The sequence below is a fragment of the Lethenteron reissneri genome, chromosome 4 (assembly GCF_015708825.2).
Source record: "Lethenteron reissneri isolate LAM-NWPU_2019-01 chromosome 4, ASM1570882v1, whole genome shotgun sequence".
NCBI lineage: Eukaryota > Metazoa > Chordata > Hyperoartia > Petromyzontiformes > Petromyzontidae > Lethenteron > Lethenteron reissneri.
In genome coordinates, this window is record NC_083782.1 from 3,898,710 (window position 1) to 4,042,888 (window position 144,179).

General features: G+C 50.4%; 3 protein-coding genes across 5 annotated transcripts in view; 1 reads left to right on the top strand and 2 right to left on the bottom strand.

Annotated features, from left to right (window-relative positions):
• The window catches only part of LOC133350681 (sphingosine 1-phosphate receptor 5-like), a 13,249-nt gene extending 1,826 nt beyond the window's left edge, over nucleotides 1-11,423 (top strand). Inside the window, exons 2-3 of the mRNA XM_061565305.1 lie at nucleotides 8,297-9,113; nucleotides 10,860-11,423. Coding sequence (XP_061421289.1) covers nucleotides 8,307-9,113; nucleotides 10,860-11,423 — 1,371 coding nt within the window. The 5' untranslated portion in view covers nucleotides 8,297-8,306. The remainder of the gene's footprint in view (nucleotides 1-8,296; nucleotides 9,114-10,859) is intronic.
• Nucleotides 11,424-21,296: 9,873 nt separating this feature from the next.
• Nucleotides 21,297-115,416, bottom strand: LOC133349248 (metalloprotease TIKI1-like). 3 transcript variants are annotated; one of them, XM_061562587.1, is made up of 10 exons: nucleotides 115,277-115,416; nucleotides 111,602-114,333; nucleotides 108,503-108,766; nucleotides 105,371-105,554; nucleotides 104,459-104,601; nucleotides 84,347-84,526; nucleotides 56,026-56,224; nucleotides 28,974-29,064; nucleotides 26,320-26,715; nucleotides 21,297-25,887 (listed from the first exon to the last, which is right to left on the bottom strand). In XM_061562587.1, the coding sequence occupies exons 2-10, from the start codon at nucleotides 111,686-111,688 to the stop codon at nucleotides 25,638-25,640; spliced, it is 1,794 nt and encodes a 597-aa protein (XP_061418571.1). In that variant the 5' UTR covers nucleotides 111,689-114,333; nucleotides 115,277-115,416; the 3' UTR covers nucleotides 21,297-25,637. The 3 variants fall into 3 exon arrangements, with proteins under 3 accessions (XP_061418571.1, XP_061418588.1, XP_061418580.1); XM_061562604.1 differs by lacking the exon at nucleotides 115,277-115,416 and having other exon boundaries at nucleotides 104,459-104,598; nucleotides 111,602-114,457; XM_061562596.1 differs by lacking the exon at nucleotides 115,277-115,416 and having other exon boundaries at nucleotides 56,026-56,221; nucleotides 111,602-114,457.
• Nucleotides 115,417-129,622: 14,206 nt separating this feature from the next.
• On the bottom strand, nucleotides 129,623-136,171 carry BSND (barttin CLCNK type accessory subunit beta). Its single transcript, XM_061565648.1, has 4 exons — nucleotides 135,743-136,171; nucleotides 133,947-134,008; nucleotides 131,887-132,171; nucleotides 129,623-130,448 (listed from the first exon to the last, which is right to left on the bottom strand). Exons 1-4 carry the CDS (start codon nucleotides 135,953-135,955, stop codon nucleotides 130,169-130,171), a joined length of 840 nt encoding a protein of 279 aa, XP_061421632.1. The 5' UTR covers nucleotides 135,956-136,171; the 3' UTR covers nucleotides 129,623-130,168.
• Nucleotides 136,172-144,179: the final 8,008 nt, after the last annotated feature.

Genomic DNA, 144,179 nt, shown 5'->3' on the forward strand with positions numbered 1-144,179 from the left:
GCCCTTGCCGCCCAGTTGGCACTGCTTTAACAGCGGCAGCAGCGGCCGCATCGCCACTCGCTAGCCCCTGTCCTTGACCTTCATCTTTCCCGAATCCAAGATGGGTTTCCTGGAGGCTGTTCTGATGTTCGCTCTGCTGTGCCACAGTGATCGGGAGACTCCGCGAAAAAATATATTATTTCACATCCTTGAGAAAATGAAACGGTGGGAAACATCGTCTTGGCGAAACTCGCATCGTCTCTGGTGGAGACATTGCCACGGTTTTCTTTTCCATTCACAAAGATAAAACAGAATGGAGCCTTCGACAACGCACTGATCAGTTCCATAGACAATTTGACGGTTGTTACGGTGATTGTTCGCTTATAAACGCGTGGCGGTGTTCACGCTGCAATGCGTTTTCGTTTTAGATTTGAAGTTTTCGTGATTACAAGGATCCATACTTTTTGTTTTTTCGGTAAAGTCACGTAGGTGAAAAATAAAATAAATTAAAATGAAAACAACTAAATTAAATCACGACGTTTCGGAAGCAACACAAGCCTCCGTCTTCAGGTGGAACCGCCACAGAAAAATTGCTGTAGTGATAAAGAGAGCTGTTTAGAGAACCGTGATCATATAGGGTAAGAGGGGGGGAGGAGCCAAGGAGTCAAGGGGGGGGGGATTAGCTAATTAATAGTTAAGATAAGAGTAAGTGTAAGAGAAGTGAGGTAGCCTGGGCAGACACAACATTGGGGTGCGGATATTAGGGAGGGTGAGCGTGGGGGTGGGGTGTGGGCTGGGAGGTGCGGCATGGTGTTCAAACTGAAGCTTTATGATGCAGGGGGCGGGAGTTGAGCTGGTTGATAAGAAAGCGAAGTTAAGCCGATTAATGGCATCCTTTGTTATGCTGCAGAGGAGTAAATTAGAGTTGCTAGGGAGCTAAGCTTGCACGCTCGAAACAACGAGCGGCAAATTTCCAAGTGATGAGAATAAGCAGGGCTTGGAGTCAAATTTCTTAGTGATGGTGGTGTGTAAAGCTGGGAGTAAAAGGCTGGGAATATGGATATGAATATAAACTAGCTGCTAAAGTTTAACTTGGTTAATGACATCCTTGCAATGATTGTTTAATTTGAATCCATCCTCTCGGTTTAAGTTATGTCTATGTTTGTATATCTGGATGGCTTCATGGACAAATCTTTGGTAGTAACCAGGAGGCTTGCAGAGTACTTTGGTATCGGAGAAAACAATATCATGAGAACCCGCAGTGTTGTAACAGTCGTCAGCTACGGCCGAAGAATTCATCCTACCGTGTTTCAAATCGGACTTGTGCTCGCGAATGTGGTCAGAAATATGTCGTTTCGTTTCCCCGATATAACAACCACCACAGATGCAACTCAGTTTGTAGACACCAGGGTACTGTAAGTCAGGAATGACATCCTTTACGGATGGGATCAGATCACGGATTTTGTGTACTGTACTGAATTGTACCTGGATCTTGTGTTTGTTTAGAATTTTGGAAATCTTTTTGGTAACGCCTGCTGTGTACGGCAACGTAATGATTTTGATCGAAGTCTCAGGGGGTTGTTTCTCCACGGTAGGAGAAACAGCTTGGCGGATAGTACGGTCCGAGTATCCATTAATCTTGAGGGCCAGGTGTACATGTTCTAATTCACTGGCCAGGTGGTGTTGGTCAGAGATGCAGTGGGCCCTATGGTGTAGTGTTTTGATGAGGGAATTCTTTTGTGCGGGATGGTGGTGGGGATCATGCTTCAGATAAGAATCTGTGTGGGTGGCCTTCCTGTAGACAGAATGTCCCATATTCCCAGCCTTTTACTCCCAGCTTGACACACCACCATCACTAAGACATTTGACTCCAAGCCCTGCTTACTCTCATCACTTGGAAATTTGCCGCTCGTTGTTTCGAGCGTGCAAGCTTAGCTCCCTAGCAACTCTAATTTACTCCCGTACAGCATAACAAAGGATGTCATTAATCAGCTTAACTTATCTTTCTTATCAACCACCTCAACTTCCGCCCCCTGCATCATAAAACTTCAGTTTGAACTCCATGCCGCACCTCCCAGCCCACACCCCGCCCCCACACTCACCCTCCCTAATATCCGCTCCCCAATGATGTGTCACTTCTCTTACACTTACCCTTATCTTAACTATTAATCAGCTAATCCCCCCCCCTCCGACTCCTTGGCTCCTCCCCCCCTCTTACCCTATATGATCACGGTTCTCTAAACAGCTATCTTTATCACTACAGCAATTTTGCCGTGGCGGTTCCACCTGAAGACGGAGGCTTGCGTTGCTTCCGAAACGTCGTGCTTTAATTGAGTTGTTTTCATTTTAATTTGATTTTTTTACCTACGTGACTTTACCCAAAAAAAATAAAAGTACGATGCGTTTCCGCTGTAATGCGGTTCTCCCACGAGAGAACTACTTCGCACAACGCACGCCGTTACAACGCGTAACGCGTGCCCCGTCACTACGCGGTGTCTGAGCCATCGACAAGGAACTACTTTCTTGAGCTGCGCTGAGCACTACGAGTAGAGCAACGCGGAATGATACGGTAACAGGGCGGCTTACCCTCTCACGGCGTGTGCGTGCGTGTGTACAAGTAGTAGCACTACGTCGTATCTCACCAGACTTCATTGTTACATTATTCGGAGCGAAATTTTTTTCGCTTAATGCAGTTTTTTTTCTCTGCACGCGCAATTTTTTCAGGAATGCATCCACTGCACTCCCGCGTTAAACAAGGACTTACCGCATTGAGTGCGTACGTGGGTTCTGCACCGGGCAACGATATTTGCGAGATTAAGTCGCCCGGTCACTCGAGTTTGATTCCCGCACACGGTCAACATTCCGGACAATTGTCCGAACCGGTTCTGGGACTGTCCGAGGTGCGGTGTGTGAAAATTGGGGAGACAAAGGCGGCCGGGCGTGGTCGTGTGGCGCCGTGTGAGCCTTAATAGGTGTTCTCAAAGAGCACCTGCCCCCGACGGTATATGTGGACTATACGGGGCGTCTTTATCTTTGTAAGGGTCCCCTATGCCCAGTGGTGGTGGTCAATCACTGGGGACTTAAATGTCGACATTCCTGGCGAGATGGGCAGAGGAGATGTAGTGAGATGAGAGAGATGTAAACAGGAGATAGTGGAGTGGTGAGATGGGAGATGTAAACAGGAGATAGTGGAGTGGTGAGATGATGAAGATGTAAACAGGAGATAGTGGAGTGGTGAGATGAAAGATGTAAACAGGAGATAGTGGAGTGGTGAGATGAGAGATGTAGACAAGAGATAGTGGAGTGGTGAGATGAGAGATGTAAACAGGAGATAGTGGAGTGGTGAGTTGAGAGATGTAAACAGGAGATAGTGGAGTGGTGAGATGAGAGATGTAAACAGGAGATAGTGGAGTGGTGAGATGAGAGAGATGTAAACAGGAGATAGTGGAGTGGTGAGATGAGAGATTTAAACAGGAGATAGTGGAGTGGTGAGATGAGAGATGTAAACAGGAGATAGTGGAGTGGTGAGATGAGAGAGATGTAAACAGGAGATAGTGGAGCGGTGAGATGGGATATGTAAACAGGAGATAGTGGAGTGGTGAGATTAGGGAGATGTAAACAGGAGATAGTGGAGTGGTGAGATGAGAGATGTAAACAGGAGATAGTGGAGTGGTGAGATGGGAGATGTAAACAGGAGATAGTGGAGTGGTGAGATGAGAGATGTAAAAAGGAGATAGTGGAGTGGTGAGATGAGGGATGTAAACAGGAGATAGTGGAGTGGTGAGATGAGAGATGTAAACAGGAGATAGTGAGTAGTGAGATGGGAGATGTAAACAGGAGATAGTGGAGTGGTGAGATGAGAGATGTAAACAGGAGATAGTGGAGTGGTGAGATGAGAGATGTAAACAGGAGATAGTGGAGTGGTGAGATGAGGGATGTAAACAGGAGATAGTGGAGTAGTGAGATGGGAGATGTAAACAGGAGATAGTGGAGTGGTGAGTTGAGAGATGTAAACAGGAGATAGTGGAGTGGTGAGATGAGAGAGATGTAAACAGGAGATAGTGGAGTGGTGAGATGAGAGATCTAAACAGGAGATAGTGGAGTGGTGAGTTGAGAGATGTAAACAGGAGATAGTGGAGTGGTGAGATGAGGGATGTAAACAGGAGATAGTGGAGTGGTGAGATTAGGGAGATGTAAACAAGAGATAGTGGAGTGGTGAGATGAGAGATGTAAACAGGAGATAGTGGAGTGGTGAGATGAGAGATGTAAACAGGAGATAGTGGAGTGATGAGATGAGAGAGATGTGAACAGGAGATAGTGGAGTGGTGAGATGAGAGAGATGCAAACAGGAGATAGTGGAGTAGTGAGATGAGGAAGATGTAAACAGGAGATAGTGGAGTGGTGAGATGAGAGAGATGTAAACAGGAGATAGTGGAGTGGTGAGATGAGAGAGATGTAAACAGGAGATAGTGGAGTGGTGAGATGAGAGAGATGTAAACAGGAGATAGTGGAGTGGTGAGATGAGAGATGTAAACAGGAGATAGTGGAGTGGTGAGATGGGAGATGTAAAGAGGAGATAGTGGAGCGGTGAGATGGGAGATGTAAACAGGAGATAGTGGAGTGGTGAGATGAGAGATGTAAACAGGAGATAGTGGAGTGGTGAGATGAGAGATGTAAACAGGAGATAGTGGAGTGGTGAGATGAGAGAGATGTAAACAGGAGATAGTGGAGTGGTGAGATGAGATGTAAACAGGAGATAGTGGAGTGGTGAGATGGGAGATATAAACAGGAGATAGTGGAGTGGTGAGATGAGAGATGTAAACAGGAGATAGTGGAGTGGTGAGATGGGAGAGATTTAAACAGGAGATAGTGGAGTGGTGATATGAGAGATGTAAACAGGAGATAGTGGAGTGGTGAGATGGGAGATGTAAACAGGAGATAGTGGAGTGGTGAGATGAGAGATGTAAACAGGAGATAGTGGAGTGGTGAGATGGGGGAGATGTACACAGGAGATAGTGGAGTGGTGAGATGATGGAGATGTCAACAGGAGATAGTGGAGTAGTGAGATGATAGATGTAAACAGAAGATAGTGGAGTGGTGAGACGAGGAAGATGTAAACAGGAGATAGTGGAGTGGTGAGATGAGAGATGTAAACAGGAGATAGTGAAGTGGTGAGATGAGAGAGATGTAAACAGGAGATAGTGGAGTGGTGAGATGAGAGATGTAAACAGGAGATAGTGGAGTGGTGAGATGAGGGATGTAAACAGGAGATAGTGGAGTGGTGAGATGAGGGATGTAAACAGGAGATAGTGGAGTGGTGAGATGAGAGATGTAAACAGGAGATAGTGGAGTGGTGAGATGAGGGATGTAAACAGGAGATAGTGGAGTGGTGAGATGAGAGATGTAAACAGGAGATAGTGGAGTGGTGAGATGAGGGATGTAAACAGGAGATAGTGGAGTGGTGAGATGAGAGATGTAAACAGGAGATAGTGGAGTGGTGAGATGAGAGAGATGTAAACAGGAGATAGTGGAGTGGTGAGACGAGGAAGATGTAAACAGGAGATAGTGGAGTGGTGAGATGAGAGAGATGTAAACAGGAGATAGTGGAGTAGTGAGATGAGAGATGTAAACAGGAGATAGTGGAGTGGTAAGATGAGAGATGTAAACAGGAGATAGTGGAGTGGTGAGATGGGGGAGATGTAAACAGGAGATAGTGGAGTGGTGAGATGAGAGATGTAAACAGGAGATAGTGGAGTGGTGAGATGAGGGATGTAAACAGGAGATAGTGGAGTGGTGAGATGAGAGATGTAAACAGGAGATAGTGGAGTGGTGAGATGAGAGATGTAAACAAGAGATAGTGAAGTAGTGAGATGAGAGATGTAAACAGGAGATAGTGGAGTAGTGAGATGAGAGAGATGTAAACAGGAGATAGTGGAGTGGTGAGATGAGATGTAAACAGGAGATAGTGGAGTGGTGAGATGAGAGATGTAAACAGGAGATAGTGGAGTGGTGAGATGAGAGATGAAAATTTTAAATATATGAGCAAGTTTCAGGAAACGACCACACTGTCAACGCAAGCAAGCTTCCAAATATACCACCAATATCACCACAAATGTCAAAATCACCCCCACCATGAGCTGCAACCACGAACACCACCACTGCAACCTTCGACATCACCACTAACACCACAAACCCGCACCACCACCGTCGCCACCACCGCCAGCACCGACATGACCACCACCAACATCACCACCACCACCGACAACAACAACCACCATTTGCCCTGGTCGAAACCACATTGGGGCTCCGCAAGCCTCTTCTCAGCATGCCTGGCAAGGCGATGCTGAAAAATCTTGCCAGGACCTTTCCCGGCACACTGAGGGAGATGCCCCTGTCCTGTAGTTGTTACAGTCACCAGGGTATCCTCCCAATCTTGCGGAACCCATCCAGTGGTCCAGACCGCTATGATATCGTATCGGGCAGTCTGCACACAAATTCCACCCTCCCTCAGCATTTTGTTTAGAGGTCATCTCTGCCCAGCGCTTTTCCTGGTCTAAGACTGGATCGCCTTCTGTACTTCCTCAACAGATGGTACTTCAGCCAGCCACTCACGGGGGGTGACAACTTTTTCAAATATTTGAGGCATGGCAGCCTCAGCAGGGTCATCCGCGACCCATGATGTTTTCCAGGCTGAGGGATTTCCCCTCCTCCAAGATCTCACAGAAATGCTCAGCAAATCTACAAATCTGTTCCTGAGAGTTGGAGATCGGCTCACACTTAATTCCAATAAGGATGGTGATATGTGTGGCCCTGCAAGTTACTTTTTGTTGGTGTTAAAGATTTGCGATCGCGGGCTACTGAGGAAGACTCCATCTCCTCAGTAACCCGCGACCACCACTAATCCTTGCAGTGCTGCAAGGATCTCCGAACCTCTGAGCGAAGGCTGCGGTAAGCCTCCTCATTCTCTGACGTGCGATGCTGTAAACGATGAGTGGGCCTGTCGCTTTTTCTCAGCCAGCCTGAACACCTCCTCCATCAGCCAGGATATCTGGGGAGGTCTGGACCATGTACCCAAAGCAGCCATTGGAGCTGCATGAGCCACAATCCTAAACCTTGCCCATTTATCCTTGGCATCAGGGGGAGGGGGGTATAATGCCAACACAAGCTGCAAGTGGCAATGCAATTCTCTATTGAAACTTTCATCAGCTGAGAAAATGCCACTGTGGATTTGATTGGGGTCCTATATTGACACCCACCACTGAAGTGGAAGAATGGACGGTACAGAATGGCATCTTACAGATAACAAGCCGATGGTCAGTGGGCAAATCAGCTCCATGGTAGGTCCTGCTGTCAAAGACATGGGCCCGCATCTGCTGTTCCATCACTACATAGTCCAGCAGATGTTCTTACTTGGACCCGGCGTGCATCCATGATGTTGTGTAAATGCGCCAATGATGGAACAGCGTGTTGGTGATTACAAGCCCATAGGTTGCACAGAAGTATAGCAGCATCCTACCCTTGTTATTGAGCTGATCTGCTCCATGCCTTCCAATCACTCAAGTCCAGGTGCCAACATCATGACCCACTTGGGAATTAAAGTCACCCAACAGGATAACTCTCTCCCGAGGGGCCACTTTAGCTAGCACCTGTGACAGGTCATAGAAGGCATCTAACTCATCGGCCTTGCCTGCATTCCTGGGGCCATAAGTAACCACCACCACCAATCCTCATCAGTCCACCAGACCCCCTGGATCCTGCAGAGATCCAGACAGTACCAGTCCAGCTCCCGACAAAGGAGTGGCAGCCTCTCCTCTGCAGTAAGCATTCTAACATTCCACGTAGCCACTCACAGTGGCATTTTATCATTTCTGAAGGAGCTCTGAGGGTAGGGATTCAGTCTCCTGGCTCCGCCCAATGGGGTTTCTCCAGGAGACGTCATAGAAGCCTGTCCCCCCGGTGCCACCGGCACAAGCTTAGTACATTTTTCCACGTAGTTTAGAGGTAGTTAACTTGAAGGTGGAGGGTTACCAGCCCTTTGTGCCCATCCAGAGCGCCCATTTGGCCCGCTACGGTGGCTATAAGCACCATGAGGGCTATAGCCGATTCGAACTGGCCTTTCCTCCATGGCATTGCTCACATCCACCACAGCGCTACTGTCCAGGACCACCGAGGAGATATGGGGTTGCTTTTTGCCAGACACTGACACCACCACCGCCACCACTACCACCGACACCACCACCACTGCCACCGTGAAATCACAGCAATGACGGCAACTTCCCATAACCCCCCCCTCCTCCTCCACCCTTATCCCGCGCAGACTCAACAAAATGGCGGACGCGGGCCCCTACTGGGATGCGGGCCTGGTGCGCGTGCACTACAACTACACGGGCAAGCTGAGCCGGCCGGCTTCCTCACGGGGCCTCGGCGCGGCGGGGGCCCTGCTGCTCGCCGTCTGCGGCCTCGTGGTCGCCGCCAACTCGCTGGTGCTGGCGTCGATCGCGTCGCGCCGCCGCCTGCACACGCCGGCCTTCGCCCTCCTCGCCAACCTCGCCCTCTGCGACCTGCTCGCCGGCGCCACCTTCTGCGCCAACGTGCTCCTGTCGGGCGGCGCGACCCCGCGGGGCCTCACGCCGGCGCTGTGGTTCGCGCGCGAGGGCAGCGTCCTGGTGGCGCTGGCGGCCTCCGTCTTCACGCTGCTCGCCGTCGCGCTCGAGCGCCACGTCACCATGGCGCGCCTCAGGCCCTCGTCCTTGCCGCCCGCGGCCTCCGGCGGCAAGGCCGCTGGCGGGCCCGCGTCGCTCCTGGCCCCGGCGGCGTGCTGGGCCCTGGCGCTGCTGCTCGGCGCGCTGCCCTCGATGGGCTGGAACTGCCTGGGAGCGCTGCCCACGTGCTCCGCCGTGCTGCCCCTGCACGCGCGCTCCTACCTGCTGTTCTGCGGCTCGCTGCTCACCGCGGCGCTCGTGGCCATCGCGGGGCTGTACGCGCGCATCTACTGCAGGGTGAGGGCCCGCCTGGCGCGACGCGCCACCAGGAGAGAGCTCCACCCCAGGTCGGAACTGGCAAGCGACGGCCGCGGCGGCGGTGGACGAGGCGGCGGCAGCGGACGAGGAGGTATCGGAGGAGCGGCGGTGGCGGTGGTGGTCGCGGCGGTGAGGGAGGTAGGGGGAGGGGGGGTGGAGCACTGGCGGGGGATGTTGTTGATGAGGGAGGGCAGCGCCCGCGCCTCCACGAGGAGCTGCGACGCCGAGAGGTTGTCTGGGAGGCGCTGGGGTGCCGCCAACGGGGTGAGCGGCCCAGGGGCTCCTTCCCCCGGGGGACATCACCACCACCAAGCTCCTTTGCCGGCACCGACTGCTGCTGCTGCTGCTGCTCCTCTTCCTCCGCCGCTCTGTCGCGTCCGGAACGCTTCGCTAAAGGAGCAGCCCGAGCTCAGGCGCTGGCGGAAATGCAGCGACGTCGCCGCGTCGTCGTCTACGACTCCTGCTGCTGCCAAATCTGCTGCTGATGATCATGATCATGATGATCATGCTGCTAGTGACAGCGGTGGTGTCGGTGGTGGTCGTGCTGGTGTTAGTGGTCGTGCTGCTAGTGAAAGTGGTGGTGGTGGTGGTCATGGTGGTGTCGGTGGTGGTCGTGCTGGCGTTGGTTGTGGTCGCGCTGCTAGTGATAGTGGTGATGGTCGTGCTGCTAGTAATAGTGGTGGTGTCGGTGGTGGTCGTGCTGCTCGTGATAGTGGTGGTGTTGGTGGTGGTCGTGTTGGTGGTGCTGGCGGTGGCGGTTGTGGTCGTGCTGGTGGTCGTTATGCTGCTACTGCTGGTGCTGGTGGTTATGCTGCTACGTGTGGTCGTGGTGCTGGTGGCTATGCTGCTACGTGTGGTCGTGGTGCTGGTGTTGGCCGTGCTGGAGGTTGGGCAAGTGGTGGTGGTGGTTGCTATGCCGATGCTGGTGGTCGTTATGCCGCTGGTGGTGGTCGTGCTGGAGGTGGTGCCGCTGGTGGTGTTGTTCGTGCTGGTGGATGTGGTGCTGGTGGTGGTGATGGTCATGCTGGTGGATGTGGTGCTGGTAGTGGTGATGGTCGTGTTGGGAATGGTGCAGCTGGTGGTGGCGGTCGTGCTGGTGGTTGTAGTGCTGGTGGTAGTGGTGATGGTCGTGTTGGGGATGGTGCCGCTGGTGTTGTTGGTCGTGCTGGTGGATGTAGTGCTGGTGGTGATGGTCGTGCTGGTGGTGGTGGTCGTGCTGGTGGTTGTAGTGCTGGTGGTGGTGGTGGTGATGGTCGTGTTGGGGATGGTGCCGCTGGTGGTGTTGGTCGTGCTGGTGGTTGTAGTGCTGCTGGTGGTGATGGTCGTGCTGGGGATGGTGCTGCTCGTGGTGGTGGTCGTGGCTCCAGACGTTGTAGGACAGCACGGGAGGGCACCACAAAACTCCTGCGATATGCTGAGGATACACCGCGCGCACTCGCAGTCCGGACGACGACACCACAACCATCGCCACCTCCTCAACCAGCGGCTGGCGACTTCTCCACCATTTCTCCACCTGCGCCGCCATCTCCTCCGGCTCCTCAGCACCATCAACACCTGCAGCAGCAGCACCAGCAGCGCCTGCAGCAGCATCAGCAGCGCCTGCAACAGCACCAGCAGCACCTGCAGCAGCACCAGAAGCAACAGCTGCAGCAAGAGCAGCAGCAGCAACAGCAGCAGCAACAGCACCAGCAGCAGCAACAGGACCAGCAGCAGCAACAGGACCAACAGCAGCACCAGCAGCAGCAACAGCAGCACCTGCAGCAGCAGCAACAGGACCAGCAGCAGCACCACCACCAGCAGCAGCAACAGCAGCAGCAACAGCAGCAGCAACAGCAGCACCACCAGCAGCAGCAGCACCTGCAGCAGCAGCAGCAGCGTCAGCGCCGCTCGTCGGGCCTGCGCTCGCTGTCCCTGCTGCGCACCGTCTCGGCGGTGCTGTGCGTCTTCACGGCGTGCTGGGCGCCGCTCTTCGTGCTCTTCGTGATGGACGCGGCGTGCGGCAGCGCCCAGCGCTGCCCGCTGCTGCTCAAGGAGCGCTGGTTCCTGCTGCCGGCGCTGCTGCAGTCGGCGCTCAACCCCGCGGTGTGCGCTCTGGGCAGCCGCGAGCTGCGCCGGGCCCTGCTGCGGCTGCTCGAGGCGACGCCGCTGATCGGCCGGCGCTGGCGGCACCGGCGACGGCGCTGGTGGCGGCGCTGGTGCCGCTGCTGGGACGACGGCGCCGGCGAGGAAGGGGCCGGAGGCGCCGCGGTCGGCGGAGATGGCGCCGGGGGCAGCAGCGCCGGCGACGACGGGGGACGCGGGCCGAGGGGGCGGAGGTCCGGAGCCATGTACAGCCGATCGTACAGCGACTCCGCGAGCCCCGTGGGCGGCGGGGGGGCCAGCTCACCCGCCGGGCCGTGGCGGCCGAGCGCGAGCGTCGCGTGAGGACGGGGGGGGGGGGTGATGAGTGGATGGGTGAATGAGTAGGTGAATAAATGGGTAGGTGAGTTAGTGGGTAGATTAGTGAGTGGGTGAGTGAATGGCCATGGGTGAGTGAGCGAGTGAGTGAGCGAGTGAGTGGATGGGTGAATGAGTAGGTGAATAAATGGGTCGGTGAGTTAGTGGGTAGATGAGTGAGTGAATATATGGGTGGGTGAATAAGTAAGGGGTGTGTGTGAATGGGTGAGTGAGTGAGTGAGCGAGTGAGTGGATGAATAGGTGAATAAATGGGTAGGTAAGTTAGTAGGTAGATTAGTGAGTGGGTGAGTGAATGGCCATGGGTGTGTGAGTGAGTGGATGGGTGAGTGGTGTACCTGCAATTTCACCAACTCCTGGACAGAGCAACTGAGTGACTCTCAACTGCCTCACGCCTTCCCGAGTTCTCGATTTCCCTTAGCAAAAACGTGCGCGCATTAGATATCATTTTCATCGTCGTCATTGTTATTACTCTACGGAGAACCCAAATCTCAGATCGCCGCCCTTTCATCGGCTGCACGCTGTCGGCGAGCGAGCGGGGAGATGCCGGGAAGCGAGGCCATCGAGCCGGTGAAATGATGAGCAGGTGATCACCATCACGGCGGCCAAGACTCCAAACTGTTTTCATTTTTGTACTTATTTTACCAGGTGAACGCCCCACTGAGCTATGTAGCTCTTTTTTTCAGAAGTGACCTGGCCATGTCCTCGCGTCATCACGAGGACATTTCGAGCAGCCTAATCAAACGCGTGATGCTTTAACATCATAAGGCCTCCTTTGCCAGTAGCAAAATATAATAATAGGTGTTTTACCCTTTTTTCTTACCCCGAGCACTCATACTCTGATGGTGCATTGTTTCTTGAGTTGTGCGCCTTTTGGCGTCATCTGGTCCAACACCATGTGAGACTGGGCTCTAAGAAAAGCTGTCTCGGGTTTGGACCAATCAATTTCAAGGACAATGCATACATTATCAGAGTTGTGGTTTTTTTTGCATTTTGACCGCAGGTATTGTGGTTAATGCAAACATGATTCCTTCAAAAAAGGTGTCAGTTTTGTTGCCAGAAAAAAGGGTAAAAAACCTATTATTACGCGTGATGCTGATTGTAAATGTGGGAGAGAATAACCGGCGGAAAAAATCCACGTGACCGTGGGTAGAGACAGAGAGACACAAACTCCAAATATACAGCAGGCGTCAGGGTCGGGATCGAACCCACGACCTCCTACATACCTGTCGAGGGAGTTAACATCTCCTAGCCACCGCGACTTACAGGGGACGCGACGCTTGCTGGGACGATGAGCACTTCTCGATCGGCGCGTGCTCGGAAGACGCTCGGGCAACGTGCGTGCCGCTGTAGCACCACGGCGTGCTGTGGCAGAAAACCGAAGAACCCAGAAAACATGAACTCCACACACACTCGCAGAACAGGAATAAAACATACAAAGTGCACGCAGAAATGGATCAGAATCAGGAATCGCTCCCAGGTCCCTTCTTGCGGTCACCACTACTTCTCACCACTAACGCCACAGTACTGTACCGCATTGCATTGCAGACCACAGGGCAATGAAACGCTTCGTAAATGTGTAGTGTTGTGTATCGTGGACCACCACATGTCTTAAATAATACGATTTTATGACCCGAGCGTGGATTTCATTGTTTTACCCACTGAGATATCGGGCCCCCATTTTCTCCCCCATGTTCGCGTTTGTGCAAAGTTCGGTCATCGGTCTCATCGCTCCGTCTCCAGCCGAACGTCTCCCCCATCGGGGCATTTGAGAGTTTGCAAAGCCCTTTGTGAAATCTGCATACATTTCTAAGTTGTTTTCTGCAACAACAAAAACCATCGGCTGAACATTGCCACCTAATGACAATGTTGTCAAACGCCAGCATGCAACGGTGAGAGAGACCACTTGGCTATGCTGTCGGCCAGTGAGAGCTAAAGGCTTCTTCACAAGTGACCACAATACAGGCAAGACCATGCTTAGCGCTCAAGGTACGTTTTAGCGAGCGGCGCTAATCTTGAAGTTTTCATTTCGTTTGAAGTTTTCATTTATTAGCTATAGCCCTGTGAGCCATTCGGCTCTTAAATCGGGTGCAACCGCAACAAACAAAAAACAAAAACATGAACAAGAAAACATCTTTATGTGACTAAGCGCAAGCAGAAAAAAAATCGAATCGGCGCAAAAAGGGGTCATTATACCATTGTATATATGGGGATGCGTTCCCCACCGAGTAATTTATTTCCTACAAGCAATATATGAGGCCTTCGTTGGGGTATCGTTAATGGCTCTAATAATGCAGGCGATAAACATTTCGTTAAGAAAACAAATCAAATAAGTAATATAAAAAAATACTTTTTTTAAACACGTTTGAAAAATGTGACGTCACATCAAAATTCGCAACTTTTAATTAAAATAGTCAACACGTTCTACTTAATTAGACTTTTTAATAAATGTTTTATTTTACATCAGAGTGCAGCGCCACATTAAATACGCACTACAATGACAATAGTTTAAAGCGATTTGAGGCATATTTTATTTGAGGGGGGGGGGCAGAGCTTTGTGACGTCATATTTGGGGGGTCTGACTTTTTGTAACGCCGTGTGGTTAAAATAAAAAGTTTAGTTTAATAAAAAATAAATTGTCAATAATGTATTATAACATCATACAATGTACTGTACTCATACTATGTACTGTGTTATGTACTGTACTCAAAGGCAGCGGTGGTAGAGGAGGTTGGAGGGGCTGGCGCGCTCCCAATCTGCGTCATTCTCAGAGATCAGGCTCCGTGGTGGTGGTGGTGTTGGCGAGGCCCTCGCGGTCTAAATGTCCGCGTGATTTCTCGCCTGGCGAAAGAAATCAATTTTAATCGACTTCTTTGGTTCTTTCGGTACAGTCACGCAGGTAGAAATAAAAGAAAACTTGGGAAAATGTTTAATTTGTCTTATTTTAATTCTACCTACGTGACTTTACCGAAAGAACCAAAGAGAATGGGATCCTGCAGTCACGAAAGCTTTACATCAATATTTAATTGACTTGTCACCACGATTCGTGGTGACTGAATTGTAGTGGGCGGGGTCTCTTTGGCTGGAAAGAGGCGTCGTTCTCATTGGCTGAGCGAATGATGGGGGGTGGGGTCTGATTGGCTGAGAGAGTGCGTCGTTCTCATTGGCTGAGTGAATAATGGGTTGGTGGGGTCTGGTTGGCTGAGAGCGTGCGTCGTTTTAATTGGCTGAGCGGATGATGGGGGTGGGGTCTGATTGGCTGAGAGCGTGCGTCGTTCTCATTGGCTGAGTGAATAATGGGTTGGTGGGGTCTGATTGGCTGAGAGCGTGCGTCGTTCTCATTGGCTGAGCAAATTACGTGGGCGGGAACATTTCCTTGTCCAGTACCACCACGTGTTCTCACCGGTAATAAATGTCTGGTAGTGATTTATTTTATTTTATTTCTACTGACGTGACTTTACCGAAAGAACCAAAGAGTATGGTAATAAATGTATATATATTTTTAACACGTAGGCTTTCGCGACCAAGAACGGGAGACACAACAGAGCCTCACCATTCTGGCGAATTGCCCGATGATGCTGGATGCAATTACCAGCGAAACGTCACAGTACTACTCAAATTGTAAATGTTGTGGTTTCGCGCTTCAACACACCGATGGGCTAAAGCAGTGAACTATTTGTCTTTTGTCAACGTGACACTTTTTTACTGATTGGCCGTGTCGGGTGGTGGAGGGTTACGACACATTTATAAATAACGCGATCTAAACCCAAAAACGTTGATTATGTATATATATTTTTTAATTTGTAAAAAAAAAAATATCCGGGACAAAGAGCGCTTTAACGAATCGATGTTCTACGGGGGGTCGCGCTGATTGAGGCGTGCCTTGAATGATTACAAGTCTGTAACACGTCGCTCGCCGGACGGTTAGGGGCCGTCCATAAATGACGTCACGCACCTAGGGGGGGGGCGGGATCAGACATTTGTGACGATGTGTGGCGAGGGGGGGAGGGGTTGAGAAATGTGACGTCACATCAAAATGCGCAACTTTAAATAAATATAGACAACACGTTCTACTTAATTAAATAGACTTTACAATAAATGTTTTCTCCTACAACATCAGAGTGCAGCGGCACATTAAATACGCACTACAATGACAATAGTTTAAAGCGATTTGAAGCATGTTTTATTTATTTGGGGGGGGGGGCAGAGCTTTGTGACGTCATATTTGAGGGGGGGGTCTGACTTTGTGACGCCGTGTGACGAGGGGGGGGGTCAAAAATCGTACAAACTCGCGTGACGTCATTTATGGACGGCCCCTTATTCGCTCGCTCTCCTCCAGAGAGAGGACGACGAGCCATAGAGGAGCGGAAAGGCAGCGGCAGCAGCAGCAGCACCTCCGATTAGCACGGCTGGCTACGTACGTTGCGAAAGAAGTTCTACATTGCCTCCATGCAGCAGCAGCAGCAGCCAAGCGGTGGCACGTCACGTGGGAATTGAGGGTTTACGGGGACTGCATAGAACGGCTAGCCTGGAGAGCATTCTCAAACACAGGGCGATTTGTGAACCACAGGGCGCAATGTGAATGTCGTACGTATGTCATGTGTGAGTATGTTGTGTGTATGTAATGTGTATGTCGTTTGTGTATGAAGTGTTTATGTAGTGTGCTTCTAATGTTCGTGAAGAGCATTGCGTGTGGGTCGCGACTTCCGTTCGTGTCATTAAAGACTTCCGAAGGCAAACGCTGGTGGAACGCGTTACGTAACACGCGGGGGGGCACGAGTGTTTCTGAGCTCACACTCCGAATAGACGCCACTCATTCGTCCCCAATACCTCTGCCCGACTCTCCGGGAAGGTGGTGGTGGGTGGTGGTGGGTGGATGGTGGTGGTGGCGTTGTGGTGGTGGGTGGTAGGTGGTGGTGGTGGGTGGTGGTGGGTGGTGGGTGGTGGTGGTGGCGTTGTGGTGGTGGGTGGTGGTGGGTAGTGGGTCGTGGTGGTGGTGGGTGGTGGTGGTGGGTGGTGGTGGGTGGTGGGTGGTGGGTGGTGGTGGGTGGTGGTGGTGGTGGTGGGTGGTGGTGGTGGGTGGTGGTGGGTGGTGCTGGTGGGTGGTGCTGGTGGGTGGTGCTGGTGGGTGGTGTTGTGGTGGTGGGTGGTGGTGGGTGGTGGTGGTGGTGGTGGGTGGTGGGTGGTGGGTGGTGCTGGTGGGTGGTGCTGGTGGGTGGTGCTGGTGGGTGGCGTTGTGGTGGTGGGTGGTGGTGGTGGCGTTGTGGTGGTGGGTGGTGGTGGTGGCGTTGTGGTGGTGGGTGGTAGGTGGTGGGTGGTGGTGGGTGGTGGTGGTTGGTGGTGGTGGGTGCTGATGGTGGTGGTGGTGGTGGTCAAATGTGTGAAGATCTTCATAGCGCTTCGGATTCCTCCACAATTAATAAAGATTCCGATTCCTCCCACCGCCTCGCACTCTCCCAATGTCTCCGCCAGGCGGCGCGCGATCTCCAGGCGCTGCGGGGTTGTCGGAATTTCTCGGCCAATTTCCGACCCAACGCCCGGCTCGCTCCCAGCCTTCTAAACCGGTTGGCTGTCGTGGCACGCGATCGCATGTTTACGTTATGAATTTGCGAACGTTAATTTGCGCAGTTCCTGTCGTAAATAGCTGCTCCCGTTGAAAAAATACACAAACTCTACGCCCGGCGGAATTGACGATCCCGGTTTTTATGGGCGAAACGCAAATCTGCTTCACTTTGACATCATCGGCACTTCGTGTTGAATCCAGCGCCCGATGAAGCAAATGCGGGGCCTGTAGCAAATGTTATAAAGGGGTCCTAAATAAAATAAAATAAAACACGAAAATATTAAAACACATTTTTTTACTTGCATCGTAAAGTAATTGCATTTTTTTTCAATTGCTATACAGCCCAGATAATACGACAAATCGATAACATTAAACAACCAGTCGTTCATAAAAGTTGAAGGCGGTATAGTACTATCGTAATAGAGCAAGTGCAGAATCACTGAACCGGAATTGAAAGTTTAGAAATTATTCAGCGCGGGACCCTTGAAAGTGCGGGGCCCGTAGCTACTACACGTGTAGCAACTACACGTGTAGTAGCTACTACATATGTACGCTGGTGGAAGTAGCTACTACATATATACTACACATGTAGCTACTTTTGCTACTAGGATAATCCGGCACTGATTGAATCCACTGCTGGATGAAGGCCCCCCCCCTCCATCCTGCCCATCCACAATCCCTTGCCCCTCCAGCCGCCACGATTGTCCACGTCGAGAACCGCGGTGGAGCAGATTCCATTGCTCCGTCTCCTCGCACAGCGAGACGCCCACCAGGATGCGTTCCATTCCCTTGAGCTCCAGCAGCGTAACGAGCGTGGGGGGCCGGCAGGGGGTGCCTTGCCCCCCCTTTCCCCCCCGGGGTCATACATACGAGTTGCCCCCCCCCCCCACCTTGACAACCACCATGAGATTTGTTTTCAACAACAGTGTAAAAAACACGTATTTAAAACGCTGTTAATTTTCTTATGGAAATGCTTTCGTTCACGTTCCACGTTTCATTTTAATTCTATTAGCGCCGGTAACGTAATGTCGCAACGGGGGGCAACTACGGAGCTGTAGCTGCTGCAAGACGGAGCGCCCCCTACAGCGTTACATGTTCGAGACCGTGAGCGTAACGACGACGATGCGATGAGGGCAAGAGGAGCCGCGATTTGTAACACTGGTCAACACACTTTTTCTGGCACAAGGTATTCCAACGGTTTTAAAGGTAATTTTGGGGTGCCGATTCCAAATCTGGCATCGGTTTTTGTCTATCACATCAGGTTTTTGAGATATCTAATATTGCATGCTCAATAAAAACTGCAGAAGAAAAAATTTCATACATGTGGATATCTACATAAAATGATATTATAAACGCACTGTCCTAAAATACAGCACCATATTTTAACACTAAAGCAGTCACTGACTCGCAACAACTTGCAATCATAAGTGATAGAGTTAATTTCGGGTAAAATCAATGAAAACGGGGTATGCGGATAGCATAAAATGAGATGTGATAGAGCAAATCTGAGATCAGATTTGGAATCAGCACCCTGAAATTAGTCTAAAACAGCTGCAAAAGTCCAGGCCAGAAAAAAAAGTTTTTTTTTTAGTTGACCAGTGTAATAAGACATAGCGCGTGGCCGCGCGAGACAAATCAAATATTGGGGGGCCCCATCTGACCGATTGCTGAGCTGAGAATGTAGCCACTACGCCACTGGGTTCTTCCTCGCGACGTTCCAAGCTGCAACCTCACTGAATTATCTTCACTGATTGATTTTCGAATGCTGCATCATCTGACCGTCCTTTGCTTTTGCAGCACGCTCACTCGTCTCCTCCGTCGCTCTCTTATCGCTTCTACAGCGGTTGCTTTTCACTCGTCGATTCCTGCACCCATGTTGAGGATTCAATCTACCCGACACTGAATGTTTCGTCTCGTCCACATTCTGTTCAACCACCACCAACAACACTGCACGCTACAACGATACACAAAGACAAAGATACCCCGTATAGTCTTAACAGAACGTTGGGACAAGTGATATTAGCAAGTAACACGTAATGAAGGCCGGCATGGTTCACAAGAGGGTGGGTGGCCAGCACCACGCCTCACCGCCGTTGTCTCCCTAGTGGTGATTTTCATACAGCGCAGCAGGTACTTGTTTTATGCTGAGTTTACCTAGGGGAGGCCCAGGACCGGTTCAGATTATCGTCATTGGTGTTGAGAAATCAAACCCGGGTCGCCGGGTTCGTGGTGCAGGGCGCTAACAACTGCGCCACCGCTCCCCACAATGATGCACTCACCCACCCATCCACTCACCGATGCACTCACTCACCCAGCCACCCCCCTACACTGCACCTCACCTAACTTCTCTGTCTGCATCTGCCCTCGTAATGCTCCACCTTGGAATTCTCTCCTCCCATCGCCACCAATCCGTCTCTGTTCCACAAATACGTAGAAGCCTACTCAATACAAAACACCAACGAACTCAACTTTAATGGTGCTCCTTGTTGCTGGCCGTTCGGCGTTTGAGATATTTTGGAGGGGATGGGGGGGTAGAAGGGGCTGCGTTCAGCAACTGTGATATGTATTTTTTTTAAACTACTTTAAGAGCTTAAACATGCACAAGTGCACCAGTGTGTCTGTTTTAAGCTTTCTTTTTTCTCTCTCCCTTAGTAAACGCATTATGTTTATTTGTTTTACGGAGCGCGTACGCCAATAAATGCTTCCGAGAGAGTTGTAAACATTCGCAGAACGGTTGAGCCGCCGTGGCTTCAAGGCAAAAAAAGAGGCAGAAGCGGAGCAGGAGGGAAGAAAAACATGTTTACGAATGCAAATTAATGTCCGTGCTCGGATGATGATGATGATGGTAAGGACCGCGTGAAGCCACCCACCCACCCACACACGCACCCACGCACTTGGGCACCGTGAGAGCGGGTTGGAGGGCCCTCTCGTTGCGATACCGCCACTCTCTGCCAGCGTAGCAGCAGCAGCAGCATTCAGCAGCGCGGCAGCCTTGAAGTGCACTCTCCCTGCTGTGAGCCAATTCCATCTGCTGCAACCGGTGAACCTGCTGGAGTGTTTGTACAACACTGACAGACTGGCCTCTGATGGGGCCTCTAGACCACAGGCGGACAGACTGGTCTCTTTAGACTGACTTACCTGTGAGCCATGGACATTTAAACGTGCTGTTTTCACTCAAACAAGTCCTCTTATTACAAGAAAAAAAGACAACCGAAAATGTGGTTTAATGGCTAAACACATATATTTACTTTAAAATATATATCCAACTTAAGACCAGCACAAATATTTACACATCCCCACCCTTTTCATCAATATACGTATTTAGGACACAGTGAATAAGCAGACATATTTTATGTATTTATATAAGTGTAGTCATTTAGCCGACTTATATCAAAACGCGGTCTTTCATCTTTAAATTCCCGATAGGCTGGTGACGAAAGAAAACATGGACAAGAGACAAGATAATCGTAGAGAAGCGTAGAGACGGAGTGAGACGAAATAACGGACGCAAGACAACATCGGGACGAAATATATCAATTGTCTTGCCACGTCAATCAACTCGTTACAATTATTCGGTTCTGGAACCCATCATCTTTGATGTCATTGAACCAGGCGAGGACTCAAGGGAGACAGGAATGCGAGTCTCATGAGCAAGAGTGACCTGAGATGTTTTTTTCATTCAGTCTTGTTGTTGTTGCTGCTGTTGTTGTTGTTGTCCATGGATCCCAGCTCCCCCTTCGGCCTTCTTGGGGGCCTTCGAGCCTTCGGCTTGTGGTGTTTTTTTTCTTCCCGCTCACGCCTTAAGCGTGGGCCACCGCTGGCTCCCGATAGAATTCACAACAATGCGTCGTTCTCTCTCATCTCGAATGAAAAGGCGCCACTCTGTGACCGCTCCGCGTCTCCCTCCCTGTGAGAGCCGGGGGAGGAGACGTGGGGTGGGGGAGAGGGGAGACGTAGCGGAGGGGGAGGAGACGTGGGGGGGGGGAGACGTTGTGGGGGGGGGGAGACGTGGGGAGGGAGACGTTGTGGTGGGGGGGGGAGGAGACGTGGTGGGGTGGGTGGAGATGTGGGGGGGGGGAGACATGGTCGGGAGGGGAGCTGCGGGGGGGGAAGAGGAGACGTGGGTGGGGAGGAAGAAGACGTGGCGTGGGGGGAGGAGACCTGGGGGGGGGGAGACGTGAAGGGGGGGAGACGTTGGGGGGGGGGAAACGTGGTGGGGGACGTAATGGGGGGGGACATGGGGGGGGGGAGACGTGGGGGGAGGGATGCATGGTGGGGGGTGGGGGAGGAGCAGTGGGGGGGGGGGGGTCGTTGTGAAGTAAGGTCAGCCGTTCCCTCTCTCTCTCTCTCTGCAACAAAGCGTTGAAACCCGCACGAACAAAAGACCCCGAGCCCTCGTGACCCCGGCTCGTTCGCAGCACGTCGGGCTGGCACGCACCCTCGCCGCTCGCAACTCGCGCTCGCAGCTTGACAAGGCAGCCAGCGCTCAGCCAAAACAAAAAATGCACCGGTTGGTTCGTCCGACACTTCACAGGTTGTGTTGCCAAGTTATATTTTTTTACCAAGTAAGGCCCCCAACTGAGCTCCGAAACCTCTTTTGTCAGAAGCGACCTATCAGAAATGACAGCGTCGGCTTCGTGGACATTCGCGGCAGCCAAATTGCTCTTACAATGCGCGCTGTCGATTTCAAATGTGGGAGGTGGAAAACCCCGGAGGAGCCCGGAGGAAAAAAATCCACGCGACCACCACGGGGAGAAAAAGAGACGAAAACTCCACATATACAGCAGCAGGCGGCAGGATTGGGTTCGAACCCATGACCTCCTGTGTACCAGGCGAGGAAGTTAACATCTCGACACCCTGATGATGATGATGATGAGAGAAAGAGACGCAAACTCCAAATATACAGCAGGCGGTAGGATTTGGTTCGAACCCACGACCTCCTGTGTACCAGGCGAGGTAGTTAACATCTCGACACCGTGATGATAAGAGAGAAAGAGAGACGTAAACTCCAAATATACAGCAGGCGTCAGGATTGGGTTCGAACCCACGACCTCCTGTATACCAGGCGAGGAAGTTAACATCTCGACACCCTGATGATGAGAGAAAGAGAGACGCAAACTCCAAATATACAGCAGGCGTCAGGTTTTGGGTTCGAACCCACGACCTCCCGTGTACCAGGCGAGGTAGTTAACATCTTGCCACCGTGACGCCCCCTATTTATCTGTGGCTCTCCGCTGCAGCGGAGCGCGGCTCACAGTCAGAAGGTTGCGAGTTCAAATCCTGGCAGGGAGTTGACTCAGCCCAACATCCGTCCAAGGTTGATCAAATGAGTACCGAATTTGTGGAGAAGTGAGCAGTGGTTGTCCTACGGCGGGACTCACACACCCCCCTCGTGCCCGCCCGCCCGTCATAGGAATGTGGAATTTCCACCGCTACCTCGGGCCTGTAAACGTTGCCTCGTTGCTCGTGGCTGAGTCGGTGCCGTTGAAATGACGCACTCCCACGGGGCAGCCGTGAGGCCGATGGGTTACGTTCAAAATACACGCTTTACTTCTCACGGGTTGAGACAAAATACGTGGGAAGGAGATGTTGTTTATCTGCTTGTCTATTCGAGCGGGGCATCGTTTTGACTTTTGTGTTGGGAATGCATCGCAGAAGATGGGTTTAAGAAATGAAAAAAAACCCCACACAAATGGAAAGAGCAGGAGGTCAACGGTGATGCCGCTGCAGTTGCGGCAAAGGAAATCGGGCGGTAATGGGGCGGAACGCGTCACGGGAACAGCTGACGAGAGACAGAAAATTAACTGCCGAGTGGAAACCGAGAGAAGCCGAGGTGGAGCGGAAGGAAGACAGCGGGAGACATTTGGCTGCTGCTCGGAGTGGTTCTTTTTTTTTCCGGCTGCTGTACATTTCCGCACACGCGATGATCGGCCACTTGGCCGAGTTATCGTTGGTGAGAGCTAGGGTCGCTTCGTGACAACGGAGATCGAACGTCGCTCAGTGGGGGCCTTGCGTGGTTAAAAATTGTATTAAAAAAATACATCACTGAGTGAACGAAAGCGGCTGGAGGGGGCGGGGGGGTGGAGATTCAGAGGTTGGGAGAGAATTGGGGGGGCTTTTTTCTCCAGCGGTGCGAACTGACAAAAACGAACACCAACAACAAACAACAATAACCGCTGCGTATGCTGCATTGGCGTAACGATTCTTCGCGCGTACCGGACTTGCGATGCAGAGGTTCCATCTTCTATCACATTTCTCGGCCGTTAAATGGTCAAGGATCTTTAAATCCCCCCCACCCCCACCCTTGCCCACCCACCTTTGCCCAGCGTTACAAAAACAAAATTGTCTCGAGAATGTCCACGATTGATGACTGTCTTCCACGGGGATTTCAGATGATCCGCATCCTAACAAAGGGCGGTGCGGTGGCGCGGCGGTTTTCGAAGCCACAGCCGACTCCCGTGGCGAGCGACATCTCAAATGGTCCCGCACTGGTAAAGTCCCGTCAAACAACCCCCCCCCCCCCAACTACGGACGTTGCACAGGGGAGGCAGGCCGCCATCCAGCAGTGGTTTAATAAGGGGGCTGTATTTTCTTGTTTGCATATTGACAAGCGTGTCATCAAGGGGTGTGCCAGGCATCTGAGTCGTTCTCGGCCTCTTACAAGTTGAAATCGCACCAGCGGGCAGCACTAAACTTCCATTCCAGTTGTGTTTAAAACGCCTTTATCCTTCCCGCACGGGCAGTTGAGGCAGTGGTTGAACGTTTTCTCAAAATCCCACGGTCCGGTCAGCGTTGGTGGACTGGATGCTCCGCCTCCTAATAGTTCGGTGGCGTCTTCCGAGTCATCTGGCCGGTACGGAAGAGTAGGCCAAAAACGGCCTCGACAATCGTGGCTCTCGAGAGCCAGCAGTGGCGCGAGCAAAGCACTTGCAGGGCTGCGCCTTTATCCATTCGTCAGTCCACGGCACGCTAGAGACTGCTCTCCGAATACGCGCGTCGTGGTTTTCACGACGCCAATTGGCTACGACGCAATGAAGGTATCAAAGGGAAAACGTTTTAGTTTTTGTCGTAACGCGGACACCAATTGGATAGGACGCGACCGAGCGAACGGAGCTCCGTCGCCTGGGTACGCATCTCACGTGTCATCGCGGGTCTGCGCTTTCACCGCCCCCCCCCTCCCCACATTATATATTACTCATTTATAACGCCATCGTTGTGTCCACCACACGTTGTTCTCCGGGAACGCAACGTGCAGGCCGTCGTATTTACATTCGCGGCGACGGCTGCTCTGGACCATCGCCTGAGAAGCGTTGTTCCGGTTATTATTGGGATGCCATCGTCGCCGTGTCTCTAAAGCCCGCCTCTCAATTCGACGGAACAACAACAACAGCAACAAACCGTGTCGATCTACAAACCGTGTCGATCTACGTGCCCTTCAGAAAGTAAAAAACGCGTCTCGGGAAAAACGACGAAGTCCAAGACGGCGCGAGCCATGTGACGAGCAGAGGTCGCCCACCCTCTCCTGGTTTTATTCCCAGTGATCGTCCTCCTGTCGATGAGGTTAGCAGCTGTCCTCGAATATCCGTCAGTCTTGCCAGCACAATACGAGTTCCGGTTTTGACAGTAGCGCGATAATAAGAATAATAATAACAGCAGCAATACACCACTCAACACAATGAACCACTCAGAACAATGCACCACTCAGAACAATGAACCTCTCAAGACAATGAACCTCTCAAGACAATGGACCTCTCAAGACAATGGACCTCTCAGAACAATGAACCACTCAACACAATGAACCACTCAAGACAATGCAGGCAGTGCTCCGTCTTCCGCTATTACGAGATATTTTTCGTTTTGCCGTGATGTGGCCCACGTTCGTTGTTGTTTTTGTTGTTGTACCTTTAAAGGTGACAAACCCTACAAAAGAGTCAAAACAAGTCCATGTAGTATGTACCGTATGTTGAACTTCTTTTGCACCGTACGCAAGCCAGCCATGCAGGTCGCCAGTGGTGGTGAGAACACGTTTTGGTTCGCCCACATCTTCCAACACGTCTGGCCAACATGGAAGAGTAAACCAAAATCCTGCTAGAGTATGCATGTTGTTGAACTTCGTGTGTTTGTTGAACTTCTTTCGCACCGTACGTAGCCAACCGTGCTCATCTGAGGTGCGGGGGAAGGACAACAAACTAAGCACAAAAAGCAGTTCTAAAGAAATTCATTTTCAATCTGGATGATGATTTAAAAGTTGCATAGCTCCAGTGGCTTCCTAATATCCGAAGGAAGAGCGTTCCAGACGGCCGCAGAAGGGCATCTGAAAGCGCGCGATGCAGTGACCGTCTTTGCTCGATGGCCAGCCGAAAGCTACCGCTGCCGCCGCTGCTGCTGCTGCGAGGATGACCACCGGAGTCCGTGTGATGGTTTAGGTCCCAGCCTCTCTTGCGCTCCCTCAAGTGAAGACCCCCCCCCTCCCCACCCACCAGCAGTGACGTGAGTGAGCAATTGCAGGGGCTGCACCTTTAGCTTCTCCATAACTAATTCGGAAAACCTGAAAGCTTGTGGCTTGTGGGCAGTGTGGCTTTGTTTACTACCACTACCACCAACTACGACTCTCATTATTATCAATACAGCAAAAGTGTCCAGGCGAGGGGCAGGCTCGTCGAGGCGAGCAGGCCGAGGGTGCGGACTCGTTGGTCGGGCAGCGACCGGGACGCAGCGACGACCACGGCGGGCGTGGGCGGTGCTGCTCCGTGCGCTCCTCCTCGGTGCCGGGCGGTGCAATGACCCCGCGGGGTGAGCGGCGACACCGGCAACAGCGGCGGCTCGTCGCTCGGGAGTGCGGCGAGCATCCCCGGGGGGGGACTGGCGGTGCTGGGAGAGAGCGAGACAGAGACAGAGAGGAAATCAAGGGGTGGTGCGGTTGCGGAGTGAGGGATGGAGGGAAGTGGAGGGGGGGTAGAGACAATCGCCACTTTACCATTGCGTGACGTACATACACGTTATTTAATGTTCCGATGACGTACACTCACGTGCGTATACGTCATCAGAACATGCGTATGTGTACATGTACGTCATCGGAATGGAATTGGAAGAAAAATAAAATAACTAATGGCAGGCCTGAGACCATCACCTCGATGCACTTGAGAACCCGGTTTAATCACAGGTGGACCAAGCCTGGATTGGATCCCAGGATCTTCGCGGTGGGATACAGGTCTTATCGATATAGGTCTTTATCCCACCGTCTCCGGCCTCTACGCCACCCGTCACGTGTCCCTAACCAACGTCCTGAACGGGACTCCTCACCTGTCGTACAACCGCACCCACAGGTCGCTGAATTTCCTCTGCTGCTTCTTTCGCAGCAGCTGCTGCTGCTGCCTCCGCCGTTTCTTCTCCCGACGATGCTGCTGCTGCTGCTGCCGTTGGTGATGCTGCTGACGATGATGGCGGTGTTGGTGGTGCTGTCGCTGGGGTCTCCGCGAGGCCGTCTCCTGTCGGTGGCCACCGGCGCCGCTGGATATTTTGCCGCCCCCCGGCGCACGGGCAGGTTGAAAGGACGGACCGAGGGGGGCGGGAGGAGGTCCCGGCGGAGCCCAACTCAGTAGGAAGGGGTCCCGGATCGCCGATGAATGCTCCTGCCCGTTCCACTCGGAGCTCGACTTGGGAATGCCGCGGAAGAAGTCGGGATCCAGGTCTTCGTTGCTGCGGAGTTTTGGGGGAAGGGGGTGGGTTGAAGAGGAATGAGGTAACTCCACATCGGGGGGTCCACAATTCAGTGGATGTCTGAGACCAGTCCCAAGCCTGGATGAAAAGGAGGGAGGGTCTGGGGCGACAGAAGAAGAAGAAATGTGCAGTGGACACGTACGGGCCATCTGCCAATAGATCGTGATGATGATGATGATTAGACAACGGGTGCATGAAGACCGAGACGTCATCGCCACCAATGCTGGCTACCCTACGAGAAATTGTGCTGCTGCTGTTACTGCACAGAAGATCTTCCCTGACAGTCTCCAACTATCTCGTCTTAGACGCTTACAAATACCCATATACTCACGTAGAGACCTCTAGGCTCACAGAGTCCCACAGACTCACATTGAGACTCGTAATACAGCGGTGGCCAACTGGCGTCTCTCCCGGGCCCCATGCATCCCTTTAATCCACCATATGCAGCTCTATGGAAGGGGCATAACGTAGAACGTACTCTCACAGTAGCGAAGAATAATGAATGTCTCCTGCGCTGTGACAAAGACTGTTAATACGGGAGAAGCCCTCTGAGCCACGACCCCTGTTCACGACGAATCGCTTAATGATAGGCCTCCATAGAGCCCAATATGTTCGCTTACCGACCATTCCCCCGTTAACGACGGGCTGTTGTTGGAACAGTAAGTATTAATGTATTTATTAACAATGTTTCCTTTAATGTTATGTGCTCAAAATGTTATTAATATCTTTATATATTAATATCCATTGTTGAAATATCATAAAGTACGTTTTTGGGTGAAAAAGGGTTACTTTCGATGCTATTGGAACGAATAAGCCTTTATCAGTTTAACACGTAGCAGGCTTTTGCGACCAATATGATTCATAATCAACGTTTTTGGGTTAGATCGCGTTATTTATAAATGTGTCGTAACCCTCCACCACCGGACACGGCCAATCAGCAAATAAGTGTCACGTTGACAAAAGACAAATAGTTAACTGCTTTAGCCCAACGGTGTGTTGAAGAGTGAATCGACATAATTTACAACTTTTTTTGAGTACGACGTTTCGCTGGTAATTACATCCAGCATCATCGGGCAATTCGCCAGAATGGTGAAGCCCTCCACTTGCTCCCGGTCTTAAATAGAGCAGCAGCGGGGTGACGTCATCATTTAACTCATCAGGTGCGACGATTTCAGGCGGGGTGGGGGGGTATTGTAATTATATAATAGACTGGTAATCAGTCAATTGTTATGATTAGTAATGAGTTGTAATGTGTGTTATTGTAATTATATGCTACGTTAGTAATCAGTTAATTAGTATGGGTTTCCCCTATAAGGAATTGTAATTTGTATTATTTAATAATACGCTTCTCCTGTACTCGCTTAACGACCACATCACTTAACGACTGCTTTCGTGGAACCAATTCACGTCGTTAAGAGGGGTTCTACTGTAGATATATACACACTAGGCTCTTTGCAGAAGTCACGGGTACTCTCTTTTCGCTTGCGACAGATGTTGAACTTCTGTCTCTGAGCGGAGGTGCTGGAGAAGGACATCAAACTAAACGTGGCGGCAACTGCTGTGCCCTCTCTGGCAAGAGTAACGGCCCCGGGTCACTCTCGCCAGCAAGGCCCCAATGGCGGCCTCTTGGGCCCTCCTCGCCTGGTTGGGGCAAACTCGACAGCGTGGAACTCACGTCGCTTGGCTCTTGATCCGCTACAGGTGCTGCCACCCCAGCCGTGGACTCACGGAGACCCATAGACCCATAGATCGACCTGAGGCCTCAATCGGGGCGTGATTCTCCGGCGTCTACACTCGATACAGGTGCTGGGGGATGCCCCACACTGAACTTGCGATCCAGAATCAGAGTCTTTATTTATCCTGGAGGAATCCGATGAGCTGTCAGGCTATTTTCCAAAGACGTCAAATGCAGAGGTCACGCCATTGAATTGTATCTCTTGACGAGGCAATTGGAACAACGGTGCAAGTTTCCTAAATCGCCCGGCCCGCCTCTGTCCACCCGGCTGTACACATGGTTACGCCACGGTTTGTCAATTTTGCAGGTCATGAACGTTTTGGCGTGAAGAGTGGGTATTCCGGCCTCTTCCAAAACCCCTGCCCAACGTGGAATATTCAGCCAAATATCGTGTAGAGAGAATCTCGAGAGCTCGCTGGAGTGGAGGCCCTTCAGGCAGCAGTGGCGTGAGCGAGCAGTTGCAGCCCTGAAATGTAAAACGATGGGCAGACGCGGAGTTTACCTTCCGACGGGCTGGCTGGCAGGGGTGTGTGTCACGTGGAAACCTTCTCGCCGCAAAACATCGATAATGGAATTCTTCCCCAAAAAGTGTCCTTCAGAGGAAGAAATGGAAAGAGATCATTTAGCATAGACACCATCATCGTCATCATCATCGTCAAGGAGCATAAAGCGTCACGCAAGCTCCGCTCATCCTTGCAGCAGCCAAATACTGTGAACGCACGTTTCTAAATGTGGAGGGAAAAACCAGAGGACCTGGAGAAGAATCCACGTGGCCATGCAAACTCCAAATATACAGCAGGCGTCAGGGTCAGGATTGACCCCACGACCTCCTGTATACCAGGCGAGGTAGTTAACATCTTACCACTGCGGCGCGCTTTAAAAAACGAGTGTACTAGAAGCACTGTCATTCAGTTCGATGTAAATGACAGCTGTGGCAAAACTCAAAATTGTCTTAATTTGTTATTTTACAACAAAACATAAATAATACTCGGGTGTCTTTGCGCAAGAGGTTTTGTCTTTGTAATTTTTTCGAAAAAAATCTTGTTGTGGTTTTCACACCTGATAATGATTGCTTGTGTTGCAGTCGAAACGTCGTTAGAATTTTATAGTTTTATTTTTATTGTTTTAGTATTTCCCTTCTACGTGATGACTTTACCGAAAGAACCAAGAATATGAATCCCTGCAGTCACGAAAGCTTTCAATCGAAATATACATTATCATCAATAGTTTTCTTACGGTTAAAATAGTCGTCGTATTCATCATAATAAATAACGATAAACTTAGATTCCTCTCAATCCACTGCCGGATGAAGGACCTCCCGATGCTGTGTCCGTCATGGGGGGGGTTGTTGTGAGTTTGAGCTTAACACACCACATGGGAGCATATCAGTGCAGCACAACATCGGCTCTTGCTGCCCATCCCGAGTGCAAACCGGGCTTCAAAATCATGCTTCGCTTTCGAGATCTGATGAGATCAGACGCTTTCCCACTGGTGGTGATGTCAACCAGCCGCTTGTCGCAGAGGTTCGCGGTTCACAATCAGAATCGGAATGTGTATCTATCCTGGAGGAGGAATCCGATGAGCTATGAAGCTCTTTTTGGCAAATGTCCAGTTATAGGAAAGGTAAGAAAATCACGATTTAAAGCTTTCGTGACTGCAGGGATTCATCTTCTTGGTTCTTTCGGTAAAGTCAAGTAGAAGGGAAGTAATAAAATAATAAAAATCAAACATAATAAAATTATTATAAACATAATAAAAATTATTATGTTTTATTTTTATTTTGTATTACTTCCCTTCTACGTGACTTCACCGAAAGAACCATAATAAAATTATTATGTTTTATTTTTATTATTTTATTACTTCCCTTCTACGTGACTTTACCGAAAGAACCAAGAAGGTAATAAAATCACTTAAATAAATACAAATAAAACTAAACTATTGTTTCTATCTGACCAGGTAAGGCCCACTGAGCTATTAGCTTCTTTTTCAGAAGCGACCTGGCCAAAGACGACACAGTGGCTTATCACGTGGACGTTTATAGCAGCAAAATAATCAAAATAATCTTAACGCATGTTAATTCTAATTGTGGTTCGAATCCAGCTGGCCGCCCTGGTTATTACTGCGGGTGAACCCACCACACATTGCATGCCGTCAGCTTCACAGTGTGGGCGTGAAAGATCTCGTGACGTCGTTGTGCAAGAGAAGCTTGCTGTGTACCGGCGTTCGGGTCCGAATCGGCCACAATTTTTAATTACTCAATTGGGATTGCACACAGCAATAATCATCATCGTCGTAGCAACAATAATCAACGATCATCATCATAGCAACAATCATCAGCGATCATCATCATAGCAACAATCTGATTTGAAGCTTTCGTCACGTAGGTATAAAATAAAATAAATAGATCACGACGTTTCGATCGCCACGCAAGCGGAGGAGAGACTATAGTCTTCAGGTGAAGACGGTTGCTTGTGTGGCGATCGAAACGTCGTGATCTATTATTTTTCTACCTACGTGACTTTACCGAAAGAACCAAAAAGAATCTTAGCAACAATCATCAACAATCACCAAAGCAACAATCATCATCATAGCAACAGTCATCAACAATCATCATCATAGCAACAATCATCATAACAACAATCACCATAGCAACAGCCATCATCATAGCAACAATCATCAACAATCATCATCATAGCAATAATCATCATAACAACAATCACCATAGCAACAATCATCAACAATCATCATCATAGCAACAATCATCAACACTCATCTTCATAGCAACAATCATAGTAGTAGGTTTTTACCCTTTTAAACTGGTACAAAACTGACACCTTTATTCAAGGCATCATGTTTGCAACAACCACAACACAAGTAGTCAAAAAAGCAAACAAAAAGAAGCAACTCTGATAATGATAATAATATGCACTGTCCAATCAACTTCAAGGACAGTGCATATTATTATCATTATCAGAGTTGCTTCTTTTTGTTTGCTTTTTTGACTACTTGTGTTGTGGTTGTTGCAAACATGATGCCTTGAATAAAGGTGTCAGTTTTGTACCAGTTTAAAAGGGTAAAAACCTACTACTATATTTTGCCACTGGTAATAGAGATCTCATAGAGCAACAATCATCATAACAACAATCATCATCACAGCAACACTTATCGCCCCCCAGACTGGCAGACTGATGCCCGCTTGCAGACCGAGTGCTGAGTCACCCTGTGTCACACCGGGACAGCTGCCACCGGGGGTGCCCCCTTCACACATGTGTTGAGAGACGTAAGACGCCCATTGCATGCCAAGAGCTCTGAGATGGCCCTCCGTAAAAGGGCTCTCGATCAAAAAATTAAATCATTGCCAGAGGCTACAGACATTTACGATGCAACTTTTATAATCGCCAGCCACGATCAATCCACGGCCCTGCGAGGATAATCGTCCACGCAGCGCTTGCACGCGCGTTCATAGCATCGCTCCATCTCTCTGGGTAGACGACCCACAATGAATGACACGTCCCAACAACCGCCGTAAATCACTGTAAGTACAACATCTCATCAATTCACAATCTCATGAGCGTCGTCGTCGTCACCATCGTCATCACTCTCATCTCATCTCAGATGCTCCCACGGGTCTTGGTGGTGGGGGCCGAGTGTTTTTGAAGTCGAGGCAAGGCCCCCCCCCCCCATCCCCCTTCAGCTCCCCCCTCCCGTATCCTCCTCTGTTCCGGCTGACCCCCCCCCCCCCCCCACTATTCATGTTAACGAAGGCGTGACAACTCCTCCCTCTTAGTCTCCAGGGTTTGAAAACCTCCCTCCCCTCCCTCTCCTCCGCCCCCTCCTCCACCCCCCCTCCGCCCCTCCTCCACCCCAGCCCCCCCCACCTCTGCCCCCCCACAACTGCCCAGCCTGCCCGTTTGCGGTGCCTTTGTGCCGCGTTTCGCCGCAACACGTAGAGACGGAGAGGGCATTGATGGTGGTGAGATGTTGACCACCTCGCCCGGTATGCAGGAGGTCGTGGGTTTCGATACCGGCCCCGACCGCCTGCTGTGTATTTGGAGGCCCATGGAAATGTAGTGCTCGTTCAGTCCATCAGCCTCATCAGCAGGGAGAGTCAGGCGTGCTGAACGTAGTTCGTTCAGTCAATCAGCCTTTTTATGGTGAGATGTTAACAACCTTTCCCGGTATGGAGGAGGTCGTGGGTACGATCTCGCGTAGATTTTTCTCCGGATCCTCCGGTTTTCCCCCCTCCGCATTTATAATCGACACGCGTTCAAAGTATTTGGCTGGTGTAAATGTCCACATCATGATAAACCACTTCGTTGAGCTATCATTTGTGGGCGAGGTCGCTTCTGAAAAAGAGCTGTACAGATCAGTGGGCCTTACCTGGTAAAATCGAAATAAATAGTTTTAGTTTAGAGAGAGAGAGGGGGCATGTACATGGGCGAGGGATGGAGAGGGAGGTAAGAGAGAACGCCACAACAGAAACTGGCACACAGGCAGGGAGGCAGGCAGACTCGGGTGAAGACAAACACACAGACACACCGACAGGCAAAGACAAACATCGACAGACACACAGACACACCGGCATATCTATACCAAGCCAGACTGACGTCAAGCACACACGCAGACCCACAGACAGACAGATCCAAAGAGAGACACACAGACACACGAACACTCTGACACAGACAGACACACAGACACACCAACACTCTAACACAGACAGACACACAGACACACCAACCTCTGACATATATAGACACAGACAGACACACCAACACTCTGACACAGACAGACACACAGACACACCAACACTCTGACACAGACAGACACACAGACACACCAACACCCTGACACGGAGAGACACACAGACACACCAACACTCTGACACAGACAGACACACAGACACACCAACACTCTGACACAGACAGACACACAGACACACCAACACCCTGACACAGACAGACACACAGACATACCAACACCCTGACACAGACAGACACACAGACACACCAACGCGCTGACACAGACAAACACACAGACACACCAACACTCTGACACAGATAGACACACAGACACACCAACACTCTGACAGACAGACACACAGACACACCAACACCCTGACACAGACAGACACACAGACACACCAACACTCTGACACAGACAGACACACAGACACACCAACACTCTCACACAGATAGACACACAGACACACCAACGCCCTGACACAGACAGACACACAGACACACCAACACTCTGACACAGACACACAGACACACCAACACTCTGACACAGACAGACACACAGATACACCAACACTCTGACACAGACAGACACACAGACACACCAACACCCTGACACAGAGAGACACACAGACACACCAACACTCTGACACAGACAGACACACCAACACTCTGACACAGAGAGACACACAGACACACCAACACTCTGACACAGACAGACACACCAACACTCTGACACAGACAGACACACAGACACACCAACACTCTCACACAGACAGACACACAGACACACCAACACCCTGACACAGAGAGACACACAGACACACCAACACTCTGACACAGACAGACACACCAACACTCTGACACAGAGAGACACACAGACACACCAACACTCTGACACAGACAGACACACAGACACACCAACACTCTGACACAGACAGACACACAGACACACCAACACTCTCACACAGACAGACACACAGACACACCAACACCCTGACACAGAGAGACACACAGACACACCAACACTCTGACACAGACAGACACACCAACACTCTGACACAGAGAGACACACAGACACACCAACACTCTGACACAGACAGACACACAGACACACCAACACTCTGACACAGACAGACACACAGACACACCAACACTCTGACACAGACAGACACACAGACACACCAACACTCTGACAACGATAGGCATGCAGCCAACCTATTGCAGTGACATACACAGACAGACAGATATACAAACAAACGGAAACACAAACACATCCGCGGACAAAGGTAACGACAGACATACAAGGATTGGCAAGGCAGACATTCACAGACACACGGAAGTAATGAGACATAGGCAAACACAGAGGCAGGCAGGCAGGCAGGTAAGCGGACACACAGACAGACACTCGAGCAGACACAGAGGAAAATACAAGGATGCACAGACACGCAGGCAGACACGTGCTGTGAACATGAAGTCACTCTTGTAAAGACAAAGATCCGCCGTTGCGCCTAAACAGACTTTCGGGGCAGGTTCTGCTAACGAGCATATAATCAAGGCCGGCACGGCACACGAGGGGGTGGGTGGCCATCACCACTCCCAGCCGCTTTTGTCTCCCCAGTGGCGATGTTTACACACGTTGCACCAGGTACTCATTTATGCTGAGTAGAACGAGGGGAGGCCCAGGGCCGGTTCTGATAATCGTCACTGGTGTTGGCCGTGAGCAGGAATCGAACTCGGGTCGCCGGGCTCGTAGCGCAGCGTAGCGCTAACCACTGCCCCACCGCTCCTCACGACCACCAACACCGACCCACCACTACCACCACCAACAGCTTCTCCCTCTCTCGTGACCCGGCAGACCCGGGGACCCTCATGCGCTGTCTTGCGTTCCCCCACTCACTCCACCCATCACTCCCATTACCACTACGTGTATGTGTGCGTGTGTGTCTGTGTATTTAGTGGGGAGCGGTTGCGCAGCGGTTAGCAGTACGCCCGGCGAGACTCCAGTTCGATTCCCTCTCACTGCCAACACCGGTGATGATTATCTGAGCCGGCCCTGGGCCTCCCCTCGTTCTACTCAGCATAAAATGAGTACCTGGTGCGGTGTGTAAACATCGCCACGAGGGAGACAAAGGCGGCCGGGCGTGGTGTTGACCACCCACCCCCTCGTGTGCCGTGTCGGCCTTCATAGGTGCTCGCTAACAACATCTGCCCCAACAGCCTGTTCAGGCTATACTGGGAGATATTTGGCTTTGGTGGGAGCCAGCCACAAAGGAAAGCTTAGGGGGAGAGAGAGGGGGAGTGAGAGAGGGGGGGGGGGTGAGAGGGAGGGGGGGTGAGAGAGGGGGGGGGGTGAGAGAGAGGGGGGGGTGAGAGAGAGAGGGGGGGTGAGAGAGGGGGGGGGTGAGAGAGGGGGGGGAGGTGAGAGAGGGGGGGTGAGAGAGAGAGGGGGGGTGAGAGAGAGGGGGGGGGAGAGAGAGAGGGGGGGGTGAGAGAGATCGCAAGTGCGGCCAGGGGGTTAAAGAGTCGAGAGCGAGGGGGAGCGTGAGGCCAGCGAGGGCGAGGCTGGAGGTCATCCCGCTTGTGCTTGAGATTAAGCAGAGCAGGGACCCAATCAGCTGTGACTGGCTGGCGTGGTGTGGCAGGCACGGGCCCCCGGTGCCAGGACTGAAACTTGAGCCCTCCAGACCCCCCCCCTCCCCCACTCACATCGACGCAGTTGCACCGCCTACACACTCATGATAACAATACTACTAATATCCTTAGCAAACCACACCACTGATTGAAGGCCTACCCCGTGCCGCGGGTTGTCTGCCCGTGCTCCACCGAGGACTCGTCAGGGCCGGTGCCCACGACCGGTTGAGACGTCGCTCGCCACTGATGACGGCCGTGGGCGCGAGTTGAGCGAAACTCGGGCGACGGGGAACAACTGGGTCAGTGCTCCACCCCGACTCCACGTGGTGCAGCCCGCAGCGTGGGACGTGCAGGGGGTGCCTTGCCTCACACCCCCCCACCAGAAGTCGCAACCGGGTACCCGATACCCGTACCCTACCCGATACCCGGCTACCCGTACCCGGCCGGGTACGGGTATTGGTAGCCGTTTGCGACCCTGGTGCGGCCGGGTACGGGTACGGGTAGGCCGTGAGTCACTGGTGAGTAACCGTTTGTCACTCATTTCGGGTAGGGTACGGGTAGGATACGGCTACCTGTACCCGGCCGGGTACGGGTACCCATTTGCGACCCTGGTGCGGCCGTTCACGGGTACAGGTAAGGAATCAAAACCCGTTTGCGACCTCTGCCCCCCACCCTCCCCCTGGTGGCCAAAGCTACGAGTTGGGCCCCCCTTGACAATCACCATGAGATTTGTTTTCAACAGTGCGGAAAAAAAAACCTGCTGAAGTAGTTGTCCCCCCTGATGACGATTGCTTGTGTTGCGATCGAAACGTCGTGATTTATTTTATTTTTCTACCTACGTGACTTTACCGAACGCCCCTACAGTGTTAAATGTTCGAGACCGTGATTAGGGCAGGAGGAGCCGCGCGATTTCTAATCTCCTCTGGGTGCGATCCTGCGAGACAAATCAAATACTGGGGCCTCCCCTGACCGAACGTCACACCCCCTGAGCTGATAATGTCGTTGTTACGCCACTGAGTATGAATATTGCTTTTTTTAAACTTATAATTGCATTTGCACCACTCTTTCTCAACTTTCTATCAGCTGTCACTTGGCGGGGAAACAAGTTTTCTTACCGAGGGCTGTACAGGACTTTCAGATGGCATTGGCAGGCAGCCACACATTGCCACAAGACAAAGATCCCCCGTAGAGCCTGAACAGACTTTTGGGGCAAGTGCTGTTAGCGAGCAGCACCTATGAAGGCCGGCACGGCACACGAGGAGGTGGGAGAGGCCAGCACCACGCCCGGCCGCCTTTGTCTCCCCACTGGTAACGTTTGAGGCTGAGTCGACCTAGGGGAGGCCCAGGACCGGTTCGCATTATTGTAACTGGTGTTGGTGGCTGTGATCGGGAATCGAACTCGGATTCGTAGTGCAGTGCACTAACCGCTGCGCCACCTCTCCCCAACAACAACAACCGCCATTCGTTATTAAGTGGTGGTGACGTCACCACGGCGCTTGTGCCAGGCTACGTGCACGTTGAGGCCACGTGAAGTGTCGAACGCCCGCTGGCAGGAGGTCACGGGACAGACCCAGGTGCCGCGGCTTGACCGACTGAGTTGACCGACTGAGTTGACCGACTGAGTTGACCGGCTGAGTTGACCGGCTGAGTTGACCGGCTGAGTTGACCGACTGAGTTGACCGGCTGAGTTGACCGACTGAGTTGACCGACTGAGTTGACCGGCTGATGCACCACCTGTGGCCCCCTGCTGTGCCAACTCGCTGCGTTTGAGTCGCCCGGCGCTACGCGAACTTTGTTGGGAGCGTCGCTCCTCTGCCCTCCTCCCAAGCAAAGACGAAGACAAAGATCCCCCGTATAGCCTGAGCAGACTGTTGGGGCAAGTGCTGTTAGCGAGCATATATGAAGGCCGGCACGGCGAACGAGGAGGTGGGTGTGCCAACACCACGCCCGACCGCCTTTGTCTCCCTCGTGGCAATGTTGTCACACTGCACAAGCTACTCATTTGAGGCTGAGTGGCCCAGGACCGGTTCAGATAATCGTCACCGGTTTTGGCCGTGAGCGGGAATCGAACCCGGGTGGCCAGGTTCGTAGCGCAGCGCGCTGACCGCAACACCACCACTCCCCACACACACATACACACACACACACAGAGGGTATCGAGTGCACTCCGACTGGTCAGCCTGTGTCCGGCCTGCCGGGGCTGTTAGCCTGATAACAACCAGCCACCAGGCCCCAAGAGTCGATCCACTTTCTGAGCCGACAATTTTTGCTTTTGCTTGCGACCACCCCCCACCACCACCACCACCACACCACCCATCGGCCGTGGAGGTAAATACCCCAAGTGTTCTGGGAGAAGCATCCCCTGACGATACCGCCGCCTTGAAACTGGAACCAGAGGTTCAAACGTAACGTAGTTAAGGGCTAACGTTTCAGGTGAGGGGTCCTGGTCAGTGCAGTGACAGAGGACAGGCCGTCAACACACAATAGGTGGCATTGCTGGATGAAATGCTAGCACACACACACACACATTTGTGAGGCTTTCCTGGTTAAAACAGTGTGTAATCAAGTAATACGAAATAATCATGGAGGGCATAACATCAACCAGGTCTGTCCCGATCGGTAACCTGGGAAATATTTTACAGACCCGGCAGAACCCATCCAGTTGGGTGCCGTGGTGCGATGGAGGAGGTCGTGGGTTCGATCCAATACCCCCAAGTTCCTCCGGTTTTTACCCTCCACATTTATAAATGTGTGCCGAGTGTATTTTGCCTGCTAGAAATTTCCACACGACGCTAAGCCGCATCGTTAGTCTATCATTTGTGGCCAGGTCGCTTCTGAAAAAGAGCTGTATAACTCAGTGGGGCTTACCTGGTAAAATAAAAGATTTAGTTCATTCTTGATTTGAAGCTTTCGTGACTCCGGCTTGAATACGGGAGCTTGTGTTGCCTCCGAAACCTCGTGATTTAATTTATTAGTTTTCTTTTTTCACCTACGTGACTTTACCGAAAAATGCAAAGAGTATGGATCCTTGCGGTCACGAAAACTTCAAATCTAGAACTATTTAGCTCATTTTCTTGGTTCTTTCGGTAAAGTCACGTAGAAAGTAAATAATAAAATAATATAAATATAAAACAATAAAAATTCTCACGACGTTTCGACTGCAACACAAGCAATCGTCAGTCGAAACGTCGTGAGAATTGTAATTGTTTTATATTTATATTATTTTATTATTTCCTTTCTACGTGACTTTACCGAAACAACCAAGAATATGAATCCCTGCAGTCACGAAAGCTTTAAATCCAAATTTTAGTTCATTGTTTAGTTTCTAGCTCAGTGGGCTTTAACTGCTATAATAAAACATTTAGCTTACTGCTTTGGCTACGTAGCCACGCGCCATTCACAGTCTGAGACTCGGTGAGTATGCAGTGGCTAACAGAGCCCCGAGTAGAAACTGTGGGCAGCCCTTCCTATGGACGAGCTGACGTGACGCTCACATTACGCTCAAACCGACTCTCGTCCGACATTCACCACTCACCGGACACTTTCCATTCACGAGCCATCAACTCACCTCACGCTCATCGCTCACCACGAATCGAGTCACTTGACCATCAGCACCCACCAATCATCAACTCACCCGACCCCCATCACTCACCAACTGACCTGGCTCTCCACACTCGCCCAGTCATCAAGACTCGCTGTACTGCCTACGACGCAGCAAAGCCCCAACAGTCTGTTAAGGCTACCCGGGGCATCTTTGTCGTTGTGTTTTTCTGGTCACCCATCACTGTCTAGGTCCGACCCTGTTAAGCTTGCGAGTGATTTTGCCCTCCTGCATGAGCATGAGAAGATCGCACAGAACGTGCCGGACGTCAATTCCATTATCACCAGAACTCCAGGTGATGGTGGTGGGGAGATGATGGTGGTGGGGACGTGATGGTGGTGGGGACGTGAGGAGGTGATGGTGGTGGGGAGGTGATGGTGGTGGTGTGGAGATGATGGTGGTGGGGAGGTGATGGTGGTGGGGAGGTGATGGTGGTGGGGAGGTGAGGAGGTGATGGTGGTGGGGAGGTGAGGAGGTGATGGTGGTGGTGGTGGGGAGGTGATGGTGGTGGGGAGGTGATGGTGGTGGGGAGGTGATGGTGGTGGGGAGGTGATGGTGGTGGGGAGGTGAGGAGGTGATGGTGGTGGGGAGGTGAGGAGGTGATGGTGGTGGTGGTGGGGAGGTGATGGTGGTGGGGAGGTGATGGTGGTGGGGAGGTGATGGTGGTGGGGAGGTGAGGAGGTGATGGTGGTGGGGAGATGATGGTGGTAGGGAGGTGATGGTGGTGGTGGTGGGGAGGTGATGGTGGTGGTGGGGAGGTGATGGTGGTGGGGAGGTGATGGTGGTGGGGAGGTGATGGTGGTGGGGAGGTGAGGAGGTGATGGTGGTGGGGAGATGATGGTGGTAGGGAGGTGATGGTGGTGGGGAGGTGATGGTGGTGGTGGGGAGGTGATGGTGGTGGGGAGGTGATGGTGGTGGGGAGGTGATGGTGGTGGGGAGATGATGGTGGTAGGGAGGTGATGGTGGTGGGGAGGTGATGGTGGTGGTGGGGAGGTGATGGTGGTGGGGAGGTGATGGTGGTGGTGGGGAGGTGATGGTGGTGGTGGGGAGGTGATGGTGGTGGTGGGGAGGTGAGGAGGTGATGGTGGTGGGGAGGTGAGGTGATGGTGGTGGTGGTGGGGAGGTGATGGTGATGGTGGTGGGGAGGTGATGGTGGTGGTGGTGGGGAGGTGATGGTGGTGGTGGTGGGGAGGTGATGGTGGTGGTGGTGAGGAGGTGATGGTGGTGGTGGTGAGGAGGTGATGGTGGGGACGTGAGGAGGTGATGGCGGTGAGGTAATGGTGGTTGGTGGTGGTGGTGGTGGTGAGGGGGAGGGGAAGGTTAAGAGGTGGTGGTTGGTGGTGAGTGGCGGCGGTGAGGAGGGAATGGTGGCAGGGGGAGGGGGTGGTGGAGGCCATGGTGAGATGTTGGTGGCTGAGGGGAGGGAGTTTGTGAGTAGGTCGTGATGAGGTGATGATGGTGGTGCGGGATATGGTGAGGGGGATGTGGTGTTGTGGGCTGGGGTGACGGTGGTGGTGAGGAGTTGGTGGTGGTGCGGGCTGGGGTGACGGTGGTGGTGGTGGTGGTGAGGAGTTGGTGGTGGTGCGGGCTGGGGTGACGGTGGTGGTGAGGAGTTGGTGAGGAAGAACTGGTGGTGCTGGTTGAGCTGCTGGTGGTGGTGAGGAGGATGAGGTGGTGGTGCGGGCTGGGGTGGTGGTGGTGAGGAGTTGGTGGTGAGAAGTTGGTGAGGAGTTGGTGAGGAGGTGGTGGTGAGGAGTTGGTGAGGAGGTGGCAGAGTGGAGGCAGTGGGAGCGGTGGGGCAAGGGGGGGAGGGTCACGATAGCCTGCAGACAAGCGTGCAAGCTGGCTGCACGGGATGAGCTGGGAATTCCTTTCATGTGCAATTACGCGCGCGAGTTTCGCCGTTTGAAGGCGGGCGCTTAGGAAAACACGAACCCCCCCACCGACCCCCCCACCCGACCCCCCCCCCTCCCCGAGCCCCCCCTCCCGAGCCCCCAAGCCCCCCCCACCCAAGTCCCCAACCCCCCAAGTTCCCCCCCCCCCACCATCATGCCCCCCCACCCCCACCGCACCAACCAATAAATCAGAGCTCTTGTATATAACGCCAGCAGACCGTTTGCAAGCCACAAGCAAATTATATTTATTTTAAAATAAACGGTATTAAAACTTATATAAATGCCGCGTCCATCGCTGAGATGCCGGGTTCGAATCCACTCACCGGAGATCAGTCGGCTCCCTAACGCTGTTCCATCGCTACTAACTTGGTTAATCATTCCGTGAACTTCACTCGTTCATTCCTCATCACAACCACGTTGAGAGAACGTGGGTCACCCAGGCACCGAGTGTCTCGTCCTCCCATCCACCGCAGTGTTCACCCGCCACACTGCAAGTCACTACAGCACACCTGACCCACGCTATCACACCCACACACTCACTCACACACACACTCACACACTCACACACTCACACACTCACTCACACACTCACTCACACAGGCACTCACCCACTCACACACTCACTCACCCGCTCACTCACTCACCCACCCACTCACACACCCACTCACTCACACACTCACCCACCCGCTCACTCACACACTCACTCACCCGCTCACTCACTCACCCACCCACTCACCCACGCACTCACTCACACTCACTCACCCACCCACGCACTCACTCACACCACTCACTCACCCACCAACTCACTCACAAACTCACTCACACACCCACTCACCCACGCACTCACTCACACACTCATTCACACACACACTCACTCACCCACGCACTCACTCACTCACCCACTCACTCACACACTCACCCACGCACTCACTCACCCACCCACTCACTCACCCACGCTCTCACACCCACTCACTCACACACTCACTCACCCATCCACTCACTCACACACTCACTCACACATCCACTCACCCGCTCACTCACCCACCCACTCACACACTCACTCACACACCCACTCACTCACCCACCCACCCACTCACTCACACACTCACTCACACACTCACTCACTCACCCACGCACTCACACACTCACCCACGCACTCACTCACACACTCACTCACTCACCACGCACTCACTCACCCACTCACTCACTCACACACTCACCCACGCACTCACTCACACACTCCATCACCCACGCACTCACTCACACACTCACTCACCCACGCACTCACTCACCCACGCACTCACTCACACACTCACTCACTCACACACTCACTCACCCGCTCACCGACTCACCCGCTCACCGACTCACCCGCTCACCGACTCACCTCACAACTTCGCGTCTCACTTATGTTTGGCATTTTTCAAGATCTGGCAACGCATGAGGCTCAGCTGGTCACCCCACAGATGGCTCTTTGCTCCATTTATCCAAATGTCTCTGTTTTCCCTTTCCCCGACTCGCCCGCGATGACACGTCCTTGGGTTGCCCGCACCGTTCAGAGGCACAAATCACCCGCTCGTTGTCTGCACTTGCTGAAAGCATGCTATCTAAACAGACAGGGCTATTACCACGCGTACATAAATAACAGCTTTCACTCTGCTATGATGAAAGCGGGACTCCGTGCTGTTTTTTTCACGCGTAAAAAAAAACATTTTGCTTCGGTCCATCAGCCTATTGACTTCCCTCGATAATATTGTCCAGCAGCATTTGTGTTTTTAAACAACGCTGAACCGGTTTCGAACTACTGTCATCGGTATGGCATAAGTATACCAAGTTTGCAGTCGATACCACATTGGGAAGTGGGTTAACATTGAGTGACAAGATTTGAGGGTACGGCAACAACAACAAAGTTAAATGAAAGCGTGTAATAAAAACAAATGTTTTAAGGCATCCACCTTGGCTGGAGGAGGGGAGGGATGGAGAGAGAGAGCCAGGGTGGAGGCGTTCGAAGCGGATGCACTCGACACATTAATTCGGGCGGACGGTTCGTGAGCGGCGTCTCTCTTCGTTATCGGCTACTCCGCAAAAAAAGGCCTCCCACGGCCGTGGCGCTGTTATCCGCGGATGGCTTTAAGGTAACAAAACGAGGAGAGAGAGAAAAAAAACACATTTTTGCCATTGATCATCGTCGTCGAAAAGCCCCCTAACCCCCCTCCCCCAACCCCCCACCCCCCTCCCCCCGCCCCCTTCCCCCAACCCCCCACCCCCCCTATTAGCGCTGAACCTTGCCGTGCCCCGCGAAGACGACGTGAAGGTGGCAACGCAAAATGGGGACTGAACATCGTGTCGCGAATTCCTGGCGCGCAACCACCCAGCCATCCACCCACCCACCCAGTCAGCCACCCACCCAGCCACCCACCCAGTCAGCCACCCACCCAGCCACCCACCCAGCGACCCACCCAGCCACCCACCAGGCCAGTCAGTCAGCCACCCACCCAGCCACCCACCCAGCCAACCACCCAGCCACCCACCCACCCAGCCACCCACCCAGTCAGCAAACCACCCACTCAGCCACCCACCCAGTCAGCCAACCACCCAGCCACCCACCCACCCACCCAGTCAGCCACCCACCCAGCCACCCACCCAGCCACCCACCCATCCAGTCAGCCACCCATCCAGTCAGCCACCCACCCAGCCACCCACCCAGTTAGACCCCCCCCCCCCCGGTCGCAAGAATAACAACGAGCATCGCTTAAAGCGGCGGCGGTGGTAGTGGAGAAAGAAGGGAAAGGAAAGAGGAGGATTAAAAAAAACCCTCCTCTGTGCGAGAAAGGGGGCCGTGGCGTTGTCGGGGACTCATCGAGCGGCTCACCTGTTGACTCGTCGCCCCGTGTGCACTCAGGTTAACACAGCGGCTGCAAGGGAATGTTGAGTGTGCGTGTGCGACGCTCACAACAACGAGCGGAGCGCCGGGTGGATAAAGCGCAGAAAGTTGGCACAGTAGGGGGCACAGGTGGTGCATCATCCAGTCATCTCGGTCATTTCAGTCGACTCGTGGCACCTGCTGGGTCTGCCCCGTGACCTCCTGCCAGCGGGCGTTCGACACTTCACGTGGCCTCAAGGTGCACATGGCCTGGCACAAGCGTCGTGGTGACGTCACCGCCACTTAGTGGCGAATGGCGGTTGTTGTTGTTTGTACGATAGTGTAGCGATTAGCGCGCTGCGCTATGAACCCGGCGACCCGAGTTCGATTCCCGCTCACGGCCAACACCAGTGACGAGTATCTGAACCGGTCCTGGGCCTCCCCTAGGTCGACTCCGCCTCAAATGAGTACCTGGTGCGGTGTGTACACATCACCACTAGGAAGACAAAGGCGGTCGGGCGTAGTGCTGGCCACCCACCCCCTCGTGTACCGTTGCGGCCTTCATAGGTGCTCGCTAACAGCACTTGCCCCTACAGTCTGTCAAGGCTATATGGGGGATCTTTGTCTTTCTATATATCCATATATCGGTGTACGTCTCGCCCCACGTCACCGCTGGGCCACGAGAGCCGTTCGAGTCGCACGCGACTTGCCGATCGAACTTTCGTATGCCACTTGGGTGGACAGAGGAGGGAGATTTGAAAGAGAAAAAAAACCTTTGCCAGTAGCCTCGACTGCCGCGGCGGGAGATGGAATCGAACCGGGGGGCTCTGGTACGCGAGTCTACGCTTTTTTTTATTAAACGCTTTCTTATAACTCACTCTGTCTGTTGTTGTTGTTGTCGTTGTATCCTCAAATATTGTAACTCAATTTTAACCCACTTCCCAATGTGGTATTGATTGCAAACTTGGTAGACTTTTGTCATACTGATGACAATACTATATTTTATTATTAAAATAAATAAATAATATTTTTTCACATTCTTTTTTATATGTTATGTTTCGGCTTGGGTCTAATTGTCCACGCTCAACTGACGTTGGCTGTAATTGTCCACGGCCCCTTACGTTGTGGCAAGCTTCGGGGCCACTTCCTGGAGTCGTGGAGTTCTGCCATTACGAGTACAGTTCATAAAAGCGTGTTTTAAAAAAAATTATATTACTTATTAACTAAAACTCCGCAGTGGCAGCATCTTCGTAGTTTTAGAGGATGCTTCCCAAAAATATGTATAGCTTAACGATCACTCAAACGCAACTCCAGTGTTCTTGCACAACGACTAAGTCAGCCAGCTAATTTGGTGACTTTGAAAGAAAAAAAACAACAATGCGTAGTAATCACCGTGTGTATTTCGGGCCGCCGTGTGTCTCAAATTGGAATAAGTTCACGGGTGTGACGATGCGATACCTCCGTTTGCTAAATCACCTGCGGCTTGTATCGTCGTGCCGCGGTCACTCTGCGTTGTCTCCATTCGAATTTCACGTTTCAAATAGAAATAATGACCCGAGTAAGTGCAATAACCAAGGTGATGAGTCGTTTGGCGTCGTTCGTGGGTGGTGGTAAAGCAATAAGGGCAAGAAATTAAATATACGAAGCCCCCCCCCCCTCCCAAAAATCTATAACAGCCTGGCCCCCTTCAAACTTAAAACTTAATCAGGACCTGTGCACATGTGTATCTGTGTGTGTGCTATTTGTTAGCACAGTAGGGGGCACAGGTGATGCATCGGCCAGTCATCTAAATCAGTCGACCCATGGCACCTGGGTCTGTTCGGTGACCTGCCAGCGGGCGTTCGACACTTCACGTGGCCTTAACATGCACGTAGCCTGGTACAATCGCCGTTGTGACGTCACCGCCACTTAGTGACGAATGGCGGTTGTTGTTGATGTTGTTGCTATTTGTGGGGAGCGGTGGTGCAGCGGTTAGCGCGCTGCGCTACGAACCCGGCGACACGAGTTCCATTCCCGCTCACGGCCAACGACAGTGACGATTATCTGAACCGGTCCTGGTTCTCCCCTAAGTCAACTCAGCCTCAAATGAGTACCTTGTGTGATGTGTAAACATCGCCACTGGGGGGACGTGGTGCTGGCCACCCACCCCCTCGTGTGCCGTGCCGGCCTTCATAGGTGCTGCTCGCTAACAGCACTTGCCCCTACAGTCTGTGCAGGCTATACGGGGAATCTTTGTAATTCATCTCGTGCTATTTGCCAACCCCTGTCACCTGGGTCTGTCGCGTGCGTTTGTGCACACAGCCTGGCACGAGCGCCGTGGTGACGTCACTGCCACTTAGCAGGCGAATGGAGGTTGTTGTTGTTGTTTGTTTGGGGCGCAGTGACGTAGCGGCGACCTGAGTTCGCTTCCCACTCAAGCCCAACTTCCGTGGTGCATATTTGAACAGGACCTGCGCTTCTCCGAGGTCTACTCGGCCTTAAGTGAGTACCTCGGGTGCAGTGGGGAGACAAAGGCGGCTGGGCGTGGTGCTGGCCACACCACCCCCTCGTGCGACGTGCCGGCCTTCGTAGTTGCTCGCCGAAGGCACTTTACCCAACGGCATGTGCGGGCTATAAGGGGGATATTTGGCTTTGTTATTTTTTTGTTTAAGTTCTGTTAAGTTTTTGAAGTTAAATCTGTGCCAGTCTTTTTTTTTGTTCTTCTTTGTGAAAGTTATCATTGTTATTTCTGGGGACTCAACAGGTTAGGGGATATTTTTTTCTTCTTTCTTTCTTTTCAAGGCAGGTGGGAAATTTATGTTGCTGTAAAGATAAAAGAGATGTCTCAGTGTGCGTGTGTTCGTCTTTTGTTCTGCGCCCGAGTGTGCGTGTTCGGAGCGATAACGCAGCGGTGATCGTGCTGCAGCCAAACGCCTGGGCGAGCCGAGTTCGATTCCCAGCTCACGAATACCAATGCCAGTCGGGATTATCTGAACCGGTCCTGGCTGTCCCTCCCCTAGGTCGACTCAGACTCAAATGAGTACCTGGTGCGGTGTGTAAACATCGCCACTGGGGAGAGAAAGGCGGCCGGGCGTGGTGCTGGCCACTCACGCCCTCGTGTGCCGTGCCGGCCTTCACAGGTGCTCGCTAACAACACTTGCCCCAACAGGCTGTTAAGGCTACACGGGGGATCTTTGTCTTCATGAGCCTGTGTTTGTTTGTCTTGTGCCTGAGAGCGCTTGCAGGGAGTTGCGCTACGAATCCGGCGACCCGAGTTCGATTCCCGCTCACGGCCACCAACACCAGTGGCGATTACCTGAAACCGGTCCTGGGTGTCCCTCCCCTAGGTCGACTCGGTGTGTAAACATCGCCACTGGGGAGACAAAGGCGGTCGGGCGTGGTATTGGCCACCCACCCCCCTCGTGCGCCGTGTCGGCCTCCGTAGGCGCTCGCTAACAGCACTTGCCCCAACAGTCTGTTAAGGCTACACGGGGGATCTTTGTATTTTGGAGAAGCTGTGGCGTAGAGCACTACAAACCCGGCGACCCGAGTTCGATTCCCGCTCACGGCCAACACCAGTGACGAATACCTTAATATGTGCTGGGCCTCCCCTAGGTTGAATCAGCCTCAAATGTGTACCTGGTTTCGTGTGGCCAACATCACGAATGCAGCGACAGAGTAAGACCGGGCACATGTGGTTCTGGTTACACCGGACCAACCACTCACGTGCCACACCGGCCTTAATAGGCGCTTGCTAACAGCCCTCTGTGGGTCTATACGACTTTCTACGGGGGAATTTTGACTTAAATGTTGACTGAAAGCTTTCGTGACTGCAGGAATTCATATTCTGTGGGTCTTTCGGTAAAGCCACATAAATATAATAAATAATAATAATATCGATTTCACGACGTTTCGATCGCAACACAAGCAATCGTCATCAGGTGAAACATATAGTGGGAGCGCTACTAAGGCAGGGAGTTGTAAAGGTTTGAGATGGGTTGTAGCCCAAGGGTCAGTGGGCGGGGCTAGAGATGAAATTTGCATGTCAATGTAGGATCGGTGGCCAAGACTGTGTACGGGGGAACCGATGTGTCGATTGTTGGTAGCAACCCACGACTCTACGAGGACGGTAGAATCGAATTCAAATCCTGGCCACGGTCCACACACACGCAAACAACAAATTGAGCCGCCAAAAGCTGAATCAGAACGCAACATGGCTTGGCCACCCCCTAGGTTGCCTCGGCCTAAAACAACTAACTTTTTTTTTCGTTACATTTTTTTTTCACCCGATTTTCAGCGCGCTCGATCAACGTCAGGGGCGCGGTTCGCAAGCGCTCGAATCACGCGCCGAGGCGCCCTTTAAAGGGCGCTCGCTCCAACAACAAAACAGAAAATCCTGGGCTTGGCTGGAGAGGCCTGTCGTGACTAACCCCTTTGTGTTCTACTACTAAACCATGCGAATAGTAGAAGGAGGGGGGGGTGATGGGGGGGCGAGCTCCACTCTTCCACCCCCCACACCGAACCCCACCAACATTACACAACCCGCTGGTCGCGTTCCCTAGCCACCCATCCCCTCTGTACGCCGTGCCGATGATACGTCCTCTCGCGCAGCGTTAGAATTCCGACGTTTGTTTTCCTTAAGCAGGCGGTGGTGGGTGGGTGGTGGGGGGGTGGTGGTGGGGGGGGGGGGGTGGTGGGGGGTGTGGATGAGGAGGGGGGGTAGTAAGAAAAATATCTGTCGTGTTGGAATGCGAGTATACAAGGCCCATTCGTGAAACGTGTGCCCACGATGCGCCGCGTACGAAGCCCATGAATGACATCTGAGGCGTGCTCACTTCGTGATGTGCGCGGATACGTTGAATACTTAGCCAACCGTGCCTATCAAAGGTGCTGCATTTACGTATCGATGTTGAACTTTTTTCGCACCGTACGTAGTTAACCGTGCTAATCGGAGGTGCTGCATTTACGTATCGATGTTGTACTTTATTCGCACCGTACGTAGCCAAGCGTGCTTATCGGAGGTTCTTCGGCAGGAGAGTCTCCACCGGTACCTGGACATCTGTGCGAAAGAGCTTCATGGCTCATCGGATTTCTCCACAGCCTAAGTGAAGATTCCGATTCCGAATCTCAAGATTCGTTTTTTTTGGCGAGGGTCCTGCCCCCCCCCCCCCCCAAAAAAAAACTTTCGCTGGTGTCGTTTATTTATTTGTTTGTTTGTTTCGAGCGTGAGACAGAAGCGGAGCACGCCGTGACGACCCCCCCCCCCCATTAAGTAAGGCAACAGCGGTCAAACAAAGCGCGGCAACCCCCCCACCCACCCCCACCCACCCCCACCCCCCCACCACCCACCCACCCACTGCTTGTCGCCTGCGAGTGGAGCGTGGCTCGGCGTGGGCCCTGGCACGAGGGAGTGAGAATGGGGGGGGGGGGGCTCCCCCCCCCCCTCCAGCGTCGCACGCGCACCCCCCACCCCCGGTTGCACGCGAGTACAAAGACCCCCCTCCCTCCCCTAAACCACGAGTCGGCAACCAAGACAACAACAAGACAACAACAAGACAACAACAACAAGACAACAACACGACAACAACAACAAGACAACAACAACAAGACAACAACAACACGACAACAAGACAACAAGACAACAACAAGACAACAACACGACAACAACAACAAGACAACAAGACAACAACAACAAGACAACAAGAACAAGACAACAGGACAACAACAAGTCAACAACAACAAGACAACAACAACAAGACAACAACAACAAGACAACAAGACAACAACAAGACAACAACACGACAACAACAACAAGACAACAACACGACAACAACAAGACAACAAGAACAAGACAACAAGACAACAACAAGTCAACAACAACAAGACAACAACAAGACAACAACAACAAGACAACAAGAACAAGACAACAACAAGACAACAACACGACAACAACAAGACAACAAGAACAAGACAACAAGACAACAACAAGTCAACAACAACAAGACAACAACAAGACAACAACAGCAAGCGCCATCGAGAGAGCCGCAATGCTCACACGCACTGTGTGTGTGTGATTCACACACAGTGCGTGTGATTCACACTCACGCACTGTGTGTGTGTGTGATTCACACACAGTGCGTGTGATTCACACTCACGCACTGTGTGTGTGTGATTCACACACAGTGCGTGTGATTCACACTCACGCACTGTGTGTGTGTGATTCACACACAGTGCGTGTGATTCACACTCACGCACTGTGTGTGTGTGAATCACTCACGCATTGTGCGTGTGAATCACACAGTGCGTGTGATTCACACTCACGCACTGTGTGTGTGTGATTCACACACAGTACGTGTGATTCACACTCACGCACTGTGTGTGTGTGATTCACACACAGTGCGTGTGATTCACACTCACGCACTGTGTGTGTGTGAATCACTCACACACTGTGCGTGTGAATCACACAGTGCGTGTGATTCACACTCACGCACTGTGTGTGTGTGATTCACACACAGTGCGTGTGATTCACACTCACGCACTGTGTGTGTGTGTGATTCACACACAGTGCGTGTGATTCACACTCACGCACTGTGTGTGTGTGATTCACACACAGTACGTGTGATTCACACTCACGCACTGTGTGTGTGTGATTCACACACAGTGCGTGTGATTCACACTCACGCACTGTGTGTGTGTGATTCACACACAGTGCGTGTGATTCACACTCACGCACTGTGTGTGTGTGATTCACACACAGTACGTGTGATTCACACTCACGCACTGTGTGTGTGTGATTCACACACACACAGTGCGTGTGATTCACACTCACGCACTGTGTGTGTGATTCACACACAGTACGTGTGATTCACACTCACGCACTGTGTGTGTGTGATTCACACACAGTGCGTGTGATTCACACTCACGCACTGTGTGTGTGTGATTCACACACAGTGCGTGTGATTCACACTCACGCACTGTGTGTGTGTGATTCACACACAGTACGTGTGATTCACATTCACGCACTGTGTGTGATTCACACACAGTGCGTGTGATTCACACTCACGCACTGTGTGTGTGTGATTCACACACAGTGCGTGTGATTCACACTCACGCACTGTGTGTGTGTGATTCACACACAGTACGTGTGATTCACACTCACGCACTGTGTGTGTGTGATTCACACACAGTACGTGTGATTCACATTCACGCACTGTGTGTGATTCACACACAGTGCGTGTGATTCACACTCACGCACTGTGTGTGTGATTCACACACAGTGCGTGTGATTCACACTCACGCACTGTGTGTGTGTGATTCACACACAGTACGTGTGATTCACACTCACGCACTGTGTGTGTGATTCACACAGTGCGTGTGATTCACACTCACGCACTGTGTGTGTGTGATTCACACACAGTACGTGTGATTCACACTCACGCACTGTGTGTGTGATTCACACACACAGTGCGTGTGATTCACACTCACGCACTGTGTGTGTGTGATTCACACACAGTGCGTGTGATTCACACTCACGCACTGTGTGTGTGTGATTCACACACAGTGCGTGTGATTCACACTCACGCACTGTGTGTGTGTGATTCACACACAGTACGTGTGATTCACACTCACGCACTGTGTGTGTGTGATTCACACACAGTGCGTGTGATTCACACTCACGCACTGTGTGTGTGTGATTCACACACAGTGCGTGTGATTCACACTCACGCACTGTGTGTGTGTGAATCACTCACGCACTGTGCGTGTGAATCACACAGTGCGTGTGATTCACACTCACGCACTGTGTGTGTGTGATTCACACACAGTACGTGTGATTCACACTCACGCACTGTGTGTGTGTGATTCACACACAGTGCGTGTGATTCACACTCACGCACTGTGTGTGATTCACACACAGTGCGTGTGATTCACACTCACGCACTGTGTGTGTGTGATTCACACACAGTGCGTGTGATTCACACTCACGCACTGTGTGTGTGTGAATCACTCACGCACTGTGCGTGTGAATCACACAGTGCGTGTGATTCACACTCACGCACTGTGTGTGTGATTCACACACAGTACGTGTGATTCACACTCACGCACTGTGTGTGTGTGATTCACACACAGTGCGTGTGATTCACACTCACGCACTGTGTGTGTGTGAATCACTCACGCACTGTGCGTGTGAATCACTCACGCACTGTGTGTGTGTGTATCACACACACAATGCGTGTGATTCACACTCACGCACTGTGTGTGTGTGATTCACACAGTGCGTGTGATTCACACTCACACACTGTGCGTGTGAATCACTCACACACTGTGTGTGAGTGATTCACACTCACGCACTGTGTGTGTGTGTGTATCACACACAGTGCGTGTGATTCACACTCACGCACTGTGTGTGTGTGAATCACTCACACACTGTGCGTGTGAATCACTCACACACTGTGTGTGAGTGATTCACACTCACGCACTGTGTGTGTGTGTGATTCACACACAGTGCGTGTGATTCACACTCACGCACTGTGTGTGTGTGAATCACTCACACACTGTGTGTGAGTGATTCACACTTACGCACTGTGTGTGTGTGATTCACACACACAGTGCGTGTGATTCACACACACTCACGCACTGTGTGTGTGATTCACACACACACAGTGCGTGTGATTGACACACACTCACGCACTGTGTGTGTGATTCACACACACAGTGCGTGTAATTCACACACACTCACGCACTGTGTGTGTGATTCACACACAGTGCGTGTGATTCACACACACTCACGCACTGTGTGTGTGTGATTCACACACACACAGTGCGTGTGATTCACACACACTCACGCACTGTGTGTGTGCGCGTGCGAATCCGAGACGTTGCTGCTTGACGAACGACGTCACGCGCGCGGCGCTTCGAGAGCCGCGTGCCGACGCCAACCCCCGCGTCCTCGACAGAACCGGCGGGGGGCGAACGCTGCCCGACATCGCCTACAAAGGCCGCCGGTCAGCACGGCGTTCAGCGTACGGTGCGAAAGAAGTTCCAACGTACACGCGTGTCCGGAGTGGCGCGCGACGGGATGGGTGGCCAGAGTTGCTGATGTTTACATTGTGCTCCACGTTACACCATTTAAGGCTGAGTCTACCTAGGGGCCGTCCATACATGACGTCACGCGATTTTGGACGATTTTTGACCCCCCCCCGCCTTCGTCACACGGCGTCACAAAAAGTCAGACCCCCCCCCCTCAAATATGACGTCACAAAGCTCTGCCCCCCCTCCCCCAAAAAAAATAAAACATGCTTCAAATCGCTTTAAACTATTGTCATTGTAGTGCGTATTTAATGTGGCGCTGCACTCTGATGTTGTAGGAGAAAACATTTATTAAAAAGTCTATTTAATTAAGTAGAACGTGTTGTCTATATTTATTTAAAGTCGCGCATTTTGATGTGACGTCACATTTCTCACACACCCCCTCCCCCCTCGTCACAAATGTCTGACCCCCCCCCCCCCCTAGGTGCGTGACGTCATTTTTGGACGGCCCCCTTCGCGGAAGCCCGGGACCGATGAAGATAATCGTCACCGGTGTTGGCTGCGAGCAAACGCCGGTGACGATCGAACTTGCAGAGCGCAAACCACTTCACTACCGCTCTCCACACCAACATACGCAAACACACCACACACAACGCACACTGATAATGGATTATACTGGTTGTAACCTCCTGGTTACACCAGCCCACAGGGGATTATTGTGTCCATCGTGCAGGGAGGGGCTGGGTGGGGAGGGGCTGGGTCGGGAGGGTGGGGAGGGGCTAGGTGGGGAGGGTGGGAGGGTGGGGCTGGGTGGGGAGGGGCTGGTCACCCCGTGGTGCCCTTATAAAACTCAACGTTTAACCTACTCACGCCTACTTGTGCCCGCCCTCACAGTCGGGCATATTTGCGGAATACACCACGCCGCCATTGACCCTGGCCATTGACCAAGCAACCCAACGTTCCTACCAGCTCCCTCCGCAGGAATGTGTTCATATGCAGCCCCAAAATGTTCTGCAGAACGCAGAGAAGAGTGTGTCTCATAGTCTGAACAATACGGCATTTCCAACGCTGTGTATGTCACCCTTAGCAAAACATCTTGAGAGCGAAATTTTATTTTAACAGGAGATGAGTCCCACCTAAATGCTCTGGAAAAACTTTTCCTTAATTGTATTTTCTTTTTTATAAATATAATGTTTATAATCAATGGCGGAGCCAGGATGTTCAGGTAGGGGGGGCAACCCCTCCAGCAATGAGAAATAATAGAGGAGTTGTTAGTAAGTAAGGACTTGTCCCTTGCTTTTTATTCGACGTGTGTTCCGCGATGGAGCAGCCGTCGATCGAGGATCGAATTCGAACCGCGTTGTGTGATCGGCATCGCGCTCGCTGAAGCTGTTGATGCCTTCAGGGAAGTCGTGTGCTGTATACGCAACTACGCACAATTCTGTGAGTCACTCATAACCGCTTTGCCGTTACTTATTGCCAATTATGGACTCAGACTATTGTCCTATCATCTCATAGAGCCCCTGGCACGTAATAATATGCTACACGGTGGCAGTGGGGGTCGCAAAATGCCGATTTATTACTAATAAACCCCAATGATCCGATCGAAATTATGGATTTCGATCGGATCATTGGGGGGGGGGGGCACGTGCCACCCCCCCCCCCCCACAGTATTTATAATCAAATTCTCTTTTGCACCCACAAAGCGCAGCACAGTAGCGGGATGTGCACTGCCTCGCCTGGTATACAGGAGGTCTTGGGTTCCATCCTAGCCCCGACGCCTGCTGTATATTTATACTCTGCACGTTCTCCCTGTGGTCGCGTGGATTTTTATCTCCGGATCCTCCGATTTTCCCTCCACATTTCGAATCAACGCCACGTGTTTAGAGCATTTGGCTGCCATACGTGTCCACGTGAGAAGCCGCTTCGTTGAGCAATCATTTGTGATAACCAGGTGGCATCTGAAAAAGAGCTAAATAGCTCAGTGGGCCTTACCTGGTGAAATAAAACACTAACATCATGCTATTCTCTCACATTAACATAATGCTAATCTCTCACATTAACATCATGCTAATCTCTCATTATTAACATCATGCTAATCTCTGACATTAACATCATGCTAATCTCTCACGTTAACATCATGCTAATCTCTCACATTAACATCATGCTAATCTCTCACATTAACATAGCCACTTCCGTGCCCTCGTCCAGGAGGCCGCTCTCCTCCTATCTTACAGCTACATGCTAATTTCTCACAGTAACATCACTAGCCCCGGCCACTTCTTTATGACCCTTGGGCTACACCCATTTCAAACCTTTTAAAACAGTCTGCCTCAGCAGCAGCAGGCCATGCTTTCCCACCTGATGACGGACGCTTGTGTTGCGCCGCCCGAAACGTCGTGATTTATTTAAATGTTATATCTACGTGATTTTACCGAAAGAACCAAAGAGTATGGATTGCTGCAGTCACGAAAGCTTCAAATCAAGATTGAAACTTGTTAGGCTTAGTTTATATTAACCGCGGCGGTCGTACGGGTATCTGACCCGTCGTCAATACTGGGCAAACCAGGGCAGGTGGCAACCATTACCTGGCATGGGTGGAAAAAACCCGATTTTTCCAGCGGCAGGCATCGGTTTTTTTTTATAACCAATAAAACCGGATATCTCCCAATCTCAGATGATCGGGTTTAATATAAAAAGACAATTAAACCCGATTGTAAAAAACCCGACTGTGCCACCCTTGTTACCTGGGCCCCACCAGCCCGGTTGGGGGAGGGGGGGGGGCAGTTGCACCGCCTGCACCCCGGCTGGCCAGCACGTACCTGCCCCGAAGGCGAAGAAGAGGGTGGAGGAGGGGTGAGCGTGCAGGAGGGCCGCCACGCGTCGCCCCATACGCTCATTGCGCTTCTGGATGAGCTCCGTGCGGAAGTAGCGCTCGGTCTGTGCCGACACGTCCTCCTCCTCCTGCTGCTCCTGCTGCTGCTGCTCGTCTTCCTCCACCACTTCCTCCTCCCCCGCCTGCTTCACAACAACAACAACAACAGCAGCAGTCGCCATTTGCCACTCGTTGCTTAGCGATGTTGCCGCAGCGCTTGTGCCAGGCTAGGTGCACTTTGAGGCTATCAGGTGACGTGTGGAAGGCTCGCTGACAGGTCACAGGACAGACCCAGATGTCATGGTTCGACTAAGACACCTGTGCTCACCACTTGTGCCACCTTGCTGTGTGTTGAGCGCACGGCTCTCCGCTCGTCGTTGTGAGCGGCGCTCCTCTGCCCTCCGTTGTTGCTGGAAGGCGACTGCCTCCAATTGCCCAGTAGCAGCAGCAGCGTCCTTCACGAGCCGATCTTGACACTGCTGGTACCAGCCATCGGCAATTCCACTCAACTCCACATCCTCCTGTACCACATCAGTCCATATATCCTCTCGCCCGATGAGCCCCCTCTATCTGGTCAAACGGAAGCTGCTTGGGCATGCAGTGGCTGGGCCTGTAGGTGACATGGCACCAACCAATGCAGCCTCGCCTGCCGGAGGAGCTCGCTGATAGGATTGTTGTCCAGGTGTCTTTTAAGGATGTGTGAGCTCCTCACACGAGCCAGTCTGGTGAAAGTCAGGGCGGATCGTAAGGCAGGCAGTTTTGAATGTTTCAGAGCCGGTGCAGATGTTCATTCGGAGGGGTTCCACGTTTCGCAAGCGTAGAGAAAGGAGGGCACAACCCTGTGGCCGAGAAGACCCGGGGCTTCGTGTGGAGCAAGGCCTTAGCCATGGAGTCAACATTGGGGGGACCAAATCTTCCAGGGGGTCCCCCCCCCAGAAAAAAAAAATCTAAATTTGAAAACTCATTTCCTGCCTAAAATATAAAAAAAACTAACACATAGGATGGACTTTTTATTTATTTTTTAAAATAAATGTCTAATAGTGTATTGTATTACATTGCTCTGTTTTTTTTACCTTTTCTTGTTTCATTGTATGTAATGGCAGAGATTAGGGATTAATAAAGTACAACCATAACCACAATCATATATATATACAGAAATCTATTTTATAGCAATATATTGGGGGGGACATTTTGAGCATATTTAAATATTGGGGCAGCAATAGGGTAGGCAGCTTCCACACGGCGTAACACAGCCGAAGAAAATATAACGGCGCTCGACTGATCTGAAGACAGACGAAGCAAAGCTCCCCCATGTAGCCTGTACAAAATGTTGGGACAAGTTCTGTTAGCGAGCCCCTTTGAAGGCCAGCACGGCACACGAGCGGGTGGGTGTCCAGCACCTCGCTCTATTGCCAATGCTTACACACCACACCAGGTACAAATTTGAGGTTGAGTCGACCTCGGGGTGGGTCCAGGACCGGTTTCAAATAATCGTCACTGGTGCTGGCGGGGAGCAGGATTCGAACCCAGGGTCGCCAAAGTTCGGACCGCTACGCCACGCACGGACACACAGACGCGGAGCGCAGTCAGCAACAGATGGTGGATGTTGTGTCGGTGCGTGGGCCGAGATGCCACTGGGCTAACGAAGGCTTTGCGCATGCACACACACACACAGAGAGTCGCAGGTCACACACAGACAGGGCTGACCCCCAGAGCCCTCGCACACACAGAGCGAGCGAGCGAGCGAACGCTCCACCGCAGAGAGAGAGAGAGAATGATTGATTGGGGAGGGAGGGAGGGAGGCGGGGGCTTAAGATGTAAACAAAGGCAGCATGAGAGACTCGCAGTCTGAGAATCTGCACCCCACAGCAGCGGACACCCAAAAAAAAGTACGAGCCAAATCGTAGCGTTGCGCGGTTGCGTGTTGTTGTGTTGTCACCGCGCGTCGTTCGGCACGATGTCCGACGTTCCGCTCCACGCCGCTAGGAGCTCCTTCGGGAACTGTATTGAGCAGCTCGCTTTCTCTCTCGATTATATCGCATTGCCAGCTGCTGCTGATGCTGGTGGTGTTGGTGTTGGTGTACGCGTGCGCTTGCATGTATCGAGGGCTTTCAATTTCTGTTCCAGGAATTATGTTGGCTACGCCACATTCATCTCGCCTTATTTAGTCCTCGTTGAGTCAAAGTATTTGCGATGGAAAGCCTGACCTTGTACTCCAGTGGTAGTGCCTTACGCCGACGATCACTCATCCAAGGCAGTCCAGCAACATTCCGGAAAAAAACTATCGAGTGAGAAATTCACGCGCAATGTACAGCAGCCCCCCCCCCCGCCCGCCCGCCCCCTCCCCCATCCTTGCCGATCCACTGCTGGATGATGACCTAAATCTAGATTGGATGATGACCTCTCCGTGCCCTATCTCGCCGTGAGCGTCTGTTTGACCATACTTCACCACGCTAGTTTCCGCAGGTGTCGTCGCTGACCGCTGCCACCACTCCACCCGTTGGAATGTGGGGTAGCTAACGAGCGAAATGCACGGTAAGTTTACCGCGGTGAGTAGCGACGGAAGAGAGATTAAGGAAGCGAGCGGCTGCCGTTGATCGAGCGGAGTGAATCACCCAGCGCTGGATCGTCAATCAACCTGAACCACATGACATTGAATTTGGAAGCGTGGCGCATATCTCCACGTGATCCACCGACCTTGCATCAAAAGCACCTCACGAACCTCTCGATTTTCTCAGCTCCAGATTAGCACGGTTGGCTACGTACGGTGCGAAGGAAGTTCAACGTGCATATACCGGAGCAGGCAACACGTGACTCGCGATAGCCACAGTCAGCCTGGATGCCGCATGTGACAATGTTTTCTAGTAGACTGGAATAGGTGGCAAGTGACTCGTTGCGGACAAAGCCACAGCGCGAGAGACGGACACCGGGCACTTGACGTGGTGTGCCGGGTGCGATATATATTTTGAGAACCGGCTGACACGTAGGCCCTGCTCTTGACGTGTTAACATTGCGAAACGGTCAGACGGGCGCTGTCTCGGTGGGGGCTGATTGTCAGTGTCGGGGCAAGAAGCCAAACTATCCTGAGCGATTCCCTCCTGTGCGGGAGAGAGACACGGACTGACCGTCTGAATGTGATTGAGACCCTGGGAAATGAAAAAAGAAAGTCTCGTGGAGGCTTGTTCCTGGGAAGCTGCCCTGCCAGAATGTTTACGCGTGTGTCAGGAACTGAGCCAAAACCTCCCAAGATACGGGGGGTTCCAGTCCCGGGTCAAACGGGTCATTGTGTAGATGCCGTGGAACAAAACTGAAGATGAAACATTTCTGCGAGGAGGAGGAGGAGGAGGGAGGAAGAGGTGATGATGTTCAGCACTTTGTCAATTCACTGGTGAATGAAGGCCTCCCCAGGCAGTGTCGGTCACCAGTTATTTGACCATACTTCACCAGGACGGGGGGGGGGTCGGACATCACTCGCCACTGACAACCGCGCGACGGTTTTCGCGGAAGAAGCCCCCGGGCAACGCGGAGCGAAACGTCGGACATCGTGGCCGATAAACCCCCACGAGAGCGCAGGTTAACCCGCCGCTCGCGTTCGCCGCGGCCCGGGAACTCCAGGATCAGAATCAGAACCCACCGGGAGCCTCGGTTCCGCCCCGCGGCGCAGTGCAAGCGCCGGCGCTAACCGCCGAGCCCACCGCTCCTTTCAGCCGCCGACTGGAATTAGGGGAGAAATGACATGAAAGTGAAAAGGAAACTTAAACAATGGCAACCACAATGGGCCAGAGTTCGACGGGGGAGGCGGCGGGGGGGGGAGTTTGTGAATAAAGAGCTAATGGAATTATTTGTCGAGGGAGAACCGCAACGCTGCGTTAATTGGATTGGGAGCAATGAGCTGAAATTCAGGGTGAAATTAGGGCACGTGTGTCGATACGTGGGTGGGTTTCCGAGGATGGGTGAGGAGAAGCGGGGGTGGTGGTGGGTGGGTGGTTGGTTGGGGGGGGCATTAGAGGGTGGGAGGATTGGTGGGTGGGTAGGGCGGCTGGCTGGCTGGCTGGGTCGGTTTGAGTCACGCGAGAGGGCCTTTGAATAAATAAATTTCGCGGAAAAAATTGAGACGGTTGCTGTTTTGCGCGAGGCCCGACGAGTGGCGCGTTCAAGATGTTTGCTAGCAACGCATCTTCCACATGCGGGCGAGGTGGCGGCGGCGGCGTCGGCGGCGGTGGTGGTGGTGGGGTGGCGTGGGGGGCCGGGGGGGGAGGGTTGCGGGCTCACCGGGGTGCACGTGGATGGGACGGGCGGAGAGAAGGACAGATGGACGCGCTGACAAAGCGGATGAAGCTATTTCGAGATCGATGAGCAGGTGACTATAATTCGTACACGGATGGAGAAATGAATAGATTTTTAAAGAGAAAGATGCCACCCCACCCCCCTTTAGCCTGAGCACGCTGTCAGGGACAGTGCTGTTCGCGAGCGACTTTGGTCAACACCACGCCCGGCCGCCTTTGTCTCTCCCCAGTGGGTGATGTTTACACACCACACCAGTTGCTCATTTTAGGCTGAGTCGACCTAGGGCAGGAGGTCTAGGACCGGTTCAGTTCATCGTTACTGGTGTTGTTGGCCATGAGCGGGAATTGAACTCGGCTCAACCAGCAAACAAAGACTGTTGGGGCAAGTGCTGTTAGCGAGCACCTATGAAAGCCGGCTTGACACAGGAGGGGGTGGGTGGCCAGCACCACACCCGACCGCCTTTGTCTCCCTAGTTGCGATGTTTACACACAGCACTAGGCACTCATTTTGAGGCTGAGTCGACCAAGGAAAGGTCCAGGACCGGTTCAGATAATAGTCACTGTGTGTTGGCCGTGAGCGGGAATCGAACTCGGGTCGCCGGGTTACCCACTACCAACACACACACACAGACGTACGGACACAGTACAGCAGATGAACAAACACACGGACAACAAGATCACCACCGGCATGTGGTCAGATAATACGTTAGCAAACACAGAGCACTCGGGGAAGAGACAATCTTTCTCACACACACAAACACACACCGTTCATAATGGCCTGTCGGAATGTTCGAAAAATTGTCGATAAACACAGACAACCGACGCGCACGCACGGATGCACAAAAATAACAAAATATCTTCAGCCCTCTTCCCCGTGTAGCCTTTAAAAGGCAGCTGGGGCAAGTGACAGTGCCCTGTTAACGAGCACCTATGAAGGCCAGCACGGCACGCGAAGGGGTGGGTGGCCAGCAACACACCCGGCCGCCTTTGTCTCCCCCAGTGGCGATGTTTACACACCGCACCAGGTACTCATTTAAGGCTGAGTCGACCTAGGTGAGGCCCAGGACCGGTTCAGATAATCCGTCACTGGTGTTGGCCGTGAGCGCGAATCGAACTCGGTTTCACCTGGTTCGTAGCGCAGCGCGCTAACCGCCGCACCACCGCTCCGCACTTGCACTAACACACAGACACACACTAACACACAGACACACACACTAACACACAGACACACACACTAACACACAGACACACACACAGACACACACTAACACACACACTAACACACACACAGACACACACACAGACACACACACTAACACACACACTAACACACAGACACATACACACAGCGAGACGAGTGGCTATGCTACCTAGCGTCGGAGCAAAGGCGAAATGTGCGCGTTTCGGACAAAACGAGGTCAGCGTGGCGAATCGCGGGCTTTGCGCGTGATGGATGGGACAGCGTCAGGCAAAGTCTTGTTCAGGGTTCATTACTCCCATCACTCCGGGGGGGTGGGGTGGGGGGTGGTGGTGAAGTGTGGCCTGTTGACACGGTCAGCGCTCGACGTTGAAGTCCGGCACATCTGGGAAGGACTCGTTCAAGGATGTGCACACACGCGCACGCTCTCACGTACGCACGCTGGCAGAGGTCAAATATTAGCAGTGATTTAAGAGGTTCCCTTTGTAAGTAGTCGGAGGAGGAAGTCAACTTACTTCTCGGTGTCTATGGGACCTTGTTCTAAACATTTTATAGGTTTTTTTTCCCCCTTTCTGGCAATGACACAGGAGGTGTTCAGATGTTCAAACGCCAAATAGAAAACGTTTGCAAGGCATCAAGTTACTGCATTAACCACACGTACATGCTGTGCTAATGTATGCATTGTCTTTGAAACGCATTAGCCTACGCCAGAGACAACCTTCTTTATAGCATTGTCTCACCAGTGTAAGACAAGAGAACTCCAAATGGCGAACACTACAACGACAATGCAAGTTTCAGAGCATGTACAAAGCTCGGCTTGAGCAGTGTTTGAACATCTAACCATCGGTTTTAATGCCAGAAAGAGTACAACCTTTTCCTATTTTTCATACTTTGATATCGGCAAAAATGGTCCCACAGATGAAAGCGTTGATGTTCGTCTGTCCGTCTGCCTCTGTCTGTCTGCCTCCCCTTTCCATCCGTATGTCTGTCTGCCCATCGATTTGTCTACCTGCCTGCCTCGCCTGTCCATCTGTCCGCCGTGCTAATGACGTCGTTACACGCTATCACCACGTGATCCTGATCACAAGCTCACGTGATGCACCGTCACCAGCAGCAGCAGCAGCCATGATTAATCCACTGCTGGATGACGGCTTCTCCAAGCCGTCATTATCTGTCAAGCTCCTGCGACGTCACAAATGTACCCAGCAGCCTGCGTACGAGCTGAATTCATCGCTCCATCTCCCCAATGAGGGCCCACTCAGAAATTACTCGCCTGAAAAAAAATCATTAAAAAATCCGAAATGTAAAACTGTTCAATTTGAACCATCATGACTAATCGACCAACAGAATATTTTAGTTTTTAAAAGATCGTTTAGAAAATAAAAGACGGGCGTGTTAAAAATCGACACGCAGAATATTTTAGTTAAAAAAGAAACCGGTGTTCAAAAAAATGTGAACCTCTGGAAACCACCGAAAAGAGAGAGAGAGTTGTCAAAAGAATTCCCGGAGACAAACGCCCATGTGTTCGAGTCGGGGAGTTCCTCTCTTGAGACCAGGGCGGTGACAATGCCGCTTGTGCCAATGACGGAACCTCTGAACGTTCAGCGGGCTCGCTGCCGTGTCAGACGTATCACAATTATGGAATCGTAGTCCAGGGGTTCCGCGTTAGTTCGGCTCAACAGATTACCGTGGCGAGAGCGATCAGCACCTTCATTTCACAAATTAACCGGAGCAAATTGTTGAAAAATACAAATTGTCGAGTAATCGCGTGCCGTGTAATTTAGATCGTGCCACCTCTGCTTGTCCGTTCACCCATCACCTACCCCAGTAAACAACGAGCAAGGAGTTGCTTGTGGGACAAATCCAACCTCGACGGTGCGACATTGCTCCTCTAAAGCGGCCTCCATTCACTCTCACAAGATACAGTGAGAGAAAAAAGAATTTGATCCCCTGCTGATTATGTACGTTTGCCCACTGACAAAGAAATGATCAGTCTATAATTTTAATGGTAGGTTTATTTGAACAGTGAGAGACAGAATAACAACAACAAAATCCAGAAAAACGCATGTCAAAAATGTTATAAATTGATTTGCATTTTAATGAGGGAAATAAGTATTTGACCCCTCTGCAAAACATGACTTAGTACTTTGTGGCAAAACCCTTGTTGGCAATCACAGAGGTCAGACGTTTCTTGTAGTTGGCCACCAGGTTTGCACACATCTCAGGAGGGATTTTGTCCCACTCCTCTTTGCAGATCTTCTCGAAGTCATTAAGGTTTCGAGGCTGACGTTTGGCAACTCGAACCTTCAGCTCCCTCCACAGATTTTCTATGGGATTAAGGTCTGGAGACTGGCTAGGCCACTCCAGGACCTTAATGTCCTTCTTCTTGAGCCACTCCTTTGTTGCCTCGGCCGTATGTTTTGGGTCATTGTCATGCTGGAATACCCATCCACGACCCATTTTCAATGCCCTGGCTGAGGGAAGGAGGTTCTCACCCAAAATTTGACGGTACATGGCCCCGTCCATCGTCCCGTGAAGTTGTCCTGTCCCCTTAGCAGAAAAACACCCCCAAAGCATAATGTTTCCACCTCCATGTTTGACGGTGGGGATGGTGTTCTTGGGGTCATAGGCAGCATTCCTCCTCCTCCAAACACGGCGAGTTGAGTTGATGCCAAAGAGCTCCATTTTGGTCTCCTCTGACCACACCACTTTCACTCAGTTGTCCTCTGAATCATTCAGATGTTCATTGGCAAACTTCAGACGGGCATGTATATGTGCTTTCTTGAGCAGGGAGACCTTGCGGGCGCTGCAGGATTTCAGTCCTTCACGGCGTAGTGTGTTACCAACTGTTTTCTTGGTGACTATGGTCCCAGCTGCCTTGAGATCATTGAAAAGATCCTCCCGTGTAGTTCTGGCCTGATTCCTCACCGTTCTCATAATCATTGCAACTCCACGAGGTGAGATCTTGCATGGAGCTCCAGGCCGAGGGAGATTGACAGTTCTTTTGTGTTTCTTCCATTTGCGAATAATTGTAGCCCATTCCAGCCTTGTGTAGGTCTACAATTTTGTCCCTGACATCCTTGGAGAGCTCTTTGGTCTTGGCCATGATGGAAAATTTGGAATCTGATTGATTGATTGATTCTGTGAACGGGTACCTTTTATACAGGTAACAAGCTGAGATTAGGAGGACTCCCTTTAAGAATGTGCTCCTAATCTCAGCTCGTTACCTGTATAAAAGACACCTGGGAGCCAGAAATCTTTCTGATTGAGAGGGGGTCAAATATTTATTTCCCTCATTAAAATGCAAATCAATTTATAACATTTGTGACATGTGTTTTTCTGGATTTTGTTGTTGTTATTCTGTCTTTCACTGTTCAAATAAACCTACCATTAAAATTATAGACTGGTCATTTCTTTGTCAGTGGGCAAACGTACAAAATCAGCAGGGGATCAAATACTTTTTCCCCTCACTGTACCTGTTAGCTCTAAGTAACTCTCACAGCTATATGTTAGCTTTAAGGAACTCTCATAGACATCTGTTAGATATAACCCTCACAGAGATATGTTAGCTATAACTTCCACAGAGACGCGTTAGCTATAAGTCACTCTCACAGCGATGTTTATGCTCTAATTGACTCTAATATAGATATGTTAGCTCCAAGTAATTCCCACAAAGAACTGTTGGCTATAAGTAACTTCCATACAGATGTTTTAGCTATTAGTAACTTTCACAGAGACGTGATCTCTAAGTGACTCACACAGAGACATGTGAGCTCTAAGTGACTCACACAGATACCTGTGAGCTCTAAGTGACTCACACAGAGACCTGTGAGCTCTAAGTGACTCACACAGAGACCTGTGAGCTCTAAGTGACTCACACAGAGACCTGTGAGCTCTAAGTGACTCACACAGAGACCTGTCAACTCTAAGTGACTCTCACAGAGACCTGTCAGCTCTAAGTGACTCACACAGAGACCTGTGAGCTCTAAGTGACTCTCACAGAGACATGTGAGCTCTAAGTGACTCACACAGAGACCTGTCAACTCTAAGTGACTCACACAGAGACCTGTCAGCTCTAAGTGACTCACACAGAGACCTGTCATCTCTAAGTGACTCACACAGAGACATGTGAGCTCTAAGTGACTCACACAGAGACCTGTGAGCTCTAAGTGACTCACACAGAGACATGTCAGCTCTAAGTGACTCACACAGAGACATGTGATCTCTAAGTGACTCACACAGAGACATGTGAGCTCTAAGTGACTCACACAGATACCTGTGAGCTCTAAGTGACTCACACAGAGACCTGTGAGCTCTAAGTGACTCACACAGAGACCTGTGAGCTCTAAGTGACTCACACAGAGACCTGTGAGCTCTGAGTGACTCACACAGAGACCTGTGAGCTCTAAGTGACTCACACAGAGACCTGTGAGCTCTAAGTGACTCACACAGAGACATGTCCGCTCTAAGTGACTCACACAGAGACCTGTGAGCTCTAAGTGACTCACACAGAGACGTGTCAGCTCTAAGTGACTCACACAGAGACCTGTGAGCTCTAAGTGACTCACACAGAGACCTGTCAGCTTTAAGTGACTCACACAGAGACGTGTCAGCTCCAAGTGACTCACACAGAGACCTGTGAGCTCTAAGTGACTCACACAGAGACCTGTCAACTGTAAGTGACTCACACAGAGACGTGTCAGCTCTAAGTGACTCACACAGAGACCTGTCAGCTCTAAGTGACTCACACAGAGACCTGTCAACTCTAAGTGACTCACACAGAGACCTGTCAGCTCTAAGTGACTCACACAGAGACCTGTGAGCTCTAAGTGACTCACACAGAGACCTGTGAGCTCTAAGTGACTCACACAGAGACCTGTGAGCTCTAAGTGACTCACACAGAGACATGTCATCTCTAAGTGACTCACACAGAGACCTGTGAGCTCTAAGTGACTCACACAGAGACCTGTCAGCTCTGAGTGACTCACACAGAGACCTGTGAGCTCTAAGTGACTCACACAGAGACCTGTCAGCTCTAAGTGACTCACACAGAGACATGTCAGCTCTGAGTGACTCACACAGAGACCTGTCAGCTCTGAGTGACTCACACAGAGACCTGCGAGCTCTAAGTGACTCACACAGAGACATGTCATCTCTAAGTGACTCACACAGAGACCTGTGAGCTCTAAGTGACTCACACAGAGACATGTCATCTCTAAGTGACTCACACAGAGACCTGTGAGCTCTAAGTGACTCACACAGAGACCTGTCAGCTCTGAGTGACTCACACAGAGACCTGTGAGCTCTAAGTGACTCACACAGAGACCTGTCAGCTCTAAGTGACTCACACAGAGACATGTCAGCTCTGAGTGACTCACACAGAGACCTGTCAGCTCTGAGTGACTCACACAGAGACCTGTGAGCTCTAAGTGACCCACACAGAGACCTGTGAGCTCTGAGTGACTCACACAGAGACCTGTGAGCTCTAAGTGACTCACACAGAGACCTGTGAGCTCTAAGTGACTCACACAGAGACATGTCCGCTCTAAGTGACTCACACAGAGACCTGTGAGCTCTAAGTGACTCACACAGAGACCTGTGAGCTCTAAGTGACTCACACAGAGACGTGTCAGCTCTAAGTTACTCACACAGAGACCTGTGAGCTCTAAGTGACTCACACAGAGACCTGTCAGCTTTAAGTGACTCACACAGAGACGTGTCAGCTCTAAGTGACTCACACAGAGACCTGTGAGCTCTAAGTGACTCACACAGAGACCTGTCAACTGTAAGTGACTCACACAGAGACGTGTCAGCTCTAAGTGACTCACACAGAGACCTGTCAGCTCTAAGTGACTCACACAGAGACCTGTGAGCTCTAAGTGACTCACACAGAGACCTGTCAACTCTAAGTGACTCTCACAGAGACCTGTCAGCTCTAAGTGACTCACACAGAGACCTGTCATTAATAAGTGACTCACACAGAGACATGTGAGCTCTAAGTGACTCACACAGAGACCTGTGAGCTCTAAGTGACTCACACAGAGACATGTCAGCTCTAAGTGACTCACACAGAGACATGTGATCTCTAAGTGACTCACACAGAGACATGTGAGCTCTAAGTGACTCACACAGATACCTGTGAGCTCAAAGTGACTCACACAGAGACCTGTGAGCTCTAAGTGACTCACACAGAGACCTGTGAGCTCTAAGTGACTCACACAGAGACCTGTGAGCTCTGAGTGACTCACACAGAGACCTGTGAGCTCTAAGTGACTCACACAGAGACCTGTGAGCTCTAAGTGACTCACACAGAGACATGTCCGCTCTAAGTGACTCACACAGAGACCTGTGAGCTCTAAGTGACTCACACAGAGACGTGTCAGCTCTAAGTGACTCACACAGAGACCTGTGAGCTCTAAGTGACTCACACAGAGACCTGTCAGCTTTAAGTGACTCACACAGAGACGTGTCAGCTCTAAGTGACTCACACAGAGACCTGTGAGCTCTAAGTGACTCACACAGAGACCTGTCAAATCTAAGTGACTCACACAGAGACGTGTCAGCTCTAAGTGACTCACACAGAGACCTGTCAGCTCTAAGTGACTCACACAGAGACCTGTCAACTCTAAGTGACTCACACAGAGACCTGTCAGCTCTAAGTGACTCACACAGAGACCTGTGAGCTCTAAGTGACTCACACAGAGACCTGTGAGCTCTAAGTGACTCACACAGAGACCTGTGAGCTCTAAGTGACTCACACAGAGACATGTCATCTCTAAGTGACTCACACAGAGACCTGTGAGCTCTAAGTGACTCACACAGAGACCTGTCAGCTCTGAGTGACTCACACAGAGACCTGTGAGCTCTAAGTGACTCACACAGAGACCTGTCAGCTCTAAGTGACTCACACAGAGACATGTCAGCTCTGAGTGACTCACACAGAGACCTGTCAGCTCTGAGTGACTCACACAGAGACCTGCGAGCTCTAAGTGACTCACACAGAGACATGTCATCTCTAAGTGACTCACACAGAGACCTGTGAGCTCTAAGTGACTCACACAGAGACATGTCATCTCTAAGTGACTCACACAGAGACCTGTGAGCTCTAAGTGACTCACACAGAGACCTGTCAGCTCTGAGTGACTCACACAGAGACCTGTGAGCTCTAAGTGACTCACACAGAGACCTGTCAGCTCTAAGTGACTCACACAGAGACATGTCAGCTCTGAGTGACTCACACAGAGACCTGTCAGCTCTGAGTGACTCACACAGAGACCTGTGAGCTCTAAGTGACCCACACAGAGACCTGTGAGCTCTGAGTGACTCACACAGAGACCTGTGAGCTCTAAGTGACTCACACAGAGATCTGTGAGCTCTAAGTGACTCACACAGAGACATGTCCGCTCTAAGTGACTCACACAGAGACCTGTGAGCTCTAAGTGACTCACACAGAGACCTGTGAGCTCTAAGTGACTCACACAGAGACGTGTCAGCTCTAAGTGACTCACACAGAGACCTGTGAGCTCTAAGTGACTCACACAGAGACCTGTCAGCTTTAAATGACTCACACAGAGACGTGTCAGCTCTAAGTGACTCACACAGAGACCTGTGAGCTCTAAGTGACTCACACAGAGACCTGTCAACTGTAAGTGACTCACACAGAGACGTGTCAGCTCTAAGTGACTCACACAGAGACCTGTCAGCTCTAAGTGACTCACACAGAGACCTGTCAACTCTAAGTGACTCACACAGAGACCTGTCAGCTCTAAGTGACTCACACAGAGACCTGTGAGCTCTAAGTGACTCACACAGAGACCTGTGAGCTCTAAGTGACTCACACAGAGACCTGTCAACTCTAAGTGACTCTCACAGAGACCTGTGAGCTCTAAGTGACTCACACAGAGACATGTGAGCTCCAAGTGACTCACACAGAGACCTGTGAGCTCTAAGTGACTCACACAGAGACCTGTGAGCTCTAAGTGACTCACACAGAGACATGTCAGCTCTAAGTGACTCACACAGAGACCTGCGAGCTCTAAGTGACTCACACAGAGACATGTCATCTCTAAGTGACTCACACAGAGACCTGTGAGCTCTAAGTGACTCACACAGAGACATGTCATCTCTAAGTGACTCACACAGAGACCTGTGAGATCTAAGTGACTCACACAGAGACCTGTCAGCTCTGAGTGACTCACACAGAGACCTGTGAGCTCTAAGTGACTCACACAGAGACCTGTCAGCTCTAAGTGACTCACACAGAGACATGTCAGCTCTGAGTGACTCACACAGAGACCTGTCAGCTCTGAGTGACTCACACAGAGACCTGTGAGCTCTAAGTGACTCACACAGAGACCTGTCAGCTCTGAGTGACTCACACAGAGACCTGTCAGCTCTGAGTGACTCACACAGAGACCTGTCAACTCTAAGTGACTCACACAGAGACATGTCAGCTCTAAGTGACTCACACAGAGACATGTGAGCTCTAAGTGACTCACACAGAGACATGTCAGCTCTGAGTGGCTCACACAGAGACATGTCAGCTCTGAGTGACTCACACAGAGACATGTGATCTCTAAGTGACTCACACAGAGACCTGTCAACTCTAAGTGACTCACACAGAGACCTGTCAGCTCTAAGTGACTCACACAGAGACATGTGAGCTCTAAATGACTCACACAGAGACCTGTCAGCTCTAAGTGACTCACACAGAGACATGTCAGCTCTAAGTGACTCACACAGAGACTTGTGAGCTCTACGTGACTCTCACAGAGACATGTCAGCTCTAAGCGACTCACACAGAGACCTGTCAGCTCTAAGTGACTCACACAGAGACATGTGAGCTCTAAGTGACTCACACAGAGACATGTCAGCTCTGAGTGACTCACACAGAGACATGTCAGCTCTGAGTGACTCACACAGAGACATGTGATCTCTAAGTGACTCACACAGAGACCTGTCAACTCTAAGTGACTCACACAGAGACCTGTCAGCTCTAAGTGACTCACACAGAGACATGTGAGCTCTAAGTGACTCACACAGAAACCTGTCAGCTCTAAGTGACTCACACAGAGACCTGTCAGCTCTAAGTGACTCACACAGAGACTTGTGAGCTCTACGTGACTCTCACAGAGACATGTCAGCTCTAAGTGACTCACACAGAGACCTGTCAGCTCTAAGTGACTCACACAGAGACCTGTGAGCTCTAAGTGACTCACACAGAGACCTGTCAGCTCTAAGTGACTCACACAGAGACCTGTGAGCTCTAAGTGACTCACACAGAGACCTGTGAGCTCTAAGTGACTCACACAGAGACCTGTGAGCTCTAAGTGACTCACACAGAGACCTGTGAGCTCTAAGTGACTCACACAGAGACCTGTCAGCTCTAAGTGACTCACACAGAGACTTGTCAACTCTAAGTGACTCACACAGAGACCTGTCAGCACTAAGTGACTCACACAGAGACTTGTCAACTCTAAGTGACTCACACAGAGACCTGTGAGCTCTAAGTGACTCACACAGAGACCTGTCAACTCTAAGTGACTCACACAGAGACCTGTGAGCTCTAAGTGACTCACACAGAGACCTGTGAGCTTTAAGTGACTCACACAGAGACCTGTGAGCTCTAAGTGACTCACACAGAGACATGTCAGCTCTAAATGACTCTCAGAGCTATCTGCAAGCGATAAGTAACTTTCACACAGATGTGTTAGCTCTTAGTAACTTTCATAGATACATGTTATCTTTAAGTAACTCTCATGGAGATGTGTTAGCTATAAGTAACTGTCATATAGATGTGTGAGCTAAAACTAACTCGCAGAGCTATCTGCTAGCGATAAGTAACTCCCAGAGAGGTAGGTTAGCTACACGTAACTCTCACAGAGACCCGTTATCTAAAGCCACCTCAATCACACTCACGTGGTATCATGAGCAGGTACCGGGCTCCGTGTGGATCTGTGGTGTACTGGGAACGTGAAACCCCGACTCCCTAACTCCCCCCAGTGCGTCTCTGTGCCCCGGGCCTCGCGGGATCTCCGGCGGCGCTGCTGGGCGAAGATTAAAGCCGCGAAGGGAACATTCCCCTGGGCACTACAGCGACCCCCCCCCCCTCCACCACCGATTCATTACAAACACCTGTGCTGCGGATTATGACAGATTGAGTGCGAGACGGGGCAATGAAGTGTTTATCCATTTTTCAAGGCAGCGATGTACATGGCATCTATGTAACGGTGGTGTATATGTGGGGGGCGGTGGTGCGGCGGTTAGCGCTACGCTGCGCGAAGGAACCCCGTGACCCGGGTTCGATTCCCGCTCACGGCCAATACCGGGGGGACGATTTTCTGAAAAGGTCAGGGGCCTCCTCCCCTAGGTCGATTTAGCCTCAAATGAGTAGCTGGTGCGGTGTGTAAACATCGCCGCTAGGGAGACAAAGGCGGCCGAGCGTGGAGTGGGCCACCCGCCCCCTCGTGTGCCGTGCCGGCCTTCATAGGTGCTCGCTAACAGCACTTGACCCAACAGTCCGTTAAGGCTATAATATGGGGATATTTGTCTTTGATGGTCTATAAAGGTGCAGCCTTGCAAATGCAGGCTAATGCGGTGCCCGTGGTAGGGAACACGTAAGAGAGAGCTTTAGAGAGCCCCAAGACCAGTGGTTCTTAACTTATACTGCAGCCTTGCACCCCTTTGGTTCTCAATCGTTATAAAATGTAATGTTAATTAATACATAGGGTTTGATGAAACAAAGTAGTTGTATCATGGGACCTCCTTTGCCAGTACCAAAATATGAGAATAGAGTTTTCCCCTTTTTTTCTGGCAACAAAACTGAAACCTTTTAACAAGTAATCATGTCTACATTAACCACAATACCTGTGGTCAGAATGCAAATAAAAAACATACTCTAATGCAGACAGGATTCCTTGTAGCTGCTCACCCCGAGCTCTCATTACTCTGATAGTACATTGTCTTTGTGCTGTACGCCTTTTGGCGTCCTCTGGTCTAACACCGTTTGAGACGAGGCTCAAAAGATGGTGTGGACCAATCAGTTTAACAGACAATGCATATATTATCAGTGTTTTTGTTTGCATTCTGACCACAAGTATTGTGGTTAATGCAGACATGATTCCTTGTTAAAAGGTTTCAGTTTTGTTGCCAGAAAAAAAGGGGGAAACCCCTATTCTCAAAGTAGTCGTACTTTCGTGCCCGTGCTTAATTTGTGTCTTCGATTATTTACCTTCTAAAAAGATCTGGCCACGTCTCGCACCCCCAGGGAGGGCATCTCGCACCCGCAGGGCGTGCTTGCACCCCGAGTGAAGATCCATTGCCCCTAAACACCCGATGGTATTTTTAGCCCCACTTCTACCACGCTGGCCAGACAACCTTTGAAAAAGTCAGCAGCACCCACACTTTACTGCATCGCACGCGACCTGGTGAAACATGTTTTACACCGCTGGGGTGTACAGAGGCTGTGGGATGAAAAAAAAAACTACCCCCAACTTCCGTGCCGTGGGGAGGTTGAATCGAATCGGCGACCCTCCGGATCGCAAGTTCAGTGCGCCCACCACTAACACCTCCACTTTGGCAGCCTCGAATGGCACGTGATGATCACCATTGCCGTCGTTATTAATTGTCTCTGAGTTACTCCACTGCTGGATGAGGACGGACTCTCCATGCTAACCCGCCGGGCGATGGTGGTTGTTTTGCAATACCTCTTCACGCTGGTCAGTGCGGGTCGATGATTTGGGGGCGGGCAGGACCGGTTGGCATATCACTCGCCGCCGATGTTAGCCGTGGCCGGGAATTTAACTGAGATCACTGGGTTCACTTACAAACTCGCAAACAATAACTTGTGAGCAATGTAGGCCGGTGATGCAAGCTTCCAAGGTGTGTGTGTGTGTGTGCATGTGTGTGGTTGGGTTATATCAATTTCTGTTAGCGAGCACCTAAAACAAAACGTGGCAATTAGTGACCACTTCAGCACACCGGTTGTGTGTTTGATGAGAACATCCGAAAGTATATATAGGGGACAGCAGAACTTGAGGAATTGTTGGCACCGGCTCGCTGCATGTTGATGCTGCCTTGCTGCTCGTCTGTCGTACCCTCGTCGTGCCTCCGAGTCTCTCTCGCTCTCTCCTCGTTCTGTACACCGACCAACTTCGTCTGTGCTCTGAACGAGAAAAAGATGCTGCAAGGTGACACTGACGGCTGCTCTGTGCTTTTTCAGTGTTCAGGGGCCTGCTCAAGGAGCGGCTCTGGCTGGAGCACGCCATGTACCACACACATGGCGGTGATGTGCACGTCTTCTTCGAACGTTGGGGGGGGGGGGCCGGACAAGCCCCTCTCTGTACCAGCGTGGACGGCACCCTCGTGTTCATCTTCTGAAACGCTCGCTCGTCGGCGTGGCGTGCGCGATGACCACCATCACCACCACGTGACTTTTATTTTGTGTTGCGCGTGGATTTATAGCGTTTGTTATTTGTGTTGCTGGTGACTTTGTGTATTTCGTATCAGAATCGCCTCCAGTGCCGTGACTGCTGGCGGCAATAAAAGTTGTTTAAAGGTCAAAAGTCTCTCTCTCTCTCGCTCTCTCTCTCTCTCTCTCTCCGCGTTACAAGTCAACGTCATTCGACCTTCTTTGCGCGCTCCCTTCAACGAGGAGTCTCGCCCGACAAGTCGCGCCGACCCCGATGTGAGACGTCTGTCGGGAAGGGACCCGGCTGGGAGGCGCAGCCGAGTTGCGTGCACCGCGCGTGGAACCGGGACTCAAGTTATTAAATAAACACGGCAGAGGAGAGCAGTTTATCATCTATAATACAAGCTGTCGCCTAATGAAGCTGGTTGCAATTTCTGACGAAACGTCGTACTCAGATTGTAAATGTTGTGGCTTGGCTCTCCAACACACCGGTGTGCTGTAATAGTATACTACACTATACACTACACACTACATTATACACTACACTAGTATACACTACACTGTACACTACATTATACACTACACTAGTACACACTACACTATACACTACATTATACACTACACTACTATACACTACACTATACACTACATTATACACTACACTACTATACACTACATTATACACTACACTACTATACACTACACTGGCGGCAATACATTATACACTACACTATTATACACTACACTATACACTACATTATACACTACACTTCTATACACTACACTACACACTAGTGCTGTACTAGTGACGAATTGGCCACGTCTGTTTACGTGACAACCCTTACTAGTTGGCTGTGTCGGGTGGTGGCGGGTTTAACGACACATTTATATATTTACACGATCTAACCCCCAAAAAACCTGCATTATGGAGGAGAGCAGGTTAGGGTGCTTATCCATTCAAAAGTGATAATAATAATAATTATATAATTAGTTAGTTTATTTACCCAGGAAAGGCTGAAAACGCCGTTTTCTTGCCGGCTCCTGCCAAGTTACGTCAATCCGGAGCGATGTTGTTCCTCCACGTGCGTCATCCCAATTGATACGCTGCTTTTACATTGAGATGTTTGGCCAATGCGAGTTTATACTCCGTTCGGTTTTTTTATTTAAGGGTGAAGAAAAAATAAACGTGGAGAATGCGGGAAAAAATCCCTATGCAGATGAGTTGGAAGAACACACAAACCGCGCACAGAACAGCGCCTGAGTGTGGTACCAAAACCCCGACGCTTCTTGCTGTGTGATGCACAAGCATTGGGACCGTCCATAAATGACGTCACGCGATTTTTGACGATTTTTGACCCCCCCCCCTCCCCTTCGTCACACGACGTCACAAAAAGTCAGACCCCCCCCCTCAAATATGACGTCACAAAGCTCTGCCCCCACCCCCCCCCCAAAAAAAATAAAACATGCTTCAAATCGCTTTAAACTATTGTCATTGTAATGCGTATTTAATGTGGCGCTGCACTCTGATGTTGTAGGAGAAAACATTTATTAAAAAGTCAATTTAATTAAGTAGAACGTGTTGTCTATATTGATTTAAAGTTGCGCATTTTGATGTGACGTCACATTTCTAACCCCCCCCCCCCCCCTCGTCACACATCGTCACAAATGTCTGACCCCCCCCCCCCCAGGTGCGTGACGTCATTTATGGACGGCCCCATTTCCACTGCGCCACCACCACCACCCTGCTGCCTGACGTCATCGGTTTGTCGTCGTGCTGTGATTGGCCACCGGGCTGAGCCCGTCAACATTCACGATCTACGTCACGCGTTCGGAGCACGCGGCTGCTGTGAACACTCGAGAGGGGCTCTGTCACGTGTGGCAGCCCAGGTCGCTGCTTCTGAGAAAACGAGCTGTGGAGCTCAGTGGGACTTACCCTGGTAACAATATATATTTTTTTTAAAGGGTTTAGGTTGTCATACCATTGGAACCTCATTTGCCAGTGAAAAATATGATAATTGTTTTTTTACCCTATTATCTGGCAACAAAACTGACAACTTTTTTTACAAGGAGTCATGTTTGCATAGACCACAATACCTGCAGTCATAATGCAAACAAAAAGCATAACTCTGATAATGTATGCACTGTCCTTGAAGTTGATTGGTCCACACCCGAGACAGCTTTCCTTAGAGCCTAGTCTCCATTGGTGTTGGACCAGATGACGCCAAAAGGCGCACAACTCAGACAATGCACCACCAAAGCATGAGAGCTCGGGGTAAGCATTTACACCATTGGTACCTCATTTGCCAGTAAAAATATGATAATTGTTTTTTTACCCTTCTATCTGGCAACAAAACTGACACCTTTTTTACAAGGAGTCATGTTTGCATAGACCACAATACCTGCAGTCATAATGCAAAAAAACATAACTCTGATAAGGACAGTGAATACATTATCAGAGTTATGTTTTTTATTTGCATTATGACTGCAGGTATTGTGGTCTATGCAAACATGACTCCTTGTAAAAAAAAAGGTGTCAGTTTTGTTGCTAGTTTGTCATAGTTTAGTTCCACTCGACTCGAGAAAGGTACTAATTTTATTGGACGCCAAGTTGACCTTGGGGCGGCCCCCTGCCTGATACAGAGATCACCCCCCCCCCCCCCCCCGTGATGCTACACAGCAATGGAATTCGCCGCGTCGTAACGCTGCTGTAATGATACACAGCACGCCGGCACTCCCACGGACACATCCACCCACTGACGTTAGCCTTGCTCGCCGGCCGCTGGCGCGCTGGCAACCGCGTGCTGTTTGCGAGCACCTATTAAGGGTTGGGGGGGGGGCGTGATGGTGCGTGCCAAATGGCAGAGATGCCACGGTGCCCTTTGTCCCCCCCCAACTTGCTAATGTTGTCCATGAACATCCAACCGTGCAATCATTTTCGGCCGAGTCAACCTAAGGAAAGATCGCGTAGTTCACCTGGGACGGGAGTCGAACCCGGGAGAAGTCGGGATTCGTAGCGCAGTGCGTGAACCACTCCCAAGAACGCACACGCACGCACACACATACACGCACGCACACACACACGCACGCACACACACACACGCACACACACGCGCACACACACACACATACACGCACATACACGCACGCACGCACACGCACATACACGCACACATACACGCACACGCACGCACATACACGCACATAAACGCACGCACGTACACGCGCACACACGCACACACACACACGCGCACACACGCACACACACGCACACACACGCACGTACACGCACGCACACACACGCACATACACGCACACACACGCACACACACGCGCACACACGCACACACACGCACATACACGCACACACACGCACGCACACACACGCACACACACGCACATACACGCACACACACGCACACACACGCGCATACACGCACACACACGCACACACACGCACATACACGCACACACACGCACATACGCGCACACACACGCACACACACGCACATACACGCACACACACGCACACACACGCGCACACACGCGCACACACGCACATACACGCAAATACACGCACACACACACGCACACACGCGCACATACACGCACAAGACACGAGACATCCCCGCGAAAAGTTGCGTAGACCGTAGGGGCAAGTGCTGTTCGCGTTGTCAGTAGGCCCGTACCTGACCACCTGTATATCCCCAGTGCCGCTGTTTACACGCTGCACAAACTACTCAGACCTTAGGGGGGCGAAGGTTCTGTTTGAGACATCACTGCCCAAAGATGTTGGGAATCGAACCGAGGTCGCCAGGTTTTTATCGCTGTGCGCTAACCGCTGCACCGCCGCTCCTCACACACACACACGCGCGTCATACACACACAGGGCACATATACAAGCGTTTATGTGTTAACGTGAAAAATGTGTTCGAACATACTTTGTGCATGGATTTAATAAACGGCGCGCAATGCGTGAAAACCCATCACTAACCCGCTCGCCATTCGTGACAGGAGATAAATCTCACGGCAAGAGATGAACAGGAAGACGCAGGCAGATGGAACAGGCGATTGGGTGTGTGGACGGGACGGGAGCCAGGTGAATAGCTGGACGGATTTATGGATGGACAGATACGACGCACCGATTGGCGTCCAGCACAAGAGTTCAAGTACTTGGGATCGAGACATGCGACGCAGTACATCAGAGTCGGAGTTGTCTATTTATCGTGGAGAAATCCGACGGTCTGTGAAGCTTATTTTCCACGGATGTCCAGTTGGGGTGGCTCAGAAAGTCACGGCAACAAACAAAAATACAAGAACACGATCGGAGTTGTAAAGGGTAGGAAAGGTAAGTCAGGAAAAGGGCGGCCAACGCCACACGCGGTTGTCTTTAGACACCAAACCAGGTGCTCATTTAGAGGCTGAGTCCACTTAGGGGAGGACCAGGACTAGTTCAGATAATCGTCACTGGTGTTGGCCGCAAAGGGGGAATCGAACTGGGGTCTAAGGGTTCGTAGCGCCGCGCACTAACCGCTGCACCGCCGCTCCCCAAAAAGGACCCCCACCCCACTTCGTGGGACAAGCGCTCGGAAAAAAAAACATAAGAGAGACGTACGGATAACCGGTTCAACGAATGGATGAAGGAAAAGATAAGAAGGAGGGATGGAGAGATGAAAGAACGGACCAATGGACGGACTGAGAGAAAGGATAAAACGTGCTACACCGCAGTTAACACATTCCTGCGGAGGGAGCTGGTAGGAACGTTGGGTTCTCGGCCAATGGCCAGGGTCAACGGCGGCGTGGTGTATTCCGCAAATATGGCCGACTGTGAGGGCGGGCACAAGCCGGCATGAGTAGGTTAAACGTTTAGTTTTATAAGGGCACCACGGGGTGACCAGCCCCTCCTCACCCAGCCCCACCCCACTCTCCCCTCTCCACCCAGCTCCACCCCTCCCATTTTTGGATGGACGACGGACGGACACAATAATCCCCCGCTTCTGAAAAAAGAGCCACCATATAGCTTAGTAGGGCCTTACCTGATACAAAAAATAACATTTTTAAATGTCAACAAAACAGGTGTTAAGTTGTACGCCTTTTGGCGTCTTCTGGTCTAACACCGATTGAGACGAGGCTCAAAAGAAAGCTGTCTCTGGTGTGGACCAATCGGTTTTAAACACAATGCATATATTGTATTCTTTGTTCTTTCGGTAAAGTCACGTAGAAGGGAAATAATAAAATAATAATAAATAAAACTATTAAATTATCTCATCACACCTGATGATGATTGCTTGTGTTGCAATCGAAACGTCGTGAGAATTGTATTGTTTTATATTTTTATTATTTTATTATTTCCCTTCTACGTGACTTTACCGAAAGAACCAAGAATATGAATCCCTGCAGTCACGAAAGCTTTAAATCGAAATTTAATGCATATATTATCAGAGTATATTTTTTGGTTGCATTCTGACCACAAGTATTGTGGTTAATGCAGACATGATTCCTTGTAAAAAGGTTTCAGTTGGGTGTTTTAACAACTTAACACCTGTTTAGTTGCCAGATAAAAGAGGAAAAAACTATTCTCAACATTTTTAAATGTTTACAAAAAACTGAATAGTTCGCAAATCGTCTTGGAGAGAGACGCGCGTGCTTGGGATTGGACCGCGAATCGGCAGCACAACACGTGGTCTGGAGCGGTGGTTCTTAACCTTTGTTTGGCCCAGGCCACCACTCAGCCGATGCAAACATTTGCAGGGACCACGCCAGCCCGCCTCAACCACCCAACCCCCGGTGACAAGACGCATTCACTTTCTCTCCGTAAATACCCCACTCATGCAAAGTGATTCATGTCGACGTTAATATATATAACGCAGCGATGAGGTTCTTTGTTAGGGGGTGGCATTTAGATTTTAGGGTTAGGGTGGTTTAATCAGGGTAGTTTAACTAACTTCACTTTTAAACTAGAGAACCACTGGACTATAGAACCACTGAATTAGAGAACCACTGGACTAGAAAACTAATGGACTCGATAAACACTGGATTAGACGAGTACATATGCCAGTCACAGACATATAATTGACCATTCAGAGAATGCTCCGGCAAAAATGGAACGATGGCCACTCCACACACGCATCCAAAGGAAAGACAGAACACCCCCTGGAGCCCACGCACGCTGGTCGGGTAAGTGCTGTCAGCGATCACCTGTGAAGGCCGCAACAGAGGATCTGGAAGGTCCTCTTCTTGGTTCTTTCGGTAAAGTCACGTAGAAGGGAAATAATAAAATAATACAAATTAAACATGATAAAATCATTCTCACGACGTTTCGGCCACAACGCAAGCAGCCGTCCTCAGGTGAACAAACAGGTCTGTCAGAAAGACAGCGTTTGAATGCTTGCGTTGTGGCCGAAACGTCGTGAGAATTATTTTATCATGTTTAATTTGTATTATTTTATTATTTCCCTTCTACGTGACTTTACCGAAATAACCAAGAAGATGAATCCCTGCAGTCACGAAAGCTTTAAATCGAAATTTAAGATCGGGAAGCTGTTTGGGGCAGGCACCATGCCTGCTGCGTTCATGTCCCCATGTTGTCGATGTTAGCACACCGCACAAGGTGTGATTAATTTGTACGGTTGAGTTAACCTAGAGGAGGCCCCAGGACCGGTTCCATATATCGGGAATCGGCGTGCTCACTGCTCACCCGCATCAACACGCACAACGCGGGGAGGTTGTTCTTTTCTCACGCCACACCTTGTACCCGTCTTAAGGCTGAGTTGACCAAGAGGATCGGTTCAGATTTTCGTCGCCGATGCTGCGCCGTGAACGGGAATCAGATTCAGGTGGGCGGGTTCGTAGCGCGGTGCGCTGACCACTGCGCCACCGCTCCTCATTGACACACAGGCGTACAAATACAAAAGCAAAGATCCCCCTTGTAACCTTCAACGGACCATTGGGGCAAGTGCTGCTAGCCAGCACCAATGAAGGCTGGCTTGGCACACGAGGGATGGGTGGCCAACACCACTCCCGGCCGCCTTTGTCTCCCCCAGTTCTGACGTTTACACACCAAACATTCGCCGCTGTATTTGACTGCGAGCGGGAATCGAACGATGTTAGCCGGGTTCGTAGCGCAGTGCCCGAACCACTACGCCACCGCCCCACCACCCTTACACACACACACAACGACAAAAACAACACCGACAATTCGCCACTAAATGAAGGTGACGTCACCAAGGCACCTGTGCACTTTGAGGCCACGTGACGTGTGCAAGGCTCCCTGGCAGGAGGTCACGGGATGGACCCAGGTGCCATGGCTTGAATGACTGAGATGACCGGCAGATGGACCGGCCGTGACCCCCCCACTGTGCCCACTCGTCGTGTTTTAGCCGCCCGCGGGGCTCCGCTCGGTGTTGTTGGACGGCGACTGCCTCCAACTGCCCAGTGGACACAGACACACGCAGCATCGCACACACGCTACTGCGTGTGAACGTCATGTGTGTTTTACATCTTCCCGTCACCCCGTCGCCCACCGCCCGTCTGTCTCCCTGCGATGTTTGCTTGTGCTGCGTCGGCGCCAGGACAGAGTCCCAAACAAACACGGCACTGCGCAGCGCGCGGCTTGCCCCAGCCAACTCACCCCGGGGGGGGGGCATCTCTTGTGGATATCTGGGCCCAAGCCTGTGGAAGCCCCCACACACCCCCCCTGTCCCCCACCCCTAACCCCCTGTCCTCCCACCCCCCTGTCCCCACACCCCCTGTCCCCCACCCCCCACCCCCTGTCCCCCACCCCCCGCCCCCTGTCTCTCAACCCCCTGCCACCTGTACCCCCACGACCTCCTGCACACCAGGCGAGGGAGTCAACATCTCACCACATCTCACCACATCTCACAACATCTCACCACATCTCACCACATCTCACCACATCTCACAACATCTCACCACACCTCACCACATCTCACAACATCTCACCACATCTCACAACATCTCACAACATCTCACCACATCTCACCACATCTCACCACATCTCACCACATCTCACAACATCTCACCACATCTCACAACATCTCACAACATCTCACAACATCTCACCACATCTCACAACATCTCACCACATCTCACAACATCTCACAACATCTCACAACATCTCACCACATCTCACCACATCTCACAACATCTCACCACATCTCACAACATCTCACCACATCTCACCACATCTCACAACATCTCACAACATCTCACCACATCTCACAACATCTCACCACATCTCACCACATCTCACCACATCTCACAACATGTCACCACATCTCACCACATCTCACAACATCTCACAACATCTCACCACATCTCACCACATCTCACAACATCTCACCACATCTCACAACATCTCACCACATCTCACAACATGTCACCACATCTCACCACATCTCACAACATCTCACAACATCTCACCACATCTCACAACATCTCACCACATCTCACAACATCTCACCACATCTCACCACATCTCACAACATCTCACCACATCTCACCACATCTCACCACATTTCCAACATCTCACCACATCTCACCACATCTCACCACATCTCACAACATCTCACCACATCTCACAACATCTCACAACATCTCACCACATCTCACAACATCTCACCACATCTCACCACATCTCACAACATCTCACCACATCTAACCACATCTCACAACATCTCACCACATCTCACAACATCTCACAACATATCACCACATCTCACAACATCTCACAACATCTCACCACATCTCACAACATCTCACCACATCTCACAACATCTCACCACATCTCACAACATCTCACCACCGTGGCGCCTGACGCGGCAGGTGATGGCAGCACAGCAAGTGGGTCGCTGCGAGTGTTTGTTTTCATTTTTGTTCTAATTTTGTTTTTCTTTGCTTCATTACTGTGTTTCAATTGGTTCGTTTTTGTCTTTTGTCGTTTCAGTGACTTAAGTGACTCTTGCAAATGAGGCCTCCTACATTCTCACCGCCTGCTCAAACAAAATAAACTTTAAACTATCCCGAGTAAAAAACAAACATGTGGATAAAAAGAATGATGAGCCGAATGTGAAGCAACTTCTGGATAAAGGCCTCTCCGTACCATAACAGCAGTGGGGAGGGGCGGGGAGAGAGGGGGTGCTTGACCATACTTCCCCACGCTGGTCAACGCCAGATCGACGAACAAGGGCGACGAATAACCGGTTCAGATACCGCTCGCCGCTGCCGTAAACCGTGGCCTGGAATCGAACTCAGGTGCCCGAGATCCCACCATCATCCACTTGGCTCAAAGCTCACTTCATATAAAACCACTGGATTTCCTGACCCCCCCCCCCCCCCCCATCCATCGCCTGCACCGACCATCGCATCTGCTCGCAGGATCGCGACCATCATCCCACGTCCACGGCGCGTCTCGACCGCGTGCGCCTGAGAGCCGCGGCGAGGCACTTCGGAGGCCCGAGCAATAAAACACCCAAAGCGAAACAATAACAAGGCCCCCAAAGGTGGCTCAAAAATGTTACTCCCAGCGGTGTGCGAGTCTGAATACGAGCCAAGTCGAGGAGGGGGGAGGAGGGACACGCCCTATTGGTTCGGAGGGCTCGTGATGGTCCGCGTTGGAGCAACCGAGCCAACGCAGCCGAGGGAGCCTGGGTTCGAGCCCTGGCTGTGAAAAGCACGCTTCATAACCGGCAAAGTCATCCGATTGTCACCGGCTTTCATCTCTCGATGGGCGTGCGTGCTGCAAATGCAACGAGTTGGCACAGTAGGGGGGGTACAGCTGCTGGTGCATCTAGCGGTCATCTGAGTCAGCCAACCCATGGCACATGCTGGGTCTGTCCCGTGGCCTTCCTGTCAGCAGCGAGCCTTCGACACTTCACGTGGTGGCCTCAAAGTGCACCTGGCCTGGCACAGGCGCCGTGGTGACGTCACCGTCACTTTGTGGCGAATGGCGGGGTATTGATAATGGAGTGTGTTTAAATGCGTATCTGCGTCTGTGTGTACGTGTGTGTACGTGTGTGTATGTAGTTGTCACACACACACACGCGCACGCGTCGTGTGTGAGAAGCGGTGGTGTAGCGGTTGCCGCTCACAGCCAACACCGGTGACGATTATCTGAACCGGTCCTGGGCCTCCCCAAGGTCGACTCAGCCTCAAATTAGCACCTGGTGCGGTGTGTAAACATCGCCACTGGGGAGACAAAGGCGGTCGGGCGTGGTGCTGGCCACCCACCCCCTCGTGTGCCGTGCCGGCCTTCAGAAGTGCTCGCTAACAGCACTTGCCCCAACAGTGTGGTGTTCAAGGCTATACGGGGGCTCTTTGTCTTTAGTGCGCGTGCGTGTGCGTGTGTGTATCTCTGTACCTGCGAGGCGTTTTGCCCGAACACGAAGGCCGTGAGGTCACCGCAGTTGTAGTGCTGGATGAGCTGCTCCGTGCTCGGAGTGGGGGGCTCCTCCCAGGGGCCCCCCACTCCTCCCCGCGCTTCCCACAGGCCCCGCACGCTCTCGTGCTGCAACAGCGACTGATTGAGTGCAAACACCACCTGCTCGCGCGGAGACGTGGGGCAAAACGTAAATTACAAAAAAAACTACTTTGCTTTTTGTTTTACAGCAATTACCATGGTCGGGATCGAACCCACGAGGTGCTGGATACCGGGCGAGTTGAGTTAACATCTCGCAATTCTGGCGCCAATTTACATTTCAACAAACGTAATTGCATTTGTAATGTGTACGTTGCTATGTGAATGTGCGCCACGGTGGATCGATGTTAACTCCCTCGCCTGGTATACAGGATGTCGTGGGTTCGATCCCGACCCTGACGCCTGCTGCTGTATATTTGGAGTTTGGACGTTCTCCCCGTGGTCGCGTCGATTTTTCTCCGGCTCCTGCGGTTCCCCCCCCCCCCCCCCCCCCTCCACATTTAGAATCACTATCACGCATTTAGAGTATTTGGCTGCTTTACATTTCCACTTTGTGAACCACTTCGTTGAGTTATCAATTGTTGGCCTTAGTTGGTCAAAAAAATAAAAGACGTTTGAAATAGTTTTAGTTTACAAATTTAAATGACATGTGTGCCGCGTAGGGCACACAGTGGCCTTGCGGAGAGGTTCACGAATTAGAAGCCAGCGGCCGCCCTGGTTAATACTGCACGGCGGCCGTTGATAGATTCCCGTGACGTCATTGGCGAGAGTTGGGCCATGAGCGTGCCTGCGTCGCGGTACATTATTGGCCAAATTCGAAAAACAAAATCATCCCCTCGGTATGAAAAACTATCGAACACAGAGCAATCATGGCCCCCTCCCCTAGGGCGAAAACTGGGCGGGACCCTCGTGACAAAATTCTCGATACCTCAGCGAGGGATCTTGACGAACTGCAATATGCCCCCGCTTGACTGAGCCGATGTGTGACTTTGTATGTGAGCGACCACCAGGGCTTTGCCAGGTGTTGAAGATGGGGGCGTGGGGGTTGCAAGGTGGCCCTCACCCCCCTGTCCCCCCACCCCTCGCCACCGGCGGTGCTGAGTATCACCCCCTGCTATGCCGTGGTGGGCTTTCTCTGGTTTCCTACAACGAGAAGCCGACCTGACAATATCATGGCATTCATGGCCAGACATCGCAACGTAGCAGCACTCTCCTGGAAATGAGTCTTGAGGCTCTGAAGCTCTCCAGGCGGGTGAAGTGACCAGCATTATTCTGAAATGTGAAGGTACTGCATATTCTGAACAAAACAATGTTCATCTTCTTGGTTCTTTCGGTAAAGTCACATTCTACGTGACTTTACCGAAAAAACCAAGAAGATGAATCCCTGCAGTCACGAAAGCTTTAAATCGAAAACAATGTTACTTTTTTTTAAACATGACGGTTCGTGCATGGAACTTGATTAGCCTCTATATAAATTAATGGAATTTTTTATAAAGAAACGGGTAATTTATAGGACGAATGATTCCGTTAAAAGATCAGATCATACATTATTCTGAACTCAACGGACAATTTTTCACGTGGATCATTAATATCTGGAACTTGATTGGCAATTATTTTAAACCTAATAGGTAGTTTCTGCAGCTTTGTCACGAACTTGTTGAAACTGATGGATACATTTCGATACCTCATTGGGGATTCATTAAACTTAAACTATGTTCCTCCACACAACATGAGAGTATTTTTTGACACATCACATCAGCCACAATGCCTTCGGGGAAGTGCACAATATCTGCAGAGATGGTGTAAGAGACGTTCAACTCTGGACCGATTTTGACAGCCAGCATTTAACCAAACGCCTTGCCTATTAATTTCGAAAACATGGCGGGAACATGTTCACAATCCATATATTTTATATATACTTAAGATATTTTTTATGGAACTTTTCGGGGGTATTTTGTTTCTAAATTACGTTCCAATTGTGTCATGCCACGTGACGAAGATAGCTCCGCTCCAATTGCTGCTGCAACTCACGGTGCACCATGCCGTGTCACGTGGCCACCTCGGACGATGACGTCACTGAACCACTTGCGAGTGCCTTAGGTTGGCCTCTTCGTCCACGCTCGGGGTACGACCTTGAAAAAATATGTTCTGGCTACGAATGTTCGTCGTCAATAAAATGTTTTTTTTTTATTCTCAGAGATGACATTTGGCCAACTTTTAGTGAACCACCAAATTTCAAGCTGTGAATTCTTGATGCGATCCTTAGTCTCTGCATATGCGTCGCCAATTTTTTTCTTGGCGAACAGATAACGTCTGAAACATCGTAGGTAATGTACACTACATGGTCGGCAATTTTATTAAATGTAATGGGTGATGTATGGAAGTCAAATAATAGTTGTTATTATTACCACAGACTAATTCTAGACTAATTTCAAGTTCTGCTTTGTATATTTTCATAATAAGACCTTTTCAGCCAATTCATGAGAGGTTAAACACGCAACTATATACACTCTTCTATGAAGTTGTCTTATAATAATTTAAAATATTCACTGGAAAGCGTTCTTTCGAAGAGAGAGAGTACGACTCAGAGCCGCGAGGAACCACATGCAAGTGGGAAGGCAGCCACACGAAAAGCTGATACCAGCAATTGCCCAAGCTCTACGGTTTTCTATATATGAAGGTGTTATCCGCCTAAGCCGTTGTGATAACGTACGTGTAAGTCATCAAAACGGAACCAGAAGAAAAACTCAAGTAGAATCACTTTATTGGTACCAAGGCTTCCACAAGGCCACGCGGGAGGGCATGTGGAAGGAACGTTTGGACGAAAACGGGATGAGGTTCAACATCAAAAAGACGGAGTATATGGAGTGTGGCCCCCAAACCGACGGCACCATCAGCATTGACGGAGAAGATCTGAAGAAAGTGACGGACTTTAAGTACCTGGGCTCCACCATCAGCTCAGATGGTAGCATCACGACTGATGTAAGGTCACGAGTCAATGCGGCGTGGATGAAGTGGAGGCAAATCACCGGAGTCCTCTGTGATCGGAAAATGCCGGATAGGCAGAAGGGAAAAATATACAAGACCATCGTCCGACCGGTGGCACTCTATGGATCCGAGTGCTGGCCAGCCACAACTGTACACGAACAAGCTCTCCACACCATGGAGATGAGGATGCTCAGATGGAGCCTCGGACTCACTCGATGGGATCGTGTCATGAACGAAGACGTTCGGAAGCGACTTGGTGTGGCCCCAATTGCGGACAAGATGCTTGAGGCAAGGCTTCGGTAGTACGGCCACGTGATGCGAAGTGAAAAGTCATCAGTGGCCAAGACTGCCATGCGTATTGAGCCAGAGGGCCGCCGTCCACGCGGACGTCCGAAGAAGCGATGGATGGATCAAATAAAGGAAGACATAAAGACGGTCAACGCATCCCCTGAAGATGCCCTGGACCGAGCCAAATGGAGAAGACAATGCCGAAAAGCGGACCCTGCGCCACAGCGGGAATAACGCTAAGAAGAAGAAGGTACCAAGGCTTCCACAAGGCCACGCGGGAGGGCATGTGGCACAGTTTGGTGCCAGCTATCGTAGAGTGCGATCGTGCCGCTACGGTTCTCTGCGGTGAGTACAACATCTTTAAAAACAACGGCGCTAAGCTTCTTACACAATACATTAAACACTGAACCCGCTTGCGCGTTCTGAGATTCAGCGGTGAACGAGACGCCACCCTGCAACTTGCAGTCGTCTTGGAAACGGGAAAGGGTTAATGAGTGTTTATACATGTGGGAGAGAATCAGAGGGCATGGAAATAACCCACAGGGGCAGTACTCTTATCCAATTGAGATGGGGGCAGATGATATTAAGCCACACTCGCTATTTCGTCTGTTCCAGGCCAGGGTATGGCTCCCCCTCGATGTCCACGCGTAGAAGGGAGGTTCACAACATTTGTGTGCGGTAATCCACCAACCCTCGCTGCCTCGGCAGCGCTGGGTTACTGGCTAAGTGAATAGCCACCAAAGGTATTTTCGTGAATTTGATCGATAATATCTGAAACTTGCTGAGATTGCTTTTTTTACTTGCCGAATGATGATGATATCCGAAGCATAATCAATAATGTATTGGGTACGATGAATAATCCACCCAACTTGGCGGAAAAAATATGGAATTTAATGTACCAGTTTTTTTTTTTATGGTGTGATCATTAATTTCTTAAAACTGATCAGCAATTTGTAGAATTCGTGGAGTAACTTCTGAAAATTCACAAGTGATATATGGGAAAAGAGATGCATTATTTCTAAAATTGAACGCCTAATTTACAGATAGTTAATCATCATCATCAGCCATGGCCAATCCACTGCTGGATGAAGGCCTTCCGCAAGCCGCCACGCTACCTCTCGCGATCCTGCGGATGTAACAATCCGCCGGGCACGTGACCGCCGGGCACCCCGGGAACTTGAGCGATAATTTATGGAACTTTAAGGCTAATGCGTGGAACCGTACGGGGAATTTATGGGACGTGATGGGAAATGGCTGGAACTTGATAGGCAATCGCTTTGTTGTAACACTCCAGGCGGAACGGCTCCCTGTAGGACGGGAGGGGGGCGCATGGGGAGTGAGGCGAAGGGGCGAAAGGGGGAGGCTGGCGGTGGGGTGGGGAGAGAGAGGGAGATTGAAAGGAGAGGCAGGGCAGGCTGGAGGTCAGGGTTGCGCGTTTGAAGTCGGGAGCAGATGGCTCTTCGAAGCCTTTGAGTGCGGTTACTATGGAGCTCAAAGGGAGGGGAGAGAAAGGGAGAGAAAGGGAGAGAGGCAACGGGAGAGGCGGCGGGTAGCGGCGCGCGACACTTTGGGAGAGCCCGCAGGGGCGGATGGGGCGGACGCGAGGGGCCGGAGAGATGGAACACGCACGTGGGTAAATGTAATGACGAGAGCCACGGATGAGCAGACGGACGGACGCGCAGGCGGACAGAGCAAGAGACAAATGGACAGACGACAGACAGACATTCCAACAGAGGGATGGAGGACAGGTCGATGGTCAGGCAGACACACGCAACGAGCCGGTTTGGACAAACGTATCAATGGACAGACTTGCAGAAACACGGATGTATCAACTGATTGATGGCTATACGGTCAGATAGATAAACAGGTAGGAAAAACGTGCATGCACACACGGAATACATTGATGGACAATTGAGTGGAAAGGTAGCTGGAGAGATGGACGTGGAAGTATAGACAAACACACATGCACACACTTACTTGAAAGCGACAATAAATACAAGAATAATTGGACAGGAAGAATGACGAGCCTGGGAGCGATAGCGCACGGGAGAGAGAGAGAGCAGCAGTGTCAAGGGTTACAGAGAATGTCAGAGAGATATGGACACACACACGGGGTGCGCGCGTGAGAGAGATACAGAGAGAGCGAGAGTGGGAGAGGCGCGGTACAACTTGGGCAAGATTAACACCTAAGCAATGTCTAAACAACGTCTAAACGGCGCCTCGATGCGAGGCCCCCCCCCACGCACACAATGCCACTGATTCGTCGAGATTCACAGCGCTTCGCCATGACCCTCACTCGACCCGCTCACTCCAACGCGTGAGCGCAACCTCAACCAAAATTGCGCGGTTTTTTTAGAGACAAAGTTACTTGTGGTTTCGATTTAAAGCTTTCGTGACTGCAGGGATTCATCTTCTTGGTTCTTTCGGTAAAGTCACGTAGAAGGGAAGTAATAAAATAATATTATTTTATTATATTATTATATTATTTTATCATGTTTTATTTTTATTATTTTATTACTTCCCTTCTACGTGACTTTACCGAAAGAACCAAGAAGATTACTTGTGGTTCTTTCGGTAAAGTCACGTAGGTAGAAAAAAAATAAAAAATCACGAAGTTTCGATCGCAACAGCAAGCGATCGACTGAATTCGTTAGGGTCGCTTGTGTTGCGATCGAAACGTCGTGATCTATTGTTTTTTTTTTTCTTCTACCTACGCGACTTTACCGAAAGAACCAAAGAGCATGTATTCCTGCAGTCACGAAAGCTTCAAATCAAGATACAACTGAATCCGTTACTTGTGGGGTTGGTTTTTGTTAGGGGTTGTTCTTTTTGGTTTTTGTTCAGGTACGGTGGCCATACGTTTGTATTTTATCGATGAAGACGCAACATAAGCGTCCGTCATCTGGTGGGAAAGCATGGCCTACTACTGATCAGCAGACTGTCTGCATCAGCAGTAGGCCATGCGCCCGAAACGTCGTGATTTAATTTAGTTGTTTTCATTTATTTTATTGATTTTTTTACCTACGTGACTTTACCGAAAAAACCAAAGAGTATGAATCCCTGCAGTCACGAAAGCTTGAAATCTGGAACAGGCGAAGAGTTGACGCGCGTCCTTGGGAAAGGAGGGGGGCTTTAGCGAGCGCCCTATGAAGCATCCCGGGAGTGTGATCTTGTTTAAAGAAGGGGGGGGGGATATAAAACTATCTTCTTTTCTCGACAAACGAATTCGTAACTTGCATGGTTTTTTTGTTTGTTAGGTATGCGTTGGTGTTTTATCGATGAGGGCGTGCGGGCACGGCACGTACGCATAGACACGGTAGGCAAGGACACGGTACGCATGGACATGGCACGATACGCGTGGACATTGTACCCATGGACACGGTACGCATGGACACGGAGAATAGACGAAGACTTTGACGCTTGTCCTTGGGTAAGAAAGGAGACGTTAGCGAGCGCCTATTAAGCATCGCCGGAGTGCGATGTTGTTTAACAGAAGCGGGGGGGGTGGGCTAAATTAAATACAGAAACCTCGTGGGTGTGGGTGGAGGGAGTGTGGCGTAGTCAATGTTACACAAACGTAAAGCAAATGTTTAACGCGAATGAGAATGAGTAACGACGCATTCTCGCTTTTGGTGTTGACTAATGCACCTGTGGTTTTTTTTTACTTTCCAATAATAAGAGAGGAAGGGGGGGCTCAAGCCCCCCTCCCCGCCCCCCCCCCCCCCTGTGAACAGGGTCATTGATGAATGGAACAAAAACTGGAAAGTGGGCAAAGAAGCGTGGAGGGATGCACGCTGGGAAGGACACAGAGAGACAGGAAGATGAACGCTTGGATTATAAAACAAACACAAGTTCGGAGACGTGAGTATAATTTATTGACTGTTACTAAAAAAAATGTGCGCGCGCTTAGATAGGACACGTCATGGCTAAAACGGGATGATAGCCGTTTGGTTGAGGCTAGCGACGGAGTGGCAGTCAAAGGAGGGTTCAGTATAGCGCGGAGATGGGAGCGCGGTGGCTCGGGCAGAGCTTCGTGGCCGGATTGACCATTGGCTGATGGCGATGGTGGCTTTGCTGTGCTTGGGTGCGTGGAAGGTTTGTGGGAAGAGCTGGGGGAGGGGGGGGTGTTGGGAGAGTGGGAATTACGTGGTTTTGGAAATGACTGGGAGGGCATGAGGAGAAGGAGGAGGAGGCATTAGATTTACAGTTGCTTAAATCTTTTTCCAATAACATTGACTTTTCAAAAGTGTGAGGACACACATACACGCGCACGCATGGATTTAACTGCCGACTTTAGTCACGAGGCCAGGAACACTATAAAAACAACAGTGCGTTCGTCCACGCGTGAAAATAGTTTTGCGTGCGCGTGGACGTGCATACGTGTGCATGCGTTAGCGGTGCCATTGCCTCCACACATTGCACTACGATGCAGGCCACCTGAGTTCGATTCCTGGCCATGATGCACATCAATGTGTATATGCCAGGGTGGTGAAATGTTAACTACCTCGCCAGGTATACAGGAGGTAGACCCTAACGCCTGTATATTTGGAGTTTGTGTGTTCTCCTCGCTGTCGCGTGGATTTTTATCGGAGTCCTCCTTGTTTTACCCTTCCACATTTATAATCAACATGCGTTTAAAGGATTTGGCTGCTATACATTTTGATTCCACACGATGATAAGCCACTTTGTGGAGCTTATCATGTGTGACCAGGTGAAAAAGAGCTACATAGCTCAGTGGGCCTTACCTGGTAAAATACATTTTTAAAATATCAGTGACAATAAGGGCAATTGCCCGAAACGTCACGTGTAATGTGCATTAAAGGGGCCTTGCCTGAAACTTCGCCTTGATGTAATGTCCTTTTAAGGCCACGATGGTTACTGACGAATTTGCCGAGACTTATGTTATGTATTCATGGACCACTGCCAATGCCGCATCACCAAGTATCTGAGACTACCATAGGTCCCCTCTAGGTCAACTCGGCCTTAAATGAGTACCTTGGTATGTTGTGCAAGCATCGGCAACTGCGGACACTTAAGGCAGCCCAGTAAAGTATTGGCCACACCACCCCTTCGCGTGCTCCGCCGGGCTTAATAGGTGCTCGCTAACGGAACTTTGCCCAACAGCCCGTGAAAGGCTACGCGGGGGATCTTTGTCTGTCTATCTGTCTGTGGGGAGCGGTGGCGCACACTTCGCTACGAACCCCGGTGACCCGAGTTCGATTCTCATTCACGACCAACACCAATGACGATTCTATTACCCAGTCCTGGGCCTCACCTAGGTCGACTCAGCCTGAAATGAGTACTTGGTGTGCTGTGTTAACATAATAGGTTCTTCGCTGACAGCACTTGCCCTAAAAGTATGTTAAGGCTAGACGGGGGATCTTTGTCTTTGGTATGTGCGTGGTGGTTGTTTGTTTGTACGGTAGTGGCGTGTGCAGTGGTGGTGTGTCGGGGCACAGCTGGTGCATCTGCGAGTCATCTCAGTCAGTCGACCCATGGCACCTGGGTCTGTCCCAAGACCTACTGCCAAGCGGGTGTTCGACACTTCACGTGGCCTTGAAGTGCACGTAGCCTGGCACAAGCGTCGTGGTGAAGTCACCGCCACTTAGTTGCGAATGGCGGTTATTGTTGGTTTGTGTGTGATTGTGGTGAAAACAACCGTGTGACTAAACTTACGGTTATCAGATGTACTTATATTGAGAGTATTTCATTGATAGTAATAATTATTTAGCGTAGTTAATCAGGAAAGCCTCAGTGAGTCTCAATACTCTTGTTCAGGAGGATCCTGCCAGGTTTTCATAATCGGAGGCGATGCTGTGTGATCCCAATCGAGAAATTTGCAGAAAACATGTTTTAGCATTGGGATATTTGCCCAATACCGGTCACATTGTGTGTTTGCAAGCTAACCCATCTTTGATGACGACACGCAAATGACTGCGACGTCAAATGCCGAGGTGCGACGCTTTCCCGAAAACCCAGAGTTCGAAATTAAGCCGAGTCATCAATAACTTCAACAACAACTTCAACAACAACAAAACCCATCACGCTAAATGTTGTTCTCTAGTTAATTTCTCTTAATCTCAGCTCTGAGATGTTCAAACGTTTCTCTGACTGTGACGCGACAAAGATTACTGTCGCGTGCAGAGCGAGTAGAGAAAAGTGCTTGCTAGAGGTCATGTGAAGTGGTCTCAGAGGTCACTCTGTGACATATGCTTCCGTGGGGTCGAAGGGTTGCAGTGAACTTAGAGAGATCCAATGAGATGCATAGTCTCGAAACAAAGCACAATTGGGATAGAAATGTATTTTAAAAAATATAGAAATGAAAATGAGTTACTTGCCATAATGATAACCGGCCAAATTGGTCAAAGTGTCGGCCAAAAACTTTAGAAATCGGACCAGCAAAGGACGGGTCTCAAACTAGATTTGAAGCTTTCGTGACTGCAAGGATTCATACTCATAGGTTTTTTCGGTAAGGCACGTAGGTAAAAAAGAAATAATAATAATAAATAATAATAATTATAGAAGAAATAATATTAATAAAATATATAACTATTAGAAATAAAATATGATTTCTTCTATTATTTTGATTATTTTTATTATTTTTATTTTTTACCTACGTGACTTTACCGATAAAACCTAAGAGTATGGGTCCCAAACTGTCCTGGGCCACCCCCAGGTCGCCTCAGCCTTTACGCTGCTGCACTGTAATTATAATGGGTGGTCGTTGTGTGCGTGCACGTGCGTTGACTGTGGATGTATCCAGTTAGCGAAGTTTGGGAAAAGCAGGAAATGAGAGCATGGAGAGAGAGAGAGAGGCTGGGACCAAACTGCTTCTGGGTCCAAAAAAGACGGAGGTAACACAAAAAAAATTACCACAAAAAAACAGACAGTCTGTAGAGACGGCGCACACACGCATACGCATACTCTGCATACATACTCATGTAAACAAAGACAAAGATCCCCCGTAAAGACTTAACATACTATTGAGGCAAGTGCTGTTAGCGAGTAGCACCTATGAAGGCCGGAATGATGCAGAAGGGGGTGGGTGGGCCAGCCAGCACCACGCCCGACCGCCTTTGTCTCCCTAGTCGCGATGTTTACACACCACACCAGGTAGTCATTTGGGGCTGAGTCGACCTAGGGAAGGCCCAGGACCGGTTCAAATAATCGTCATTGGTGTTGGCCTTGTGTGGGAATCGAACTCGGATCGCCGGGTTCATAGCGCACTGTGCTAACCACTACACTACCGCTCCCCACATACTAATATAAACACACACACACGCATGTGCACGCATGTGCACGCATGTACACACTAATACAAAGACGAGACAAAGGTTCCCCGTATAGCCTCAACAGACTGTTGGGGCAAGTGCTGTTAGCGAGTAGCACCGATGAAGGCCGGCACGGCACACGAGGGGGTGGTGTGGCCGGCACCACGCCCTTGGTCGGGCCGCGGTTAGCGCACCACGACGATGAACCCGGTGAACTTAGTTCAATTTGCCGGTCACGGTCAACATCGCCGGCGAGTGCTCGATCCGAACAACAACTTCCCCTGCGTCTCCTCTCCCGAACAGATGATTTGGCCCACGCTGCATTGGCAGCGGTGCAGGAGCGCAAATGGCAACAACAACAACAAAAAATATTTGCCGTGGGCTTCTCTATGTATGTCCTGTGTCTCCCCGATGCTGTGTGTGTGTGTGAACATCAGCATTGGGGGAGACAAAGGCGGTGAGGCATGGTTCCGGCTGCACCCACCACCCACACACACCCTTCGCCACTTCGTGTGAATACAATTACCGCCTGTCCTGGTTTTTTTCCCAGGATCGTCCTCTTGTTGAGGAGGCATCTGTTGTCCAGGGAAGGAAGTCCCTAAGTCTTTACATTCCATTGTTGCTGCGCATTAGGCAATGCAGGTTTTCCCTCGCTTTATGCGGGTTTGGTTTGTGTGATTTCGCGTAAATGCGGCAAATCTATTTCTACCCGGCATTCACTCTACCTGTATGCAGTTATGCGGTCGTGTGTGTAGAGGTTAGCAGCGCTGCGTCTACGAACCTGGCGATCCGATTTCGATTCCAGCTCACAGCCAACACCATTGACAATTATCCAAACCGGTCCTGGGGCATCCCCTATGTCGTCACTGGGGAGACAAAGGCGGCCGGGCGTGGTGCTGGCCACCCGCCCCCTCGTGTGCCGTGTCGCCCTTCATAGGTGCTGCTCGCTAACAGCACTTGCCCCAACAGTCTGGGGGACATTTGTCTTTGTCTTGAACGCCGCAAACAGCTGTCTCTTCGCGCTTTCGCTTTGTGCGCCCCTCTTTTTGGAACGCATCTACTACTGCCGCACACAGAGAGGGGGACACCTGTAGTAGCAGCAGTAGCAGTAATAATAATAATACTGCAGATTGCGTTTAAAAGTACTTGTTTTCGCTTCCGCTGTTGTGAGATATTGTTCTTCTCACGACATGTCCCAATTATATTTTTTTAATCGCAAGACGTGTCCACCCTACAGCACTGGCCATTTCTACAAGATGCAGTAACAGTACTTTTGAGTGTTTGGGTCTCAGCGTGAGTCTATGTAGGTATATGGGCCTCTCCGCGAGTTTATGGACCATGTAAGTGAATGTGAGTCTATGGGCATCTATGTGAGTCAATAGGTATCTGTGTACGTCTGTGGGTTCTGCGTGGCAGTCTTTGAATCTATTTCTTAAGGATGATTGTGCGTGGCTCGAGAAGAGGCACAGAATAGACGTGCAATGCTCAGGGAAAATCCGAGCAGTGAACCCCATTCAATAAATGGATCTATCGGTCTCTTTGAAAGTCTGTGGATCATAAACGCGCATATGATGCACATGCCTCTATGTGAGGCTATGGGTTTATACATTTCCACAAGACAAGCCAGTTCATCATCATTAGACCTCCTTTGCCAGTACCAAAATATAATAATACGTTTTCCCCTTTTTTCTGGCAACCAAACTGAAACTTATTTTACGAGGATTAATGTCTTCATTAAGCACAATACTTGCAGTCAAAATACAAACAAAAAACACACTCTGATAATACATGCATTGTCCTTGAAGCTGATTGGTCCACACCAGAGACAGCTTTTTTTGAGCCTCGTCTCAATTGGTGCTCGACCAGACGTCACGGTCGACCCCGTGCGAAAAAGAGCTTCATAGCTCATCGGATTCCTCCGGTACAAAAACATATTCTGATTCTGAAATCTGCGCGTTCTTTGTGGAAGTCTACGAATCTATATTCGGACCACGTGCAGGCCATGAGGCTTCTGGCTTAGTCGAAGAAGAATACGAATATTTACACCGGTTGGCGCAGCGGATCTTGGAATCGCACGGTGAACGAGCGCGTGTTTGTATGTCGAGTGACAGATTTTGTCGACACACGTTTCCTTGACACGTCTAGCCATGAGGCACATGCTAGACAAACACACACGCACGCTGACTCTACACAGAACACAAACACACGCGTACGCGCAATCACGCCGTGCACGCGCAATCCATATATGCGCACACACGTGCTTGCATGCGTACACACGCTGTATATACACAACGAGACAAAGATGCCCCGTATAGCCTGAACGGACTGCTGGGGCAAGTGCCGTTAGCGAGCACGTGAGGATGTGGGGTGGCCAGCACCACACACCACAAATGGCGATGTTTACACACCGCACCAGGTACTCAGTTGAGGCTGAGTCGACCTAGGAGAGGCCCGTGACCAAGCGGTTTAGATCATCGTCACCGGTGTTGGCCGTGAGCGGGAATCGAACTCTGGTCACCGGATTCCTATCGCAGCGGCACTACCGCTCCCCACTGTGTACGCACTCACAGGCACATGCACGCACTTACATGCACGCGCAAATGAAAAGCAAAGAACCCCCAGATAAACTTCAACAGAGTTGGGGCAAAGTGCTGTTCGGCCAGAAATTTCAAGGCTGGAATGACGTTACGCGGTGGGGGGGGGGTGGTTAGTGGCCAGCACCCTGCCTGGCCGCCTTTGTCTCCCCAGTGATGATGCTAACACCTTAGGCCATGCAGTTCTGGGAGACTCAGGACCGGCAGAGATATTCGTCACTGACATTGATCACGAGCAGGAATCCAACTCGCGTCACCAGATTAGGCGGTGCAGTGCGCCAACCATTTCGCTACGTTTATACAAACGAAGACGTACACACACAAACACGCGCGATCCCTTGCGCATAAACACACAGACATGCGCACATAAACACACACGCAACATGTATACACATCCCCACTGATTCACCTAAATACACAAAGACACAGATCCCCCGTGTAGCCTTAACAGACTGTAGGGGCAAGTGTTGTTCGCGAGCACCTATTCAAGGCCGGCACGGCACATGAGCGAAGTGGGTGGCCAGCACCACGCCCGGCCGCCTTTGTCTCCCTAGCGGCGATGTTTACACACCGCACCAGGTACTCATTTGAGGACTGAGTCGACCTAGGGGAGGCCCCGGTATCGGTTCAGATAATCGTCACTGGTGTTTGATAATCGTCACTGGTGCTGTTAGCGAGCACACACAATGACACTAACACACACACATTCACACACTCACACGAACACACACTCACACGAACACACACTAACGCATATTCACATACACTCACACTAACACACACACTAACACACATTCACACACACTCACACGAGCACACACACACATATTCGCGCACGGCCAAAATCGCTTTGGTATTCTAACCAAGTCAAAACTATTTTATTTCAAAACTTGCTCTCAAAATAAATATTCGATTTTAAAAAAATGTCAGAAATGTAAAAATAATAAACGAATGCAAATTTATTTCAAAATATTTACAGTGGGATTTTTATTTTATTTAATATTATATTCATATCTAAATTGTAATCCTTACAACCGTCGTCGCACGTAACAGACTCTTCGTCGCAAAAGCACGTTGTCATCTCACTGACACACCCAGACACACACACACCTGATTCATCTCATAGCTGTCAACCCATCACGCGTTACCCGACACTATACACTACACCATCATACCGTGTCAACCCATCACGGTTTACCCTACACTATACATTACACTATCATACCGTGTCAACCCATCACGGTTTACCCTACACTATACATTACACTATCATACCGTGTCAACCCATCACGGTTTACCCTACACTATACACTACACTATCATACCTGTCAACCCATCACGGTTTACCCTACACTATACACTACACTACCATACCGTGTCAACCCAGCACGGTTTACCCTCCACTACACACTACACTACCATACCGTGTCAACCCATCACGGTTTACCCTACACGACACACTACATTATCATACCTGTCAACCCATCAAGGTTTACCCTACACTACACACTACACTATCATACCGTGTCAACCCATCACGGTTTACCCTACACTACACACTACACTACCATACCGTGTCAACCCATCACGGTTTACCCTACACTACACACTACACTATCATACCTGTCAACCCATCACGGTTTACCCTACACTACACACTACACTATCATACCGTGTCAACCCATCACGCTTTACCCTACACTATACACTACACTATCATACCGTGTCAACCCATCACGGTTTACCCTACACTACACACTACACTATCATACCGTGTCAACCCATCACGCTTTACCCTACACTATACACTACACTATCATACTGTGTCAACTCATCACGCTTTACCCTACACTATACACTACACTACCATACCGTGTCAACCCATACGGTTTACCCTACACTATACACTACACTATCATACCGTGTCAACCCATACGGTATACCCTACACTATACACTACACTACCATACCTGTCAACCCATCACGGTTTAACCTACACTATACACTACACTATCATACCGTGTCAACCCATACTGTTTACCCTACACTATACACTACACTATCATACCGTGTCAACCCATACTGTTTACCCTACACTATACACTACACTACCATACCGTGTCAACCCATCACGGTTTAACCTACACTATACACTACACTATCATACCGTGTCAACCCATACTGTTTACCCTACACTATACACTACACTACCATACCGTGTCAACCCATCACGGTTTAACCTACACTATACACTACACTATCATACCGTGTCAACCCATCACGGTTTACCCTACACTATACACTACACTACCATACCGTGTCAACCCATCACGGTTTAACCTACACTATACACTACACTACCATACCGTGCCAACCCATCACGGTTTACCCTACACTATACACTACACTATCATACCTGTCAACCCACACGGTATACCCTACACTATACACTACACTATCATACCGTGTCAACCCATCACTGTTTACCCTACACTACACACTACACTACCATACCGTGTCAACCCATCACGGTTTACCCTACACTACACACTACACTATCATACCGTGTCAACCCATCACGGTTTACCCTACACTATACACTACACTACCATACCGTGTCAACCCATCACGGTTTACCCTACACTACACACTACACTACCACACCGTGTCAACCCATACGATATACCCTACACTATACACTACATTATCATACCTGTCAACCCATCACGCTTTACCCTACACTATACACTACACTATCATACCGTGTCAACCCATCACGGTTTACCCTACACTACACACTACACTATCATACCGTGTCAACCCATCACGCTTTACCCTACACTATACACTACACTATCATACTGTGTCAACTCATCACGCTTTACCCTACACTATACACTACACTACCATACCGTGTCAACCCATACGGTTTACCCTACACTATACACTACACTATCATACCGTGTCAACCCATACGGTATACCCTACACTATACACTACACTACCATACCTGTCAACCCATCACGGTTTAACCTACACTATACACTACACTATCATACCGTGTCAACCCATACTGTTTACCCTACACTATACACTACACTATCATACCGTGTCAACCCATACTGTTTACCCTACACTATACACTACACTACCATACCGTGTCAACCCATCACGGTTTAACCTACACTATACACTACACTATCATACCGTGTCAACCCATACTGTTTACCCTACACTATACACTACACTACCATACCGTGTCAACCCATCACGGTTTAACCTACACTATACACTACACTATCATACCGTGTCAACCCATCACGGTTTACCCTACACTATACACTACCATACCGTGTCAACCCATCACGGTTTAACCTACACTATACACTACACTACCATACCGTGCCAACCCATCACGGTTTACCCTACACTATACACTACACTATCATACCTGTCAACCCACACGGTATACCCTACACTATACACTACACTATCATACCGTGTCAACCCATCACTGTTTACCCTACACTACACACTACACTACCATACCGTGTCAACCCATCACGGTTTACCCTACACTACACACTACACTATCATACCGTGTCAACCCATCACGGTTTACCCTACACTATACACTACACTACCATACCGTGTCAACCCATCACGGTTTACCCTACACTACACACTACATTATCATACCTGTCAACCCATCACGCTTTACCCTACACTATACACTACACTACCACACCGTGTCAACCCATACGATATACCCTACACTATACACTACATTATCATACCTGTCAACCCATCACGCTTTACCCTACACTATACACTACACTACCATACCGTGTCAACCCATCACGGTTTACCCTACACTATGCACTACACTATCATACCTGTCAACCCATCACGGTTTACCCTACACTATACACTACACTATCATACCTGTCAACCTATCACGGTTTACCCTACACTATACACTACACTATCATACCTGTCAACCCACACGCTTTACCCTACACTACACACTACACTATCATACCGTGTCAACCCATACGGTATATCCTACACTACACACTACACTACCATACCGTGTCAACCCATCACGCTTTACCCTACATTATACACTACACTACCATACCGTGTCAACCCATCACGGTTTACCCTACACTATACACTACACTACCATACCGTGTCAACCCATCACGGTTTACCCTACACTATACACTACACTACCATACCGTGTCAACCCATCACGCTTTACCCTACACTATACACTACACTACCATACCGTGTCAACCCATCACGGTTTACCCTACACTATACACTACACTACCATACCGTGTCAACCCATCACGGTTTACCCTACACTATACACTACACTATCATACTTGTCAATCCACATGCTTTACCCTACACTATACACTACACTATCATACCGTGTCAACCCATCATGGTTTACCTTACACTATACACTACACGATCATACTTGTCAATCCACACTCGTTACCCTACACTATACACTACACTACCATACCGTGTCAACCCATCACGGTTTACCCTACACTATACACTACACTACCATACCGTGTCAACCCATCACGGTTTACCCTACACTACACACTACACTATCATACCGTGTCAACCCATCACGGTTTACCCTACACTATACACTACACTACCATACCGTGTCAACCCATCACGGTTTACCCTACACTATACACTACACTATCATACCTGTCAACCCATCACGGTTTACCCTACACTATACACTACACTATCATACAGTGTCAACCCATCATGGTTTACCTTACACTATACACTACACTATCATACTTGTCAATCCACACTCGTTACCCTACACTATACACTACACTACCATACCGTGTCAACCCATCACGGTTTACCCTACACTATGCACTACACTATCATACCGTGTCAACCCATCACGGTTTACCCTACACTATACACTACACTATCATACCGTGTCAACCCATCACGCTTTACCCTACACTATACACTACACTATCATACCGTGTCAACCCACACGGTCTACCCTACACTATACACTACACTTTCATACTTGTCAATCCACACGCTTTACCGCGTATTCTTAGTACAGGGAAATTGAGTTTTCAGGTCCACAGGGCGTACAGCAGTTTCAAAACGGGCAACATTTTTGTTGTCTATTTGTTTGTGTTTCTCCCTTGTGATGGAGACTTTGTAGGGTGAACGTTGAGATGTATAAGGGGCACGGGGTGACCAATGAGGTCTGAATTTATCTGTAATAAGGTAGGGCACTGATAAGGGGTTGACAGGGATGTCATCTGCGACATCTGTAAAAAAAGCGCATCATAGCTCATCGGATTTCTCAAGTATAAATCAATATTCCGATTCTGATATTCTGAATCGAGACTACTCTGAAACAAATAAAAAAAAATCTGGCACGGTCACGGATGCTCTTGGATTGCGTTTTGTTGTTGTTGTTCGGATTCTATCGACAGTGTGACGTCGCTGCCGCGGTTTTCCCGCCAAAAGTGTGCGTCACGTGCTGTCGGGTGAGGTAATTGTGTTGGCACAAAGACAGATGATGCAAATGTCTGAAATTCAGAACACAACAAACTCGTTGTTTATCTTGCTTCACATAAGTCACTCTCCCTCCTGTGTGTGTCACTTCTCGCCTCTGTGTGTGTCACGATCTCTCTGCTGTGAGTTAAGCTCAGATGTGTGTGTGTGTCACTGCAATGTGCATGTGTGACGCTCTCTCCTGTGTGTGTCACCACCCACACCTGTGTGTGTGTCACTACCTACCTGTGTGTGTGTGTCACCACCCACACCTGTGTGTCACCTGTGTGTCTGTGTGTCACTGCCCACCTGTGTGTCACCTGTGTGTGTGTGTCACCTGTGTGTGTGTGTCACCTGTGTGTGTGCGTGTCACCTGTGTGTGTGTGTCACCTGTGTGTGTGTGTCACCTGTGTGTGTGTGTGTGTCACCTGTGTATCACCTGTGTGTGTGTCACCTGTGTGTGTGTCACCTTGTGTGTGTGTCACCTGTGTGTCTGTGTGTCACCTGTGTGTGTGTGTCACCTGTGTGTGTGTGTCATCTGTGTGTGTGCGTGTCACCTGTGTGTGTGTGTCACCTATGTGTGTGTGTCACCTGTGTGTGTGCGTGTCACCTATGTGTGCGTGTCACCTGTGTGTGTGTGTCACCTGTGTGTGTGTGTCACCTGTGTGTGTGTGTCACCTGTGTGCGCGTGTCACCTGTGTGTGTGTCACCTGTGTGTGTGTGTCACCTGTGTGTGTGTCACCTGTGTGTGTGTCACCTGTGTGTGTAGTCACCCTGTGTGTGTGGGTCCCCTGCGTGTGTGTGTCACCTGTGTGGGTCACCTGTGTGTGTTGCCACCTGTGTGTGTTAGTGTGTCACCTGTGTGTGTGTGTCACCTGTGTGTGTCCACCTGTGTGTGTCTACCTGTGTGTGTCACCTGTGTGTGTGGGTCACCTGCGTGTGTGTGTCACCTGTGTGTGTCACCTGTGTGTGTGTGCCACCTGTGTGTGTGTGTGTCACCTGTGGTGTGTGTCACCTGTGTGTGTGTGTGTCACCTGTGTGTGTGTCACCTGTGTGTGTGTGCGTGTCACCTGTGTGTGTGTGTGCCACCTGTGTGTGTGTGTGTCACCTGTGTGTGTGTCACCTGTGTGTGTGTCACCTGTGTGTGTGTGTCACCTGTGTGTGTGTCACCTGTGTGTGTGTGCGTGTCACCTGTGTGCGTGTCACCTGTGTGTGTGTGCCACCTGTGTGTGTGTGTGTCACCTGTGTGTGTGTGTCACCTGTGTGTGTGTCACCTGTGTGTGTCACCTGTGTGTGTGTGTCACCTGTGTGTGTGTGTGCGTCACCTGCGTGTGTGCGTCACCGCTCACCTGCGCGGTGCTCAGGCGGTTGAGCGGCGCGCACTGCTCGTGGACGAGCTCCACGGCGCCCACGTGTTTGCGCGCGCGCGCGGCCTCGCGCGCCAGGTGCACGTCCAGCAGAGGGGGCGAGTGACTCCCTCCTCCTCCACCTCCTCATCATCCACAAAGACAAAGATCCCCCGTATAGCCTTAAACGAGAGAGTGTCGGGGCAAGTGCTGTTCGCGGGCACCACATATAAAGGCCGGCAGGGGGTGGGTGGCCAGCACCACGCCCGCCTCGCCTTTGTCTCAGGTACTATTTTTTGAGGCTGAGTCGACCTTGGGGAGGCCCAGGACCGATTCAGATAATCGTCACCGGTGTTGGCCGTGCCCGGTTCGTGGCGCAGTGCGCTAACCGCTACCCCACCGCTCTCCACACAGACACACACACATACACACAGACACACACACACAGACACACACACACATACACACAGACACACACAAACACACAGACACAGACACACACACATACACACAGACAGACACAGAGACACAACAACAACAATCGCCATTCGCCACTAAGTGGCGGTGACGTCACCACGACGCTTGTGCCAGGCCAGACACACACAGACACACACACACAGACACACATACACACACAAACACACAGACACAGACACACACACAGACACACACACACACAACCACAAAAATTCCCCCCGCGATGGCCTTGAATACCTCTTTTCCACTGAACTGTGCCGGGGGCCGTGGCGTGCCAGCACAGCACGGTGTCCAGCTGTTGTTGTTTTTTCCACTGCAACAGCCGAGCCGCGCCACTGACGTCACGCGCCAAAGTGTCGATTCAAACGGCGCCCCCCATCCCCCTCCCCACGCCTGCGCTGGCCCCACCGCGGCAACGTGGAATGTCCACCGCCTCACCTTCCCGTGCGGAGGCTCTGAGGGCCGCCTCACTGAGCCAGGGCAGGAGCAGGAGGAGCCAGATGGGGCGCTTGCGACGCCACTCGCCGCCCGAGAGGCTCACGAGGAGGGGGTCCCTCCTGCGACTGCCCCCCTCCCGAGACCCCCATCCCAGCAGCCGCCGTCTCACGTACGCCAGGTGACGCTATGACGACAACAACAATGGCGACAACAACAACGATGGCGACAACAACAATGGCGACAACAACAATGGCGACAACAACAATAACCATTCATCTTCTTGGTTCTTTCGGTAAAGTCGACAGACCTGGTTTTCACATGAGGACGGCTGCTTGCGTTGTGGCGGAAACGGCGTTGAGAATTATTTTATTATGCTTTATTTTTATTATTTTATTACTTCCCTTCTACGTGACTTTACCGAAAGAACCAAGAAGATGAATCCCTGCAGTCACGAAAGCTTTAAATCGAAAAATAACAATTCATTCTAGATTTGAAGCTTTCGTGACTGCAAGGATTCATACTCTTTGGTTTTTTCGGTAAAGTCACGTAGGTAAAAAAAATAATTAAATAATTTTCTTTTCATTTATTTTATTTTTTACCTACGTGACTTTACCGAAAAAAAAACAAATAGTAACAATAAACATTGTGAAGTGTTTGTGTTGTTCGTTTAGAGATCGCGTGAATAGAGTTGTGTCGTTAAACCTGCCAGCACCCGGCACAGCCAATTCGTAAGGGAGCTGCGGTGGCTAGGAGATGTTAACTACCTCGCCTGGTATACAGGAGGTCGTGGGTGCGATCCCAACCTTTACGCCTGCTGTATATTTTAAGTTTGTGTGTCTCTCTCTCTCTGCCCGTGGTCGCGTGGATTTTTCTCCGGGTCCTCCGGTTTTCACTCCACATTTGGCATCAACATCCACGCATTTAGATAATTTGGCTGCAATACATGTCCACGTGATAAGCCACTTCGTTGAGCTATCATCTGTGGCCAGGTCGCTTCTGAATAAGAGCTATATAGCTCAATGGGCCTTACCTGCTAAAATAAAAACAAATAGTTAGATACAGTTAAAGGTTTGTCACGTAAACTAAACATGCCAATTAGTTACCACTTCAGCACGAACCGGTGTGCTGGAGAGTAAACCATCACAACATTTACAATTCAAGTACGACGTTCCCCTGACTATTGCAACCAGCTTCATCAGGCGAGTATGGATTATTGTTGGTCGTCAAACGCCTATGCGTTAAACTGACAACGATAACGCAACAACAACGTTACGGAGGAGGGTCAAGGTAACAAACGCACACCACGGATCCCCCTTGTAACATAGCCAGGGTCGGGCTAAATAACTCGTCCTCTCATCGGCTGAGTGTAAACTTATCCAGAGCCACCCTGGTTGACAATGCAGCCTCCTCACCCCCTGCACCAGTGTCCCTCCCCAAATTAATCTGTCCGACCCTTTTCACGTACAATCGATGTTGTGTCAGTTTCAAGAGGTATAGTTTCACGATAGTAAATCGTAAAACTTTTTACGATTAATCAGGTGTGAAAACCACGGCAAGAAAATTTGAAAAAGTGGTTTTCACACCTGATGATGATTGCTTCTGTTGCAATCGAAACGTCGTGAGAATTGTATTGTTTTCATTTTATTATTTTATTATTTCCCTTCTACGTGACTTTACCGAAAGAACCAAGAATATGAATCCCCTGCAGTCACGAAAGCTTTAAATCGAAACACTACGTCTATTGAATCTTTCCCCCGCCCCTACCTATCCACGGTGACGAAATGTTAACTACCTTCGCCTGGTATGCAGGAGGTCGTGGGTTCCATCCCAACTCTGACGCCTGCTGTATATTTGGAGTTTGCGTGTCTCTCTCTCTCTCTCGCCGTGGTCGCGTGGATTTTTCTCGGGGCCCTCTGGTTTTTACCTCCACATTTAAGAATCGGCATCACGCGTTTCGAGTGTGAGGCTGCTCTAAATTCCCACACGATGATGAGCCACTTGGCTGAGCAATCATTTGTGGCCAGGTCGCTTCTGAAAAAGAGCTAGTAGAGCTCAGTGGGCGCTTACCTGGTAAAATACAAGTTTATGTATGTTTTTTGTTTATATCCACAAAGGTTATTAGTCGCGAGTGGGGGGCAAAGTTAACTGATGTCCCTCCCCCGCTCACCCGAGTCTGCCAAGCAGTGGAGGGTTTAAGGCAGCAGCCCAACTGGCCCCCACCCCTCCCCTCCTAAACGCCAACTGCGCCCCCCCCCCCCACAACCTTAATAAGAGGTAAAGGGGCAGCCCTGCAAGTGCTAGCTCATGCTGTCACAACGCATGCATAATGACGCGGTGAGTCTGCGTCTCGAGTTGCGTACTGCCCCAACTCTTCACACGTGACCAACGCGTCATTATCCCCGAGCCTGGCCCAGCTTGGCCCCCCCGAGACAGGTTTTAATGTATTTCCAGCTCGGCTCGGTGAAATTTCCAGTGGAAGAAAAAACCTGGTCCCGTGCTGGCCCCGTGCTGGCCCCGTGCTGGCCCCGTGCTGGCCCCGTGCTGGCCCCGTGGCATGGCTCGGATGTATCAGTGGAACATCAACCATCACGCGAACTCCGGCCATCCTTACAGCAGCAGCGGCTTTTAGCTGGCCATCGAACAAAGACGGTCGCCGCATCACCCGCTGTCGGATGCGCTTCTGCGGCCGTCTGGAACGCGCTCTCCCTCCCGAGATTATGAAGCCACTGGAGCTGTGCACTTTTAAATCTAGATTGAAAACTCGTATCTTTCGAGTTAATTGTTGTGTTTAGTTTGTTGTTGTCCTTCCCCCGCACCTCCGATTAGCGCAGTTGGCTACGTTCGGTGCAAAATAAGTTCGGCATAAATACATACAATTGACCAATAACACTTTAATATAGATAGAGGATTGCAGAGCTTGGGAAATTGTTGGTAGCAACCGGCTCAACCGGCTGCTGCTTTCCAGCTCATTCGATGTCCCTCGGCGATTGCGAGCGATGCGAGTTGCAACGATTTCGATGCCGACGCTGCAGACAAAACCTCAACGGGCACAATTTAGCAACGACGACAGCGACAACAAGAACGCGCGTGTCACACGACGTTGCCCAGTAACTGCCCGGCGGCGGCCGTCACCTTCAGACGCAGGTAGAGCTCCCGGGGCAGCAGCGAGGGCAGGCTCTGCCCGCGGGGCAGCAGCTGGCAGCGGCCCAGCTCGGAGACGGTGTGAGGGTCGGAGAGGTCGAGCTCAAGGTAGACGCGCTCGCTGGAGGAGAATGCGCGCTTGGCATTAAGCGCCACGTAGTCCCAGACGCGCGTGTACGGGACGTGGATGGTGCCGAAGAGGTACGCGGGCGGGTGCCGTGACACGCTCCACAGGTACGAGTTCATCCGCGACACCTGGCGGAGGCAGCGGCGGGCGCGACAGAGTGGAGAGGTGGAACGGAGGTGGATGGAGGTGGACGGAGGTGGAACGGAGGGTGAGACGGAAACGGAACAGAGGTGAAACAGTCGTTGGACGGGGCTGAGCCCGGCTGTCCTCCTCCACATGCCCCCGTGGGCAAAGTACGAAACTATTCTCCGAGAGCGGATTTTCGGAAGCTGTCGGGCTGCGTGTCGAGCATTTCTGCTCTCGAGCGTTTGACACGCACTGACACTCCGCACGTCCGATTAGCTCCACTGTTGGCTATGTGCGGTGCGAAAGAAGTTCAACATATACCATCAGTAGTACGGCCGTGGCAAACACGTCTTTAGGATGGTAGTGTGCGTGGCGGAAGCAGCAGTAGATAGTAGCAGGTTGTGGTGCAAGCATCTATTAGATTGTCGCAGCGGGTGGCTAAATCATCTTTAACATCGTTAACGTGCATGCCAATAGCCTATTTAAATTATCAACTAAACTATATTTATTCTACAAGGTAAGGCCCGCTTAACTATATAGCTCGTTTTCATAAGCGAGTTGGCTATCACTAATGATAGCTCAACGAAGTGGGTTTGTCATTGTGTGGAAATGTATAGCAGCCAAATGCTCTAAGCGCACGTTGATTCTTCCTGTGGAAGGGAAAACCCGGTGGTCCCGAGGAAAACATCCATGCGACCACGTGGAGAGAGAGACACGCAAACTCCCAAAAAAACAGGCGTCAGCGTCGGGATCGAACCAACGACCTCCTGTATCCGAGGCGAGGTTGTTATAATCTCGCCACCGTGGCATCCCATATTCAGCAACTAAACTCTATTTATTTTATAAGGAACGCCTCCCCGGGTCTCATGACGAATCTTCTACGCGATTTTACCCGTACGTACGTAGCTAAACCGTGGTAATCGGAGGTGCAGGGGATGGCCAACAAACCAAACACAGAAATCAGTTCTAAAGAAATGAGTTTTCAATCTCGCTGATGATTTAAAAGCGCATCGCTCCAGTGGCTTCCTGATATCGGAAGAGCGTTCCAGACGGCCGCAGATGCGCATCTGAAAGCACGCGATGCCACACCGCACTGACCAGCGTGGTGAAGTATGGTCAAATAACCCCGGATGATAAAAAAAATACATTACTCAACGCGTAACTGGTTCGTGGGCAAGACATACCAATGCCGAGAATTGACACTGTACACTACTCAATTGAGATAACATGCAGCAGCAGTAGCAGCAGCAACATCGCTCCGCTGTTTCTACTAAAACCTTGCTAGGACCTTCCCTGGAGTAGAGGAGCATAGACTCAACAGGAACGACGTTTCGGGCAATGACCCTTCTTCACCTCACTAGAAATATCACTACGAATAATGAAGCATATTGCCCAATTTTCCGTCTGTTCCTGGATATATTTATTTTATCTTTAAATCAATGTTACAGACGAATGTGTCGCGTTATCGGTGCCTCGTGCACCACTGCCAACGTAGCAACGGCCATGAGCACATCATTTGTTTGCTCCTGAAAACGTCTTGAGACTCACGCGTTCCCTTGATAAGCGTGATACTATAATAATATGTTTTAATAAAAAAAAAAAATCCCCCACCGCACCCACAATTCTCACGGCACGAGGAAGCTCTCATCCAGCAGTGGATTGATGAAATGGCTCATGTGGGGTCAGGGCCAGGTTAAGGTTGTATGAGAGGCCTAAGGCTAATGGAAGAGAGGGATCTAACTATTTACTACATACAGCAGAGTGTTGTAAGCAAACAAAAAATAACTCATCAAACCTTTATCCACTAACCTACGTAAAATTAACAAATGTATTCGACTCAAGATTATGTATGTTGGACTTCTTTCGCACCGTACGTTCATCAAACATAACGCACTCGCTACAACTATTTCTTAGGTACGTAAAAAAAAGGATTCCCTTATCTAAAGCAAAGGCGTGAATGTTGTCGTCGTTATTCAAAGGCGAATACATTCTCGATGACCACGTTACCGTCGCTCATCCAGAACACACTCGAACAAATGATAACGACGCAATGCCCCGATCCGCACAAATTCGAAGGAAACATCGCAGCGGTGATGTCTCAACTCCGCTAGTCTCGACGCGGTTGTCTGGCTTGACCATCTGAACGTGAAAGTGTCGTCGTTGCTTGGCCTGTATCTACGTCGGCAGCCGTACGAAACAACAAGAAGACGAAGACGCTGGCACTCCAACGTGAAGCGACGGATCTCAAGGAGGGCCTTAGAAAATACGGAGTGCCTTAGTAATCGCCTGTGGGTGTAATCCGGCCCCTGTGCTACAGCAAAGATCCCCCGTGTAGCCTTAACAGACTGTTGGGGCAAGTGCTGTTAGCGAGCACCTATTAAGGCCGGCACAGCGCACGAGGCGGTGGGTGGCCAGCACCACGCCCGACCGCCTTTGTCTCCCCAGTGGCGATGTTTACACACCGCGCCAGGTACTCATTTTGAGGCTGAGTCGACGTAGGCGAGGCCCAGGAACGGTTCAGATAATCGTCACTGGGTGCTGGCCGTGAGCGGGAATCGAACTCAGGTCGCCGGGTTCGTAGCGCAGCGCGCCAACTACTACACTACCGCACACACACACACCCACACGACAAAAAGACAAAGATCCCCCGTATAGCCTTAACAGACTGTTGGGGCAAGTGCTGTTAGCGAGCAGCACCTATTAAGGCCGGGACGGTACACGAGGGGGTGGGTGGGTGGCCAGCACCACACCCGACCGCCTTTGTCTCCCCAGTGGCGATGTTTCCACCCCGCACGTACACACACTACGCTACCGAACACGCGCACACACAAACTTACATTCGACGGTGCCGGGCATGAGTCTTGGACGGTTGGCACCAGGACGCAGGCCCACGAGGCAATGAGTACGAGGAGTAACGTGCTCATTTCTCACGTCTCACACTCGCTGGTCTGCAGGTGTGGCGATGTCAACCGAAGTCTATCATCTGCTCAACAGCAAGGACGACGAAATATGAACGTATCTATCGCAAATGTTCAGTGAGATTTACATGAATGAAATGTCCATGCTTTGAAATCTTCCAAATGTGGTAAATTACTGGTTCTTCATATATATTGTATATATATATGTGTATTTTAACCGCTAATTATATTTGTTATCCATCGTAGATTCGATTATAGGTTCATGGCACGTCTCGCCGGTCACGTGAAGTATTCCAGAGTTTTACACGCAGCGCCTGCCCGCTCGTGTTAATTCATTCCGCGCACTTTGGCTCTTCATTCAACTTCTCTGGACGCACGTGCATGTGTGTGTGTGTACATGTGTATGTGTGGGTGTGTGGGTGTGTGGCTGTGTGTGCGCGCGTGTGTGTGTGTGCGTGTGTGCGTGCGCGTGCGTGTGTGTGTGTGCGTGTGTGTGCGTGTGTGAGTGTGTGCGTGTGTGTGCGTGCTCAACACGCAGGGCTGTGTCCAGTCGTGTGCGTTTTGTCTTCATGAACAAAAAAAATCTCGGAGCTGCACTTGAGTCGCAGGTGAAGTCAGAGGATTTGAATGTGGAAACAAGGATGGTTGAATTGTCGACAGAAGTATGTATGGATGAATGGATGGATGGCGAGATGAATTAATGGATGGCTCGATAGATGGATCGTTGGATGGCGATATGTATATTATATATGGCTGGATAGATGTCTGGCTATATGAATTAATGGATGGATAGCGAGATCGATGTTATTATGGATGGAGGATTAGACAGATAGATAGATGGCTAGATAAATGAATATGTGTCTATTGAGATAGCTATTTGGATAAAATGATCGTTGGATGGTGATATGTATATTATATATGGCTGGATAGATGTCTGGCTATATGAATTAATGGATGGATAGCGAGATCGATGTTATTATGGATGGAGGATTAGACAGATAGATAGATAGATGGCTAGATAAATGAATAGGTGTCTATTGAGATAGCTATTTGGATAAAAGGATCGTTGGATGGTGATATGTATATTATATATGGCTGGATAGATGTCTGGCTATATGAATTAATGGATGAATAGCGAGATCGATGTTATTATGGGTGGAGGATTAGACAGATAGATAGATAGATGGCTAGATAAATGAATAGGTGTCTATTGAGATAGCTATATGGATAAAACGATAGTTGTATGGTGATATGTATATTATATATGGCTGCATAAAGGGCTGGCTATATGAATGAATGGATAGCGAGATCGATGTTATTATGGATGGAGGATTAGATAGATAGATGGATCAATCGACAGATGAGTTTGTTATCAGCGTGTGACTCGAACTCCATCCTCTTCGAGGCACGATGCCAATCTTCGCAATGCGTATACACCTCGGGCAAAACCCGTTCGGTCGGAAATGTTACAATGACATCGGTCCTTGATGTTCACGGAGAAGACCCCACCACGCACTCGAGTAGATATCGCTCTCGAGACTTCACTGCAGCAGAGAGGCCCCGCACCTCCGATTGGCACGATTGCCTAAGTACGGTGTGAAAGAAGTTCAACGTGTGTGCTTGCTGTTGACGCCTTCCGCGGGTTCGATTGCTGAACGTCATCTGAAGCCTACCCCCCAGCGAAGGCCGGGACGAGAAGGCCGCATCGCACAGACGCAGCGGTTCGAGACCAAAAGTTGCTTTCGTACGCTAAGAACTAACGGGCACCACATCAATTCGAATCGTCGTCGTCATCGTCATCATTAATACGACTGCTCATGAAAGTGCGCCATCTACTGCAAAGTGGACACGTGTTTCATTTGAGCGTTCACTGTTATAAAATATCCCGAAGACTTGTCTTTAGAAAAAAACTATTTTATAATTTATATAACATCAATAACAAAGCATCCGATAGTGGAGAACGAAAAATACCATTCAATCTGTCAAAAAGCGATCTATGTTGACAACCACACTGATTCTGACCACTCATTCATTCATTCAACCACTGTCGCTATCCATCAGTGGTCTCGCCGTGAGTCATTTACCCTTGAATTATAATACACAGTTGCTCAATTGCACCTGGAAAAGTGCGTTCCGGGAATAATATGGTCACGGTCGCAGTGGTAGTGCCTTACGCCGACCAATCCCAACGTACCTCCAAGCCAGCCCTACCTACTCATCGCAGCGTTCCGGAAGAATAAAAAAAAATAGCGAGTAAAAATAGTATTCCCCTAATGTTACACTGAATACACACGCGTGTAGCAACACAAGATCCACTTCCCTGCGTCGCGTTTCCTTTCTCCTATCGCCGTCTCGTCATCCTCGACACAGTTTCTTCGCTGCTGTGGCTCAGAGTTTGATCATTTCGCCTCTCTCGTCCCAGTTTGTCTTCGTCTTGTCCCCGACGGTGGCTTGCCTTCAGGATATTTGTGTTGTTGTTGTTGTTGTTGTCGTCGTCGTTGTTGTAGTTCTTGTTGGACTTGCTGCTCTTCCGAGTTTTTTCCGCGTCTCGCGTTTGCAACTTATCGCCGGTAACCACAGCAGCCGCAGCAGCAGCAGCTCAAACAGTCAGCCAGCTTCACGTTGCGTCTTGTACAGAGACACGCAACGGCCTGATGGACACACACACAACGATAGAGACACACACATCAGGCACATACACAACGATACACACACACACACGCAGGCAGACGGACAGACGGACACGCAGGGTGCAACAAGCACGCAAGTGGCTGCGAGCTCACGGAGCGCGCTGTGAATGAGACGCACGGACGCACGCGCGCGCACTGACACACCGACACTCCCACTCCCACACGCCCGCCGACACACTGACACACCGACACACACACTGACACACCGATACACTAACACATTGACACACCGACACACACACTGCCACACCGACACACTGACACACCGACACACTGACACACTGACACACCGACACACTGACACACCGACACACTGACACACTGACACACCGACACACTGACACACACTGACACACTGACACACCGACACACACACCGACACACCGACACACTGACACACCGACACACTGACACACCGACACACACACCGACACACACACTGACACACACACTGACACACACACTGACACACCGACACACACACTGACACACCGACACACTGACACACCGACACACACACCGACACACACACTGACACATACACTGACACAAACACTGACACACTAACACACACACTGACACACCGACACACTGACACACCGACCCACCGACACACTGACACACCGACACACACACCGACACACACACTGACACACACACACACTGACACACACACTGACACACCGACACACTGACACACCGACACACCGACACACTGACACACCGACACACTGAGACACCGACACACACACCGACACACACACACTGACACACTGACACACACACTGACACACTAATACAACGACACACTGACACACCGACACACACACCGACACACACACACTGACACACTGACACACACACTGACACACTAATACAACGACACACTGACACACTGACATACCACTGACGAAGGACATCGATCACCCCGTGTAGCCTGAACGGGTGATCGGGGCAAGAGCTGTTAGTGAACAACCCCGTGAAGGCCGACACGGCGGACGAGGGGCGGGGGGTGGGCACAGGCACCACGCCCGGCCGCCTTTGTCTCCCCCCTATTGCTGAAGTTACGCAACACGTTTCTCTGGTACTCGTTCAGGGCTGAGTTGACCTACAGGATCGGTTCGAATAATCGCGAGCGGGAATCAGATTCGGGTCGACGGGCTCCTAGCCAAGTGCGCTGACCACGACTCCGCCGCTCCTCGTTGACACACGAGGACAAAGACAAAGATGCCCGTGTAGCCTCGACAGACTGTGAGGGCAAGTGCTCTTAGCGAGCACCTCATGAAGGCCGTCACGGCACCAGACGGGATGGGTGGCCAGCACCACGCCCCACCGCTTTTGTCTCCCCAGTGGCGATGTTTACTACACGCCGCACCAGGTACTCATTTGAGGCTGAGGCTACCCAGGGGAGGCCCAGAACCGGTTCAGATAATCGTCGCTCGTATTGGCTGTGAGCGGGACTCAATTTCGGGTCTTGCGGATTCGTAGCGCAGCGCGCTCACCACTGCACCACCGCTCTCCATGCAGATACAAGTACGAGCACACAAAGACAAAGACCCCCGTATAGCCTTCAAATAATCTCGGGGAAAGTGCTTTGAGCGAGCACCTATGAATGCCCGCACGGCACACACACACAGACACACACACACATACACACACACACACATAGAGACATACACACACACATAGAGACATACACACACATACAGACACACATACACACACATACACACATACACACACATACACACATACAGACATACACACACACATACATACAGACACACACACATACACACACACATAGAGACATACACACACACATAGAGACATACACACATACAGACACACATACACACACATACACACATACACACACATACACACATACAGACATACACACACATACACACAAACACACACACACATAGAGACACACATACACACACACGCAATAACACACATACACACACATACAGACATACACACACACACATACAGACACACACACATACGCAATGGCACACACATACACACATATATACAGACATACACACACACACGCAATGACACACATACAAAGAAAAAAATGACATACATACACACACATACACACACGAAATGAGACACACACATAGAGACACACATACACACACATACACACACACGAAATGAGACACATTCACACACTCCTATCCACTCCCACGAACGCACGCCCACGCAATGATATACAAACACACAAAGACGAAGATCCCCCGTGTAGCCTTAACAGACTGTTGGGGCAAGTGCTATTTGGGAGCAGCACCTATGAAGGCCTGCAAGGCACACACGAAGGGGTGGGTGGCCAGCGCCACACCCGGCCGCCTTTGTCTCCCCAGTAGCGATTGTTTACACATCACACCAAGATACTAATTTGAGGCTGAGTGGATCTAGGGGAGGCCCAGTACCGGCCCTGACATCACTCGTTTGCTGATGCTGCTTTACGGACAGCGCGCTCCCCGTCATGATAACGTCGAAAGTCCACCACTCGTTCAGGAAGCCGTCTTGCTGTCCTTGCCCCGCGCCTCTGATGAAGTCCAGCACACAATCAGAACAGACGGCTCTGTGTGCGTTTGGTGTGTGTGTGTGTCGGGGGAGCGGTGGCGCAGTTGTTGTTGCAGTTCGCAGGGCCGCCCATAGCGGGATGCGGGGCCCAGGGCGAACGCATCGAATTCGCTGTCGCCCAGAGACGGCTCTGCTTTGTTAGCACGCCCGCGGTCATCATCATCGGCGAATCATAGCCACAACGCAAGCAGCCGTCCTCACCTGAGGACGGCTGCTTGCGTTGTGGCCGAAACGTCGTGAGAATTATTTTATTATATTTTATTTTTGTTATTTTATTATTTCCATTCTACGTGACTTTACCGAAATAACCAAGAAGATGAATCCCTGCAGTCACGAAAGCTTTAAATCGAAACACTTGCCCCATCAGTCTGCGTGACTTGACGGGTCTCCTTGCCTCCTGTATTGCGTGGACCTCATGAGGATCACGGCCGCTGGTCAAGCGCAGCGACGGATTGACAGTCAACGGAGAGAACGCTCCCTGGGTGGCACGTCCTCCGCGGAGATGGAGCCGTGAGATTGACCCGTGCGCACGAGCCGAGGGATGGGTGGCAGTGGCTTGGGGAGGCCTCTGTCTGGATAGATCACGGTGGATAGCAATATACGGGGTGGTCCAGGTGTCTTGTGACCCCCCCCCCCCCCCCCAATTAATTTATCGCTCACAATCGTTTTTCTTTGCATGATTCATTTCAGTTTAAAATGAAGCTTAGTTATAAAATTAATTCGGCGAGTGCCAGGTGAGTGGTGAGGGGTGTCAGGTGAGTGGTGAGGGTGCCAGGTGAGTGGTGAGAGTGTCAGTGGTCAATGTGACCACTCGCCTATACCACGTGGCACAACTGCCTCCATCTCTCCGTGTCTCTGTCTCCGTCTCTCTGTGTCTGCCCGTGTTCCTGTCTCCCCGTGTGTGTATGTCTCTGTCCGTGTCTCTCACCGCGTCTCTGTAACAGCAGCAACAACGTCACGTCATCAGCAACAACAACAACAACAAGAACGCATCTGTCGTATGTTAGACCATCAGCCCACGCGAGACGTACGCCTGACGTTGGCGTAACATTCAGCGAATCCAATTTCTTTACGTGGCCCAACAAACGGTGAATTTCAAACGATGAACCATTTGACATTAGTGGGGTTTCGATTTAAAGCTTTCGTGACTGCAGGGATTCATATTATTTGATCTTTCGGTGAAGTCACGTAGAAGGGAAATAATAAAATAATAAAATAATGTTTTATCTTTTACTTTTTATTATTTTATTCTTTCCTTTCTACGTGACTTTACCGAAAGATCCAAGAATATTAGTGGGGCTATGGAAATGGTTTTGAATTTTCCTTGACGCCTACATGAAGAGAGGGAGTGTTGAACAGATGGAGATTAGTCCACACTTTGCTGTGCCGCCTTCTCCTGGCGAGGCAGCGATATGGCCCCCCCCTCCACTCCCCACGGGAAGAGTTTCTGGACATTCGCGTGGTGATCAAAGATCTCCCGTGTATCGGTGGCCGATGGTTGGTCGTGAGAGGTAATCGAGTTCGTAGCGCAGTACAGCGCCAACCGCTGCGCCACTACTCCCCCCACCCACACAACAAAGACAAAGATCCCCCTATAACCTGAACAGACTGTCGGGGCAAGTGTTGTTAGCGAGCAGCACCTATGAAGGCCGCCACGGCACACGAGGGGGTGGGTGGCCAGCACCACACCCGGCCGCCTTTATCTCCCCAGCGGCGATATTTTTACACACCGAACTAGGTGCTCATTTTAGGCTGAGTCGACCTAGGGGAGGCCCAGCACCGGTTCAGATAATCGTCGAGCTCGGGTCGCCGGGTTCGTAGCGCAGCGCGATAACCACTGCACTACCGCTCCTACAGACAGGCAAAGACAAATATCCCCCGTATAGCCTTTAACCTTTGTTTGGGGCAAGTGCTGTTAGCGAGGAGTACCAATGCAGGCCAGTGACCTCGCACCACGCCCGAGCGCCTTTGTCTCTCTCGCGGCGACGTTCACTCGGGTCGCCGGGTTCACAGCGCCAAGCGCGCTGACCATGGGTGGAAAAAACCCGATTTTTCCAGCGGCAGGCATCGGGTTTCTTCTTTAATACAATTAAACCCGAATTCGGGGAATTAAAACCTGGTTTAATGAATACGAAACTCTGATCCAAGGCTTAGGCTGCTTCCGCGTCGGTGCTACTATCGTACTCGGGGGGGGGGGGGGCCGTCGGGCACGGGGTAGTCGTAGAATGCGGCGGGCAGGTTGGTCTTGATGAACACGAGCTTCTCCTCCACAATCGTGGGCGCCAGTGAGTTCCTTAGCTTGGAATGGCTGAAGCCCATCGTTGAGAAGTTGGCGAAGTGCGGTTTTGCAATTAGAACCAATTAAACCGGATTTCTCCCAATCTCAGATGATCGGGTTTAATATAAGAAGACAATTAAACCCGATTGTAAAAAACCCGACTCAGCCACCCTTGGCGCTGACCACTACGCTACCGCTCCACACCACGTAAAGCAAAGAGCCACCACCACCACCAACCCCGGCTATGAGGTGGCCCGGCCTCGCCCAGGTGGAATGTCGCGTGTTTAATCTTTGTTCACCTCCCCACCCAACCCACCAGCACCCCCCTTGTTCTCTTACTGAGCGTAACGTTTCACCTGGGAGGTGTAGTGTAGTGTGTCTCGCGTATCAATCCATCAGTCGGGCAGACACTCAAACTCACCCCCCACCCCCTCCCAAAGGCAATGAAGTTATCACCGCCACCATCAATTTAGTGAGCGGTTTTGCTGTTGTCTTTGTCTCTAGAAATGCCCGTGTGTGTGTTGATAGCCTGGGGTAGGAACGCGATACGCGCAGAGGGAATATCGTTTCGCATTGACACGGAGGAATACAGCTCATCAGTTATTTGGCTGTTGTTGTTGTTGCGTGTTTATTGATGCAAAACATTACGTAAAGGTGCGTGCTCACAATGAGCTCGCTTCTCTCGAACTACGCTTGCCTTCCTCTGTGTGTAGGGGCACAGGTGGTGCATCAGCCGGTCATCCCAGTCAGGCAACCCATGGCACCTGGGTCTGCCCCGTGACCTCCTGCCGGCGGGCGTTCGACACTTCACGTGGCCTCAACGTGCACCTAGCCTGCCACAGGCGCCGTGGTGACGTCACCGCCACTTCGTGGCGAAGGGCGGTTGTTGTTGTGTGGTGCATATTGTGGGGAGCGGTAGTGTAGCTGTTTGCGCGCTGCGCTACGAAGCTTGCGACACGAGTTCGATTCGGACTCACGGCCACTGCCAGTTACGATTACCTAAACCGGTCCTGGGTCTCCCCTAGGTCGACTCAGCCTCAAATGAGTACCTGTTGCGATGTGTAAACATCGTCACTGGGGAGACAAAGGCGGCCGGGCGTGGTGATGGCCACCCACCCCTTCTTGTGCCGTGCCGGCTTTCAGAGGTGCTCGCTAACAGCACTTGCTCCAGCTGTCTATTGCAGGCTATACGGGGGTTCTATGTTTTGTTTTGTGTGGCGCATAGTGCACCAGAGAATATCTTAGATGCAACTCTGTGACATCCACTTCCGCGGGCCGTTGTCTTCGGACGCGAGCGCTTTGCACCGCTCAGCGTGATTTTCGAATTGATTAATCGTCTCAGCCTCAGCACGTGATGCAGATAGAGGCGCAGCCCTGCAATTGCCTGCTCACGCCACTGTCGGTGGAAGGTGAATGTTAACAGGCGAGTACTGAGAGTGTCACGTGAATTGACAATGTCACCACTCGCCTTCACCAACAACAACAACCGCCATTCGCCACTAAGTGGCGGTGACGTCACCACGACGCTTGTGCCAGGCCATGTGCACCTTGAGGCCACGTGAAGTGTTGAACGCCCGCTGGCAGGAGGTCACGGGGTAGACCCTGCAGGTGCCACGGGTCGACTGATTTAGATGACAACTCCCGTGACACACACTCGTCTGACCCTGGGCACTCACATCGCACCACTGCCTCTCTGTCTCAGCTCTCCGTGTCTCCGTCTCGCTGTGCCTCCCCGTATCCCTGTCTCTGTGTCTCCCTGGGTGTCTCTCTCTCTCCGTGTCTCCGTCTTTCTGTGTCTCCCCGTGTCCCTGTCTCTGTGTCTTCCTGGGTGCGTGTGTGTGTGTCTCTCTCTCTCCGTGTCTCCGTCTCTCTGTGCCTCCCCGCGTCCCTGCAATTGTGTCTCCCTGGGTTTGTGTCTCTCTCCGTGTCTCTCCCCCACTTTATTTGTGGAAAGAGATCTTTTTTTTACCTCCTCTTCCACGCTGGCCGGCCGTCTCAGGAAAGAGTTGGGAGAACCCACGCTTTGCCCCACCACCACACGGGACCTGCCGACCCACTTTACCGTGACGAACCCATTCAGACTTCACTGCTTTGGCGGACGCAAGCAGTAGGGGAGGGGGGAGGAGAGGGATTTGAGAAACTCGCCCCCATTGTTTAACCTGCCGCGCCCGGAGATGGTATCGAACCTGCGACCTCTATGATTCGGAAGCCCAGCGTGCCAATCTATAACAGCACGGCATCGTTCCTATTTGAAGTCTCTACTCAAATGTAGACCGGTGTAGGTGAATGTTCACGGTTCTGCTCCGTGCGTGACGGCAGCAGGCGATACAACTCTTTTTGTTTGTGGAAAGAAAAAAAACTTTACAAAGAAAATATCTCCAGAAAAGATCAGCGCGTTTGTGTGAATGGATCGCCCGGGGTAGCAACTGCATGAAGACGGAGAGAAAGACTAAAAGACTATCGTTTTGCGTTGACTCGTTAAACAGGCACATTGCTTGACACCTAGGCTGTCGCGACAAAATGTTATCCATAGTAAAGAGAGATTTTTGGAGGGGGGGGGTTAGATCGCGTTCATTTTAATGGGTCGTTAAACTGGCGCAGAACGAAGTCATAAAACAATTCACTGCAGTTCGCTGTAGCACTGTATATAAACTGACCTTCAATGTGTTCAAATTCACTGCTCTGATACTTTATTCTCTTCTGCTTTCGGTCGCTGGGGTTGAAATAAATTGGAATTCGATACAATATCTGGTAATCACCGAGAAATGTCTTGTTTACCATAATGTAGAAGCATAAAGTAGACTGAAGAAATAAATAAAGACACCAAATCCACTTTGTTGCTGCGTAGAATTATTTATTAGATTCACTTTCAATAAAGAAACGTCAAACTTAAATTTGCAAAAAAAAATATTTTCGCTCGACTGTTCGTCTGCGTGAGTGTAAAAATCCACCCGCTCATGAATATTCATGAGGGGGGGGGGGGGGGGTGCGGCATGTGGAGTGACGTCACTCTCTCATGAATATTCATGAAGGGGGGGGTGCAGCATGTGTAGTGACGTCACGCTGCGTTACACACAAACAGACATTCTTGGCTCATTCTAGTCGTGATTGTCACGTGACCAAAACGTGACAATTATCGACGAGTTGAGTACACCCTTGTGGTGCAGAGTAAACCCACGTGGGAGAGTAAACCCACGTGGGTTTACTCTGCACCACAAGCGGTGTGCTGAAGCCGTCACTATTAGTGGCACGTTTTGTCTCCGTGACGAACCTCTTGCCAATTGGCTGTGTCGGGTGGTGGCGGGTTTAACGACACAATTCATCTTCTTGGTTCTTTCGGTAAAGTCACGTAGAAGGGAAATAATAAAATAATGCACCTGATGATGATTGCTTGTGTTGCAGTCGAAACGTCGTGAGAATTTGTATTGTTTTATATTAATATTATTTTATTATTTCCCTTCTACGTGACTTTACCGAAAGAACCAAGAATATGAATCCCTGCAGTCACGAAGGCTTTAAATCAAAATTTGACACAATTCATATTTACGCGATCAGACCCAAAGAAAAGCACTTCGTTATGGAGGCGCATTGCGGCGTTGACTTTCATTCTTAAGTTCAGTTTTCGAAATATGACTCCACCACCCACTCGCTACCGCTTACCTGCGTGCGACAGGTTCGTTCCCCGTCCGCCTTCAGTAACTATCGGAGCCATACGTATTCCCACGTGGATCGCGGTCGTTCCGTGTCACGGTTGGAACGGCGTGTGGCATTTCTTGGTTCTCCATGATAAAGGGGTTTTTTGGGGGGGGGGGTTAGATTGCATAAGTATAAATGTTTCGTTAAACCCTCCACCACCCGACACAGCCAATTAGTAAGGGATTTGTCGCGTAAACAAAACGCCAATTAGTCACCACTTCAGCCCACCGGTGTGTTGGAGAGTAAATCCACAACGTTTACAATCTGAGTAGCGTGACGTTTCGCTGGTAATTGCATTCCAGCATCATCGCGCGATTTGCCAGAATGTCGAAGCCAATCCAGCTGCTAGAGCGAGATGAAGTCGTCACTGATCAGCCCCCGCGTTGCGGGCCTTCTTCGTGGAAGCTTTGATGACTCTCGAGACGGAGCAGGTGAAGTGAGTTCAAGCCTTAAAAGCCCCGTGAACAGGCGAGGAGCACCCTAACGGAGCCGCGGTGCATGCTGGGGAACTCAATGGGTTTCATACCACATGCGAACACGCGAAAAAAGCAGACAGACTGCCTCTGTGTATTAGCAAGTGTAAGAAAAAGTGTCATCAGCAGTTCCTTGGAGAACTGTCATGTGATGGGGGAAAAAATTGTTGAAAAATAAGAAGAGGTTTTAATCCTTTCTGGAAATAAAACAGGTGTTAAGATGATAATTGTTTTTTTAACCTTTTATCTGCCAACAAAACTGACACCTTTTTTACAAGGAGTCATGTTTGCATTGACCACAATACCTGCGGTCGGAATGCAAACAAAAAACACAACTCTGATAATGTATGCACTGTCCGTGAAATTGATTGGTCCACACCCGAGAGAGCTTTTCTTAGAGCCTCGACTCACATGGTGTTGGACCAGATGACGCCAAAAGGCGCACAACTCAAAGACAATGCACCATCAGAGTATGAGAGCTCGGGGTAAGCATTTATACCATTGGAACCTCCTTTGCCAGTAGCAAAATATGAGATTTGTTTTTTTACCCTTTTATCTGGCAACAAAACTGACACCTTTTTTACAAGGAGTCATGTTTGGATTGACCACAATACAAATAAAAAAAAGTGTCAGTTTTGTTGCCAGATAAAATGGTAAAAAAAACTATTCTCATATTTTTCTACTGGCAAAGGAGGTTCCAATGGTAGGTGTTAAGATGTTCCAAACACCAAATAGATACATTTTGCAAGCCATAAAGTCTGCATTAACCATATGTAATTGTGGCTAAACGTGCAAACAAATATGCTCTGATAATGTTTTGGATACTGGCTGAAAAGGTCCCGTAGATTTCACGGTAATGTGATCCTCTGACCTTAGGGCACCATCAAAGTAAAGGTTCATCTATGATGACAATCTAAGATAAGAGAACCACAATACAGCTTCCGTCTGGAACGCTCTTCCGATATTAGGAAACCCGCTGGGTTCTATGCCTTTTACATCGTGTAGATTGAAAACGAATTTCTTTAGAAGTGCCTTTTGTGCTTAGTTTGTTGTCTTTCCGCCCGCACTTTCTATTAGCACGGTTGGCTATGTACGGTGCGAAAGAAGTTCAACATACAAACATAACATGCTCAAACAAAGCCACGTCTACTAAAAGTCGAGTAATTTCGCCGCATCTCGGCTCTTCTCCCCAACGATAATGATCTATGCTCTAGCGCCCTCTAGCGGCGATTCTTTTTTTAAATAAAACAAACGTGACTTTGGGGGCGTCCATAAATGACGTCACGCACCTGGGAGGGGGGGTGTCAGACATTTGTGACGATGTGTGACGAGGGGGGGTTTGAGAAATGTGACGTCACGTCAAAATGCGCAACTTTAAATAAACATATAATTTTTATAACAACACTCATTTTGATTAATTTCATTATTAACTATTTGATTATTTAAATTTACTAAGGTCACCTTTTATTTATTCCATGAAGGAGCATTTTGCTTCTCCATGGGAATATAGAGAAGTATACATTTTGAAAAAAAAATGTAATGATTGTTATTGAACATTTTGATTCTAATGATTCTACCAGGGCTTTTCATTCTGTGGAATGAATATGTGATTGTTATAATTGTACTCTCCATTTTGCTTCGTTCTACTACAAAGTTTCAAGTATTTTTTTATAGTTATAATTACTTTTAATATTTGATAATTATAAGTTAATTTCAATATAATATTCTGAACATCTGCAGTTTTAGTTAGACGTTGAATATTTTCAAGTGAATTTTATGCTAAATTTAAGCTTTCCAACGCCTCCTTTATAATACGTGTTTTCTCCTACAGAGTGCAGCGCCACATTAAATACGCACTACAATGACAATAGTTTAAAGCGATTTGAAGCATGTCTTATTTTCAAAAATGGAAATATCGTTTTGGGGGGGGGCAGAGCTTTGTGACGTCATATTTGATGGGGGGTCTGACTTTTGTGACGCCGTGTGACGAAGGGGGGGGGTGGTAAAAAATCGTCCAAAATCGCTTGACGTCATTTATGGACGGCCCCTTTCTCTTAAAACTAAAATCTAAATATGCATCCTGCAGTAATGCGATTGTATCAATACTTGTCATTACTGTCAAATCTAGATGATTTAAAAGTGCACAACTCCAGGGGCTTCCTCATCTCGGAAGGAAGAGCGCGTTCCAGACGGCCCCAGGAGCGGCGCATCTGAAAGCGCCGCGCCATGAGGCCGGTGACCACCGTCTTTGTTTCGATGGCTGAGCAGCCAAGAGCCGCCGCCGCCGCCGCTGCTGCTGTACGAGGATGAACGCCCCGGAGTTGGCGTGATGATGGTTAATGCTGCGCTGGTACATCCTAGCCTGGAGTTGGCGTGATGATGGTTTATGCTGCGCTGAGCACATCCCAGCCCAGAATTGGCGTGATGATGGTTTATGCTGCGCTGGGCACATCTCACCTCGGAGTTGGCGTGATGATGGTTAATGCTGCGCTGGTACATCCTAGCCTGGAGTTGGCGTGATGATGGTTTATGCTGCGCTGGGCACATCCCAGCCCGGAGTTGGCGTGATGATGGTTTATGCTGCGCTGGGCACATCCCACCTCGGAGTTGGCGTGATGATGGTTTATGCTGCGCTGGTACATCCCAGCCCGGAGTTGGCGTGATGATGGTTTATGCTGCGCTGGGCACATCCCAGCCCGGAGTTGGCGTGATGATGGTTTATGCTGCGCTGGGCACATCCCACCTCGGAGTTGGCGTGATGATGGTTTATGCTGCGCTGGTACATCCCAGCCCGGAGTTGGCGTGATGATGGTTTATGCTGCGCTGGGCACATCCCAGCCCGGAGTTGGCGTGATGATGGTTTATGCTGCGCTGGGCACATCCCACCTCGGAGTTGGCGTGATGATGGTTTATGCTGCGCTGGTACATCCCAGCGACGCCAGCACAGTGGATGGTCCAGTGGCTTCCTCTCTCACCATCGGAAGGGCATTCCACCAGCGGAAGAGTAATACCATTGGACTGGGGAATCCAACATCCTGATGGACTAAACACGTTTGTGTGTATGTGTATATTTACGTGGGGATAACGGAACGGCGTTCATCTTGCGGAGGGTTTATTACCCGGTCTCGGCAGATCGCCCGCACTTTAACTTCTCACTCTTCGATCGCCTTTTGCTCAACTTTCCAACGCCGTACTTCGTACCCCGATCGGAGTTTTGTATTGTTCGTTGTTTGTAACTTTGTCGCCGGGCTCTACTGGACCTCTGTGAAAAAAAGAGCTTCACAGCTCAACGGATTTCTCCAGGAAAAACAAAAAAAAAGGATTCTGATTCGTTGATTCTTTAGCGGTGAGAGGCGAGCGGTGCGTCGCCCCGAGCCCAGCAGTAGGGGGAGCTGCCACGGAATCACGCCGCGCTCCCGGGCCGCGAACGAACCGACGTGGCAAGGGTCATTGGCTAGTCGAGGGACTGACTGGAGACTCCGTGGGTCGGACAGCCACCGAGCGAGTGTCACTTGAAGCCAGATTAACACCGTTTTGTCTCCACGTGGAGATGCAATGCCTTGAACAAGCATATGCTTTACCCCATTTCCGGCAAGGATACAGGAGGTGTTTGTATGTTCAAACCCCAATTAGACACGCGTATCGCAGGGCGCCGTAGTAACCGCCCATCGTGCTTGTGGTAAAGCGTGCAAACCACGTGGTTTGATCACCATTGTCCTTTGAAGCTGATTCCGGTGCGACAACAGAGGACAACGCCAAAAGGCGGACAGCTCAAGGGCAATGCACAAATAGCAAAGCTTGTGAAATCGATTCGTTCAGTCCACCAGCCTGTTGGCTTTCCAGACCAAGTGACAGTCAGCAGCGCAGCTTTGTGTTCAGTTCGTTGTTCTGTTTTGTGTTTAGTTTGTTGTCTTTCTCCGCACCTCCGATCAGCACGGTTGGCTACGTACGGTGCGAAAGAAGTCCAACGTGCACGCTAACAGGGCGAGCCAACTCCGACTCGACGTGAGCGCCGCTCTTCCAACTTTGCCCACAAGGCGGCGGACTTGCCACGCGTGACCAGCCCCCCCAAACAACCCCCCAGGAAGATTCACCTTGGATGACGACAATTCCAGCCCCCCCCCCCCTTTGTCAATCCACTGCTGGATGAAGGCCTCCTTCCTCCAACAACATCGTGTCGGGGGTTCATGGTGGGGGTCGTTTGACCGCTGGTCAGGGCGGGGTGGTGAAACGCGGCATTCACCCCTCCCCTCACTCACCCCTCCCCTCACCCTTGTCTTCACTCACTCTCTCGCTGACCCTCCAACCCCTCGAGGTGCCCCCCCCCCCCACCCGCGCGTTCGCAGATCTCCATGACGTAATGTTCGCCCACAGACCCCGGCCCTCCCTAAGGCCACTCGATCTGGGCGATAGACAACCGCGGAAGTGCATCGTCCCCTCACCACCAGCAGCAGCAGTAGCCTCGGTGTCACTAGAAATCCGAGGAAGTTCCTCCCGCTGCTTCTTTACACGCAACCCCGACCGATACGAACATCCTTGGGACCTCGCTTGCCACAAGTACGTGTGGTTGATGCAGACATGATTCCTTGCCAAAAGGTGTTTTAACATCTTAACACAAAAATGGCAAAACCTTTTCTTCTACCACCATCCTTCGTATCACTCCACCAGCAAGACTAAAAACATTCTGTGCCTGTCATCAAGAGCAGCAGCAGCAGCCATGATCAATCCACTGCTAGACGAAGGCCTTGGGTCTATCATTGGCTATTGATGGATGATAGATTCTATTTATCACAGAATACATACGCAAACGATATCTGCTACCCAAATAACAAAAAGGTTGTTTTACACATCCCAGCAGCCACCACAGTCTTTCAAAAGTCAGTTCCAAAGATTCATCTTCTTGGTTCTTTCGGTGAAGTCACGTAGAAAGGAAGTAATAAAATAATAAAAATAAAACATAATAAAATAATTCTCACGACGTTTCGGCCACAACGCAAGCAGCCGTCCTCAGGTGTAAACCAGGTCCGTCGAGGCGACAGAGTCTGAATGAAACAGCACACGTGCTTGGAGCATATATATATAAGCTGGACGCCTAGACAAATGAATTTGCATATCAAGAGGAATTTAGCATATTTATGGGAAATGCAGGAATGTGATTAGTACTACATATACTACATATACAGTTCCAAAGAGTTCAGATTAGCAAAAAGTGCATCGCTCCAGTGGCTTCCTAGTATCGGATGGAAGAGCGTTCCAGACGGCCGCAGAAGCGCGTCTGAAAGCGCCGCGCGATGCACCGACTGTCCACGTGGGACGGCGAGAAAGGCGCTCGCGTGATGGTGGTTTATGCCCCTTGACGAGACCAGTCAAGGTATATTCATCCAGTACACCTTGTGTTGACGAATATTTTCAGTTTATTTTTTATCAACACAGGTGTGTTTATATGTAACTATACCTGTGTTTGTGTGTGTGTATCCGCATGTTTTTCTTCTGTGCAGTGCGCGCAAAGACAAGGCGGCCGGGCGTGGTTCTCGACCCCCCCCCCCCCTTCGCTTGATAGGGGCGTTCACGTGGCCCAGCGCGTCATTCAGGTTCGAATCCGGAAGGACGCCCTGATTAATACTGCAGGTGTTTAAACCGTAAAGTACGAACGCAGCTTCCCGCCGTCTGATTCACAATGGACGTTAAGATCCTGTGACGCCGTTCGAAGAAGAGTAGGCCATTGTGTCCACATTTACAAAAAAATAAAAGATTCCACGTATGAATGTTGAACTTATTTCGCACCGTACCGTGTTCATTGGAAGTGCAGGGGAAATACAATCAACTAAGCACAAAAAAGCACTATATAGGAAGCCACTGCATAGCTTCAGTGGCTTCCTAATATCGGAAGGAAGCACGTTCCAGACGGCCGCAGACGCACATCTGAAAGCGTGCGATGTGGTGGCCGTCTTCATTTGATGGTTAGCCAAAAGCCACATGCTGCTCCGATGATGACTTCGGAGTACTTTGAAAGAGGTGATGCGAAAATCTCAGGGACCTCGTTTGAGTATTAAAGATATCAACCGCATACCAGACAATGAATGAAACTTCACATTTGTAAACAATGTTTTTTTTTAATAGTACAAACACCGTTCAAAAAGCACTCGATGTTCACACTAACTACAAGAAAAAAATAATTTATTCAAGCATTGGTCACGAGAATAATTCATCGATTGTTAATGTTCGATGCAAATGCTATGCACAGACCGCAATTAATGACGTTGATATGCGCACTGCGCCTAAGAACCTGATGAAGATGAGTTCGACTCCCCACGGTGGCTAATATCAGTGGGCGAGCGATTTAACATCTGAAATGATCCCGGGACACCTTCACCTTCCTTCACCAACTTGCGATGAACCGGCGCGGTGAAGTATGGTCAAACAAACAGACCACGTGGGGGCGGGCAGGGCGGGGAGGTTTCATCCAGCAGTGAATTTTTAAAATGTCTGCACGTTCCAATAATTTAGCTCCGTCTTGAAGAAAGAGAGGTGTCATTGGCCAATGAATATTCGCATTAAATTTTGTTGTTTTGTTATTAATGAGGAAATTACCCAACGGTACATTATCTTACACATATATCTGCATTTACAGCGAATTATTATTAAATTGTAAATGAGATGACATCTGATTAAATAGCTGGCGCTCTAACGCACGCTAGCGTCGTGACTCTTGGGTCTTGCGCTGACAATGAGCTCCCACGAGAGTCTACGTGGTCTCAGAGATGAGGCTCACGGTGTCTCTCTCCGTATGTATCTCCCTGTCTATCTCCGAGTCGATCTCCCTCGCGAGGGTCTCCGCCTCCCGTAGCGAGGCTCCGAAGTCCGACGCCTCTTCGTGGCTCCGCACCTCCTCCTCATCCTCCTCCTCATCCCCCGCATCCTCCACCTCCTTCCCCTCCGTCGACTCTGCCCGGCAGAGAGGACAGTGGGGGGCCGTCTCCATAGAGCCCCCCAACACCTCCTCGTAGCGGGGGGGCTTGCCGGGGCTGGCGGGGTGACGAGGTGGGGGGAGGGGGGGAGTGAGTCATTGTTACCACCATCATTGTCGTCATGTTTTGATCAATTCAACATCATAATCATAGTTTAACACGGAGTAGGCTTTCGCGAACAATGTCATCCGTAATATAGGGGTTTTTTAAGGGTAAGATCGCGTAAATATATAAATGTTGTGTCGTTAAAACCCGCCACCACCCGACACAGCCAACTAGTAAGGGTTTTCACGTAAACAGAACGTGGCCAATTCGTCACTAGTACAGCACTAGTGTGTAGTGTATAGTGTAGTGTATAGTAGTGTAGTGTATAATGTAGTGTATAGAGTAGTGTATAGTAGTGTAGTGTATAATGTAGTGTATAGTAGTGTAGTGTATAATGTAGTGTATAATGTAGTAGTATAGTAGTGTAGTGTATAATGTAGTGTATAATGTAGTGTATAGTAGTGAAGTGTATAATGCAGTGTATAGTGTAGTGTATAGTAGTGTAGTGTATAATGTAGTGTATAGTGTAGTGTAGTGTATAATGTAGTGTATAGTAGTGTAGTGTATAATGTAGTGTATAGTGTAGTGTATAGTAGTGTAGTGTATAATGTAGTGTATAGTGTAGTGTATAATGTAGTGTATAGTAGTGTAGTGTATAATGTAGTGTATAATGTAGTGTATAGTAATGTAGTGTATAGTGTAGTATACTAGTACAGCACACCGGTGTGTTGTAGAGCCAAGCCACAACATTTACAATCTGAGTGCGACGTTTCGCCAGTAATTACAACTACCTTCATCAGGTTAATTACAACGTGTGTCACAAGACAACAAAATATATAATCGGTGACGTTTCGGACAATGGCCTTTCTTCATAAACCATGCATGTGCCACGAAGACGGGACATTGCCTGAAACGTCGTCTATTATAGATGCTTGCCGTGAGGGGTGCACACGGTGATATTCACGAATGTGCTTTCCCATACGGCAGCTACAGATTTTAATAAATACATTTCATTGTTTCCACGGCTCATGACTAGGGTTGCCAAATCTGACTTAAAGCATTCGGGTAGATTTTGTATTATATTATTCATCTCAAAACATTTGTTTAAAACATATCCCCTTACCGCATTGACATCTCGCACACTGCTTCCTTCAACAGGAGATGAATGCCATTTCCGATCAGAGCCGTCCCTAACGGTGCACGGCAAATAGGGGCGACTGCCCCGGGCCCCGCGCTTTGGGGGGGGGGGGGTCTCGAGTTTTTTAGGGTGTCCGATGTAATACTTACGCATTAGTTTTACGGGGACGCATAGGATGGGATTTGCCCCGGCCCCTGTACCCTGTCACCCCCCCCCCCCCCCCCACCCCACCACGATTTGGACGGCCCTAATTCCTGTATAGAAGACTCCCGACCAATCCAGGACGGGTTGGCAACTCTACCCATGCCTTACCTGGCCGGGTCAGGCTGAGCATCGCCGCTGTGCACCTGGACCGAGCATCCGGTCACCTCCTCCTCCCCCACCTCCTCCTCCTCCTCCTCCTCCACCACCTCCTCCACCTCGCCCCGGGCCCCCTTGCCACTGGAGGCCGCAGTGGGGGGCCCGCGGGGGGCAGGTGGAGGGGTTCCGATGGGCAGGTTGGGGGGGGTGCTCCAGGATGAGGAGCAGAAGGTGGACGAGGTCTGCCCCCTGTCGTTCGCCGACCCCTCCAGAGATGCAAGGGGCAACGTGCGAGGCCTGGGAGGAAGGGAAGAAGAGATTGTGTAGGGTTTCATGGGATTTCATAGGAATTTATGAGATTGTATAGGATTTTAGAGGCATTTATGAGATTGTACAGGATTTGATGGGATTTCATAGGAATTTATGAGATTGTATAGGATTTTAGAGACATTTATGAGATTGTATAGGATTTCATGGGATTTTATAGGAATTTATGAGATTGTATAGGATTTTAGAGACATTTATGAGATTGTATAGGATTTAATTGGATTTCATAGGAATTTATGAGATTGTATAGGATTTTAGAGACATTTATGAGATTGTGTAGGATCTCTTTGGATTTAATAGGAATGTATGAGATTGTGAAGGATTTCATGGGATTTAATAGAAATTTATGATAATATATAGGATTTTATAGGATTTTAGAAGCATTTATGGGATTTTTGAGAATGTTACAGGGCTGCAGAGGTAAAGGTGCAGCCCTGCAATTGCTCGGCTCGCACCGCAGCCGGTGGAAGGGCCCTCGGCTAGAAAGCTTTGCAATCGCATCAACAGATGATTTAGAACCAAATAATGAGCGACGGACGTGGCTGCGTTTGCGAAATAATTGCCGAAACAGCGTTCCGGACTGCTTCGGCTGACATTGTGTCTTGTCTATCATTCTTGTCCTACGCCAGCGTTCTTCACGAACTGCCAGCGGACAGGAGCTCGATAGCCGATAAGACATCATCGGTGTGTGAGAGCCGCCACACATTTGAAACCATAGGGGGTTTGACAGCAGCACGATGATGATGGTGGTGGGGAGTGTTTTCGCTCTTGTGTATTCTCGGGGCCGCACGTTAGGGGTCGCACTAAAGGTCATCAGACGCCGCCAGTGGCCCACGGGCCTTGCAATGAAGAACACTGTTCTACATCATAGAATTTCACGATCATTATAATAACTTCACACTGTAATGTTGCGCTGGCGCCGCATAGCGTTTGCAGAGAGACAGAGAGAGAGACCACGGACTCGAGGAGGAGGAACCGCAGACGAGCGGATGAAGGTGCTACCAACAATTGCCCAAGCTCTGCGGACCCTGCATATATGAAGGTGTTATCGGCCAATTGATGAGTGTTTATACTGGTAGGAACCTCCTGGTTACACCAGCCCACAGGGGATTATTGTGTCCGTCGTGCAGGGAGGGGCTGGGTCGGGTGGGGCTGGGTAGGAAGGGGAGGGTGGGTAGGGGCTGGGTGGGAGGGTGGGGAGGGGCTGGGTGGGGGGTGGGAGGGGTGGGGCTGGGTGGGGAGGGGCTGGTCACCCCGTGGTGCCCTTATACAACTCAACGTTTAACCTACTCACGCCGGCTTGTGCCCGCCCTCACAGTCGGGCATATTTGCGGAATACACCACGCCGCCGTTGATCCTGGCCATTGGCCGAGCAACCCAACGTTCCTACCAGCTCCCTCCGCAAGGAATGTGTTTATACACGTGGATGGAAACCGAAGCACCCCGAAAAAATACCCCACGCGTGCGAGGGGGCAACACTCGATCCCACACAACAAAGACGGGTGGAGATGAGTCCACACTTCGCTGTACCGCCTTCTCCCGGCGAGCCAGGGGTACGGCTCCTCCTCGACGGGAAGAGAGAGTTCTAGAACACCAGTGCGGTGATCCACCCCAACCCTGGCTGCTGCCTGCAGAGTGCAGCCGTAGCCAACGCCGCCAACCACCCGGCGAATCGTCACGACCACCACCACCACCGTCATCACAGAGGCAGTCGTGTCCCACTGCAAACTGATATTGCTACTCACTTTGTCCCGGGGTCGAGCAGAAACGGCAGCGAATCGGATTCATGAATAGGGCTGAAGACCATCTGCCACACACCAAAGACAAAGACACAGATTCCCCCGTGTAGCCTTAACAGGGTGTTGGGTCAAGTGCTGTTAGCGAGCAGCACCTATGAAGGCCGGCACGGCACACGAGGAGGTGGGTGGACAGGACCACGCCCGGCCGCCTTTGTCTCCCGAGTGGCGATGTTTACACATCGCACCAAGGTACTCACACACTCACACACACTCACCCATACTAACCACGAACATACACACACTCACAACTCACACACACCCACACCGCTCACACACTCACCCATACCACTCACACACACTCACCCATACTCACCACTCACACACCCTCACCCATACTCACCACTCTCACACTCACCACTGACCACTCACACACACTAACCACTATCACACTCACACATCACTCACCCATACTCACCACTCACACACCACTCACCCATACTCACCACTCACACACACTCACACATACTCACCACTAACACACTCACACACACTCACCACTAACCCATACTCACCACTCACACACCACTCCCCCATACTCACGACTCACACACACTCACACACCACTCACACACACCCACACCGCTCACACACTCACACACACTCACCCATACTCTCCACTCTCACAATCACCCATACTCACCACTCACACACCACTCACACATACTCACGACTCACACACACTCACACACCACTCACACACACCCACACCGCTCACACACTCACCCATACTCACCACCCACACATCCATACTCACCACCCTCACACTCACACACACTCACCCATACTCACCACTCACACACACTCACCCATACTCACCACTCACACACCCTCACCCATACTCACCACTAACACACTCACACACACTCGCCACTCACCCATACTCCCTACTCACACACCACTCACCCATACTCACCACTCACACACACTCACACACCACTCACACACACCCACACCGCTCACACACTCACACACACTCACCCATACTCACCACTAACACACTCACACACACTCACCACTCACACACACCCTCACCGCTCACGCACTCACCCATACCCACCACTCACACACACTCACACGCACTCACCCATACTCACCACACTCACCCATACACACACTCACCATTCACACACACCCACACCGCTCACACACTCACCCATACCCACAACTCTCACCACTCACACACACTCACCCATACTCACCACTCTCACACTCATAAAACACTCACCCATACCCACCACTCACACACTCACACACACTCACCCATACTCACCACTCACACACTCACACACCACTCACACACACCCACACCGCTCACACACTCACCCATACCCACAACTCTCACCACTCACACACACTCACCCATACTTACCACTCTCACACTCACCCATACTCACCACCCACACACCCATACTCACCACACTCACACACACTCACCCATACTCAGCACTCACACACTCACACACACTCACCCATACTCACCCATACTCACCACTCACACACTCACACACACTCACCCATACTCACCACTCACACACACACTCACCACTCATACACACTCACCCATACTCACCACTTTCACGCTCTCACCACTCACACACTCACCACTCAAACACCCACACCACCCACACACACTCACCACTCACCCATCCCCACCACTCTCACCACTCACACACCCACACCACCCACACCACTCACCCCTAACCCCACGTCTCTCGCCCCACGCTCCCCTCCCCATGTCCCACCTTGGGGTAGCACTGGCAGAGGCTCCACGCGACTCCGGCCGCCGTCATCAGCGCCCCCAGGGCGCAGAAGGTGCCGTACACGTGCGGCCACTCGCCGCCCGACAGCAGCGCCCCCAGGGCCGCGAGGAAGAGGCCCGCAGACACGAGGCCGTAGCGGAGCGTGGCCTCCCTCACGGGCCCTTGAGCGGCGTTATTCACCACCACCATCACCATCCTGACAACTTCCTCCCTCCGCCTACTCCTCCTCCTCCTCGCCAGCAGGACGATGCCCTCACCGCCAGACGCAACACCCTTGCCAGCGGAGCAATCAGGTTGTCCTCGACAGGTTGTCCTCTCGAGTGACTGAGAAGTCTCCCCACCTTGTCCCCACCTTGTCCCACCTTGTCCCACCTTGTCCCCACCTTGTCAACAACTTTTCACGACCTTGTGCCCACCTTGTCCCACTTTGTCCCCCCACCTTGTCCCACCTTGTCCCCACCTTGTCCCACCTTGTCCCCACCTTGTCCCACCTTGTCCCACCTTGTTCCCACTTTGTGCCCACCTTGTCCCACCTTGTCCACCGTTCAGACTGTCCCACGAGATTTTTGTCTCGAGACGCGAGCCCTTTTCTCCCCCCCCCCTCTCTACCAAGCTTGTCCTCTGACTCTGTGTCTATTCTGTCTCACTCCTGTCCTTTCCCTGTCTCTTGCCTCTGTTTCTGTTCTGTCTATCCGGGTCTCTCTCTGTGTCTTTCTTGGACCCTTTGACCTTCTGTGTCTCTCTGTGTTGCTGCGTCTGTCTCTCCTGGTGTCTGTGTCTCTCTGTGTCTGTGTCTTCCTTACTCTCACTCTCCTTGTGTCTCTCTGTCTCTCTCTCCCCTGGTACCTGTGTCTTCCTTAATCTAACTCTCCTTGTGTCTTTCTCTCTCTCGCTTTCTCGCTTCCCTGGTGGCTCGTGTGAGCCTCTCTCCAACCCTGCCCCGTCGTGGACCTCGACTGTGTGTGAGTTGTGTGTGGGGCGGTGCGAGCTGTGATGTGAGTTGTGTGTGGGGCGGTGTGAGTTGTGATGTGAGTAGCGTGTGGGGCGGTGTGTGCGAGATGTAAGCGGTGGCTGCGTGCCCACCTCTCTCTATTTAGCCGACAAATGGTTACAACATTTGGTTTTAATAATCATTAAACGACCTTCAAAGTCTGCTCGCCGCCGCAAGCCAACACCGACCATAATCCCCGCCCAGACGACCCGATCGCAAGACGCTTCGAAAAGTTAGAGGCGCGTTGTCTCGGGTGTCAAGTAACAACGATACAAAGCTGTAGCGACTTAAGACGAAGATTAGACTCCAGCATAACCTCTCACACGGCGGTTCTCAGCCCGGGGGTTACTCGGACCCCTGGGGGGTTGACGTGGCAATGTCCCATGGGGGGTTCGTGATGCGATGTAAACACACACACACACACAGGGCGCTTCAAAAAAATGTGAACACTTCTGAGAATTTGCAACAATACCGAAAAAAAGACCTACCTGGAGAAGACTCCAGGCACGCGTTGACAACGATGGTGACAAAGTGGGAGACTAAATTTCGATTTAAAGCTTTCGTGACTGCAGGGATTCATCTTCTTGGTTCTTTCGGTAAAGTCACGTAGAAGGGAAGTAATACAATAATAAAATAATAAAACATAATAAAATAATTCTCACGACGTTTCGGCCACAACGCAAGCAGCCGTCCTCATGTTATTATTTTATTACTTCCCTTCTACGTGACTTTACCGAAAGAACCAAGAAGAAGTGCGAGACTGTTTAACTTTTTTAAAGCCATGAACATTACATTTGTTATCGTGTTACAGTGTAGTATTCGTTCTTTTCCCATTAAAAGCGACAGTCCTCTATAAGCGTTCACATTGTTTTTGAAGCTCCCTGTATCGATCAGAAACACGAGAGTCACCGATGAATAATCGCGCACGAATCCGTCCGTGAAAAAATAACTGCGACGACATTTAAACCCATGCGGTAACCCAGAACTATGTATAAGAGACCTTTACAAACCCACCGATCGTAAACAATGCGGGTTTTCCAAGAGCAACACTCACCACGCGACATCAGAGCGCTCAGTTGAAATTATTTTTGGGTCGCTTGAAGTTACCAGCGGCGAGTTAGAATCACCCCACAAAATGAACAATTTGGTTTTTAAAAAAATCGATGTTCATTATTCGTAGATGTATTTGAGAAGCGAATTGGGACCATGTTGGGTCAGGCAAGCGGGGGTAGGGGGGGGGTTACTCGATTGAAACTTTTATTCAAAAATTATGGGTCACAGTGGCCAACACAAGGTTGATAACCCACTGCTCTTACAGACCGTTGGGTCAAGTGCTGTTAGCCAACACCACGCCCGGCCGCCTTTGTCTCCCCAGTGGCGATATTTACACATCGCACCAGGTACTAAATTTGAGGCTGGATCGACCTAGGGGCGTCCCAGGACCGGTTCAGATAATCGTCACTGGTGTTGACCGTGAGCGGGGGACTGCGCGTGACACACACAGACAAGCACTCGCAAAGCCGGATTATAAGACGCACCGCCCCCCCCCGCCCCCCCACAACGTTTGCTTTAACACACATGATGCAGGGGGGTTGGGGGCGTCTTCCACCCCCGCCTATTGCGGTAACGTTGTCTCCACCTCCCACGCGTCTCACTTCCCCTCCGCATCGCCCACATCCACCACAACCATCGTCAATATTCGCCACCACAATCAATAATCAACGAGCTCACTAAGGGGCCCGTCCATAAATGACGTCACGCACCTAGGGAGGGGGGGGGTCAGACATTTATGACGATGTGTGACGATGGGGGGGGGGGGTGAGAAATGTGACGTCACATCAAAATGCGCAACTTTAAATACATATAGACAACACGTTCTACTTAATTAAATAGACGTTTTAATAAATGTGTTCTCCTACAACAGGGGTCGGCAACCTACGGCTCCGGAGCCGCATGCGGCTCTTTACGGGCTGCTTCTTGACGATATGTACGTATGTACAAAATGTACTCAGATGCATTGCGGCTCTTGAAATACTGAATTTTGTACCGAATTGGAAAGAAATGGCTCTTCTTGTTATTTTGGTTGCCGACCCCTGTCCTACAACATCAGAGTGCAGCGCCACATTAAATACGCACTACAATGACAATAGTTTAAAGCGATTTGAAGCATGTTTTATTATTTTTGGGGGAGGGGGGGGGCAGAGCTTTGTGACGTCATATTTGAGGGGGGGTTTGACTTTTTGTGACGTTGTGTGACGAAGGGGGGGGGGGTCAAAAATCGTCCAAAATCGCGTGACGTACGATTACTTGGTTCCATCAAACCCCATGTGTGTATTAACACGACGTGAAAATGTTACGATTGAGAACCAAATGGGAGCAAGACTGCAGTAAAGGTGAATATAACCTCTGCTCTCAACGCGTGATGTTCATTCTAAATGTGGAGGGGAAAACCGGAGGACCCGGACACAAATACAGCAGCAGGCGTCAGGGTCTGGATCGAACCCACGACCTCCTGTGCACCAGGTGAGGTAGTTAACATCTCAAAGTCACCGTGATGATGATGAGAGAAACACGCAAACTGCAAATATACAGCAGCAAGTGCCAGGGTCTGGATCGAACCCACACCCTCCTGTAGACCAGGCGAGGTAGTTAACATCTCATAGCCACCGTGATGATGATGAGAGAGAGAGAGACACGCAAACTTCAAATATACAGCAGCAGGTGCCAGGGTCGGGATCGAACCCACGCCCTCCTGTAGACCAGGCAAGGTAGTTAACATCTCCTAGCCACCGTGATGATGATGAGAGAGAGAGAGAGAGACACGCAAACTCCAAATATACAGCAGCAGGCGTCAGGGTCTGGATCGAACCCACGCCCCTCCTGTAGACCAGGCGGGTAATTAACATCTCATAGCCACCGTGATGATGATGAGAGAAAGAGAGAGACACGCAAACTCCAAATATACAGCAGCAGGCGTCAGGGTCTGGATCGAACCCACGCCCTCCTGTAGACCAGGCGAGGTAGTTAACATCTCGTAGCCACCGTGATGATGATGAGAGAGAGAGAGAGACACGCAAACTCCAAATATACAGCAGCAGGCGTCAGGGTCTGGATCGAACCCACGCCCTCCTGTAGACCAGGCGAGGTAGTTAACATCTCATAGCCACCGTGATGATGATGAGAGAAAGAGAGACACGAAAACTCCAAATATACAGCAGCAGGCGTCAGGGTCTGGATCGAACCCACGCCCTCCTGTAGACCAGGCGAGGTAGTTAACATCTCATAGCCACCGTGATGATGATGAGAGAGAGAGAGAGAGACACGCAAACTCCAAATATACAGCAGCAGGCGTCAGGGTCTGGATCGAACCCACGCCCTCCTGTAGACCAGGCGAGGTAGTTAACATCTCATAGCCACCGTGATGATGATGAGAGAGAGAGAGACACGCAAACTTCAAATATACAGCAGCAGGTGCCAGGGTCTGGATCGAACCCACGCCCTCCTGTAGACCAGGCGAGGTAGTCAACATCTCGTAGCCACTGCGGCTTCGGAGTCATCCGGCATTCCTCGACTTGAATCCCTTCGCGAAATTGCAGTACCGCATCTCCGATGTGCACGGTTGGCTACGTACGGTGCGAAAGAAGTTCAACATACGTACATATATTCTTGATGACGCATTGAGTGTTTTTTTTTGTTAACTGTGCTTGTGACGTGGCCATGTGTGCATATAGAACTTCTTTCGCATCGTACGCAGCCAACCGCGCTAATCAGAGGTGCACGGCGAAGGACAACAAACTGAACACTAAACGCAGTTCTGAAGAAATGTAATTTTCAATCTGGATGATGATGATGATGATGATTTAAAAGTGCACAGCTCCCAGCGGCTTCCCAATATCGGAAGGGAAGAGCGTTCCAGACGGCCGCAGAAGCAGCGCATCTTGTTCGACGGTTAGCTAAAGAAACAGTGGTGACAACACGACTGTTAACGCAACATCATCGTCGTGATCATCATCGTCATCATCAGCAGCAGCAGCATCACCGATTCATGCAAAACATGACAATCAGTGACGTCCAGCAACGGCGTTATTGTGATCGCGGAGTGTGCCGATCAAACGGCGTTGTCGAGATGAGTTGTCTACTCAGGTGGGTCGGCAGGTGTCAAGGTGTGCGCAAGCAGCTGAGAGAGCCGTCGAGTTAATGAACATCCACGCGGAGGGTGTTCGTAACGGGAGAGGGAGGATGGGAGGGGTGGCCGATTGGAGTTTCGGTCTCGACTGGCCCGCACCGGTCTCGCTGTTGAGCTCTCACGCGGGTGAGCTGGAGGTCGAGCGGTTTGACTTTGGCAAACAGAAATTAACAGGAACGCGGAAATGTTTGTTTTCACTCTCCCTCTGTCTGTCTCTCTCACCTATTCTGGGTTCGATTCCCGGCCACGGCTATTAAAACGCAACGGCGAACACAAGGCCGTAGCCATGGCATCAATATTGGGGGGGACCAAATCTTCCAGGGGGTCGGGGGGTCCCCCCCCCCCCCCAGAAAAAAATATTAATTTGAAAACGAATTTCCTGCTTAAAATATTTAAAAAATCACATAGGATGGACTTTTTTTCTTTTTTACAATAATGTCTAAGAGTGTATTGTATTACATTGCTGTTTTTTTATGTTTTTACCTTTTCTTGTTTCATTGTATGTAATGGCAGAGATTAGGGATTAATAAAGTACAACCATAACCACAATCATATTAGCATGAATCTATTTTATAGCAATATATTGGGGGGGACATTTTGAGCATATTTGAATATTGGGGGGGGGGTGTGTGTCCCCCCCCCAATACATATTATAATTACGGCCTTGGGCGAACATCATCATCATAATCGGTTGTGCCCGATATCTCTGAACCGGCCCTGATTCCATTCCAGACAATTCGCCAACGCGCTCTGACCAGCGTGGTGAAGGTTCGTCGAACAATTTTAACAAGGCCGTGCTGAGGCTTAGATAATCAAAGCCACGGCGATGATGTTGATGATGGGGATGTGGGCGCCACGGTGGCGAGATGTTAACTACCTCGCCTGGTGTACACGAGGTCATGGGTTCAATCACGACCCTGACGCCCGCTGTTTATTTGGAGTTTGCGTGTCTCTCTTCCCGTGGTCGCGTGGATTTTTCTCTGGGTCCTCCGGTTTTTGTCTCCACATTTAAAATCAACATCACGCGTTTAGAGTATTTGGCTCCTATAAATGACCACGTGATAAGCCACTTCTTTGAGATATCATTTGTGGCGAGGTCGCTTTTTCAAAAGAGCTAATAGCTCAATGGACTTTACCTGGTAAAATAAAAAAAGAATACAAGAATATTATTGGTTCCTTCGGTAAAGTCACGTAGAAGGGAAATAATAAAATAATACAAAATTAAGAATAAAATTCTCACGACGCTTCGATTGCAATACAAGCAATCATCATCAGGTGTGAAAAATACAAGAATACAAATATTTAAAAAAATAATCCACGAGGGATCATAATTATCTTCAACAGCATTATCATCATCAAGTTATCAACATCATCAATCAATGTAAAACTTGATTGAGACAATTACAAAGATCCTCCGTATAGCCTTTAACAGACTCTAGGGGCAAGTGCTGTTAGCGAGCACCTATTAGGTCGGCACGGCACTCGAGGAGAGGGGGGGCGGTCAGCACCACGCCCGGCCGCCAAAGCGCACCAGGTACTCATTTCAGGCTGAGTCGACCTAGGGGACGCCCAAGACCGGTTCATATATTCATTGCCGATGTTAACTGCGAGCGAGAATCGAACTTGGGCCACTGTGTTCGTAGGCGCAGTTCACTAACCACTGTGCAACCGCTTACAAGACTATAAAAAATATATTAATGAACAATTAAATATAGAGCGTGCTCTTACATGGATTAGTAGTGCTTTACTCATTCACGTATGATCACTTGGGCCGTACTGTGTCATCTCCCGACAGATGATCGTGTAAATGAAATTATCAATCCCCGTTTGCATCATTATATTCGTCAGCATCTGGGTAGTCCACCAGCATTGGTTCAAGCAAAGCCTGGCTCTGCTGCTGATGAGACGTTGAATGTCAAATTCGGCTCCAGAGTTTAGCTTGGTTATGAAACTAGCGCTGCTGAATCTAGATTTGAAGCTTTCGTGACTGCAGGGATCCATACTCGTTGGTTCTTTCGGTAAAGTCACTTCGGTATAAATTAAAATAAATTAAATCACGACGTTTCGGGCGCAACACAAGCGTCCGTTATCAGCAATTGTTTATTGCTGTGGTTGTCCCACCTGATTTAATTTAATTTATTGTATACCTACGTGACTTTACCGAAAGAACCAAAGAGTATAGCGCTGCTGAAATTATACAACTCGCGGTCCGGAAGCAATGCTGCGTGTCTTGCTGATGTGATGTGTACAACACACCAATCATAGTTACGTGGGGTGACAGATACGTGGACACAGGCGCGTACCTATTTACTCCGTAGCTTAGGGTCACCTTTTCTATTTTTAGATCAGGCCTCGTCCACGCGTATCGTTTGCCCGCAGTTGGTGGCACAATAAACTTTAATCATTCACTTTGCCAACCACTTAATCCGCCTCGACTGTCAAACAGAAGCCCTCCCGGGTGGACAATGGAAAGTGTATTTGGGGGCTCATCGACATTTTCCACGACAGCCATCAGGTGATTGGACAATGATGATGATGGAATGATGATGATGTAATGATGATGACGATGGAATGATGATGATGATGATGATGCAATGATGATGGAATGATGACGATGATGAAATGATGATGCAATAATGATGATGAAATGATGATGCAATGATGATGATGCAATGCTGATGATGTAATGATGATGATGAAGGAATAATGATGATGTAATGATGATGTAATGATCAGAATCAGAAGATTCTGATCATCAGAAACGGTTTTAATCGCCATGTAAGTTTGCACAAACAAGGATGACGATGATGATGGAATGATGATGTAATGATGATGTAATGATGATGATGATGGAATGATTGTGATCCACAGGAACGTCCTTTTTATCTTCAGCGCAAATGACGATTATCTGAACCGGTCGTGGGCCTCCTCTAGGTCGACCCAGTCTCTAATGCAGCGGTCGGGAACCTATGGCTCGCGAGCCATATATGGCTCTTCCGGTGACGGCATATGGCTCCCAGACAATTTTGAGTTGAAAAAAAAAATCAGTTTGGAACTGATTTTAAAATACTTGTGATATTGCTTAATAATACTGCGTCATTTTAAAGTAAACAGAAATTCGTGGTTGAAGATAAATTTCACGGGTCACGCCTGCACGAAGCTCAAACCTCACCACCGCGTACGAACCAGACTACAAGGCCGTCAGCAAAACTACGCAGCACCAGAAGTCGCATTAAAAGTAA

What these genes read in the sequence shown, in the direction of transcription:
- LOC133349248 (XM_061562587.1), bottom strand. Translation starts at nt 111,688, where the DNA reads ATGAGCACGTTACTCCTCGTACTCATTGCCTCGTGGGCCTGCGTCCTG. An exon ending in CAGAGCCTCCGCACGGGAAG is followed by an intron (nt 104,602 to 105,370) that starts GTGAGGCGGTGG and finishes GTGGATGATGAG; the next exon opens with GAGGTGGAGGAGGAGGGAGT. An exon ending in TCGGGCAAAACGCCTCGCAG is followed by an intron (nt 56,225 to 84,346) that starts GTACAGAGATAC and finishes GTTGTTGTGAAG; the next exon opens with CAGGCGGGGGAGGAGGAAGT.
- BSND (XM_061565648.1), bottom strand. Translation starts at nt 135,955, where the DNA reads ATGGTGATGGTGGTGGTGAATAACGCCGCTCAAGGGCCCGTGAGGGAG. An exon ending in CTGCTCGACCCCGGGACAAA is followed by an intron (nt 132,172 to 133,946) that starts GTGAGTAGCAAT and finishes CCTTCCTCCCAG; the next exon opens with GCCTCGCACGTTGCCCCTTG. An exon ending in GCTCAGCCTGACCCGGCCAG is followed by an intron (nt 130,449 to 131,886) that starts GTAAGGCATGGG and finishes TCACCCCGCCAG; the next exon opens with CCCCGGCAAGCCCCCCCGCT.